At 43.7% G+C, this 144,179-nt stretch overlaps 4 protein-coding genes across 7 annotated transcripts; all 4 read right to left on the bottom strand.

The window, feature by feature from the left end:
- Positions 1-31,409: 31,409 nt before the first annotated feature.
- LOC308677731 (uncharacterized protein) lies at positions 31,410-43,267 on the bottom strand. Of its 4 annotated transcripts, none has more exons than XM_081344381.1 (3): positions 43,253-43,267; positions 42,510-42,659; positions 31,410-36,206 (listed from the first exon to the last, which is right to left on the bottom strand). In XM_081344381.1, exon 3 carries the CDS (start codon positions 36,143-36,145, stop codon positions 34,685-34,687), a length of 1,461 nt encoding a protein of 486 aa, XP_081200507.1. In that variant the 5' UTR covers positions 36,146-36,206; positions 42,510-42,659; positions 43,253-43,267; the 3' UTR covers positions 31,410-34,684. The 4 variants fall into 4 exon arrangements, 3 of the variants coding, with proteins under 3 accessions (XP_081200507.1, XP_081200508.1, XP_081200509.1); XM_081344382.1 differs by lacking the exon at positions 43,253-43,267 and adding an exon at positions 42,748-42,818; XM_081344383.1 differs by lacking the exons at positions 42,510-42,659; positions 43,253-43,267 and adding an exon at positions 37,715-38,861.
- Positions 43,268-62,945: 19,678 nt separating this feature from the next.
- LOC308678316 (serine/threonine-protein kinase NLK2-like) lies at positions 62,946-78,308 on the bottom strand. Its single transcript, XM_081345426.1, has 11 exons — positions 77,663-78,308; positions 76,817-76,946; positions 74,981-75,036; positions 71,667-71,773; positions 69,919-70,004; positions 68,284-68,493; positions 67,992-68,093; positions 67,825-67,911; positions 65,377-65,575; positions 64,330-64,423; positions 62,946-63,827 (listed from the first exon to the last, which is right to left on the bottom strand). The coding sequence occupies exons 1-11, from the start codon at positions 77,902-77,904 to the stop codon at positions 63,779-63,781; spliced, it is 1,362 nt and encodes a 453-aa protein (XP_081201552.1). The 5' UTR covers positions 77,905-78,308; the 3' UTR covers positions 62,946-63,778.
- A 30,850-nt stretch (positions 78,309-109,158) lies between these two features.
- LOC308678663 (zymogen granule membrane protein 16-like) lies at positions 109,159-114,918 on the bottom strand (the record flags this gene model as incomplete). The annotated part of the gene is made up of 4 exons (XM_081345893.1): positions 109,159-109,543; positions 111,823-111,955; positions 112,058-112,113; positions 114,905-114,918. 4 exons carry the CDS (start codon positions 114,916-114,918, stop codon positions 109,159-109,161), a joined length of 588 nt encoding a protein of 195 aa, XP_081202019.1.
- Positions 114,919-115,041: 123 nt separating this feature from the next.
- On the bottom strand, positions 115,042-131,931 carry LOC308678664 (zymogen granule membrane protein 16-like; the record flags this gene model as incomplete). The annotated part of the gene is made up of 5 exons (XM_081345894.1): positions 115,042-115,056; positions 121,563-121,887; positions 128,837-128,969; positions 129,072-129,127; positions 131,918-131,931. 5 exons carry the CDS (start codon positions 131,929-131,931, stop codon positions 115,042-115,044), a joined length of 543 nt encoding a protein of 180 aa, XP_081202020.1.
- Positions 131,932-144,179: the final 12,248 nt, after the last annotated feature.

The following is a 144,179-nucleotide window of genomic DNA, read 5'->3' on the forward strand; positions in this document are numbered from 1 at the left end:
GTCTAGTTTAATGAAGAGAAGGGCGAGGGGTGACATGATAGCAGTCTTCCAATATCTCAGGGGCTGCCACAAAGCAACCTAGAACTAAGGAGAAACTTCCTGACTGTTAGAACAATTAATCAGTGGAACAACCTGCCTCCAGAAGCTGTGAATGCTCCAAACACTGGACAGCCATTTGTCTGAAATGGTGTAGGGTTTCCTGCCTGAGCAGAGGGTTGGACTAGATGACCTCCAAGGTCCCTTCCAATTTTATTATTGTTATTGTTATTATCATTCACCTTCTGTCTGTTTGTCTGTCTGTCTGTCTGTCTGTCTGTCTGTCTGTCTGTCTGTCTGTTTGCCTATCTATCTATCTATCTGCTCCCCATGGAACATAGCTCCATCAGTTCAGCCCCTTCAAACACAAAATAAATAAATACGGTATATAAAAATAAGGATTCTCATCCCTGACTGAATAAAAGCAAAACTTTTTTCCCAGCAGTATTGTTGAAGACAATATCTGTTTATATTACAATTCCATTATTTCTCAGAATCACTGTGCCTCTTTCCATTTTTAATATGTGTTAAAAAAAACACCCGTGAAGAGTGTTAGCTGTCTGCCAAAGAGAAGGGCTGTTCAGGAGCCAGGAACAGCATGAAGGCTGAAATGTCTGTGTGAAATAGAGAGGTGTTGGTTCAGACACTTGCAAGGTTCATATCTTCTTTGATGTCACAGGACGGAATGAAATTGCTTGGAATTTGATCACAGCAGCAATGCAGGAGGAGGAGGAAGAGATCCAGCAGAACCCCCGTGGCTGTTTTAAGCGGAAAAACCCTTAAAATATTTCGAAGACTAATTGCTCTCTAAACGAAGGTACCTGTGGGTTGCAACCTTCTTGCAGCTCCTGCTGTCCCAGTGAGTTATGAGGGGTAGCAAGGACTTCCATAAAAGGATAAACAAATTGGATTGTTTATAAAGTTTCGTGGTTTCAATTTTTTTTTAAAAAAGAGGTCACTCTGGACATTCTCTTCAGCCCCCTCAGCTAATTTCTTAAGTATGGTGTGTTTACGTTGATGGAAATACTGCACGAAAGGCGAGGTCCTCCAGAAAAATATGGTTCAAGAGAATGATCATTTCCAAACCAAAGATCCTGTTTTATGGGCTATGATTATCTTTTGAAATTCTTCTCTGAATCTTTACAGGTGTCCACAGGGTGTATTCAAATGAAGTCAAATGGGGTTGCAATGCTGTGGTTGAAGCTTTGACTCTGGACACATATGAGATCTCTGAGAGTTGGACAGATTTCGACCAAGGCAAGAATTCTTTTTGGTTGGAATTGTCCCATTTACAGGATTTCCATCGTGGAGTTGCATTGAAGGCCAGTTTCTCACCTTTTGGTATGGCATTCTTACACCATCCTGTTTATCAGGATCACCAAGGGCGAACAATGCAAACTGACCACAGTTGTTTCATTAGCATTTCAGTTTATATAACTTATAAAATGATCTAATCTGTTTTTTTAAAAGCATGTCCTCTTTCACATTTGTTGTCATTGTGGCTGATATAATGTGAGAATTAGTGACCACAAAGATTTCAGGGATCAAAGGTGAGAAAAAAATGGTTTTTTAAAAAAATAAAGTTACATGTATATTTGGGCTTTGCCAACGCTATCACTTATTTATTTATTTATTTTATTTTGTTACATTTATATATCACTTCCTTTTGGAAGAAATGGAATCTAAACGTCAGGTTTAGCAATTATGGGAAAGGGGAAGGAAGGAATTTCATTTAATTTTAAATTTTCACATCTCCCATCCCTCAGGGGATGCAGCAGCTGTTCCTTCATTAAAAAGGTGAGCTTCTCCCAGGCACATGGGAATTGTGGGCAACACTTGAAAAACCAGTGCCTGCTAATCCTTTCTTGACACGTGGAACTTTGCCAAGTGCTATTTGTAAGAAAGGATCCCATGAAGATCCAAGGGTGTATAAATCACTCATCCTCACATCTCTATTGCTCAAAAACATTACTGAAGGTAGCATTATCAAGTGTGGTGAAGAATGTCGGTGAAAACACGACATGACCTCAGAGGTAAGTCTGTTTCTTATGAAGTAAATATTGCATCCAGTTTTGGTTGCCATGATATTAAAAAAAAAGAAGTTGAGAATCTAGAAAGTTGCAGAGAAGAGCAACAAAGATGATTAAGGGAGTGGAGGCGAAAACGTATGAATTGGGTACGTCTAGTAGTCTAATGAAAGGAAGGACTGGGGTGACAGGATAGCACTGTTCCAATATATGAGGCGCTGCCACAAAGAAGAAGGGGTCAACCTATTCTCCAAAGCACCTGAAAGCAGAACAAGAAGCAATGGATGGAAACTAATCAAGGAGAAATCTAATCTAGAAATAAGGAGCAACTTCCTCACAATTAGAACAATTAATGGGTGGAACGGCTTGCCTTCAGACGTTATGGGTGCCTCAACACTGGAGGTTTTTAAGAAGAGATTGGTCGGGATTGGGCCAAGTTCCTTTCCAATTCTGTTATTCTGTTAGTGTGTGACGAAGCCCATGGATTCATCCAAGTTTTAATAAGCATGCCAATAAGCAGATTAAGTTTCTTCCAGCTACTCCTTTTATCCCACACATAGCTTTAGTTTTTCCCATTGCATTACATACCATTTGGAGTTGTTGTTTTTTTTTCCAAATTAATGTGAAATGTATGCCTTTCTATATATTATTTTCAGGAGCATATGCATTTCTGCGAGGGCATATCTCTAAGATAGCTGGGTTGTTGTTTTTTTTCAAACTAGCAAACTTGCATTGTACAATTCAGAGAACGTGATTGTTATTTTTTTTTGAAGGCAAACCAAGTTCAAGCATTGGTAAGAACACGCAGGATTAGGTACCTTCATTTGCAAAATATGAAGCAAGTTTAAAAACCTCCCTCGTTTATACTGTGGTTAGATGTGATAATATAAATCCTGCCTCGGAATATCTGAAGGCTTGGCAGGAAGGAACCAAGGAACAAATCTCACAATGCAAAGAGTTAAGAAGGAACATCTTGTGAAGGCTTCAGTAGATCCCGGTGCTTTTTAACTTGCTTATGAAGGATCAGGACTTTGTGGGGAGCAACAAAGCAACCCAATTTGCATACGACCCAAATTTCCCATAACATTCAATGATTTAAAGGAGCAAAAGAAAAAAGGGATTGAGAAGTGATACCCCCCCCCAAAAAAAAGACTTTTAAAACCATGACTGTCATTCAGTCCAAGTCCAAAGTCTTGCACGTTGCGGATGGAAATTCTAACACATAAAATGAGAGTGTATGTGTTGGTATTTGACATCACAGACGTGAAAAAGAAAGAAAGAAAAAGGATTGAAAATAAAGCTGACACTAGAAAAGGGCTTTTATACCTTGAATGGGGGGGGGCAAAATGTCATTTGATGATGTGAGCAACATGCCTTTTTCACTGTATAGGAGCGGAGTTGGTAGGTTTAAAACCCAACATACTTGCATTAAGCCTATGAGAGACTTGCATGTCTTTGTTTAATTTTGTTGAAGTTAAAACAATATTATCACAAATCGGATGGCCACAGCTTGCCCATATGCTGCCAAAGACTGTTGTAGTGGTCTTAGGGATCTCTCTAGATTTGCAAAATAATAATAATAATAATAATAATAATAATAATAATAATAATAATAATAATAATAATAATAATAATAATAATAATAATAATAATAATAATAATAATAATAATAATAATAATAATAATAATAATAATAATAATAATATGGAAGCATAAGCCTCTGGTGCAGCCTTATCTGGAATACTGTGCATAGAGCTGGTATTACAGCTCCAAAATAATAGGATTAAAAATGGTGGACAAAAATACAAAAAGGGCAAATAAAATAATCAGTAGAACAATGTCCCTGCCGGGAAACGTTACAAAGCTTGTCCCAAAGGTGCTTTTTCAAAAGGCAACTGGACTGCCATTATTTTTTCTTGAAGACATTTTGCTTCTCATCCAAGAAGCTTTTTCAGTTCTGTTCTTAGACTTTCAGTTCTTGGATGAGAAGCAAAACGTCTTCAAGCAAAAACAAAGTAAGTCTAGTTGCCTTTTGAAAAAGCCCCTTTGTGACAGCCACGATCTGGGTGACTGAGAATCTCCATAGACAGTTGCAAATTTTGCAAATGTGGAAGATTGGACATGACAGAAATATATAAAATTACAAATGGTGTAGAGAAAAGATAGAAGAAAATTTTATTTCCCCCCCCCACACACACACACACTCTCCCCTCACAATTAGGGATTGTTCAGTTCAGATTGCTGGGAGATCCAGGATGGGCAGAAGTGAAATCTAGCATTCTTGGGTAACACCAGCTCCCAATAGAGGAGAATATTTGTTGCTCAAGGTTGAATTGTGGGGTCCTTGGTGATCTTTGACCCTAACCAGTGGTGGATTCAAATAGGTGAACAACCGGTTCTCTCTGTGGATGCTGCTTCCGGAAGTCCATTCTGGGCCTGGGCAACAAAAAATTAGTTACTCGTCCCAGCTTCTGCCAACCTAGTAGTTCGAAAGCACGTAAAAATGCAAGTAGAAAAATAGGGACCACTACGGTGGGAAGGTAACAGCGTTCCGTGCGCCTTTGGCGTCTAGTCATGCCGGCCACATGACCATGGAGACGTCCTCGGACAAGCGCTGGCTCTTCGGCTTTGAAACGGAGATGAGCACCGGCCCCTAGAGTCGGAAACGACTAGCACGCATGTGTGGGGGAACCTTTACCTTTACCTTTACCTCTGCCGAATTGGTGTGAACTGGCTGAATCCCACCACTGACCCTAACCATTCCTGAGCTTGGTGGTTTTCTTGAAGACGCTTCATTACCAAACTAGGTAACATTATCAGTGCAAATCCTTGGAAGTGGTGTATGTATTTGAATTCAGAATTTTCTAGTTTTTTTAAAAAAAAAAAACAACGTCCACCAAACACAATAAAATGCCCCTTCTTGTTGTTCCCATTTCCAGTGAAGAATCTGAAAGTGCCTTCATACATTCTAAACAATTTCTCTGGTGACATGTATCAACAGTACATCATTTCATAAAAATTCTCTTTAACATAATTTCAATACTTTCTACCACATATTTCCCTTTGTTCCACTTACATATTACAATCCAAATGTTTAGCCCACTTTACCATACACTCTTTCGCTTCTTCTTCTGTTTCAAACTTCAATAGAAGTTTATACATTTTAGTAACTACATAGAATTTGTACACAATTCTCTTTCAAACTCAGTTTTAGAAACTTCAGACCCATAAACTTGTTTTGTCTACTTTAAATCTTTCTGATAATAACAAAATAAATAAATAAGAGAACCATTGACAGCTATATCCCTCTGCCCTCAGTTCTTCCCATGATTTCATTTTAGATTCCCCTTGACCAAATTCTGATATCTCACAAGTTACCTATTTATGTTTGCTATTATGTCTCTTCTATAAAATGCCTCTTGTGCTGACAGCCACACAGTTGTTTTTGGATACTGAGTTGTATCTATTTCATATTCTCCTTAAGGCACGCCTAATGTAATGATTTTTAAAATCCACATTAACCTTATCGTACCACAGGAAATAAACACGATTTTTCATCGAGGACCATTTGGAGCATTTGTTATTGTCTGTTGCTTCTTTTGAAGAAGCAGCCAGCTTTGCCATCAGAGAAGGGACTCTAACCCTAGAAAAAGAAGGCCACTGTAGTGGTCCCTAGATATATAAGTTTACAGTGTTGGGATAAAACCATGAAAGGGAATGTTGGGATGAGCAATGCAACTATAAACTGAAGTCTTGTGATGCAGAGGTACTTTCTAAAGCTTTGTCCTTAGGATGAACCATAGAAAAAGCATCTGGTTCTTTACTTCCACCTACAAATAGCTTATACTAGTGACATGAAGCTGCAGGTAACTTGGGCTTGGGGAAGACTTAAAAGAGAGGCGATATAAGCACCTGATATGGTGGGAGAGGCTGACTTTTCCCCCCTTATCTTTCTGATGATAAGCAGCTGCTGCTTTTTTTTTCCTTCGCACTCATAAATCTAAAAGGCGTGGGGCAAAGCTGTTGTGGTTTGGTTTGTGTAGGCAAGACCCGCTTTTGCAAAAAATCTCCTTGATTTGGGGGTGCCCTCCATGCAGGAGAGCAAATCAAGCTGTCATTCAGGACTAGTTTTTGCTCTAACAACCCCCGGGATGCCCTGTGGGTGGCTGAGAAATTCATTGGTAGGTGGAACAGGGCGTGTCTCAGGATATTGCCAGCTAGTACCAAGCATCAGCCTTGCCAGCCTCTGTTCTTCTCCAGCTGGCAGGCTGTTTGGCAGCTCTCACCTGGGACATACCTTCCTTAATTAGCACCTATTGGCCTTTGGCAAGGGAGACCGGGCTTCAAAAGAGGACGAATGAAAGAAGAGGGGAAAAGTCAAATAGCCACAGGTATGGAGGAGTCATCTTGGTTGCTGCACATTGGACAGAATTAAGGGATTAATTTGGGTGGACCAGTACATGTCTTTTCTGAGAAGCAAAGCAATTTGGCTGATCTAGCAGCATGGCAAGCAGACCTGCCTCCATTAGATTCACCACCCATTCTAAGCTTTCTGAGATGCAGTATACAAATGTAATCAGGAGCCTTGGTGTAGCAGTGGGCTAATGCCTCCTTAAGTAACACCAGCTGCCTGCAATTAGTGCAGGTTCGAGTCCCACCAGGCTCAAGGTTGACTCAGCCTTCCATCCTTCCAAGGTAGGTAAAATGAGGACCCAGATTGTTGGGGGCAATAAGATGACTTTGTAATAATGCGGCTTGGGGGGGCCCTAATAAGCCCCAATAAGCAGGCATATACATAGAATGAAGGCTATTGCTAAGCACATTGGTTTGTGCTTAAATTGTAAGCCGCCCTGAGTCTTCGGAGAAGGGCGGGATATAAATGGGATTAAAATAAATAAAAAATGAAATAAAAAACAGCCATGCAGTAATGTACAGGTGTCTTTGTGTAGCGAACACAGTTGGGACTGGCAAGTCAGTCGTTAAGTGAAGTGGTTGCTAAGTGAAACGGCAACAGAGATTATGGTCTTACTTCAGCTTTCCTTTGCTTTACGGACCTGTGAAGGTCATAAATGTGAGGGTTGATCTCAAAGTTACTTTTTCATCACTGTGAACGGTTGCTAAGTGAGGCAGTGGCTAAATGAGGACTACCTGTATAACCGCATCAGTGCAATATGGCTGCTCGCTTTATTTTCATCCCTTTGCCGAATAAATTAGATCATCAGGCTTTTTCTAAAAGGGCTTTTCTTTGAAATTAGGTTTTTGTGGGCATCACTCCATGGACCTCAAGATTTTTTAAAGTTTTTGCTTAGTTGGATCAAGTTTAGTGAATTCCTCCCCTTACCTCCAGTCAATATGTGTCCCGTTTCTGATTATTGATTTATACGATAGTCAGATTTGTTGTTTTTATTTCCCAAAGTCTGTATCGTTGTCTTAGTTACTTTTACTGAAATGATCTGAGTTTCCTTGTCTAACTTGTCTCTCCACTCTATCCAGTGACCTTTTCAGCATCCTCTGAACTTTGATGTCGCAGGCCAACCTCTGAACTGCCTATCGCAACGCAGTTTAGGCAACAAGGCTGAGTCAGGCTGGCTTTGATTCTCCTGCTAAAAGGGATGTGCGGGTTTTAGACTTAACAAAGCAGTTAATTCATCTGCTTTATTCTCACATTCTTTATAAGGTTCTGAATACAGGTAGTCCTCCTCAATTTGCAACCATAACCGAGCCCCCAAATTTATGTTGTTAAGTGAGAAATTTGTTAAGTGAGTTTTGCTCCATTTAACGACTTTTTTTTTTTGCCACGCTTGTTAAGTGAATCACTGCAGTTGTTAAATGAGTAGCCTGGTTTCCCCCATTTGCTTGTCAGAAGGCCTCAAAAAAGGATCACGTGCAACCGGAACACTGCAACCGTCATAAAGGACAGTCAGTTGTCAGGCATCTCAATGTAAATCACATGACCATGGGGATGCTACAACGGTCATAAGTGTGAAAAAATGGTCATAAGTCACTTTTTTAGTGCCGTTGTAACTTCGAAGGGTCACTAAATGAACTGTTGTAAGTCGAGGACTTCTTGTAATAGGAGCCTTAAGGACAGGGGCAGATGCAAATCAAAATCAGTGGAACGGTCTCCTAGGAGCAGATTAGTTTTTTGCTGGACCTGGGCTAAAGAATAAATTATGACAAATCAGAAGAAAAAGAAACAGTGGTGAGAACGGAATGAACATTCCACTGAAGATGGAGAGAGCTTTGGAGATCTAACGTTCTTTTTGATCTGGATAATAAAGACTCATCTTTAAGGCAGCAGATCCATTCTCCCTATCGTTTTTTTAAAGAGAGGTCCAAAACTTTTATGCCTTCCACTCCTCCCTACCACCATCCATGGTCCTCAAGATCTGCTGTTGGGGCAGGAGGAAGATTTTGCTTGAGTAAATTATGCCCTTCTTTTGAAGAAGAGAAGGATCTATCCTCCTGTTTCATATTGTCGTCCCCCCCTTGTTTGAGGACACCCAGTGTTAGACTTTTCTCCTTCAGTTGATCACAACCAACAGCTGTTTGAAGATCTGTACCAGGGGTAGGCAACCTCGGCTTTTTTATGACTCATGGACTTCAACTCCCAGAATTCCTGAGTCAGCTATGCTGACTCAGGAATTCTGGGAGTTGAAGTCCATGAGTCATAAAAGAGCCGAGGTTGCCTACCCCTGATCTGTAGAATTGGACATGCTTTGCATGCTACTCATGCTGGGGGGCGGGGGATACAATCAAGGGAAGCCATCCGAGGTGAAGGAGGGTGAGCAGCCTGATGCTTATTGGGCACTTTAGGCTCATACAAATATTTTCTATTTCTGTTTTTCCTTCCTGCTAGAAGGACAATGCTGTAGGGCAGTGATGGCGAGTGCCCAAACTGCAACCCAAAACTCACGTATTTATTGCCGGGTGGGCATGGCTGGGGTGGGAGTGGCCACCTCGATGATGCCTGAGGGGAGGCACACCTGTGGGGGCTGGGCAGGGTTGGGGGAGATCCAGGGGGGGTCTCTGGCAATTGGGGTGGTGGGCCGGAGGCTCATCCTGCGGGGTGAAGCGAGGCAGAGCGGGGGTGCCAATTGCTGCGGGGCAAGGCAAGGCAAGGGTCGGGACAGCTGCTGCCTGACACCATTGGCTCCTGCACACAGAGGCCAGCGAGCACATGGGGCCAGACAGTGTCCATCAGCAGCCACAGCCTGTCGGCTGTCCTGCATCATTTAATTTAATTTAATTTATTAATATTTCTATACCGCCCTTCTCCCGAAGGACTCAGGGTGGTGTACAGGGCAAGAATAAAACACAGAGTTACAAAAATTAAAAGATAATTAAATACATGCCCATAAAAACAGTTGGTACATTAATAAAACCCCCAATAAAATGATAGTAAAAAACCCCACCAATCCCCCCTCAGGCCAGGCCGGCTTGTTTGAACAGGTATGTTTTCAGATCGCGGTGAAAGGGGCGAAGATCGGGCGCCGTCCGGAGCTCAACCGGTAACTGGTTCCATAGCTCCGGGGTGCCCACAGAGAAAGATCTCCCCCTGGGGGCCACCAATCTACATTCTCTGACCGGTGGCACCCTGAGGAGTCCCTCTCTGTGGGAACGCACAGGGCGGAGGGAAGTTGACGCCGGCAACCGACATGGCAAACCGACCCTCCCCCCCCCGAGCAGCCCAGCCCAAGACGAAGGGAAGACAAGGCAGAGAACAGATTGTTAAATGATTTGAAACCCACCACTGGTTGGTTCCAAAGGCCGTTCAGTCACTGTCCCACCAAAATCTGCTCCTTTTATAGGTTTCCCTCACCCCGCCCAGCTCTTGCAGCTGTTCCTGGACTCGACTACGCATGCATGGAGAGGGGGAGGGGAACAGCCCAGCCCTGCATACCTCTGTCTGTGGCAATGGTGCACGTGCCGACAGAGATAGCTCTGCGTGCTGCCTGTGGCACGCGTGCCATAGGTTCGCTACCACGGCTGTAGGGCTTCTGTTAGCAGATATATGGACCTGTGAGAGACCCTTAAAGCCATGTTCTCTGAAAACTGACATAAACCAAAAGGCAGGGCTAGTGGGGGTCGTGCTTTCTCCAGATCACACTTATGGGTTTGTTGAACACAATGGAAGCCCCACATCAGCCAGTAAACATACCACCATCACCAGGGCTTTTTTTGTCATAGAACGCTCAGAACGGAGTTCCGGCACCTTTTTTGGGTGGAACCTTGTAGGGTAGGCAAGGCGGGTTGTATGACTTGTGTGAGTTCCGGCACCTTTTTCTTTTACAAAAAAAGCACTGACCACCACAAATGGAGGATATTTTGCAGCCAGGTGGCAATATTTTCAGAGGGAAGGATGGTGAACTGTATGGAGAACTTGAGAAATCCACGAGGACTTCTGCTTAACATGCAATAAGGACTCCTCCAATTGGAGGCAAAGTAGAACAAAAGCAACAGAGGTTGGAGAAGATCAAGGAGAAGTGGGTTGCAGAGGCATCCATTGGGATGTGCCCCAAAAGTCAAGATACCCACCACAACCACATGATTAAAAGCCTAAAGGAAGCAGGGCTTTGATGTCACAGTTGCAACCACCATCTTGCCTATTTGGACTTTTTAAAGTTCCACTAAAGGTACCCATGATGTATATAGCAATTTAATTCTGAAGATAAAGAAAAACAAACGGAAGAAACAGAATGAGAAATAAAATAATATGTGAAAAAGAAGGAATAGCCTATAGCTCAAGAACCAAGGAAGGGGCTGGGAGGGGGAAAGGAAGGAAAAAGCCAATGCAGATCAAAGCAAAGCTTGCCTTGAGTCTGTATAGGAATGCAAGTCTCCTGATGTTATTTAGAATTATTTTCGAAAGATTGATTGGATATCTTGTCTAAGCCATACAATCGACACTTGCTTCTCTTGATGTCAAGGCAAGATCTGGGATTGCTCAAGAGAAGACTGTATATGAGTTCATAACAGCAGATCAGATCAATTCCTTTGCCCAGACCAGCACCCTTCAGATGAGTTGCGACTACAATGCCTAGAATGTTCAGCCATCATCCTAGTCTTAGAATTACGGTCCCAATCCACGTGGAGAGTGCTGACTTGGGGATGACTTTATCTTCTGCTTTCTTCAGCTTTATGTGGCTGACCTCTTTTCGGTAAGGAGTTGGCTTTGGGTGAGATGGCTCCTTAGACAGCAAAAGCCTTTGCTAAGCCCGGCCCTTTTGCCAGTCTAAGTAACTTGCTAGGTTACTTAATTCCTAAATTAAGAATAACTTCTCTGTTTGTATTTTTCCTGTCCCCAACAGATGTCCATTATCCTCACCGGTCTTATCCAGTTCTTTCGGCCACTGCTATCGTCCCTCTCTGGCGTACTCGAGTGCAAGGGTGTCGCTCCATGGTACTTCCTCACAGGTCTCCGCATTGTGGCCATCTTCTTCTCCAGCGGGCCCTGGGATTCCTTGAAGGAGGACGTGAGCTGCAGTTGGGTGACCCCAGCCCAAGACAAATCAAAGGAATTCTGTACGGTCCTGTGCCAAAATCAGTATTTCCCACTTACAGTTTCATCCACAGGGGCGCTGTCATTCATGGTCGTGCTCCTCCTGGTGGGGCTTATGAGGCTCACCACCCCCAGGAAAAAAAAAAAGAAAGATGACGAGAACGACAAAATCACTGGTAGCACCAGCGGGAGTAGTAACAGAGGTGTGGCTGTGGTTACTGCTGGGGCAGGAGGGTCATCCGGTGTCTACCTAGCTGGACCTCATGGTCTTCCAATGCGCTATGATCCCTCCAATTCCCGATCCCATAATTCCCGATATTTTCACCACAATGTTTGGCACAATCGGGGTGGCATGCCTATGGCCTACGTGCCTGAAGGACATGGCCCCAATGTTGGCTTGCGGCTGTACAGAGGCTATGGCATGCCTTCTAATCCTGGATACGCCGACAGCTCTGAAATGCCCGGCCACTGGTATGATATGTCTCCACACACAATGACTGCATATCCAACAGATATGCAACAGGCCAAGATGGCTCCCCATGGCTTTGAAACAGATCGATATGAAATGCCTTCCCTTCAATGTTCGAAAGAATCGCTCAATGTTGCATCCTATTTTAATGAAACACCGCCCAGCAATGTTCCTACCAACTATGCGTCCGTTCCCATGGTACATCAAAGTAAAATGCCTCCTCATTATTGGTCCGAGGACAAAGATCATGAGGGTCTTCAACAGAGGTACAGAGGCCCTAAAGAATACGGTGAAGGTACTGACTATGCATACACCATGGGTAGAAAGTTTGTGGGGAGAGGCAAGATGAACCCCAGATATTCCGAGGAAATCAAATATAGCATGGCAACCAAATGTCAAACAATCTCTGAAAGCAATGTGGACCAAACTGCAGCCCAGTCTAGGCCAGATGCCATGAAGATGGCCATCAAACGTAGACCAGTTCCTGGAGGTAAAATGAAAAACAAGCAGCAATTAGCTTTTGATGCTCCTGGGTGGAGTGATACGGGCTATGGCAATCAGATGGGGCCCCAACCTTGGATGGCAGAGGATTCCCACTGCAGATCCGCTGATGAAAATAAAGCTGTGAGTGGGGCTGGCACGGCCCCTGGACCAGCTCCACCTTGCCCTGGTGGTGCAGCATGTACATGTGCTGGGAATAATCCATGCCACCCGGGCCCTTCATCTCAACCCCAAAGAGACCCGGGTTCCAATGCTGCACCCACCCGTAATGCACCATCTATAGCTGGTCCACAGGATCACGCCAAGTTAGTCCTCGCAAACATCTGTGGCATCCCTCTCTTTGACATCTGGGTGGCGCTTCTCCTAATGAGTGAGACCTGCTTCCTGTGTATTATACTTCTCCTCCAGATGCCCAGACTGGTTGGACGCTCCTGGATCTGCTCTCCAAACGCCATCAGTTGCCCCAAAGCAGTTGAATGCGCGGTGAAAGGAAGAGCTGAGAAACGCATGGCGTTATGGGGGATGGCGTTCACCGCCATCCTTTTCATAATAGCTTGCTGTGGCTACTTTCACATACGGTTCTGCTGGAACAAAAGGTGTCGTCGTATGTGCAGCGAGCCTCAGGGGAGTTGCCCCAGAGCTTGTGCTGAGGACACAACACCGGAAGGCCATGTGATTAGGGGAGATGTAGAAAACGACATCGAGGAGAAGGAAGTAGGGCTATAGGAAGATGGCAGGAGAGTGAAAGGAATTGCTGATGAGTCCAGCCAACCCATTTCATACTGCTGATCAGAGTTACCCAAGGTTTAGGTTACCTAAACGAGGCAACCACCACTTCCGGTGATAATTCATTGTGTTAGTTTTTCGAAGCAATTAAGGATTGCATCTGCTAAAAATGTCCAAAGCCGCATTAAAACAGGGGTTTTCCAATGTTGCAAACATTCTAAAATTCCAGACAGGGTTGACTTTTCCCATCACCCTGATACCACAAATCCAGAAGACAGCTCTAAATAGCGATTTTAATGAAAGAGCAGCACTTGACAAAGGCAGGGATTTTGTCAGATGGGAAAAAGAATCCATATAAAGAATTCCTTTTGAGCTGTATTGATATTTCATGATAAAAAGGAGAGGAAAAAGTTCTATTTTACTCAGAAAGCTGGGAATAGAAGAGAAAATAACTTTCTTTTTTTTTAGAGATTGGGTGGTGAAGGTATAAGGGATTTGGGTAGGGTTCCCCCCCCGCTTTATTTAATTTCCCCGCTCCTTTTTAATATTGCTAACGTGGCGCATAGATTATTTTAAGGGTCTAACTTGTTAAGGAGTATTGCAAACCAAAACTAACTGACCTTACTTTTGTTTAGAACTGGGCTGATGTAATACAATTTTGTGCCCAACGTCCTATTGAACTAAACAGGAATTTGTATACACAAAATATTGGGAGAAACGTTCACCTGCAAGCCTCAGTTATGAACATCAAGGTATGTTAAAAAGAAATCAAATAATTCATTAAGTCCTGGTATTTTCAATAAAACTCGAGCCAAGTCAAGACCTTACGTATTTTTCCCCCCCAGTTTTGAGTGTTGTTTTGCCCAAATCCCTAGCGTGACATCTCGATCTGGCTGCGTAGAAAAAGTCTGATTTTAATTAATCAGTAAGGCTGTCAGTTTAACCAGGCAAAAATAGGAAAAATGTAATTTTTTTTGACTTAGCTGTAATGTGTATAACAATTTACCCGTTGGTTCACACAAACCAGACTGAATGAGATTTTTCTAAATGAATCCTCAGACTTTTTTTTGGGGAGAAAGTATCTCATATCACCAGTAATCATAGCCAATAGCTAGCCATGAAAAGAGATGTATTCTAACAATATCATAAACCCATGATTGAGAAAGCTTGCAGAATTTCCTCTTCGCTAAGACTAGGTTTTCAAGGGGGGGGGGAATTCAAGCAGTCATCACCCCTCCTCCCCTTTGGAATTTTAATTTTCTCGCCTGTAGAATATTTGTTTTTATTATTAGTTTCTTAAAGGGGAGGAGCATTTGAGTCCTTACGTGCCATCTGAATAGACGCAATTCAGAATCTTTCACTTCACCTGGGAATAGAGACGGCTCAGAAATTTCCAGTCTTATTTCTTATTATGGGATCAGACTCAAGAACAGCAAATATCTTAATATCCTTCCTCCCTTTTAATATTTCCTTTCATATTGAGAGTTAGATGTCAAAGCTTGCATGTCCCTTGGTTGCTGACGTCCCTGTTGTTTGTTTGCAAGGGCCTTTGTGAAAAGCACCGAGTATGAGCCTACTTAAAGGGGATGGGTTGTCAACCCTAAGCATCTCTGGGACCCCTTCTATCTTCCCCATCACTTGCGATCAAGTGGCTCAGCCAAATTAGAGTTTCATTTCCCCACAATGCTCCTTTGCTCTCCAGTCTCGCAGCAAATGTTAAAAGATGGCTAGATCTAATTGGCTAACACCGTTTGGGACACCACCACAGTCAGGTAAGACACCCCCCCCCCGCTTCCTCCAGGTCCATTGGAGGATCCTTAGCTTCCATAGAGTCCAATTGCTAGCTAGGAAAGCAGCATTAGAGAGCTGTTGAAATGAATAAAGAAGGCCCAATGCTTCTGACTGGCCAAAATGATAGAGAAGTGCTCATTCTGTGCCGTTTACTTGACTGTTGTTGGCTTTCAAGATTGAGGGAGCTTAGCTCTGCCACGAGCTGAGACAGTGGACAGGACGAGCTGGTCAGCAGAAGAGAGAAAGGAAGGAGTTAAAAGCTTAGTGACTATGGAAAGTAGCAAGCCAGACAGTGAAAGAAGTGGGATTCTCTGGGGTTCTCTGAGCTTGGTGGTTTTCTTGTACATGTTTCATTAACCGAACTAGGTAACAAATATCAGTGTGCATGTATCGGTGTGCAACAGAGTCTTTTCGAGGTCTATGTTCCAGTCATCTTTTTTTTTAATCTTCCAAAAAAAAGGTCCAAATCATAATTTTATTTTTATTTATTTTAATCCCATTTATATCCCGCCCTTCTCCAAAGACTCAGGGCGGCTTACAATTTAAGCACAAACCAATGTGCTTAGGAATAGCCTTCATTCTATGTATAGGCCTGCTTATTAGGGCTTTCGCCGCCCCCCCAAGCGGCATTATTACAAAGTCAGCTTATTGCCCCCAACAATCTGGGTCCTCATAAGCCCCAGATAAAACTTTTAGTAAAAAAAAAAAAGTAGGAAATTTCAGGCCAAGAACCTTTGTATTAGATCTTAGATCACATTCTACTCTTGAATATGGAAGTCCAGAAAGAACTTGCTTGCATGTCTTAGCTGTTCTTGGTAAAATATATATTTGCTATTTTATTCTTTTCATATTTTTTTTTAAAAAGCTATCATTTGGTGCGATATATTTAAATAGCTCCAGGTTCTTCAACCTGTCGGGAGTGCTTAATTAGTTGAAAGAGATTCTTAAGGTATATCCCAGATATTCTCCAGGATAGTTGTTAAAAAGAAGCTCCATAAATGTTTGTTCAAAGGTCATTGTTTATAAAGCAAGAAGCCCCCTTATTTTTTTCCCCAGGAAATTATCACAGCTCTCTTATTTTTCGCCTGATGCCCTGAAACCAAATGTGTGGGTGGATCCAATATAACGTGGATCAACTTGAGAAGACAGAGTGATTTATGTACCAGCATTTAATTAGCCAAGAATATCTGCTATCAGATCCATTTTGGAGGAAGAGAATGCTTAGCAACCTTTCTCTATGGGGTTACACTCCAAATTCCATCACTGTTTTCTTAGCAGCAGTGGGAAGGGCTTTGTCATCCTTTTCTTCTGAGATATATATATTTTTTGACTTCTCAGTCTTCTAGAATCCAAGCAAGGTCAGCCAATAGCATTTAGACTGATGGACCACTTCACAGTGCTTTCCAGCCCTCTCTAAGCAGTTTACAGAGTCAGACTATTGGCCCCAACAATCTGGGTCCTCATTTTACCCACCTCAGAACGATGGAAGATTGAGTCAACCTTGAGCCAGTCAGGATCGAACTGCTGGCAGTCGGCACCATTAGTCTGCAATTCTGCATTCTAATCATTGCGCCACCAAGATTCTACATAGGCGGTCCTCGACTCATGACCATTTGTTTAACAACCGTTCAGAGCTACAACACTGCTGAAAAAAGTGGCCGATGACCTGTCCTTGCACTGACGCCTGTAAGTGTTTCCACAGTCATGGGGTCAAAATACAAGAGCTCGACAGTTGCAGCACCATGGAACCATGTGACTGTCATTTGCAACCTTCTCGGGGGTTCTCCAACAAGCAAAGTCAATGGAGGAAGCCGGATTCACTTAAAACCATGCAATTCATCCTGCAGCTATGGTACTCACTTAATGACTATTGAAAAAGAGGTCATAAAATCTGGTGCGACTCACTTAATGAGAGCAGTCCAGTCCCACTTGTGGTCATAAGTGGAGGACTAACTCGAACCGGTATGGATAATTAGGAGATAAATGGATAATCTTTTTCTTTTTAACCTTACAAAGAGACCACATTTACAGTTCTTATGGGTGGAGCTGAGTGACTTTGTCATATTCAACAATAGGTTTAACAGAGTTCCTAAAATGGAAAAGCCATTTGAAATATATCCTCAAACACAAGGAAAAAATAGTTTTACCCAGTATGCACCATTATCCTACCAATTGTGATCAGCAGATTTCCAAAAATATTAAGATAAATTCTCAGTCACAATAATAATAATAATAATAATAATAATAATAATAATAATAATAATAATAATAATAATAATAATAATAATAATAATAATAATGGTAGTAGTAATAGTAGTAGTAGTAGTAGTAGTAGTAAAGTTGGAAGGGATCTTGGAGGTCATTGAGTCCAACCACCTGCTAAGGCAGGAAACCCTATACCATTTCAGACAAATGGCTGTCCAGTTTCTTCTTAAAAACTTCCAGTGTTGGAGCATTCACAGCTTCTGGAGGCAGGTTGTTCCACTGGTTAATTGCTCTAACTGCCAGGAAGTTTCTTCTTAGTTCTAGATTGCTTTTCTCCTTGGTTAGTTTCCATCCGTTGCTTCTTGTCCTGTTACCTGTTTCTGCCCTGTGATGATGAGGATCCTGTTTCAGGTTTCAAACACACACACATACTAAGAGTTGCTAGGTGACAGCAGAAATTTACTCAAGGCTAAATAGATAAACAGCAGATGGGGAAAGGAATGTAAATCTAAACAAAGTTTTTTTTTGGGGGGGGGAAAGAAAGCTTACCTGAGTAATTTCACTCTCAACAGAAACTTCCAGAAAAAAATGTCAAAGCCCAGAGTTCAAAGTTCAAAGAGTCAAGCCAGGATTGTCAGCCAACCCAAAGATCAGAGTTTCAGATTTTTTTTACACAGGTAGAGTACAGGTAGTCCAGGATGTATGTTATTGTAAGTTGTTCCATTTGTAAACTGAGAGATCTCAGACTCCTAGTGGACAATCACTTAAATATGAGCCAGCAGTGTACTTCAGCTGCCAAAAAAGCCAACACAGTGCTAAGCTGCATTAACAGAGGGATAGAATCAAGATCACGTGAAGTACTAATAACACTTTACAATGCCTTGTTAAGGCCACACCTGGAATACTGCATCCAGTTTTGGTCATCACGATGTAAAAAAGATGTTGAGACTCTAGAAAGAGTATAGAGAAGAGCAACAAAGATGATTGGGGGACTGGAGGCTAAAACATATAGGGAACGGTTGCTGGAATTGGGTATGTGTAGTTTAACAAAGAGAAGGGTGAGGGGTGACATGATAGCAGTGTTCCAATATCTCAGGGGCTGCCACAAAGAAGAGGGAGTCAAGCTATTCTCCAAAGCACCTGAAAACAGGACAAGAAGCAACAGGTGGAAACGAGTCAAGGAGAGAAGCAACCTAGAACTAAGGAGAAACTTCCTGACGTTCTAACTGTTAATTGTTCTAATTAACCAGTGCAGGGGTCGGCAACCTGAAAAAGCAAAAGAGCCACTGGGCACCGGTTCCATCACACATAAATAAAGTGGGAGCCACGCGCGTGCATCCACGCACGCGCCTGGGCATAAAACAAAATGTTTTGCGCATGCGCAAAACATTTTGTTTTTTGTGCATGCGCGTGCGTGGATACACACGCGTGGTTCCACTTTTTTTTAATGTGGACGCACCTGCATGCCAGCGGTGACGGGTCTCCGTGGTGACGGGGGCTGGGTTGCGGCACCGCCTTCAGCCCAGGCGCCGCCGGAGCCACCCCCGGGACCTCCAAACTGCCGCCCGAACACCCGTTTGGAGACCTGCTGGTGCCGGTCTCCAAACCGCACCTCCGCCCGAACACCAGCAGGTCTCCAAACGGGTGTTCGGGTGACAGTTTGGAGGTCCCGGGGGTGGCTCCGGCAGCTTTCTAAACCGGCACCAGCAGGTCTCCAAACGGGTGTTCGGGCGGCAGTTTGGAGGTCCCGGGGGTGGCTCCGGCGGTGCCTGGGCAACCCAGCACCCGTCACCACGGAGACCCGTCACCGCTGGCGTGCAGGTGCGTCCACATTAAAAAAAAGTAGAACCACGCGTGTGTATCCACGCACGCGCATGCACAAAAAACAAAATGTTTTGCGCATGCGCAAAACATTTTGTTTTATGCCCATGCGCGTGCGTGGATGCACGCGCGTGGCTCCCACTTTATTTATGTGTGATGGAACCGGTGCCCAGTGGCTCTTTTGCTTTTTCAGGTTGCCGACCCCTGCACTGGTTAATTAGAACAATTAACAGTTAGAACGTCAGGAAGTTTCTCCTTAGTTCTAGGTTGCTTCTCTCCTTGACTCGTTTCCACCTGTTGCTTCTTGTCCTGTTTTCAGGTGCTTTGGAGAATAGCTTGACTCCCTCTTCTTTGTGGCAGCCCCTGAGATATTGGAACACTGCTATCATGTCACCCCTCACCCTTCTCTTTGTTAAACTACACATACCCAATTCCAGCAACCGTTCCCTATATGTTTTAGCCTCCAGTCCCCCAATCATCTTTGTTGCTCTTCTCTATACTCTTTCTAGAGTCTCAACATCTTTTTTACATCGTGATGACCAAAACTGGATGCAGTATTCCAGGTGTGGCCTTAACAAGGCATTGTAAAGTGTTATTAGTACTTCACGTGATCTTGATTCTATCCCTCTGTTAATGCAGCTTAGCACTGTGTTGGCTTTTTTGGCAGCTGAAGTACACTGCTGGCTCATATTTAAGTGCGCGTGCACCTCCGCCCGAACACCTGTTTGGAGACCTGCTGGTGCCGGTTTAGAAAGGTGCTGCGGGCCGCGGCAGCTTTCCAAACCGGCACCAGCAGGTCTCCAAACGGGTACCGCCGCTGCCCGTTCCGAGAGGTGCGCACGCAGCTCTCCAAACCTTTGGAGTGGTGCGCGCGCACCTCCTCCCATTCGGAGTGGTTTGCGCGCACCTCTGCCTGTTCTGAGAGGTGCGCACGCAGCTCTCCAAACCTTTGGAGTGGTGCGCGCACACCTCCTCCTATTCAGAGTGGTGCGCGCACACCGGGCAACTGGGAGCTGCAGGAGACGGCTCAAAGAGCCGCATGCAGCTCTGGAGCCGCGGGTTGCCGACCCGTGAACCAGTGGAACAAGCTGCTTCCAGAAGTGGTGAATGCTCCAACACTGGAGGTTTTTAAGAAGAAACTGGCCAGCCATTTCTCTGAAATGGTATAGGGTTTCCTGCCTGAGCAGGGGGTTGGACTAGATGACCTCATACCGGCCCCTCACCCCCAGGTCCTGCCTCTGCCTGCCTCCCCATGGGGCCTACCACCAGGCGGCTGTGTCCATCTCCCTGCTCTACGGACACTGCCGGCCTTCCTGGGCATCCCGCTTCTTCGGCAGACAGCCAGCTGCTTCCTGCCTCTTTGGCCAACTGCCGGCTGCTTCTGGGACTGCCAGGAGGCACGGCTGTGCACACGGGCCTCCCTGCTGGGTCTGCCACAGATCAGCTGGCTCAGGAGGTGTTGGATGGTGCTGCCACTGAACAACTGGTCCAGGAGGCATTGGAGAGGGCTGCATGGTGTCAGGAGAGTCCCGGTGGCTCTGCTGCCGACCGGTTAGGCATGGGGACCTCGGGGGAAGCAGCGGAGCAGTTGGAGCTCCTTGCCGGGATGGCTGCCAGCCAGAAGAGGCGTCCCCGGATTTGCAGAGGGTAGTGTGGGCTGTGGCATGCCTTGTGTAGCTGGGCACGGTGGGGCTGGGCATTTAGGGATATGGGTGGGGGTTACCTGGTCTCCTTACCTGGTTGGGGATGGGCTACCAGACAGGGGGGAGACGGGCTGACGAACGCGCACGAGTCTGGCGTCTGGAGGCAGCAGCAAACGGAGCTACAGGGGGGAGGAGGGATTATATGGATGCAGGGGCGGATGTTGGTCTGTGGCTTGAGGGCGGAGCCCTGTACCTGGCGGCTATGTAAGCGTTGGGAGCAATGTGCTACCAATGCTGACTTTGTTTTCACTTTGTGTGCATTGGAGCTGAATAAAGCAACCTCTGTTTTGTCACACGTTCCTGCTGGAGATTCGTGTTTGCTTACATTCAAGGACGTGTATTGACAGTAAGTCAGCATTCCTTTATTTTTCCTGTTCACCTCTACCTGTCTTTTTTCTCAGGCATAGGCATGGCAGAGGGAACACAGGGGGCTGCCCCAGCAGCTGTTGAGGGAGAGCTAGCTGGAGCTGCAGCACCTATTGACGTGGCAGAGTTAGGAGAAGCTCAGCCGGCGGTTAGACCCCAGGTACGGGACCCACCGCCAGTAGCCACAGTTGATGATCCCCAGGAGGCAGAAGACCAGACCCATAGAGGGGAATGGTGGTTCAGCCCTGCTCTTGTCCACATGGAACCTGGTCAGGGACAAACAGCAAGGCCAAGAGGTCCGTTAACGGAGTGGAGAGAGCGACGTCTCACCGATGACGAAGAGGAGGAGTGGAGTTACTCCACAGTGCCGGGCAGGCAAACAATGGAGATAATCCGGGATAGGTTCGGTGAGATAGGGTACCAGGAACCCATGCCATGGCCTGTCCTAGAGGCTGAACATGACACAACGTGGTGGTCGCACACTGAGACTCAGCCTGTTCGCTCAGGGTCATCTCATTTTCAGCTGGCCAGTCCATGGTTCCGGATTCTGCCCGGTCATGGTATGTCCCAGGGGAGGGGTCCTACTACTCACATTCTGGCAGTACCAACACGGATTGGTCCCGACACCAGGCCAACAGCAGATGGAGTGCCCACCCAGCCGGCAGCAACACCATCCAGTGCCTTGGACTGGCAGGCAGTGGGTTCCCAATGCTATGATATCACCCCACGAGGGTCAGGGCTACAGATGGGTCCATGGGGGTCAGGTATGGTTTGGGGTCCACCACCGCTGCCGATGTCCTATGACAGGTATCCCGACTGCCTGGCTATGTTTTTAAGCCACGCCATCAGTCATCTGGACAGGTATGCCCCGGCTTACTCATCCCAGTGGGCGATGGTGGTGGCAGTGACAGCTAGCCTGCAAGGCGAGGCCACAGCCTGGGCAGCAGATTTATACAGCGACCACGCCAGAGAACTGGGTGATGCTGGTCTCTTCCTGAAGGTGCTACGGGCACGGTTCGAGGACGTCTCCCGGGTCCAAAGAGCCGAGGCTGAAGTGGTGGGTCTGAGACAGCGCTGCAGACCTGTTATCGACTATGTTCGTGAGTTCCGATGGGTGGCTGGTAAATTACGATCATGGCCAGAACGCCTTCTGGTCCACCATTTCAGGGCGGGTCTGGATGGGGCTCTTCGCAGGGCATGCATCGTCCGCAGCATCCCAAACAGACTACAGGATTGGTTTCGGGTGACAGTAGAGCTGGACGTGAGGTTGCAGGAGTTCCAGGGGAGAACAGAGACTGTGCCTGGAGTCTGAAGATCAACTGAGAAGGCAAAGGAGGAAGGACAGAAAACCCCGACCGTAACACCAAGGCCTTCCAGTCCAGCGACTTGGTCACCAATTCGGTGTTTCTGTTGTGATCAACTGGGACATAGGGTGGCCAAGTGTCCAGCCCCGGTGCCCCGAGCAGTCCGAACAGCCCCTGGAACACACAGCACAACACCCAGGAAGCCCGTGGAACAAACACGAGCAGCACATCAGCTGGTGGGTGAGAAACCTAGGGGGTTGTCCCAGACAGGGGTGGAGACACTGATGGCTGCTGGATATCAACCGATGGTCTATGACAGCGCTGATGAGTCGAATGAGGATCCTATGGTGAGTGCACCAGTGTGTCCCTTTGCAATCCCTATTGTGTTGGTGAGCCCACAGACGGGACAGAAGGGTGCATACCGGGCTTTAATTGACTCTGGTAGTACCCACTGCCTCATTAGTAAAATGGTGGTGTCCGAGGTGGGTATTAAGATGGAACAATTAGCCACCCCACTCAGATTTGAGCAGGTGGACGGGTCCCTCTTGGGGGGGACACCTGTTACTCATGTGATGGAGCCTATTCATATGGAGATGGGGGAGCACTGGGAGATCCTTCATTTCATAGGAGTGCCCTATATGACTGAGGCAGTGATTCTAGGGCTTACCTGGCTCGATAAATGGGGTCCAACGATTTGGTGGGAGGGAGGTTGCTGTCACCTACGTAGCGGGACAGGACCCCAGCCCCCAGTTCATGACCTCATGTGACCAGAAGAGAAAGCTGAGGGGGTGGGAGCCTGCCAGGCAGAGGCCAGACAGGAGGTCCAGGTCCCGCAGGTGTACTCCGATCTGGTCAATGTGTTCAATGAGCAAGAATGTGATATCCTGCCACCCCATTGACCAATGGATTGTGCCATTGAATTGGAGCCAGGGGTCAAATTACCCAAACCCCGTATGTACGCTATGATGCCATGGTAGATGGAGGAACTGCGACGGTATATTGATCGGAATCTGGAAAGGGGTTTCATCCAACTGGACCGTTCCCGGATAGCGGCACCTGTCCTGTTTAAGGAGAAGAAGGATGGCTCCCTACAGTTATGTGTCGACTTCCGAGGCATCAATGGGGTATGTGTGGAACACCTGTACCCCCTTCCCCTGATGAAAGACCTTCTAGCCCACGGGTCAGCAACCCGCGGCTCCGGAGCCGCAAGCGGCTCTTTGAGCCGTCTCCTGCGGCTCCCAGTCACCCGGTGCGTGCGCACCTCTCCAAACGGGCGGAGGTGCGCGCGCACCACTCTGAATGGGAGGAGGTGCGCGTGCACCACTCCAAAGGTTTGGAGAGCTGCACGCGCACCTCTCAGAACAGGCGGAGGTGCACGCGCACCACTCCGAATGGGAGGAGGTGCGTGCGCACCTCTCGGAACGGGCAGCGGCAGTACCCATTTGGAGACCTGCTGGTGCCAGTTTGGAAAGCTGCCGCGGCCCACAGCAGCTTTCTAAACCGGCACCAGCAGGTCTCCAAACGGGTGTTAGGGCGGCAGTTTGGAGGTCCCGGGGGAAGGTGGCGCCGCAACCCAGTGCCCGTCACCACAGAGACCCGCCGCCGCTGGCGTGCAGGTGCACCCACATAAACAAAAGTGGAACCGTGTGCGTGTATCCATGCACGCACATGTGCAAAAACAAAACGTTTTGTGCATGTGCAAAACATTTTGTTTTATGCGCATGCGCGTGCGTGGATGCACGCGCGTGGCTCCCACTTTTTTTTATGTGTGATGGAACCGGTTCCCAGTGGCTCTTTTGCTTTTTCAGGTTGCCGACCGCTGTTCTAGCCCATCTAGTGAAAGGAAGGATATTCACAAAGCTGGACCTGAGGGAGGCGTACTACAGGGTGCGGATTAAGCACAGCGATGAATAGAAGACGGCCTTTAACTGTCCACTTGGCAGCTATCAATTCAGGGTTATGCCATTTGGATTGCAAGGTGCTCCTGCGGTATTCATGCAGCTAATTAATCAGGTGTTGCATGAACATCTGTACCGAGGAGTACTGGTCTATTTGGACGACATCCTCATATACACCACCACTATGGAGGAACACGTCGTCCTGGTAAGACAGGTGCTACAAAAGTTGTTGCAGGCTCGACTGTACATGAAGCTACCTAAGTGCGAGTTCCACAGGGCCCAGTTGGACTATTTGGGGTACAGAATATCTGAGGGAGGGGTGGAGATGGACCCCAAGAAGGTTGAAGCCGTTCTGCAATGGCAGGTGCCAAGGACTCGTCGCCAGCTACAAAGCTTTCTGGGGTTTGCCAATTTCTATCGGCAATTCATCCTGTCCTTTGCCTCGATTGCCTTGCCACTTACAGATCTTTTGCGCACAAGGCAAACAGCGATAAAGCCTCATCCTAGGCAGAAACTAGTGTGGTCTAAGGCATGCCAACAGGCTTTTGAGGCTTTAAAGGCCCTGTTTGCCAGAGAACCCGTTTTGCTCCACCCGGACCCCGAACTACCATTCATTGTGCAGGCGGATGCTAGCGATGTTGTGGTGGGAGCCGTCCTCCTACAACGAAATAGGCAGAGGTCCCTGCAACTGTGTGCTTACACTTCCAGAAAGCTGACAAACACTGAACGGGCTTGGGCAATCTGGGAGAAAGAGGCCTTTGCCGTACTTTGGGCTCTTGAGACATGGCAACACCTCCTGGAGGGGGCCAAAGCCCCGTTTGAGGTTTGGACCGATCATAAAAATCTGGAGGTGTTACAAACGCCAAGACACTTGTCTGCAAAACACGTCAGATGGGCCCAATATTTTCTGCATTTCCGTTTTACCCTAAAATACGTGCTGGGAGGGAAGAACTTCCTGGCTGACGCGCTCTCATGACAACCACAGTATGAAAGCAAGAGGGAGGAAGTGGTACAAGCAATCATGCCCCCTTGCCAACAAGAGGTGGCAGGAGCTGTAGCCCACATAGCAACAGATGACCTGATCCATGACCTACAGAAAGCGCTCCAGGGAGATATCTGGTTGCAAAGCCATACGAACATTTTGACAAGATGGGATGGGCTGGCCTGGCACGGGGATAAGATCTATGTACCCCAAACGATGAGACGGAGAGTGCTTTATCAGTGTCACGACACCAAGCAGGCGGGACATTTTGGGTTTTTAAAGACCTTACATTTGGCTCGCTGGCAGTTCTGGTGGCCGCGTATGAAACAAGAGATCGAAGACCACGTACAGGGTTGTCACACCTGTGCAACTGCGAAACCTCATGCGGGGAAGCCATTGAGGTTACTCCAAACTGTGGCGGACCCTACTAGACCCTGGCAGGACATTGCGATGGACTTCGTAGTCGAATTACCGGAGAGTCGTGGCTATAATGTCATCTGGACGATTATCGACTTATTCTCCAAACAAGCGTATTTTGTGCCATGCAAAGGATTACCGTCTGCTAGGCGGCTGGCATGGATGTTCAACACCCACATATACCGCCTACATGGAGTGCCCCAACGGATCATCTCGGATTGAGGGATGCAGTTTACAGCTCAATTCTGGAGGGAGTTTTTTCACTTTATAGGATCCTCCCAAGGCCTAAGTTCGGCATACCATCCAAGTACCAATGGGGCAGCAGAGTGAGAAAACGCCATGGTGGAGCGGTATCTACGATGCTATGTGTCATATCAGCAATCTAATTGGGTGGATCTGTTGGCGTTTGCTGAGGTGGCACATAATAACGCAGTGCATAGCAGCACTGGGTTCTCCCCAATCAGGGTGGTGTCTGGCCATGACTTCGTCCCCATTCTTGAGTATGTCCAGGGGGAGCCTCTCCCATGCCAACCCAGAGAATGGATGAGACAGGTGGAGGCGGTGTGGGAGACAGTAAAGAAGGCCCTAGTTAAGGCCGCAGAGACGAGTAAAGAACAGGTGGACAAGAAAAGGAGACCCTTTGAGTCCTTCCAGGTAGCGGACTTAGTGTACCTATCCACTAAATATCTGCGGCTTCAATTACCCTGTAAAAAACTTGGTCCCAAGTTCCTAGGGCCTTTCCGGGTGACACAAGTTATCAACCCTGTGATGGTGTGGCTCCAACTGCCAAAGTATCTGGGTAAGATGCACCCACTCTTTCACAGCAGCCTGCTAAAGCTGGCCAGGGTATCACCCCATGGACCAGAGGAGGGGGGTCCAAGACCTGTACATGACGGACATTTCAAGGTACAGGAGATCCTCGACTCTAGGGTGCAGAGGGGGAGGTTGCAATATTTCATATTGTGGAAAGGTTATCCCATGACAGAAGCCTTGTGGGTGAAGGAGGTGGATGTCCATGCACCCCACTTAGTTCGGGCATTTCATCGCCAGCATCCGGGGAAGCCGGGTGGGGGAAGGGCAGAGCCCTCCGGTCGGGTGGACAATCATTCACGTGTGACCTCTTGTCTTCCAGGTGAAACCCTGGTTAGGGGAGCCGCCTGTCGAGCCTCGTGGGCCCGACATTCAGTGGGGGAGGCAGCCTCTCACGCTGGCCCCTCACCCCCAGGTCCTGCCTCTGCCTGCCTCCCTGTGGGGCCTACCACCGGGCGGCCATGTCCATCTCCCTGCTCTACGGATGCCGCTGGCCTTCCTGGGCATCCCACTTCTTCGGCCGACTGCCAGCTGCTCCCTGCCTCTTTGGCCGACTGTTGGCTGCTTCCGGGACTGCCAGGAGGCGCGGCTGCGCACACGGGCCTCCCTGCCGGGTCTGCCGCCGATCAGCTGGCTCAGGAGAGGCATTGGACAGTGCTGCCACTGAACAACTGGTCCAGGAGGCATTGGAGAGGGCTGCACGGTGTCAGGAGAGTCCCGGTGGCTCCGCTGCCAACTGGTTAGGTGTGGGGACCTCGGGGGAAGCAGCGGAGCAGTTGGAGCTCCTTGCCGGGATGGCTTCCAGCCAGAACAGCCCAGGAACAGGCGTCCCCGGATTTGCAGAGGGTAGTGTGGGCTGTGGCATGCTTTGTGTAGCTGGGCACGGTGGGGCTGGGCGTTTAGGGATATGGGTGGGGGTTACCTGGTCTCCTTACCTGGTTGGGGATGGGCTACCAGACAGGGGGGAGACGGGCTGACGAATGTGCGCGAGGCTGGCATCTGGAGGCAGCAGCAAACGGAGCTACAGGGGGGAGGAGGGATTATATGGATGCAGGGGCGGATGTTGGTCTGTGGCTTGAGGGCGGAGCCCTGTACCTGGCGGCTATGTAAGCATTGGGAGCGATGTGCTACCAATGCTGACTTTGTTTTCACTTTGTGTGCATTGGAGCTGAATAAAGCAACCTCTGTTTTGTCACACATTCCTGCTGGAGATTCGTGTTTGCTTACATTCGAGGACGTGTATTGACAATTATTATTATTATTATTATTATTATTATTATTATTATTATTATTATTATTATTATTATTATTATTATTATCATTATTATTATTGTTGTTGTTGTTGTTGTTGTTGTTGTTGTTACATGACTGAACTTGCTTTTGCAACTGTTTTTACAATGGCCCTTTAAACAATCACCTGGTTGTAATCCAAATGTACCTTTTCCAATGAGGAACTTTCGCCAGAAAACAGAAAAAAGTGTAGGGAAACACAATCATGTGGCTATGGGCCACTGCAATTGGCCATCAATGCTAGCCAGTTGCCAAACACCCAAAATGTGACCCCTTGGCGGTGCAGGTGGTGAGGCAGACATAACTTTGAGGCTGAGTCGTAACTCACTTTTTTTGAGCCATAACTTCGAATGATTGTTAAGTAACCTATCATAAGTTGACTGCCACCTGTACACAGGAATGACACATCAGAACAGGAAATCATACAGTTTTTCCCCCAACAAAGACACATGGGTCAGGGCTATCTCTTAAGTCAGGCTGTAGCCAGCTAGGTAGAGTTTGCCCTTACTTGGCAAGGGGCCTCACTGGGCATCTTTGCTCTGCTCTCTGCTTTGCTAACTGACTCCAGGGACTTGGAGGCTAGTCATGCACCACCATCTGACTAGCCAGCTGTTCTCATGGTACCTGCCTTTGATTAGCTTCAGATGATTCCTGGCTTGGTGTCTCCTGAAGCTGACTTTCCACTAGACCAGCTTCTTCAGAGCCAGACTGAGACCTGAGCCACGAGAAGCAGATCTGAGATATGCATGCAAAGAGGTTACAATTGCCTTTTATTCCTATGAGTTTGGGCCAGAGTTGGAGAGGTCCTCAAAATGTCAGGAAACTGTGCCTCTGAAGTCTGGGAAAAATGGCTTCGGCTCTATGAAGTCCAAAGGTCTTGGGTGACTTACACCTGGTTTCAAATCCATAATCCTGATCTAAGCCTTCCCCGCCCCCAGCCCCCAAAGCAGGAGTGAAGAACTATGACTCCTTAATGACCTGTGGACTTCAAGTCCCAGAATTCCTGAGCCAGCCATGGTCATAAAGGCACCATAGTTCCCCACCCCTGCCTTAAAGCCATATACTTGGACAATGTTCTCAAATGTGTTTGTTTTCAACATGCATCCTACATGTTGGCTGAAACCTATAGGACCTGATATCCAGCACATACAGAAAATTTCAACTCCAAAAAAGCTTCCCAGGATTCAAATAGCCTGCAAGATGTGACACAAGACTCCAGGAAGTTTATTCTCTGAAAAATAATCAGCATGTAGAGAGATTAGATCAAATAATTCTGGTGTCCTAAATATCTTCTTAATTTTCTTGGAGAGGGAAGCTGGTTATTAAAAATGTTTGCTGCTTCATCAATGCCTAATGACAACAAAGAACATTGCCCATGTAGTGTGAAGGCAGGCATTACAGACTTGTTTCCAAAATATTGGCAAGAAAAACAAAAGAAGAGGTTTGACAAGTAATTATAGTCAGGCAGGTGTGTGCTTTAATGTAATGCCAGGACAATGCCCTCCAGTGGTCTTCTGGCTTCACTGGGACATGTCATCAAAGCTGATCACTTCTAAGGAAATTTCAAAGGACTTGACTGATTATACAAAATACTGACATCCCCTCAGCAAAGCCCCCGAGTCTTAGCATTAATATCCTAAATATATCCCAATTGCCTGCTTCTCAAATGGCTTTGAAACATGAGGAGAGACAAGATTTAAATTTGAGATCTCCTGTAGAGTGTGTTTCCCAACTCTGACAATTTCCAGAAGGGTGAACTTCTACTCCCAGAATTCTCAGCGCTGACCACAGGGTCTGGAGAGTTCTGGAAAGAGAAGTTCCTATATCTGGACAGCACTTAAATTGGGAAACTTTGATTAAAGGCTTGAGGATTAGCTAGCAAGAGTTCCATCTGTTGGAGAACTTTATGACAGCTCCTGGGGATTTCAGACAGTATTACTTTTGACAGCTAGATAGCTGGACAGATAGACATACAGAAGATATAGATGATAGATAATAGATGGCAGATAGATGACATAGATGAGAGAGAGACAGAGATTAAGTCTCCTTTCAAGCTTACATTATACTTTGTGAGCATTTTCCATCTCCAAATCACAAGAAACATGGAGGCACAGCTGACTGGAATAATTTCTACCCTGGGTGAAGAGCATGGAGAAGCAGAAGCTGTTTACAGCCATACTAGTAGTTAGAATCTTTGAGAGAGAGAAAAGGGAAATTGGTGACAAGATAACCACCTTGGAGATTTAGTGGCAGATTCCTTCCTTTCAAAGCCTTTTCTACTTCCTTGGATGAATTCAAATGACCAGCTAGATAGATAGATGTTAGACAGACAGACAGATAGACAGATAGATATGGATGGATAATTGATAGATGATAGACTGATATGGATGGATGCATGCATCGAGGGATGATAAATAGACAGATACATACTGTAGATATGGATGGAGAGAGGGAATTTAGAAATAGTGGTGTCCCCTTATCCTCCTTCAAATTGCTGTATGCAAGCATATTTTTTGTCTCAGAATTTTTTTATATATGCACAACTATAAGCATATTCATTCTTAAATCCAGGAAATGTGGTAGATCTGCCCTGCAGAGTGTCAAAATAAATAACTCAGAATGCCCATTGTTATGTTTCGGGTTCGGACGAGCAGGAAAGACGCCAGGCAGATGAGTACAGAAGAATAGTTGCTTTATTCATAACTATAACTGTACTGAGGATTAAGGGTAACCATGCAATCTTTATATAGTCTCCCATAGTCTAAACAACCAATCAGATTGAACCCATCATTCCCGCCAAGTTGACTGCAGTCAGGACTGGAAAGTCCTATCTGTGCTGCTGGAGAACTGTTAGCTTTCCAGCTTACACGTGGTAAGGTATTCCCCAAAAGCTCAATACATAACACCCATCTGATGGCAAACAATGTTCAAAACTAGGATTTTCCAACATCGCTGCTCTCCAGATGTGTCACCCTCAACTCCCATAACACCCCAGTCAATGGGGCCATTAGTAAGAATTCTGGGAACTGAAGTCCATAGAACTGGAAGGTAACTGTTATGTATCTAGTTGCAGGCATCTGCATAGCAACAGCCACTAGGGGGCGTTGGCCTGGACGGTTTTGGCGGGAAACCTAGTTTCGGCGGGAAACCTAGGGCCAACCCCATTGGCTGGCCGCCCCCCTGGCCGAGTATATAAGGAGGCCAGGTAGCCCTTGTTCCTGAGTACGCACCCCCCACAATAAAGAGCTGAACACGTACTCCGGCTGGCGTCTCTTCCTTGCGTCGGACCCACTACATTACAGTAACAAAGTCTAAATTAGTGTTTCTCAATTTGGCAACTTGAAGATGGGTGAACTTCAACTCTCAGAATTCCCCAGCTGGCTTCCCCAAGTCACATCTTCAAGCTGCCCAAGTTGAGAGACACTGGATCTATCATTCTTGGTAGGCCCCAGGTGTCTCTTACAGGCCTCTCTGTGCTGAGGGGAGAGAATTAAAATGAAGCCAAGCTGATCATAATAGCTGGTTTCAACTTCATCAAGAACCATGCTGCAAACATTTAAATTGAACTTAAGACTTTTTATTGGGTAGATTTGAATGAAGCTCCACACATTCTTATAAAAATACACTTCTGAAATAAATGAATAAAAAAATATTGAACTAACAATTACAGAAAATACAGGGGAATCCTAAAGAATTTAGAATTCTAAAGAAGCTGAATGGAAGAGAAAAGTTAAGTCGGAAACGGGCACATAAGTTCTTATTTAGCTCCTCTTCATTTCAGTGAGTTTTACACAAGAGAAATTCAGATTGACTAAGGCCTAGACCTAATATATAAAACTGAATGGAAATCAATGAAACAAACAAACAAACAAAAACAACTGTCAGGCATTGTATTAGTGGGGCAATATAAAAAAACTAAAAGTTCCATAAAACCTGGCTTGTTTATTAGTCTGCAAGGTTCTTCAGTCTTGATCCTCTCACTCCAGTCCAGCCCATGACAAACTATCTCTGTGCAAAGTTCCCCTTGTTTTTGAAAACAAATAGGAATGCCTTTCTACTATTTTCAGAAAACACATATTTGGCCTTCTAATTTTGTGTCTCACGGGGGCAAAGATAAATGAAGTCTGGAAAAGGAGCAGTCTTGCCAAACATCTTCATTAAGTCTATGAGCACTTGAGGTAGTGTTTCTCAATCTCAGTGAGTTTAAGAGGTGCAGACTTCAACTCCCAGAATTCCCCAGCCAACATGGCTGGCTGGGGAATTCTGGGAGTTGAAGTCTACACCTCTTAAACTTCCTAAGCTTAAGAAACACTGCTGTATAGTATATTAGCTCATGACTTGGCTAATGAGAAAAGAGATTCCCTTTGGATAGCAATTTCAGACACACTTAGGCAGAGTAAGCCTCATTCAGTTTGATGGGACTTATTCCCAAGAGATCAGCCATAGAACTGCGTTGCAATTTCTGCCATTGTTTATCTACAGTTATGACCATAACTGGACCTGGAATCTCCATCGTTAAGATGTTGCGGTTGTAAGTCGAGGCAGACCCAACTTTGCAATAACTTTTATGATGGTTGTTAAGTGACACAAGCAAACTTTAAGCAAATCTAACTTTCCCAATGGGTGCTTTTTGCTGGAAACAATCATGTGACCACAGGATGCTGCAACAGGTTATAAATGCAAGTCAGTTGCCAAGTGAATTGTGATCACGTGACTGTGGGGATGGTAAGATGGTCATAAGTGCAAGTAAGATCTAAATCACTTTTTCCAAGGCTGTCATAACTTTGAACCATTGCTGTCATAAATCAAGGACTAACTACCTGTATTTATTAATTGGCTCTTTGTTAAGTAGTTCCTCTGAAATTATTCAGCATCAAGAGTAAAATTATTCAGGATCAAATGTTATTACCCTAGGAAAAAATAAGTAAAAGTTATGTAATGAGATGAACTATTTTAACCTGCCAAGTTCTCGGAAATCCACTGGAACCAACAGAAGCAAATCTTTAATATGTAAGCAAGGACAGGGAAAGCATAATGCTATTTCCTACTTAATATATGTTCATATAATTCAAAATTTAAACTCTCGTATTTATACATTTTGTACATTGTGCCGATTAGATATTTCCATTTTGCCTTTATCTCAATCCAAAGATTTTTTTTAAAAAAAGGAAGAAATACCCTCTCCTATGGCTGTTTTAAACTTGGTACTTCTGAAGTGATGCAAAGGACAAAGCGCTGCAGAATAATTGGAAAGGTCTCTGAATGGAATAAAAGCATTTAAACCTACATACATATCTAACTGCCAACTATATCAGCTCTTTGGGGGTGCCCATATAAAGCGTTTCCTTTGTAGACATTCCCAGAGAGCTGATACAATGAAAAATCTGAGTTAATAAAATCTGAGTTAATAATAATTAAAAAAAAATCTAGTTAGGATATTCCTACATGTGTGCATCAAAGCCATTCACCCAGCACTTCTGAGCATGAATCAGCCAAGCAATTTGCAGCATCATAAAAAAAAAATTAGCAAGTAGAACTTTTGTTACTATACTTTCTTTCTGGCGATGCGGATTAAGACTTTCTTCTACACAAAATAGACTCAAAGCCTGATCAATGCTCATTATTCTTCAGGCACAACCCCTCACCACCATCACCTGGAAATTTGTCAACCATCCAGCCTCCCATGGGCCTTTTTATCCTCTAAAACAGGGGTGTCAAACTCAATTTCACTGAGGGCCGCATCAGCATTGCAGTTGCCCTCAGGGGGCCGGGTGGGTATGGCCTGGGTGGGCGTGGCCTACTGGGTGGGCGTGGGTAGAGTGCATATGGCCTACTGGGTGGGCGTGGCCAGCTCTACATCGTTCGCATCAAGGGTGCCTATGGGGGCCTGGGCAGGAGTGGGACAGATCTGAGGGTCTCTGGCAGAAGGAGGGTCTCTGGGCCAGGGCCAAGGCAGTGGGGGCCATTCTGTCACTGTTTCCAGGATGGCTTCGCAGGCCACATGAAAGCACTTCGTGGGCCGGATCCGGCCCCCGGGCCTTGTGTTTGACATGTCTGCTCTAAACGAAGAGGGAAAATGAAATTAAAAAGTTCTTGGTGAAACTGGGCTGGGCCAGTGTTTAGTTTCTCTCTGCTTTTGGGTCTGCCATACCTGTGGTTTATAAGAAAGCAGGGGAAATGAGATGCTGAGGACTTTCATAAGAGAAGTTGAGGGAGAGAACTTTCTCTTTCACTCCTCCATCTTCCACTCATCCCTCATATATGAACAAGGGACATCTTAACATAATGATCAGGGTATAGACTAGAGCAAGGGTAGGCAACCTCAGCTCTTTTATGACTCATGGACTTCAACTCCCAGAATTCCTGAGCCAGCGTGGCTCAGCTTGGAAAACTCTCCCTTTTCCCTCAGCACGGCTGGCTCAGGAATTCTGGGAGTTGAAGTCCACGAGTCATAAAAGAGCCAAGGGTGTCTATCCCTGGACTAGAAGATATAGGATACATCTATCCTGTAGGATAATGAGATATACCCAACAACGCCTATGTAAACCATAAAGATTTTCTGCTCCAGAAGTGGCCTAAGAGGTGAATCTACCTTTTAACTCACTATTTAGGAGTTATGTCTATGGAGATTCTCAATAATCTGAGTCCTGGTGGTCCAAAGGTGCTTTTTCAAATGTCAACTGGGCTTTCCTGGTTTTTCCTTGAAGACATTTTGCTTCTCATCTAAACTGAACTGAAAAAGTTTCTTGGATGGGAAGCGGAAGGTCTCCAAGGAAAGGCAAAGGAAGCCCTATTTAGGAGGAACTTTCTCCTAACTTACTGGAGGCTGGGGACACCTAAGAAGACTTCTTAAGGGGCTCTGGTACTTTGCCATTGGCATCCCCAGTCGCCTGTGAAGTGGATCCTGTCTCAGACTCTCCACTTAGCAGCTGCTCTGTTTCCCCCTTTCCTCCCTTCCCATTCATGTCTTCCATAGCTATCGAAGGCACCCTAGACTGGCGCTTCCCAAAGAAAGTCACAAGAGTCCCACGCCGGGCTTCCCCTTCCCCTACAGCCCCTGCCTGTTGCTCCATGTCCTTATCCAAGCCCGTATCATCCGGCAATCTTGCTTGTCCAGGCCATTCTGGGGCATTGAAGCTGGTTGAGCCAGAGTGACGACGACGCCTAAAATACAGGAAAGCTAGGAGGCCCACAATCAGCAGGATGGAGACAATAACGACCAAAATGATGACAGAATGTTTCCTCTCTGAAGAAATTTGATCAAAAGGGACAGATTCTGATGCATTGGTGATAGAGGTCACCAATGTGGTGAAAGGACCAGATGGATGCTGGCTGCTGGTCTCAGGAGTCTGAGTCAATTCTGTAACAGCTTGTCTTGGTGGTATTGGTCCTTTTCTGCCCTGTTTTGGTTCTGTACTCTTTGTAGCTTCTGTGTAGGCGATTGCACTGGATGATTGCTCAGAGAAGCTCCCTTGGGATCTGGTTCCAAAATCCTTTGCTGGAGAAGACGCCTTCTCACTATCGAAGTGTGGTGCGACAGTCATTTTGGAGGAAACTTCCTTCTGACCAAGAGATGTTGTGGATTCTCGTACCTCCGCTGCTTCACTGTGAGGTTTTTTTCCTTCAGTAGAGACCGTGACATCACTTGGCATAGGGGAGGAAGTGTCTTCTGGGGCAACAGCCTTCACGACAGTGGAAGAATGTAGTTCCTGTTTTGAGACTGGAGGTGCTTCACTATGAGGTTTTTTTCCTTCAGTAGAGACCGTGACGTCACTTGGCATAGGGGAGGAAGTGTCTTCTGGGGCAACAGCCTTCACGACAGTGGAAGAATGTAGTTCCTGTTTTGAGACTGGAGGTGCTTCACTATGAGGTTTTTTTCCTTCAGTAGAGACCGTGACGTCACTTGGCATAGGGGAGGAAGTGTCTTCTGGGGCAACAGCCTTCACGACAGTGGAAGAATGTAGTTCCTGTTTTGAGACTGGAGGTGTTGCTCTGAGGGATGATGCTGGTTGCACTGAAGTGTTCACACTTCCGCTAAGAATGCCATGCATGGTGGCATCAGGAGGTGATGCAACAGATGTCATGGAAATATTTGCAGTCACCTTAGGAGATACTGGAGGAAGTGAGGTGCTGATATTGCTGGCTGTTGTATTTACAATGGTGCTCATATTTTTGGGGTTAGTGACCTCGCTTATATTTTGTCCCTCTATAAGAATATCTGTGGGGAAAAGTAGAAAGACAACGAAAAGCATCTTGTGGGCAATTACTTGCTGGAACAAGGATCTTGATTTTTCCATGGCAGCAGAATTCCCAAGCCCAGGCCCTCTTGGTGTGGAATAAGTAATGGCTATAAAGAATCTGGGAACAAAAAAACGTGACAAGTTGTAAGAGAACATTGTATGCTTAAGACAGAGGGGCAAAACTATAGAATGACTTGAAAACTTCAATCTGAGAAGGAGAATGGCCTAAACTGGCAAAGGACTGTACCCAAGGATTTTTTATATGCCCAGAGAATGTGGAGATCCACATCCAAAGATATGGATTTCCACATACATTGTAGCCTGCACCACAATGCCTATGTTGATGCAGAGTACCATATGCCTCTTTCCTATTAATTTTTGGATAGAGATGAGGAATTGCAAGCACTACCTTACTCTTGCTCAGATTTTTGATGCCCCTCCACCCACCCATACTTCTGGTGGTCCAAAGGTATATTTCCCTAGTACCATGTCATGTGTGAATACTGAAGAAGAGACACCTTATCAATGATACACAACTTACAATCCACTCTCAGAAAATGCATTCCAAAATCTAGAGCTAAAAATAGGCTTGTGAGCAGGCGGTGAAAGAGTGGAACTGTAATCTTAAAGCAAAGGACAGGAGATCCTCTTTAGGTGCCTTTAAGACATGTTTCATCGCTGGAGATTGGCTGTGGATTATTAACAGGTCTGTGTGAATTGTGAGTTCTGCAGAAAAACTTCTGAATGTGGCAAGGGGTGCAGAACTCAGCTTTATGAAGCCAATATAATTAGTCTGTCAAGGAATAATTCTTCCTATCAGAGGGCGATGGACCGTGCTTCAGATGATGCATAATGTGTGTGGGTGAAGTAAAATAGAGCCCGATGCATATTCTATTAAAAACCTTTAATCACAAAAGAAAAATATATATAAACAAAAAAAGCTAACCGACTACATCCTCTCTCATCAGACAGTAAAAGAAAAGTGTAAAAAGACAAAGACTAGAAAACTTTCTTACACTTGCGCACACAGCAGAGCTAACTCATAACATAGCTAGACCACATGACATTCACTATGGTTACCAGATAGGTTATCAACACAGGTGCAGAACAGAAGGAAATGTACAATTAGAATTGAGCTTTTCGGACGAACTAAAAAAAACGTGCAGTGACATAGTCACCAGTGGTTACATCTGTAAAATGGAACAATACTTGGTGTTCAGTCACTTTTTACGTCACTCTCCATCTGGTAGCCAACATGCAACCACGTAGCTAAAAGTCCAGAGATGCCACATGCCCTTTTCCTAAAAGAACATTTTGACTTCCAACCACTAGGTGGCAATAGCAGATAGAGTTTACATTTGCCCGATGTAAAATGTGAAGAAATAGTGAAGTTAGGCAAGAAAGAATTCTCCGCCCAGGGATGACATCAGCTGGAAGCCAGGGCTAATACACATAGTAAACAGGAAAAAAATAAATTATTTCTGAAAGAATTAGGGTTTGTTTGTTTGTTTTTTTAAAAAAATCTTTGGTTCCTTTGCCTCAAGAGTGGGCCGAAGATGAGTATGGCCCAAGAAACCAAGAACGAGATGTGGAGTTACTTCCAAGTCATTTCTTTATTGTGCTCACCTATTAACAGAAAGGGACGCGGTGGCTCAGTGGGTTAGGACGCTGAGCTTGTCGATCAGAAGGTCGGCAGTTTGGCAGGTCGAATCCCAAGTGCCGCGTAACAGAGTGAGTGCCTGTTACTCGTCCCAGCTTCTGCCAACCTAGCAGTTAGAAAGCACGTAGAAATGCAAGTAGAAAAATAGGGACCACTACGGTGGGAAGGTAACAGCGTTCCGTGTGCCTTTGGCGTCTAGTCATGCCGGCCACGTGACCACGGAGACGTCCTCGGACAAGCGCTGGCTCTTCGGCTTTGAAACGGAGATGAGCACCGGCCCCTAGAGTAGGAAACGACTAGCACGCATGTGCGGGGGAACCTTTACCTTTACCTTATTAACAGAAATGTCCCAAATGTGCTTTTTTTTCTTTTCAAAAGGCAACTGGACTATGTTACTTCTTGAGGTAGAAATGTTATTTCCTTGAAAAAAACGATGTAAGAAGAGGTTTCTTTCTTCAAGGGAAAAACATTTCTTCCTCAAGGAGAAAGCATATTCCAGGTTTTTTCTTTCTTTTTTTTTTATTTAAAGCACCTTTGAGATAATCCATGACCTGGATGACTGAGAACCTCTGTAGATAATGACAAAAACCTTGCCAGACTACTACATATTGCTAGGGACGTCTACCTTCACCCTCTTTCTGCATACCAAAGACTCTGTCTTTGACAGGTTTTTTGACAGGTTTTTTTGGGACAGTTTCACTGTCTCTTTGCTCTCTCCCTCCTGCAACTCAAGACTATGTTCCACCCCAGTTCCTCCGTAATTTTCCAGTTGTTTTCCTTGAAGAAGAAAGTTTTTTTTAAAAAAACAAAGCAAAGTCATTTTATTATCTCCAACTCATTTACAGAAGATGAACGTGGTGACTACTTAAGTTCATTAATGAATGAACAAAGGGAACAGAATGACCCTCAAAACGTTGACTCTTCCATCCTTCACCGGTCAGTTAGAACTGAAGAAGCCTCTTGAATGAGAAGTGAAATGTTTTCAAAGAGAAAAAAACCCAAGAAAATCCAGTTGCCTTTTGGGGAGGCGGGGGGGGGGGAAGCACCTTTGGGACATCCATGACCTGGATGATTGAGAATCTCCATAAACAAAACTGTGTTTTGAAGTCTTTTTTTCCTGCAACTATAGGCAACTATTACACATCCCATGGACTGCAAAAATAACGAAGAAGTCCTAGCCCGAATCTCACCAAAAATATTACTTGAAGCCAGGATTGTCAAACAGAGGCTGTCATACTTTGGTCATGTCATGAGAGAGGATTCACTCAAAAAGTCAGTCATGCTGGGGGTGATCAGCAGAAAAAAGAGAAGGGGCCTCCTTAGTACTGGCTGGCCAGACACTATAAAGGATGACACCAGGATGATCATGGCTGATCTGAAGGAGACAGAGGGTGTGAGACAGAGGGGCATGGAGAGCGCTGATCCATAGAGTGGCCGAGGGTTGGACATGACTGAATGGCTGACAATGACACCAAAGTCTGAAAAAAACTAAGACCTATTTATTCAAGCCTTGACAAACAACACTTGGAAGCAATTTGTTGCTGCAAAATGGGTGTAGAGTTCTCCGTCTATTGTGTAATCATCCTCTCAGCCACATGGAGGGGCCTGGCTTTGTGACAAAGCCATGGAAGGGAAGTCTAGTAGAGAAGATGAAGTTGGCTGAATAGAAATGGCAAAGAATCTCTCATAAGCAGCGAAGCGACCGCCACCAACGTTCAGAAAGACTGGAAGTCCTATAGTGCTTCTTGGTGGTATGTAGCCTCCGTGAGACCAAACCCACCATAAAACATGTGAGTTTTGCAACATGCAAGGTCGTGCGCGTTGCTCACCCACTTGAACCATCATCTCCTTCAGCTTCCCAGTAGACTCTCATGTTGGAGACAAAGTTGAAGGAGAGATGTTAGCACCATGTGCTTGTCAGCCTGAAGGCGGACCTCTTTGCAACTCTCCTTGCTGTTTCCCAGGGCAGCAAATTTCCTACCAACGCCACACTCAACACAACTGAATGAGAATTGTTTGGAGACCTTTCTTCATGCATAAGGAGAGGAGAGGGCAGGGGTGAGGAGAGGAGAGGAGAGGAGAGGAGAGGAGAGGAGAGGAGAGGAGAGGAGAGGAGAGGAGAGGAGAGGGAGAGGTAGAAAAAGAGGGAGAGATTTATTTTTAAAAAGTACCATAGAAAGCTGGACAGAAAAATAAGTCCCAGACTATCCACAGGAAACCTTCAACTATAGTTAAAAACTAGGAGAGTGGAAACTTTCAAGTGCTCATACATTTAATGAAGATGTTTGGCAAGACTGCAAGGAAATAGAAACTAAAAAACAGCTTTCTAGTGTTGCAACTGCTTATCTTTCTCAAGACTCTCTTGGTTTACTCCTAGTATGTTGAAAAGACTTCTGTCTATTTCTCTTTGCTTAGGAAGTGATGGTTTTTAAAATCTTTTAAAGAAATATTAAATATTATATTTAAAATTTGATCGCCATCAAATGGGAGTTCCCCCCTTCTCCCTCCCCAGATTTCTGCCTGGATGGCTACTGATGCATTTTTTATTTTTTTGTCCTTAGGGCAGTCTCCCTCCCCCCTCCCCGCCCCGTGACCTTTATCAAGGTCATTAAAGCTCCATTATCGCACCTCTGCAGTACACACCATGCTAGGGTATTGAAACTGTTTTGCTAACAGTAGGTCATTAAAGTTAAAAGACCACGTGTATTTGCATAATGCAAGGCAAATCTGGAACAGAACAACATAACTGGAGCATTTAGAGAGTTTTGAAAATAAAATATTGTGTTCTAAAGATGAAAGGCCTTTGATAACTATTCTATACCCCTCTAAACCCTATATGACTTGCACCTGCCTCAGAGCCGGTGCTTCTTCTTATAAACCCGCTACCTTTTCTTCTTCATTTGGTAATTCCATCCCCAGAGACCAGGAGGGAAACAAGACCCTATAGCGGGGGTCTGCAAGCTTGGCAATTTTAAGACTTGTGGACGTCAGCTCCCAGAATTCCATGCTATGCGGGCTGAGGAATTCTGGGAGTTGAAGTCCACAAGTCTTAAAGTTGCCTGGTTTGGAGACCCCTGCCCTATAGGAATCCCCACATGCAGTTATGTTCTAAGCCAAATGAAGCAGCTGGCATCTTCCACCAGCAAGAGAAAACTGCCCCATTTTGGCCTGAAGTATTCATGGCTTGTCTTCATCTACACAACACCAGTGGTTTTAAATGTCAGGTTTGAGAATTAGCCTGACTTGCTCAGCAGAAAGGGCATCCTACAAACACCAGAAGCCAGGAAGGACGTTGTCACTTCTGCAACTTGGACTTGGTGACACGGTGACAGGCTAGGCCATCACATCATGGCAGGGTTCTTAATCAACAGGTAAGATGCTAGGTGGACCAACTGGAGCTGTCCCATCAATAAAAGCTGGCATCCAGAGTAATCTGGATTTGAAGGTTGAAAAGTAAAGAGGCTTGTGAGGAAATGCAGATAATCAGGGCAATGTTTCTCAGCCTCAGCAACTTGAAGATGTGTGAACTTCAAGTCCCAGAATCCCCCCAGCCAGCATGCTGGGAGTTGAAGTCCACACATCTTAAACTAGTGAAGGTTGGGAAACATTGCACTGAGAAACTAAAAATCAGAGAAGCGAGAGAATCGGTCTCAGTAAAGTAACTGAGCTCAGCTGCCAGAATTTTTAAGGAAAGCCGTTGAAAATTTCTATTTCAGTCCTATTGTTCACATTCAACAAGCAGAGCTATGTCCTTAGCTCTCTATTTGGGCAGAGAGAATCTAGTGGTGCTACTGAGGCATGGCTGGCCAGAAATGATTCAAGCAAAAATCTATCTGGAAGACTCAAGGTGAGGAAATCAGTACAAACACAATTGTGGGTTGACGCCTTCCTCGTGGCAGCTCTGCTCTTCGCTGCATGCAAACACAAACCCCATCACTTGCGGCATCTTATTTGCTGCACATCAGTGAGTTTTCATGTGAGGATTTGGGAACAGGATATATCCGCCAAAGATTCGAGAGGGGTACCGAATGAAGAACAGTGAGATCTGTAAGGTGGTCTGGATGACAATGCTTACCAGTCCAAAATATTTGTTTTGTGAAGTCAAATCTCATCTCCATTTCCACCTCCCCACTATACACCATCTGTTCTGGCCATGAAATTCACTTCTGCCTTGACTAAACTTCCCTTCTAATGCAAACTGAAGCTTGCTTCTGGAAGGCTAGGAGAGAAGATCAGAAGGGTGGACCCTACATGCCGGCTTCCCTTTCAAATTTTTCTCAGCCCACTAACATGTCCTCTTTCCAATATGATGTAGGGAAACTTTGTCCCCAAACCAGTGTTCTCCAGACTATGTCAATCTGGTCTAGATGATGGGACTCAGGGCCCGGTTAACTGGAGAAGGCCTTGATTGGAGAAGACCTGCACAGTAGCTTGATTGAGCCTTACATTCCACATCATCCACTCCGCTAGATCATAACCCTAATCCACCTTGCAGGCTTGTTGTGAATCCAAAATTGAGGCATAGATATCCAACTACATTTGCTGGTCAAGCATTTGGCTGAAAAACAACAATAAAACCTACACCTCTCTCTCTCTAGTAATACACTCACCTCCTTTGCCTTGACTCCCTGCAACAATTTCCTACTGATATTTCCCCCCACCCCCACCCCCACCGCCATAATTTTGTAGGGAGTGAATAAGTAAGATGCATCCCAACCCCCCCCCCCCCGGCTCCCTGCCCACCAACCCACCCTGCTATACCTTCTTCTAGGTTTCTTCGGACAAAGCCAGGATGGGTCTCAGGGTTTTCAAGGAAAGGATCGTGTCTGCTAACCATGAACTGGCTCCGTTTCCCCTGTTCTCGCTTGATTGGGCAGGAAGGAGCGAATGAAACCAGAGCAGGTGGTGCTGCTGGAAAATGTAGAAAAAGAAGAAGCTAACCGTTACATTCATAGAGGAAGTGGCTTTGAGTGGTGGCAATCATGTTAATTCCACCCACTTCTATAGCATCTGAGGCTGAAGACTTGGATAAGGTATTCAGGGTTGAAAAGTGGGTTCCGTCTCTCCCCCCCCCACACACACCCTTGTTTTGCCCTCTCTTGATATATCCCCAGAGTGGACAAAAGACGAAAGAGTACTTCTGAGCAGATACAAAGCACCTTTCCCCTAGGCAAAGGCTCCAGAAGCGGCTGTGCCTCACCTTTTCTGCCAAAAGCAAAAAAAAAAATTGGGCAACTGCATAAAAGTGACACCAAACCCAAGTCATTTGTTCATTTCGGCCAACTTCCTGTGTTTTTCAGAGTTGCAAAGGTGAGTCATACGCAAGTACACAGCAATGGGCACCCTCGTGTAAATAGGGGAGAGATTGAGCAGAGGGGCCAGAAATGGACAAATGAAATTGCAGGTGGAGCTGAACATTTGAGCAACAGCACCCAGGGACCAATCCCAGATTTTTCAGGTGAGATTTGCAAGGAGTTAGCAGAGGGAAGAGATTTTTGTCTTACCAAACCACAGTCTTGATTGGTCTCCACACAGCGGCTCTTTCTACGTCTGAAGCACATGAAAGAAGAAGAAGTAGTAGTAGTAATACATCTCAAAAGCTGTTATCATGGCTTGCATGTCTTCCTCTTATCAGGTCTGAAGGGTGGGTCCTCCTCCTCCTCCTGAGTTCCTCGGAATAAGGCTAGCAGCTTAAAGACTCTCCAGATGTTCTGGTAACCACAACAGAGAGAACTTTTTAGTGGTGCCCCTCCCCCAACACTCTGTGCCTACTGAGGCTGGCCAAAGAGATGGAACTATTCAAAACTATTCATCATTGCTCCATAGAGGCAATCAAAGGTCTTTTTCAATAATAATAAAAAAGCATATAATCTTTGCAGTTGTTATCATAAAAAGAGCCTTGGTGGAGCAGTGGGCTAATGCCTCCTTAAGTAACACCAGCTGCCTGCAATTAGTGCAGGTTCGCATCCCACCAGGCTCAAGGTTGACTCAGCCTTTCATCCTTCCGAGGTAGGTAAAATGAGGACCCAGATTGTTAGGGGCAATTAAGCTGACTGTGTAATAATGCCGCTTGGGGGTGTGTGTGAACGCCCTAATAAGCAGGCATATACATAGAATGAAGGCTACTGCTAAGCTTGTAAGCCGCCCTGAGTCTTCGGAGAAGGGCGGGATATAAATGGAATTAAAAAAAAATAAAAATAAAAAATATGAAATGTCGCTTCAGTGGTCTTGAAACTTGCTGAGGTTCCCCTCTTTGGCCAGGCCTCAATATTTGGGGTGGGAGTGGGGGTCACTACTAACAAGTTCTTTCTGTTGTGGTCATTAGGACATTATTTCCCCACTAATATGTAGTCTTCCCTTACTGACGTCTGGAGTGGACGTCCCAAAGATGCTTTTTCAGGAGGCAACTGGACTTTCTTGTTTTTCTTTGAAGACGTTTCGCTTCTCATCCAAGAAGCTGCTTCACCTCTGACTGGATGGTAGGGAATGGAAGAATTTATATTCCTTGCTGACAGCTGGTCATTTGCATTCTTTTAGAGAGACGTTGAGGCCACCTGGAGGTTTATCTGTGTCCTCAATGTCACCTGAGTGGTGCAAATGGGCGTGGAGCCTTCTTGGAACTGTTGAAAGGACTGTGTTGTAGACTGGAGGTAGATGAGGTCGTATCCCTCCCCCTCTGTTGAGAGAGGGCTGTTCAGTTTTGACGTAGATGGCCTCTTTGACCCCTTTTTCAAACCAGCGGTCCTCTCTGTCCAAAATGTGGACTTTGCTGTCTTTGAAAGAGTGGCCTTTGTCTTTTAAAGGCAGATGGACTGCTGCATCTTGTCCTGATGGGTTTGTCCTCCTATGTTGTGCCATGCATTTATGAAGTGGTTTTTTTTAATTTCTCCAATGTAGAGATCTGCCCATAGATCTGGAGTGGATGGATTGAGAGAGGTTAAAGGGCCACGGCCATATTTGAGCCCAAAATTTCTAGTGTTAAGCAAGATAATTCCTAAGTGAGTCTTGCCTTATTTTATGACCTTTTACCACAGTTGTTAAATGTACCACCAGACTTGTTATAGGAATCGTGCAATCATTAAGCAAATCTGGCCTCCTCCACTGACTTTGCTTGTCGGAAGCTGGCTGAGAAGGTGATAAATGGTGATTATATGATGATCCCAGGATACATGTGACACCAGGACAGCGCAACTTGCCCAATTAGAGGTAGTCCTTGACTTGCAACCACAACTGAGGCCAAAATTTCCATTGCTAAGGAAGACGGTTATTAAGTAAGTTTTGCTCCATTTCGTGACATTTCTTGCCAGTGTTGTTAAGCAGTTGTTAAGTTAGTAACACAGTGGTTAATTGAACCTGGCTTCCCCATTGACTTTGTTTGTCAGAGGTTCGCAACCATCAGTCACATGATCCATGACTCTGCAACTGTCCCAAATACATGTCAGTTACCCAGTGTCCAAATGTTGATCATGTGACCCTGAGGACGCTACAACAGTCTTAAGTGTGAGAAATGGTCAGAAGTCATTTTTTTCAGGGCCATTGTAACTTCAAATGGTCACTAAATGAACTGCTGTAAGTTGATAACCACCTGTAGCTGGGTTTTGTTCAGTTTTTTTAATCTTATTATAATTCCAAACAACAGAGGAAAGGAAACAATGCTAACACAAACACCACTTAAAAAGACAATAAGAAATATAGGCAAAAAAGGGGGGATAAGCCAATACAAACATAAGAGGCGGACTGCTCTCTACATAGGGCTTCCCTTGAAGACCACTCGGAGGCTCCAACTGGTACAGAATGCAGCCGTGAGAGTTGTCTTGGGAGTTTCCCGGTACTCCCATGTTACACCTTTGCTCCGCGAGCTGCATTGGTTACCAGTTGTCTTCCGGTGAGGTTCAAGGTTTTGGTTATGATCTTCAAGTCCTTACATGGCATGGGTCCGGGATACCTCGAGGACCACCTGCTGCCGGCGTCAACTCCCCTCCGCCCTGTGCGTGCCCACAGAGAGGGTCTCCTCAGGGTGCCTCCGGTCAGGGAATGTCGACTAGTGGCCCCCAGGGGGAGGGCCTTCTCTGTGGGTGCTCCGGCACTATGGAACCAACTGCCGGTTGAGCTCCGGACGGCATCGGACCTCCACTCCTTCCGCCGCGGGCTGAAGACCCACTTCTTTGAACTAGCTGGTCTGGCCTGATGGGGAGGGTTCTTTTTTAACGGGTTTTTTATTATTTTATTGTCATTGTATTTTAATTGGGCATTGGTTTAATTTCTTTTTAATTTTTGTACTGTTATTTATTTATATATGCCCTGTTAACCGCCCTGAGTCCTTCGGGAGAAGGGCGGTATAGAAATTGAATAAACCTAACCTAAACCTAACCTTGAATAACAAGCAGATCTAAAATCTGATATGCTTAATGTAGTTTAATGTGCCATTAATGCTTTAGCATACTATAAAATAATTCATATTCATTTTTCAGTCAAGCCATGTCTTCATTGATCTGGAAAAAAATTTTTGTTTAGCGCAGTTAAAATCAATAAAGGAAGAAGAAAAATTATGAACAATAAACAATATTGAAAGAATTCTTTAAATAATATATAAACTATATATTAGATTAAAATATAAACTCTAGAAGCCAAATCTGGGCTGTGGTACAATATATAGCAACAATATATAGAAACTGGAATCCTGAAATGGTTACCAAATAAAACTAACTTCTACATCAGATTTACTTTTCCGATAAGAGGTTATTCTAGATATCAAAGCATACACCCATAATTTAATTAAAAATAAGTCTAGCTGAAATGTAGTTATGACTTTCTTCCTTTCTATGATGAATTCACTTCCAATATTGTTGCAACATTGCCACCACAAATGGAAGAAAGGGAGTTTACATATTTTTGCAATCTTAACAGCAGTAATATACCAGCAATGTAAAATATCTTATACTAGTTTTCCTTAAATATAATATTTATAGTAAATTTAATATGCTTTTTCCATTGAAATTCTCATAGGTCCATTTTAGCAGAATAACAGAATAACAGAGATGGATGGGACCTTGGAGGCCTTCTAGTCCAACCTCCTGCTTAGGCAGAAAACCCTATACCATTTCAGACAAATGGTTGTCCAATCTCTTCTTAAAAACTTCCAGTGTTGGAGCATTCACAGCTTCTGGAGGCAGTTTGTTCCACTGTTCCACTGATTAATTGTTCTAACAGTCAGGAAATTTCTCCTTAGTTCTAGGTTGCTTCTCTCCTTGGTAAGTTTCCATCCGTTGCTTCTTGTCTTGCCCTCAGGTGCTTTGGAGAATAGGTTGACCCCCCCTCTACTCTGTGGCAGCCCCTTAAATATTGAAACACTGCTTTCATGTCAACCCCTCCAGTCCTTCTTTTCAGTAAAGTAGATACACTCAATTCCAGCAACCATTCTTTATATGTTTTAAGATTTATGGTGGTGCAGTGGTTAGAATGCAGTATTGCAGGCTAACTCTGCTCACTGCCAGGAGTTTATCCTCACTCTCTCAAGGTTTACTCAGCCTTGCATACTTCCAAGGTCAATGAAATGAGGACCCAGATTGTTGGGGGCAATATGCTAACTTTATAAACTGCTTAGAGCGGGCTGTAAAACACTATGAAGTAGTATATAAGTCTAAGTCAGTGGCTCCCGACCTTTTCTATACCCTGCACCCCAGGAAAGCTTCTGATATATTCTCGCACCCTTACAAAAGTTCGAAATAACGGCAACGAATTATGCATATACACTATAATTTTGAAAACCCAAGTTTTTGCATCCCCTGGAATATTGTCTCGCACCCCCAGTTGGGAACCCCTAATCTAAGTGCTATTGCCGTATGTTTTAGCCTCCAATCCTGTCTTTGCTGCTCTTCTCTGCACTCTTTCTAGAGTCCAAACATCTTTTTTACATTGTAATGACCAAAACTAGGTGCAGTATTCCAAGTGTGGTCTTACCAAGGCATTATAAAGATACTGCATTCTAATTTTGCCTCCATGTAATCATGCAATGTCATGGAAAATTCTGAAATGCAGAGCACATGCCAAAAAAAAAAAGGGAACCGTATTTATTGCAAAGGGAGGGGGTCCCTGCTTTGCAAGAATGAGGGATCTGGAGCAATGACAAAGCAAAGACTTTTTTAAAAAAAAAACATAGAAGTTGGGAGCCACGTAGAATCTGTTTGACTGGCAACTTTGGGAGAAATTAGGTAGGTCATTGTTCAGGGATCCGGGGTTATTTCTGTAGTTAGCCCCAGTATAAGATACAATGTGGAGGTAATAAATTTAATAAGTATATAAAAATAATCAAGGGCAAGTCCCTGATAGAGGATGAAAGGTTGGGTTGTGCTGTGTGCTGGTGAGGAGGTTTCTATTCCTGGTCTAGTTGATGTGGCTGGATGAGGCTTTATCTGGGGCAGGGATGGTCAGCTTGAGCCTGATAGAGAAATATAGAAACAGGGATTGGCCCCAGGCACACCCAAAACACAGGCAGGGAAAAAAAAGCACCCTCCATTTTATTCACGACATTAATTTTCTCCCCCACAACAATATTTGACTCATTGAGGTTCTGAGTTATGTTTCACTAATAGATTTTAAATCATGCCAAATAAAAGTTCACTATGATGAGTTATGCGATTTTCAAATTCAGCAAAATTTCCCCCTTATTCTCCATAATTCTCTTGTGGCTCTATGTCTTTTTTTTGACAGTACCGAACAGCAAAAGACTGGAAAGGTCTTAATTTTTGTCCTGTTAATGATAAAAATTTTTACAGGTTACTGACTCTTCACTGAGCAAAACATTTAGGGCTTTCATCGTCATAAAAATAGATATTCAGTAAGGAAGTAAGCTCTCCAGAGTCCATATTTAATCTAATTAACAACGACAACAATAATACAGGCAGCCCTCGGCTTGCAACTATTTGTTTGGTGACCATTCAAACTTACAACAGCACTGAAGAAAAGTGACTTGAAGTTGCAGCATCCCCATGGATGGTCAAGTGATCAAAATGTGGACATTTGGCACTTGGCTTGTATTTATGACCGTTGCTGTGTCCAGGTATCACGTGATCAGCTTTTGTGTCCTGACAAAGTCAATGGGGAAATCAGATTCATTTAACAATTATTTTACTAATGTAACTGCAGTGATTCCTTTAACAACTGTGGCCAGAAAGGTTGTAAAATAGGGCAAAATTCACTTAGCTTAGTAATGGAAAATTGGGGCTCAATTGTGGCTGCAAGTGGAGGACTAGATATAATGCACTGTCTATTGAAAATGGCTTATTTCTATGAATATAACCAAGGTTTATTTAAGTAGTCCCTGGAAAGCTTCTGCCTCTTGCATTGAGGAGGTAGAATGATAAATAAATATGATCCATTCTGGAATTCAGGTTGGGCAACTGGCATGAAAATAGAATCTGAAGTTTGGGGACACTTCCATCTTTTGAATTTTGCAATTTCTGGAATCTAATCCTTGGCCTTTTGTTAGCTCATATATAATCCATTCTTTCTCTGTGCCAGTTATTTAATACTTTATTGTTAATAGAAATAGAAATAGTTGGGTTTTTATGGATCTTCCTTCCCATTTCCTTCCCACCTATTACTGCATTACATTTTTATCTTATCTTGTTTCAGTCTGTGGAGAGATTACTTTCTTGAAACCAGAAGCAATCAAACCCAGTTTTTCAACACATAATTGCAATCTGGGTCAACTCTGTTGGGCAATCATGTCAACCAATTTCTTGCAGGCAGTAAGGCAGTAACCTGAAAATGGATTGGGAGGTGAGGAACTAAATTTGGACCTTGATGTAAGATTTATTGAATATTGATCCTAGGTGGGAGATGTTAGATAAGTGCAGAAACATTCTCAGCATTTGAGGCTTCTCCAGAGAACCAGGTCTTGGCATAATGTGTCTGAAGTAGGATAATTTGAAGCTGGTCATTTGTGCCTTGAGTGAAAACATTGGGTTGATTTGTTCAATGATCTGTTTGTTTTCTTGGCTGTCCACTGTATGCACATGACAAGAGGCTTCTCCAACTTTTGACCAAAGCTTGAAAGCATCAGCATTCTTTCCATTGTATCTATGCTATTCAATTTTTACTTCCATAGAATTTGACAGGAAAAGCTATGAGCTGCATGATTCTGTTTTAGATATAGTTGCCCAAAGAATTAAGGATATAGAAGCACAAACTGATATAGCTATCCTTAGTAAGGTGGGTAACTTGAAATGGCTGAGTAAATACAAATGTACTTTTCAAGTGGACAGTTATTTGAAGTCACAACTCCCAAAACATCTTAGGGAGATATTTACGAGAGCAAGATTCGAACAGCTTGACACAATGGTCAGATATGGGAGATTTCATGCTATACCGTACAATGAGCGTCTCTGCATTTGCAGAGCGGCAGAGGTAGAGGACCTGGCTCACATCCTATTTGACTGTTGTCTGTATAAGAGGGTGAGAGACAGGTATCTTGGTCTATATACCAAACGAATGACCCATTGGGATCCCCATATCAAAATAACTTATCTTATGTCCGGTCAGAACTTGAAAATAACATTTAACGTAGCACAGTATTTAAACAAAATGATCCGGTTAAGATCTGCATATGTGGGACTGATTGGGGTAGATTGTAAGGGCGACTCCGAAATATAATGTTATATTTTATCTATATCTTAAATTTGTATTTTATTACTATTTCATCTTAAATTGTATCTTATTTAATTCCATTTTAAATTGTATTTTATCAAATTCCATTTTGGATTGCTTTTATCAAGTTTTGGTGATGGTTTGTTGCTGGAACTTTGCACTTTGATATGGCCCAAGGGCTAATCAATAAAGTTGTTGTTGTTTTAGATATAGACTCAGTATGCAGTGTTTCTCAGCCGTAGCAACTTGAAGGTATGTGGACTTCAAATCATGAAACAAGCATGGCTGGCTGGGGAATTCTGGGAGTTGAAGTTTGCACATCTTCAAGTTGCTAAGGTTGAGAAATATTACATTAGAGCATCTGAATTTATTTTCTAAAGTCTTTAATCCAATTCTACCAAATACTAGTTTCTGGTGTATTTCATAGGCTACTGGTTCCTTTACTGTTGATAACTAATTCTAAAAGGCAGAGACTTTCCACTCCTTCACCATTTGTTCTAAGACAGGTCCCATTTTTTTCCCACTGTGTTCTTTGACTTTCCTTACCAGAGCTTGCTAATTATTTACATGTTTAGTTATCTGAATAGTATCGTCAGCAGAGCTCAGATTATTGATGCTTCTTCCTCCAGTTTTAAAATCATGCTCAATATTCTAAAACCAATGCTTCTTAACCTTAGCCATTTTAAGATGTGTGAACTTCAGCTCCCAGAATACCCCAGGCAGGACTGGTTATGCTAGCATGGGAAATTAAGGATGTTGTGCAATAGTTTGCACACCCTGTTAAGTTTCCTTTCTTTGATGGTGGGAAGCTTGACTCTTCAATTCCTTTCCATATTTCAGTAGGTACTGCATCAGTTTTGTATCCTTCTGACTTAGTACTGCCCAGAGGTCTTCATAGTCTAGTACTAGAGGTTCTTTTAAGTACAGGTAGTCCTCAACTTACGACTGTACTGTCGATGAAGAGTTGTCTGGAAGTTGAGTCATGTCAACTAGACGTCTTTTCTTCTTGTCTGTGAAGGAGCTATCCAAGTAGCTTTTTCACTGGAGCACAGGAGAAGAAACATCAGAGGACCAGAATCAGCAGTATGCCTTCACTTAAAAGAAAAAGGGCACTCTTTTGAGGACCATAACGTTCACATTTTGGACAGGGAAGATAGACGGTTTGAGAGAGAAGTGAGGGAATCCATTTATACTAAAGTGGAAAATCCTTCCCTCAATAGCCGGGGAGGCCTCAGACACAACCTGTCCTCCATTTTTTTTAATGACTTCCCAAGAAGATAGGGACCACTTCAGAGGTTCACCAAGGAGGTGACCCAACTAAGAGAAGGTTTTAGGCACAAGGGCCCTTAATGCCTTTCTGCCTACTCACCTAGCCAGCCTATTTAGATTAGGTGAACAAATGAAAAATGGAGGGATTCCCCCTGACCAACATGCTCAGACTGAGGAAGCTACTTGGATAAACGTCTAAGGGAGTTTCTCAGTCACCCAAGTCATGGCTGTTCCAAAGGTGCTTTGTCAAGGGGAAACTGGACTTTCTTGAAGATATTTCACTTCTCATCCAAGAAGCTTCTTCACTCCTCAAATGAAATGAATTGAAATAGTTTCTTGGGTGAGAAGCAAAACATCTTTGAGGGGAAAAAAAAGAAGGTCCAGTTGCTTCTTGAAAGAAGACCTTTGGGACACTTGGATAAGCAGCGAAATGTTTCGAAGCATAAGAAAAGTAGCCCAGTTGCCATGACTCAACTTCCTTACGAATGTAACGGAGCCTGCTTTTAGAAGCTTTCCCCCACCCTCCCAGCCCCTGCCTATTTTGAAACTGGAGCTGGACCTAGCACCTTCTCCAAGTAAAATTGCTGCCTTTCCTAACCATGGAGTTGTTGGAGACAAAGATACTCCCTAAGCAATGTTGAGAATTAGTAGCCATATCGTCAGGTCTGAAGGCAACACGCTGGAGAAGTGCTTCAATTCGTCACTCATTTGGGTGCCACCACAGGTTGAAGACCACGAAGAAAAAGGAAAGAAGCAAAAGAAACGAAACCAGTGAAGGAATTTGTAAGAAACAGGAAACAATCTGGGAGGGCTTGATAACAGCCCTTATGTAACGGCTATTGGAAGATTCTCAACAGCGAAAGACAAAATAAGATCAGGATACAGGAAAGAAACTGCAAAAGTTAATCTTCTTTTTCCTTCTGTGTTCTTAGTGGCTAGCCAGATAAATATATTTTAGTCAAGGTAGGAACAAGCAACTGGGGCAGCGGTAGGCAACCTTGGCTCTTTTATGACTTGTGGACTTCAACTCCCAGAATTCTTGAGCCAGCATGGCTCAGGAATTCTAGGAATTGAAGTCCACGAGTCATAAAAGAGCCAAGGTTGCCTACCCCTGAACCGGGGTAACAAGTTGCTGTCAAGTTATTGTCTCATCACTATAATCACTTTTGGAAACTTTCATTCTATCCTGTTGTTTCACAGAAGGTTCTTGCAACAATTTCCAGGCACATTACGAGGGGTTTCTGTTGTCTGGAGGAGTGGAGGAATCTTTCTATCTGTATTTTCATATAAAAGGTAAATGTATCATGTTTATCAGTTGGAGAAAGCTTATGAGTTCTGGGTCAGGTCTGAACTATTCAGTCATAAAACATCTCCACTTCATTGTGGCTCCAAGTGCAATTCAAAGTGCCCTTGTCACTTCTGGAACCTACACGACCTGGATATTGTAAATTCAGAACAGCCTTTTTCCGACTGTTATTCAGGTAGATAAAGAATATTAGGTTTCCTTAGGTTCTTTAATCAAGGAATGCCATCAGCAAGAACCTTGAAGATGGGATGCTTCAATTGCAGACTCTCTCCCTTGTAAAAACATCCAATTCTGAAACCTTCATAGGTCCAGTCCTGCTGGGTGTTAGAAGGTTCTTAAAAACTGCTCTCGGAGAAAACTCCTGCGAATACCACAGACAGCAAGGAAATTAAAAAAAATATGGATCACTGAATAAATCAATCCACATTTCTCATTTAAGGCATTTAAAAGAGCCTTGGTGGAGCAGTGGGCTAATGCCTCCTTAAGTAACACCAGCTGCCTGCAATTAGTGCAGGTTCGCATCCCACCAGGCTCAAGGTTGACTCAGCCTTCCATCCTTCCGAGGTAGGTAAAATGAGGACCCAGATTGTTGGGGGCAATTAAGCTGACTTTGTAATAATGCCGCTTGGGGGGGGGGCGAAAGCCCTAATAAGCAGGCATATACATAGAATGAAGGCTAAGGCTAAGTTTGTAAGCCGCCCTGAGTCTTCGGAGAAGGGCGGGATATAAATCGAATAAAAATAAAAATAAAATAAATAAATGATCCGGCTCAAATTATCTACTAAGGACACATTAAGTGCTTGGCGGGAGGTTAGACTAGATGACCTACAAGGTCCCTTCCAATTCTGTTATTCTATTCTATTCTATTCATTATGCAAAGACCTACCTCTCTCTGGAGTTGGCTCGGGAAAGGGAGGAGGAAAGAGGATGACTAGTAGCAAGGTGAATGGACTGAGCGATGGTGGTGAAGGGTTAGAAGACAAATAGAGGAGAATATTTGTAGCTCAGGGTTGAAATGAGGGGTCCTTGCTGCTCTCTGAGCTTGGTTGCTTTTTTTTGGCAAACGTTTTATTACCAAACTAGGTAATATCACCAGTCCCACTACTAGTACTGATGAGGTTACCTAGTTTGGGTAGTGAAATGTTTGTAGGAAAACAACCAAGCTCAGAGAACACCAAGGTTAGAAGGCCTTAAAGAACAGATTGGGGATAGATCGTGGTTGCTAAGAATGGACATCAATCTTAAACCTTCCATATCCCATCAGGATTTGGGATATTGTGAGTTTGCTCTCTCTTGCAAAGTGGGGTCTTGGTTTGCTTTCCTGGTCGGAAACAAAATAGGATTGTTGATTTGTTAAATGTTTTTTTTTCTTGATGTTATCCATCTGGAGGTGGGCACTAGCTCCCCACTTTTATCCTAATTTTCACTTGTCAGATGTAGGTAGCCGTGTATTATTTGATGGGGTTCAAACCCTCAGTGGGGAACTGAAATGGACTTTAGCACTTTAAGTAACTATATGCAGAGTCTCAGGAGCTATCTAAGTCGGGGTCTTCAACCTTGTTTCCTGTTTCTTACAAATTCCTTCACTGGTTTCGTTTCTTTTGCTTCTTTCTTTTTCTTCGTGGTCTTCAACCTGTGGTGGCACCCAAATGAGTGACGAATTGAAGCATTTCTCCAGCGTGTTGTCTTCAGACCTGACGATATGGCTACTAATTCTCAACATTGCTTAGGGAGTATCTTTGTCTCCAACAACTCCATGATTAGGAAAGGCAGCAATTTTACTTGGGGAAGGTGCTAGGTCCAGCTCCAGTTTCAAAATAGGCAGGGGCTGGGAGGGTGGGGGAAAGCTTCTAAAAGCAGGCTCCGTTACATTCGTAAGGAAGTTGAGTCATGGCAACTGGGCAGTGGCGTAGCGTGGGTTGTCAGCACCTGGGGCAAGGCAAGTAATTTGCGCCCCCTAACCCGTGGATTTTAGCTGGCTCTCTCTCCGCACCTCACCGCACGCCTGGCACCCCCCCTCCACAGTGGGCGGTGACCCGGCCGCTCGGATGTGATTCGCAGGAGCCAGGCAGGGGCAGAGAGCTGCGAGTGCGAGCGCGCCCCCCCAGATGTTGCACCCGGTGCGGCCGGCCCCCCTGCACCCCCCACGCTACACCACTGCAACTGGGCTACTTTTCTTATGCTTCGAAACATTTCGCTGCTTATCCAAGTGTCCCAAAGGTCTTCTTTCAAGAAGCAACTGGACCTTCTTTTTTCCCCCCTCAAAGATGTTTTGCTTCTCACCCAAGAAGCTATTTCAATTCATTTCATTTGAGGAGTGAAGAAGCTTCTTGGATGAGAAGTGAAATATCTTCAAGAAAGTCCAGTTTCCCCTTAACAAAGCACCTTTGGAACAGCCATGACTTGGGTGACTGAGAAACTCCCTTAGACGTTTATCCAAGTAGCTTCCTCAGTCTGAGCATGTTGGTCAGGGGGAATCCCTCCATTTTTGTTTTATGGTGGTTCTCCTCCTACCTCTCTGGCCATTTGCAGTTTGTAGTGGCAGGGGGGCAGAGATCTACCCTGAGGCCCCTTTCTTGTGGGGTACCTCAGGGGTCGGTTCTCTCCCCCCTCCTGTTCAACACCTATATGAAGCCGCTGGGTGAGATCATCCATGGCTTTGGGGTGAGGTATCACCAATATGCCGATGATACCCAGTTGTTTATCTCCACCCTGAGCCAACCCAGTGATGCCCTTGATGTGATGACCCGGTGCCTGGAGGCGGTGCGGGTCTGGATGGGAAGGAACAGGCTCAGGCTGAACCCCTCCAAGACCTAGTGGCTGTGGATATCGGCATCTCGTACTGTCCAACAGGTTCCATCTCTTCTTATGGGGGGGAGCTATTGCCCCCCTCAGAAAGGGCCCGCAACTTCGGTGTCCTCCTGGATTCATGGCTTAATTTGGAAGATCATCTAACTGCCGTGACCAGGGGGGCCTTTGCACAGGTTCGCCTGGTACGCCAGTTGCGCCCCTTTTTGGACCAAGATGCCCTATGCACGGTCACCCATGCCCTTGTCACTTCTCGCCTGGATTACTGCAATGCTCTCTACATGGGGCTGCCCTTGAAGTGCATCCGGAGGCTTCAGTGTCGCGGAACAATTAACAGTCTGACCAGAGGTGGATGGACCGTGGTTCATTTGCATGGTCAATATCAAAGAAAAGAAAACCAAGGCATATTCTATAGTAAAACTTTTAATGAGAAAACAAAAGACCTAGACTGACCACATTCTCTCGTCAGGAAGAAGGAGAAAGTAAAACTGAAACTGAACCTTTTTTTTAAGCCTGCGCACAAAACAGTTTAAAACCAAAACATTGGCTGGACATAGCTAGAGTCACTATGGTTACAAGATAAGATAATACACAGTTGCAGAGCAGAAAGAGATGTACACTTAGGAATGAGCGAAGCTGGCAAAACTAAAAAAACACACAGTGACATTCAGCTGGTGCAGAATGCGGCCGCGTGGGTGCTTATGGGAGTTTCTCGATACTTCCATGTTACACCACTCCTGCGCGAGCTGCATTGGCTTCCGGTTGCCCTCCGGGTGCGATTCAAGGTGCTGCTAATTACCTTTAAAGCCCTACATGGCTTAGGCCCGGGGTACTTGCGAGAACACCTGCTGCCAATGTCAACCTCCCATCGCCCAGTTCACTCCCACAGAGTCGGCCTCCTCAGGGTGCCATCGGCCAGGCAATGCCAGCTGGCGACCCCCAGGGGGAGAGCCTTCTCTGTGGGTGTGCTGACCCTCTGGAATGAGTTGCCTCCGGAGCTGCGGATGGCCCCTGACCTTCAGTCCTTCCGCCGTGACCTGAAGACATGGCTGTTCCAACAATCAAGCCTGGACTGACTATAGTTTTAAATTAGATTTTATTGGGTTAATTGGTATGTATTTATTACATTTATGATTTAATTTTTTTAAATTTTGTATTTTATGTTTTTTAACTTTTTATTGTTGTGAGCCGCCGAGTCCTTAGGGAGAAGGGCGGCATATAAATTTAATAAATTCTAATTCTAATTCTAATTTTCTTGAAAACACAGTATTCATCTGCATTTGGGCAGCACTTTTGGTCACAGAAGGCCAGTTCATGCAGAAAAGCAAGGAGTATGACGCAAAGAGCTTTTTTAATGGTTACTGACTCAGATCTCCATGTTAGTTTCACATTGGTGGTGATGGTGCAGTCCTTCCTCTATGGTTTCCCTCCCCTCTATAGAGCCAGCCAAGACCCAAGAACACAAAAGAACACAAGCGACGTTTCATGGAGGTAGTTTATCAATGTCTTTGTTACAGGCAACTGTCACCGCAGGATGTTCAGAGCAACTAGTCACACTAACATTATTCTAACAATAAAACCCGAACCCATTAAAATAAACATGATTAGAGCCTTGGCAGCACAACCAATGAAATGATGCACTTGGCATTAAAGTCTGTGGTTCTGTCATCCTTCAAAGGACATCCGAGGGATGTTGCCATCTTTCATAAGCAGAGATCCTCACACACGTCCCTTCCTGTGTGTGGTGGTGGAAGAATCACGGAAATCTGCCATGAGTGCCTAAAGCAGAAAGATAGAGATGGCTGGAGGAATCAAGGGCCTACGTCGGTTTTCCTCCAAATGGTGCCAACTGTGTTGGGCGAATAGTTTTTGCATACAACTTTTCCCAGTGTTATGCATTGGGTTCACTTTTTTATTTTTTATTTTTTTAAATCCTTTTTGCCTTTTTAGGTAGACATTTTTGTAATATTCATGCTTTGAAGAATTGCAGTTCACTCCTTTGAACTATAAAAGTTAAAGGATTGGAACTTTAGAACATAGGTCTGGTGCCTTGCTGCAGAAATGCAAAATTAGATCAATTAAAATTCATACCCTCTGTCCTTAGGAACAGGCCGTTCCAAAATATTCCCATCCCACCTTAGACCAGGAAGATATAAGGTCTTAATTAGGTACCACAAAGGCCCTGGGGTTGGTCCAGATCAGTCACTGTGGAGAACAACCTGCAACCAAGGCACTACCAGATGCAAATTTCGTGGTCATTACCAGCCTTATTCTGAACCGCAAGAAAATTCAACACTGCCTTCAGAATGCACCTTAATGTTGGGACAGGTTGGTTAGGAGAACTTAGGCGTTCATGGCTATGCTGCCTAAAAGGACACAAAAGTCCCTTCCTTTTATGCCAGCCAACATTTCGGTGGCAGATGATAAAAATTATGTAATCGGGGAGGCGGGGATATAATTTAGGGATTATTGAAAAATCATGGAGGAGAGATGAATGGTACACAAAAATTTAGAAAGCATTTAAAAAAACAAAAAAGTAAGAGCGATACAGGTAGCCCTTGACTTATAACCGTAATGGACTCAAATTTTACAATGCTTTTTGTAAAGCAACTGCCGTGGTTGATAAGAGGCTGCTGTGGTTAAGAAGACCCACTGTTTGCTATATTTAGGTTTTCAGAAAAAACGTTGTAAAATGCTTCCATGTGGCCGTGGGATGTTGCAAATGGCCATAGGTGGGGGTCAGTTGCTGAGCACCCAAAATGCAGTGATGCAACCATGGAGGGGAGGGAGACCGGGCTGTCAGAACTTGGAACCAAGTCAGACTTTTGCAGTCAACTAGGTGACTGTTCATAAATTTAATATCAACAGTTGCAGGTATTCCTCGACCTACAACCAGTGACCGTTCGAAGTTACAATTTTACTGTAAAAAGTGACTTAGGACCGTTTTTCACACTTATGACCATTGCAGCCTCCCTGTAGTCACGTGATCAAATTCCAGATGCTTGGCAACCATGTCCCAGGGTCATTTTGTCACCCTCTGACAAGCAAAGTCAAGGGGGTGGGGGGAAGGCAGATTCACTTAACAACCCTGTTCCTAACTTAACGACTGAAGTAATTCAGTTAACAAGTGGCAAGATAGGTCATAAAATGGGGCAAAACTCACTTGACAACTGTCTCACTTAGCAACGGAAATTTGGGGCTCAGTTGTGGTCGTAAGTTGAGAACTATTGTATCAGTTTCATTGCTGTCTTTAACTGTTGTTATGACTGCCACGTTTTTCCAAGGAACACACCTCTAGTTCCAAAACTCCAGTTTTGGTATCCTTTCATCCCAGTCTTTAAATACTTGCCCCAGTCACCAGGTTGACAATGATCTTTTCCAAGACCTGTTTTCCCTTCTCCTCCCTTGCTCCTACATAGGAGAATCTCATGGAACAATGTTGGTGTTTTCTCACTCATACATGTACACGTATCAAAGCATTTTGTTGTAGGTTTTGAAGTAGAAAATATATTGATCAGCCGTCAGGTAAGCTAGTCTAAGGTCTTTGAACCTTAGAGAGAAGAACATTGGCACCTTTTGCCCTGGACACCCTCCATTAAATCAAGTGCTGAGAACTATAGGTAACATGGCTACTCCTCCTGAAGAAATTATCTATGTCTGGCAGAGTTACGTGCGGCTGGATCCCCCATGATGGCTCGCTGTGGTTCCAGAGAGGGCTAGTGCTGCTGGGACTGGGGGTCTCTCTCTGGAGGTCCTCAGTGGAAACGTAGCTCTCCAGTCCTGCAGGAGAAATGTCCAGAAACCAGTCATTTGAACGCTGAATCCAAAGTGGGACTGTAGCTGAGGGCCTTGAGAAGACATCTGGTTGTCTATTACGGTTTGTGGGCTCAATCCACAGCGTCCCTCCTTGCCTCCACACAGTCGGCACAGCTTCTGTTTCTTGGGGCAGGGACCCTCGGAAAACCCATTCGCAGAGGACGGCTGAGACCACAATGAACACAGCTGCAATGATCGCCAGGCTTACCATGATCAGCAAGCAGTTACCACAATCACTTAGTGGGGAGGCAGTGGAAGGAGGCGGCATCTCAACGCTTGTTGAGGGACCCAACATGACAGCGAATGGACAAGAACCAAGCCAGATCAAGTTGGCTGCATCTGGAACCAATATTACTTTTGTTAGAAAAAAGCTGGATGGAGAAGAAAATGGGAGGAGACGGGTCAGAGAACTGTATGTAAAAGAATTAGCAATCTTTGACGCAACTGAGGGATGTGAGAGTTGTGCAAACTTAGCCTAACAACTCAAAAACAGCTCATATTCGTCAGTCCAACAAAACCCTCTAAGTGCAATGGTTTATACCAGTACTAACTGGGTGCTTTCCCGATGTATAGGATGAGATCTCCAAATACTCAGCCATTATAATTATTATTGGCTAGAAATTCTGTGAATTGTAGCCTAAAGACTTTTGAAAGACACATGACTGAGAAAGGCTAGAATAGAACAAGAACTCTGCCTTGCAAATCCCAACCATTTTTAAAGTCCTTCTAAGCCAATTGTATCTTGTATCTCGGGACAGTTTCCTCCAGTTTGAACTATTTCAATACTAGGGTTATGTATTGCTTTGGATATATATACCAAATATAGCGTATGTCTGCAACTCTTTAAAGCAGTCATATCTTTTCCTAGAATGTCATGACAGCTGCACAGGGCAGTTGTAAGATCCCAGAAGACATGGCTGCTTTAAAGAGTTGCAGGCAAGCATTACATTCGTGTCCACACATGTTCCAAAGCACTTTTTGGAATCAATTCCAAATTGCTGTACAGCTGTACTCTACACCAGGCATATATAGACCAAAATATCTGGACAACACAAGGTTAAAGGAGGCTGTCGTATCTTTTTCCATATAATTTTAGGTACAAACTTGCTGTGGTAGCATTAAAAAAATCTGAAGATAGCTTTGGACAAAGTAGGTTATCCTTAATTTATCAGACAAGGCTAAATGGAAAGTTTTTTTTTAAGGAAAGGTGGGATGTAAACCTAGATAATCACCATAAAAATAAAAATCCAAAACAACATGTAAGGCAGGGTCTAAGCTAGCCATGAGTTTCTCTGTTTTCTTCTCTGTAAGGTTATACTACTTTCCCTTCAGACGATAGCTGAGAAGTCTGAAGCCATAATCCCAGCCCAATTATAGGATACCGGGTAAGAAATGTGAAGTATGCTTTCAGCTCAGAGGCACGGGAGAAGGGGCTATACCAGGAGTAGGCAACCTCGGCTCTTTTATGACTCATGGACTTCAACTCCCAGAATTCCTGAGCCAGCATGGCTCAGCATGGAAACCTCTCCATTTCTCCTCAGCTTGGCTGGCTCAGGAATTCTGGGAGTTGAAGTCCACGAGTCATAAAAGAGCCAATATAGCTATTCATGCCCAACATGTTAATTTCTGAAAAATCCTCCACAGATTTAGATAAAACAAGATAAAAGGAAGGAAAGTGTTGTTCTGCTCCCAAGAGACCTTCTGCAGGGCAGATGGCCAACTCATTTACAGGCTAGATCAGGGGTAGGCAACCTTGGCTCTTTTATGACTCCTGGACTTCAACTCCCAGAATTCCTGAGCCAGCCAAGCTGAGGAGAAAAGGAGAGGTTTCCATGCTGAGCCATGCTGGCTCAGGAATTCTGGGAGTTGAAGTCCACGAGTCATAAAAGAGCCGAGGTTGCCTACCCCTGGGCTATACTTAAAGGAAGTGGGGGGGGGGTGGAGGAAGAGGAGGCAAAGGGAGAAGTTGGAAGGGGAGGGGGGAAAAAATTCTAACCTCAGGTATCGGAAATTGTGCTGGATTTCTGTCTTCAGTGTTCAAGCGTTCTGGCCTCCAAAGAGCGTCATACCCTTGACTTGCCTTTGACAACAGTGGAGAAGAGGATGTGGGATACATGGCGAGTCACATCACTTCCTGGGCACACCCGCTCAAAGCTGTGGGCTGAGAGCAAAGCACTTCCTCCTATCAGACTTATCTTTCAACTCAGGTGACAGCTTGTCCACTGCTGAGCAGTGAGAACCACCGGTCTCATTCAAAGGAAAAAACGACTAGAAGACAAACCAAACCCACTACAGGAGAAAAATATACAGCATAAATTTAATTCAGCTACCATGGAGCACAATTAAATTAAGGAAGGGGATTATTACAGCCAAAGACAGTTCAAGTTTCCAGGTTATTGGTTCTGTGTTATTGTTCCCCCCTCCCCTCTCATGCAGGTTTCTTTTTTTTTCCAGATACAAGGAAGAAAAAATACACGCACACATTTGGGATTTAAACTAGCATATAAACTGCTCTGATCATAAATTAAGAATGGGCCATTGACAAAAAAAGAGATGACCAAGTAAAGAAATCAACCACCAACAAAATAAAAATACAAAATTAATAACACAAGTGTCCCAAACACATGCACACATGAAATCCACTAGGAGAAAAGAGGTAGATTTTTGAAGGGGTGTGTGTGAAATTAATGAATACATTGAATAAAGGAAGGAGGTTGAGTTGACCGCAGGCAGGAAAAGTGGAGGGGCAGAAGGGGAGGGGGGGACTTTTACAGGCATTCCACATCCAGCATCAAGGTCAAAAACTCAAAAATCTTTCAGAAAATGCCACGTATTTTTTAAAGAAAAGAAGCATTTTCTGAAATACAGAAGAAATATGTCAGGGCCTCCAACCGCTTGGAGGACAGGAGGTGGACAGGAGGTGTCCATGCTGGGATAAGAGAAATGTGGAAAGAAGGTAGTCAGGAGAAGACCAAAGTACACACCAAAGAATTTAGCATCTTATCCCAAAATTTAATTTTATGTGTGTGTGTGTGAGAGAGAAAGAGGGGGAGGACCACTGCTCTTTCTTTGAAGCAATGTTTACTCCAACTCAACGTGTCCTTTTGGCCTGTTTAGGGTAACAGAAGATTGTTTGGGAAGGAGAAAGGTGATAGGGGAGGGGAGAAATAAAAAGATATCATTATTGGTGTGCTCTTTTCTACTGGAACCTTCCTCAAAGTTGTGTTGTTGTTGTTTTTTCCAGCTATACAGGACAGGTTTAAGGAAGCCACATGGATGTTGCACACGTTTCCCAGAAGCTGCTGGAGACCAAAGACAAGTCCTCGAAACAAAATCCTCGGTTGCAGGAAATGTACGAACCCCGTTGTAGATTCGGAAAATTGAGCCTTGCCTATTTCTCCCACCTATCCCAGTTTGGGAAATCTTTTAAGGGAAGAGCGATTTGAGGGGGAACACATCTATCCTTAGCCTAAGGCAGCGTTTAACCTTGCCCGCTTTAAAATGATTAGACTTCCAACTGCCAGAATTCCCCAGCCAGAAAGAACAGACACCCCTCATTTCAAGAACACAACTTCTCTTCATTCCAACCTGGCCGAAAGCCAGATAAGACCCCATATGTGTATGTATAGGGCAGGGGTAGGCAACCTCGGCTCTTTTATGACTCGTGGACTTCAACTCCCAGAATTCCTGAGCCAGCCAAGCTGAGGAGAAATGGAGAGGTTTCCATGCTGAGCCATGCTGGCTCAGGAATTCTGGGAGTTGAAGTCCATGAGTCATAAAAGAGCCGAGGTTGCCTACCCCTGGTATAGGGAAAGGAAAATATTGGTGCAGAGCTAGGGAGAAGGGAAAGAACTCACAAGGACAGTGCCCACCAACCCAGAGTTTTCCAGTGCAGTACAGGAACAGGGGAAAGGAAAAGACACCCATCAGTGGGGGGGGGGGGAAATCCCTTCCCCCAACTTTTCCACTTCCAAATAATAATAATATAATAACGACCCAGACACCCCAATTCCCAAATGTCTGGCCATAAGTCAAAATATTCAAGAGTGCAGGATGAAGGGGCAGCGTTTCCCTCTTCTTTTCATCTCTCCGCTGCCAGCAGCAACGCCATCCCTTCGTGTCTTCTGTCCCTCTTCTTCTGTCTTTCTTTTCTTTTTCCGTCATGACCGTCCAAGGGTCAGCTTCATCTCTCTTCCTTCCTGGACACCTTGGAAGAATGCCATGCTGTGGAGCTGCCGGGGGGTGGGGGTGGGGGGGGGTTGGAAAAAAAAAGTATTACAGGTAGTCCTCGACTTACGACCAAAATTGAGCCCAAACTTTCTGCCGCTAAGTGAGACATTTGTTAAATGGGTTTCGCCCCTTTTTATCACCTGTCTTGCCACGGTTGTTAAGGGAATCAGTGCAGTTGATAACTCAGTAACCCCGCTGCTTAAGTGAATCTGGCTTCCCCATTGACTTTGCTTGTGAGAAGGTCGCAAAAGGGGATCACGTGACTCCCGGGACACAGCAACGGTCATAAATACGGACCAGTTGCCAAGCGTCTGAATTTTGATCACGTGATCATGGGAAAGTTGCAAAGGTCAAAACTGTGAAAAACGGCCGTTAAGTCCCGTTTTTCAGCACCGTGGTAACTTTGAATGGTCACTAAACGAACTGTTGTTAAGTCGAGGAGTACCTGACCTACCTCCTCTTTCTCCTTCTGTAAAGACAGAGCCACCAATTTCAGAGACTCACCGGATGAAGGTTTTGAAGGCAGCTGACTGGGGGTTGATACAGAGTGGGACCCGTTTCCCATGCTGCTGTTCCAAGATAAACCTGTGCACCAGTTCTGAAAAACAAAAAGTACATTTTTGGTTTGGTCACCATCAGGGCCACAAAAATCCCCCCTCCCCGATTCTTGCAGACCAAATCTGTAGACCTATATTTACATAATACATGCCCCTCTTTTCTTCTCTATTTTTCCATGCATTTTCATTCTGCCTCTCCTCACTCAAGCAAGCCAAGGCCATAACAAATGTTTGGGATAATAGAAGCAGCGAATCGCAACTGAATGCGTGCACATTTGGACACTTGCCATCCAGGTGACTTGTCCTGTGTACACTTAGAACTTCACCAGCAGATTCAGATAAATCCCTACTTCTGCAAAATCTCCATCCCCTCTTTGGAAATCTCCTCTTCCTCCTCCTCCTCCAATATGAATAGATGCCATTAGTGCTACATTGGTTGCACAGGGGAATTGGGAGATGCAGCAACCCAAAGGGGATGTGCTTCTTAGCATGAAGTGACACAAAAGGATGCATTAACGTTTTGACTTCTCCGTAATTCTATAAGATGATACAAAAAACCCACAGAGGGTGAAGAAAAACTGAAATCACAAAGTCTGGTGGAATTCATGGAAGAATTACGTACATTAACTGCTCTCACGTACTTCGTGTAAGACAGTTGAGATCAATATTTAGCTCCTAAATTAGCAACTAGCAATAGCAATGTCCCCGAGGTGCTTTTTCAAGAGGCAACTGGACTTTCTTGTTTTTCTTTGAAGACGTTTCGCTTCTCTTTCAAGCTTCTTCAGCTCTTGTCTCTTGAAAAAGCACCTTTGGGACAACCATGACCTGGATGACAGAGAATCTCCACAGACAGTTAGCAATAGCACTTAAGACTTACATACCGTTTCATACTTTCATAATCCAGCATTCTAACCTCTGCGCCACCGCTACGTTAAGAATGCGGCCCTCTGAACACCCCAGGATTTGTCAGGTGGTTTGGACTCAATCAACTTACCTTTGACCTGCCAGACAGAAGCGAGGTTCTTTTCGTAAGAGCCGTCAAATTTGGGGTTGGCCCGGGGTTCAAAGTCACTGGTGTAAATGCGGCCGGAGGAGACCGAAAAGCAGCAAGTGCACATACAGGTGTGGTATCTCAGTCGCCCTTCATCTAAGTAAGGATGTGAAAGGGCATCCTTCGCTGAGATCCGCTTGGCCTGCAGAAAAAGGAAGGAAGCTTATAAACTTAAAAAAAAAACAGAAGAATCTGATAAATAATTTGGTAGATGAAAAAGGTTGCCTACAATTTAAAAATGAAGAAATAAAAAAAGATAATTAAAGAATATTATAAGAAACTGTATGACACAGAAGAAATTCCAAGAGAGAGAATGATCCAATATCGGGAAGAAAATAACCTTCCAAAAATTCCAGAAACCTGTAAGACCACTGGGAGATCTCTATTGTATAGAGGCAGTTCTCGACTTACGACTGTAATGAAGCCTTCCCATTAGTCATAGATCATAATGGTTGAACAAAATGCACCGGTCATGTGACCAGCCTGCTTCTATGACTTTTTGTGGCAGTTATTAAGCGAACACCATGATCGTTGAGTGATCCATTGTTCGCTGTGGCCTGGTTTTGCCGAAAACTGAAAACAAATGCCATTTTTTCACAAAACCATCGTAATGTACAGTCATGTGATCATAGCATAATGCAAATGGCGGTAAATATGTTGATGAGTGCCCCAAATGCAGCCACCTGAACTGTGGTGGCGGTGAGGAACCATCGGAACTTCAGGTCCAGGTCACAAGTCCCCTTTATCTGGTAGGTCATAACTTTGAACGGTTGCTAAGAGCAACTGTCCTAAGTTGAGGACCACCTGTACAACAGCGTTTCTCAACATGCTGGCTGGAGAAACATGGGAGTTGAAGTCCACACATCTTATTGTTGCTAAGGTTGAGAAACACTGGTGTACAGTATCGACCAATCAAGAAATCTCAATTCAATGCCTGGTTTTGCAAAGAAAAAGGTTTTTTTTTCATTTTGCCAAAAACATCCAAATGGTTCCATCCATGACTTGCTAGCAATATGTATACAGAAGAGCTCTTGAGTTATTCTCTTAAGCCAGGGGGGCCTCCAAACTTGGCCCTTTTATGACTTGTGGACTTCAACTCCCAGAATTCCTCAGCCAGCGTACCTGGCTGAGGAATTCTGGGAGTTGAAGTCCACAAGTCATAAAAGGGCCAAGTCTGAAGACCCCTGGCTTAAGCCATGGTCTTTTTGGCTTCTGCCTTACAGTAGACCAAGATGAGACAAACCAGTCCTCCAACAAGACACTAATTTTAACTCTATGCACTCCCCTATAGAAATCCTATTTTAATCAATTTTATTTAATTTATATGTTGTCCAGAGTTGCTTCGGATAGTGAGATGGCTGGCATGTAAATTTATATAAACAACAACAAAAATTTTCTGATTACTAAAGGGACCAGACAAATGGTACATATGGCTGAGTTACATCATGTAACAATCACCTCTGATTATAACTTTATAATAAATCTAAGTTTGATTAAATGTTTTCAACCTTAATCACACACTGGAGGGTAGTATGTTGCTCAGAGCTGGCAGATAGGAATAGCCTGTAAGGAGAGTGACTGTATATTCTTGGGGGGGAAAAAAACAAATCTGAAAAAGGGGCAAATCTGAAGGAACACCAGAAAGGAACTGAAAAGATTAAAACAAATCCTCAATTTACAACCTTCAACTCATTTAGTGACCATTCGAAGTTACAACAGGATTGAAAAAAGTGACTTATGACTGTTTTTCACACTTATGACCATTGCAGCAGCCCTGCGGTCATGTGATCAAAATTCGGGTGCTTGGCAACTGGTTCACCTTTATGACAGTTGCAGTGCCCCGGGGTCATGTGATCACCTTCTGACAAGCAAAGTCAGTGGGGAACACAGATCCACTTAACAACTATGTTACTAACTTAACAACTGCAGTGATTCACTAAACAAATGTGGCAAGAAAAGTTGTAAAATGGGACAAAACTCACTTAACAAATTTCTCACTTAGCAACGTAAATTTGGGGCTCAATTGTGGTCACAAGCCAAGGACTACCTGTTAATTCTTTAGGTTTATAAAGAGAGAGGCAGCCAGCATTGCTCTCATTACGGTGTATATTGTCTTAAGGCTCCCAAAATTTGATAAAAAATGCGTACAATGCGCAGAAAATGAACTTCTTAATACTGTTGTATTCACAAACGGTTGCTAACTGAGATTGCCACTAAATTGAGGAGTGGATGTATACTGTCTCTATCATTTGGCATATCCGATGGTATATCTCTACACTTTCAATTTTATGCCCCTAACAACTGGAACAACAATGGCGAGCTGAATGTGAGAGAGGAAGAGAGACAACCTGACTAGTCTAAAGTTTTCCTTTGACTACATTGCCAACTCACTGGATCAAAGACCAACATCCGACAGAGCAAATGCACAGCTTCGTGGGTGGCTTCTCCAGAGAGCATGTAAAGGACAGACAACGATGGCTAGGATAAAAAAAAGCCAAGTGTTAAAAAGCTTCCTTCATTTCCATGGCTCTTACCTTCCCAGCCGTGATGGTACTCACCGGCTTGTGACTGCCACGCAGGATGTGGGCCCGGGCCCCCTCGCAGGCTGAACGGAGGGCAGCAACGGGAGGAGTCCCCAGGAGATCTGTAATCAGGTCCAACTGCCACCCGTAGATCAAAGGAAGAAGAGAAGAAGAAGAAATGGAGAGAGGGAGAGAGAAGGGAAAGAGGAAAGTTACTCCTTTGGTGTCGAGTAGTGGACGTTTTGTGGAAGCACAAGCTGAAATGTTCTTTCACGCCTTCTGAAACCACACACTTTCGCAACTCTTTCTTCAAAGCCGGTTGAGATACCTGCTGAATTGGGCTCTGGGCCTGAAAGAGGATACGCCTGCCAAGGAGTTCGGCGAAAATGCAGCCCACGGACCAAATATCAATTGGACGTCCATAATGCCTGCTGCCCATCAGGATTTCAGGTGCCCGGTAATATTGAGTAACCACCTCTTGAGTCATGTGCTGGGACTCATCTGGCTCCTCTACCCGGGCCAAACCAAAATCACAGATCTGAAGGAAAGATGAAAAGGTGTGGTCAACCTGAGGAAGCTTCTAGAGCCGTGGTGGCGAACCTACGGCACGCGTGCCACAAGTGGCATGCAGAGCCCTCTCTGTGGGCACCCGCGCTGCAGCTCCAGTCCTAGGCCTTCAGCTGGGTTTTATAAAACCTTTTCGCTTTAGGCCTCGGCCGCCATGTGCAAAAAAGAAAAGGCTCAATTGATCAATCAATTTCAACTTCTCGCGGGGAAAAAAAAAGATCACGCAAAGTTGGGATTGATTGATTGAACTTTTTAGTCCCACCCAGTCTGCTGTTACCACGGCAGCCACGCCCACCCAATGGGCCACGCCCACCCGGCACCTGACGATACATAAGTGGGCTTTGGGTTGCAGTTTGGGCACTTGGTCTCTGAAAGGTTCGCCATCACTGTTCTAGAGAAATAAAACTTCCAGACCTACTTTTCTCTACTATTTGCTGCTCCTTCTGGGAATCAACATTCTTTCAATGCCACCGAATGCTATTAATTCAGGTGCATTCTAAAATGGGAGCTGCATGGATGTTTCTCAACCCTGGCAACTTTAAGAGGTGTGGACTTCAACTCCCAGAATTCTCTGGCCAGCATTAGGGAACCTGACAAGGCTTGTAAGGACCCTGCCGGGGGGAGAGGGGAAAAGGCCTACGGGCCCCAGTAGTGGTGAGGGAAGCAGGCCCAAGGCCTACGGGGACATCAAGGGGCAGGAAGCAGATCACAGAGGATGGGGGAGGCCCTACAAGTCTGGGGCAGGAGGGCCTGGGCCTGCGCTACATTTCCCAAGTTCTCCCCCACCCGAGGCACCCAGTGCTCCACTTAACGACTACATGAAGGACGACAGAGGTGGGATCGTTAAGCAAGATCACGTGGTTGCCTCACTTAAACGACCATCACAACTTACGACCGTAATGGGCAGATGCCATTACAGTTATAGTTCGAGAACTACCTGTACACAAATAAAGGATTCTATGTCTCAACTTCAAGTACACTGCATTAAATTAAATACAATTCGTTTGATCACTTCTTGCATGGTTTTTTTTTTTCTTTTGTCACATCAAAAATAGCAATTTTCTGGCTGTGACTTTATCAGCTGCAAGACTATGTGACAGAGAATTATTGAAGATACATATGTGTTAAAATCTACAGCATGGTGGGCACCGTGTCACCACTGATAGCTTTGGGTGCAATGGCATACATGACATTTTATGGATTTGTCACAACCATACACATATTTATACACCCAACATCTCTATTCTAACCGTAGTATGATTCACAGTGATTGGAGTGGGAGGGTGGGTGAGAACATTTAATGTTTGGCCATAATAGCTAAAAATGCTGGACGTCACAGTCCCCCCGGAGGTGGCTATCTTGAAAACTGCCTGGGTTGGCTACAAGGAGGAATTACCTTGAGGACACAGTTGCTGTTGACCAGCAAATTCCCAGGCTTGATGTCCCGATGAAGGACACCAGCAGAGTGCAAATATTTTAGCCCTGGAGAAGTAAGGCGAAAGAAAAAATACATTGGGTATTTTATTTGGAGTCAACAGATGCAATAAAAATTAAAACTGAAATTAAACCCATTATCAACATAGTTTTCAAAATTTAAAACTTTTGTGTAAGTTCTGAACTACTGCCGAAGTGCTGAGCCTGGTGCTGAGTTTGACTCCAAACACATTTTACTTAAACATTAAGTAACTAAGAAAATTTAAAAAGGGACACTCGTTATCTCTTCTAAGAAAAAAGCCCCTTAAGTCGCACACGTGCAGGATTCTTAAATCCTGAAAAGAAACTCCTTGTATTTTATGGAATTGCAACTGTGCAAGGATCATCAGAAAAGGAGTGAAGGGGAGGAAATATTAAAACAAATGACTTGCAACAGGACATAATTAGGAAGGACGGGAGCAAAGGAAAGGAGCAGGAGAAAAGGGCAAAAGATATCTGATAAACATGAGAGGAGAAAATATTAGAGGACATATCGAAGAGACCACTCAAGAGGGATAATACTGTAGAAATACAACTTGTTTGGTCATCAAACCCCTGCTGGATCTCCACCCCCATGGCTCTCCATCCCAATTCAAAAACATGCACAAGGAAGATCTCAACGCTTCTCCAACCCTTCTAATGTCAAAGCATTAGACAGATAGCAACCCGTCAATGAATTGTACCTTCTTCTTTCATGGGACCTGAAGCCCCTGAGATCCAGTCTCCCCTTTGAGACAATGTAGAATACCCTTTACTCTCTTTTGATTCTTCATCCTTCTCTTTCCTACTTCTGATTATTCTCATCCTCGCTTCTTAATCCCTAGTCTTGACTAAGTTCTGGCATCCATAACTTTGATCACCGTTATGGAATCTTTTAACTTGGAGTTGAGGATGGTGCCCGATCTTCGCTCCTTTCGTCGCGATCTAAAGACATTCTTATTCGAACAAGCCGGCCTGGCCTGATGGGGGATTGGTGGGGTTTTTTATTGTTATTTTAATATTTGTATTTACTGTTTTTAGTGGGCATATATTTAATTCTTTTTTAACTTTTGTAACTTTGTATTTTTTATTCTTGCCCTGTTCACCGCCCTGAGTCCTTTGGGAGAAGGGCGGTATATAAATATTATTAAATAAATAAATAAATAAATAAATTCTACAACTGCAGGCTATGCGTATGATTTAGAAGCTAGGCAGCTTGTATAATGTGAGATGAATGAAGAAATGTTAGGAATGACTCAGCAGGAGTCTGTATCCCTTTAAGAGCTTGAATATAAAAGGGAAGGCCTTGCTGGAGTCTTTCTCTCTTGTCCCTTTCCTGCTGTAATTGCTGTGTATTGGAGTTTGCTGAATTATCACCACGTGTTTGTATTTTATTTCTAGTGTATATTTGTAGATAGTGTAATATAAATCACCATTTAATACAAACCACTACTGTATTTACTCCTGGGTTACCTCAGCGCAATAAGGCTGTGCATGCTCTGACAGCATAGCATCAGCCAACTCTGTATAGACATTGTCCTATTAGTTCACATTCTTCTACTGAATGATTACAATCCTTGTCATGTTATACGGCTGCCAAGCCAGACAGCTCTACATTCGCACTGAATCTAAATAAAGAACTTTGCCCAAATGGATAGTTCCCAATTTATGGCATTTCCAAGTCAGACTTACCCCTGAGGATCTGATACAAAAAGACCTTGATATGATCAGAGCTGAGTGGTTGCGGAGAAACTATGACTTTGTGAAGGTCACTTTGCATCAATTCAGTGATAACATAACTGATGGTCATTGTCAAGGAGGTTGATGGGGAATGGAACAGAGAATGGAGGTTATCTGAATACCCAGCTCTTCCCATTGGAAGCAAAAAGAAAAATTACTTTCCCACCATTTTGTAAAACCAACAAGCTCGAACAGAATAAGGAGGCACAAATACCAAACAGCGGGACAAAGTGAGGTAAAATAAAATAAGAAAATATAGAAAGAAAAACTGTTATACAGATCAGCCATCACCAACCTGATACTCTGTATATAGGCTAGAATGCAAACTCATATCAATTTTGGAGGACACAAAACTAAGGAAAGACTGAGTCTTCAGAGAAGGGCGGGATATAAATGGAATTAAAATAAATAAATAAAATAAATAAATCAAAAAGAACTAAAGAACCTCAAAAGCATCTCCAGTGCAGAACTGAGACACAAAATGCGTATGAGAATGGACTAACCTAACTATTAAGAAATTTTAAAAATCAGTATGGAAACTCTTATCTTAGTTGCAAGGAAAATAAAAGAAGACGAAAGTGCAGACAAAATAAGCAAAATAATCTTTTCTAGTATTGTACACTACTGCACAATCTCAAAACGAGGTACTTCCTGCCCACAAATGCCACTCAAATTTCATGGAGCTGTGACAATCTCAGCACAGACTCTAATGGGGCATTATGAAAAGATTTAGAGTATTTTTAACAAACAAAAAACCCCAACTGAGCATGAATATATGAGGCCATGGCTTCTGTGAATATTGATGTTTGTAAGCCGCCCAGAGTTACTTGTTAATGAGATGGGCAGCATATAAATTAAATAAACCAATTTAATAAATAAATACACATTAATTATACAATTACTAGCTAAAATTGTGCTGTTGACCTCTGAGGTTAAAAGAATAGTATCATAACTTTTAGTAATAAAGGGCTTGCTAGCTATAGCTAGGTGTTTATTACTAAAAGTTATGATTCTATTCTTTTAAGGCAGGGATCCCCAACCCCTGAGTCACAGCCCACTATTGGGCCGCGGCCTCTTTCAAACCAGGCCGTGTGAGTGATGGGCAAGCATGTGTGCATGCGAAGCTCCACTCGCATGAGCAGCGCAAATGGAACTTTACACGCAAGTGGAGCTTCGCGTGTGAGCACAAGCACCCTCTGCTCGCATGAGTAGAGCTTAACATGCAAAGCTCCATTCCTGTGAATGAAGGGCATGTGCACCAACCGCCCACACCAATGGAGCTCTGCGCGCGCAGGTGCCTGGCACTCACACGCTCCCCCACCCAGACCAGGCCAGGCTGCCAAAGTGGAAAGATTGAGGAGCACTATTTTAAGGAGATGAAGCTGGAAGGAAACATAACATGTAAGATATGATAGCCCTATCTAGGTGCTGCTGCAACATTTGTGCATGAAGAGATGAAGTAGGAACAATCAGACCTGATGCTCTTTTCAACTTGCAAACAGAGCTCGGTGGCCTCTGAGCAAACAAATAACCAAACTCAGACAGCACCAAGGACTCCACAGCCAGACCATCCCTGACCATCCATTCTCATTACTCTTCATTTATAGAAAGCCATGGTCTCCAGCAAGGGATCTCAGACCTCAGACTGAGACATCTCAATCTCTAGCATGGTATCCAGATCCCACAAACCTCAATGGCCACCAGGTTCCATGCCCTCCTCATATTCCATTAGATTCATGTACTTACTGTCCAAAGAAGTTAAATGGGAAGCTAGCAGGCTCCAGAACAATGTCCTACCACCATTTCTAAGAAAGCCTCTGGGTCAGATCATAAAAGTGGAGGGAGCTGTCAATCAAATGCTGCCCAGAAACAACTGAGGAACTTAAGACTGGTATGAAACGTCTTAGGAGTTTTCAAGGAATGATGGAGAGCAGCTTCCCAGCTTGCCATTAGGTAAATGAGGACCATTTATGCCAACTACAAGAGATTTAAAATAGCAACTGTACCTACTGGTGTCCAAAGGTTGTAGACATCTGGCTTAGGAGACTGAGCACTCAAGATTTCCTAGCATGCTCAAGCTCAGAGAGAACCTATCGGGAATGCCATGCTGCAGTTGACTTCAAAACCCCAAGACTGCAGCAAAGCTAGTGAATCATTCAATCATCTTCAGGTGAGTAAACATACAAATGGGGCAAGAGGGAGGAGATTTCACATAAACTTGGATCTTTTGAAAATAGCCGACACAGGCTGAAAAACCTGGCAAGGAACAGTGGCAAGGACAACCTCAACGAACTAGAAAACAATTGCATGAGAATATAAGGGGGGGGATCCAAAGCAGTACTGTAAATGAAGGAAATAAAAAAATATGTGAGAAGTAAAAGAGAAAAATCAAAGCAAATGGAACATAAGGATACTGCAAAAAAAAGAAGAATCAAATCAGACTTAAGAAAAGCAAGAACAATCAATAAATATTTCACTTCCTCTTCTCACGTGTAGCATGTGTAGAGGGGAAAAAAGCAAAGGTAACGATAGCACTCTCAATTCCTGGCAAATAGATGGGGAAGAAATGGAGGTAGTGACAGATTTTATTTTCCTGGGCTCCAAGATCACCGCAGATGGGGACTGTAGGCAAGAAATTAAAAGACGCTTACTCCTTGGGAGGAAAGCCATGGCAAATCTAGACAGCACACTAAAAAGCAGAGACATCACCCTGCCAACCAAAGTGCGTATATTCAAGGCTATGGTCTTCCCAGTTGCAATGTATGGCAGTGAAAGCTGGACCATAAGAAAGGCTGAGCACCAAAGAATTGAAGCCTTTGAACTTTGGTGCTGGAGAAGACTCCTGCGAGTCCCTTGGACTGCAAGGCGATCAAACCGGTCAGTCCTAGAGGAGATCAACCCTGACTGCTCTTTAGAAGGCCAGATTCTTAAGCTGAAACTCAAATACTTTGGCCACCTAATGAGAAGGAAGGACTCACTGGAGAAGAGCCTAATGCTGGGAAAGGTTGAGGGCAAGAGAAGAAAGGGACGACAGAGAATGAGGTGGCTGGATGGAGTCACTGAAGCAGTAGGCGTGAGCTTAAATGGACTCCAGAAGATGGTAGAGGACAGGAAAGCCTGGAGGAACATTGTCCATGGGGTTGCGATGGGTCGGACACGACTTCGCAACTAACAACAACAACAACGATAGCACAAAATGGAGCATGGGAACAGTAGGGAAAATAATAATGAGGAAAGAAGTTAGCTACAGGTGGAATGAAGGATACATTTCCTCAAAACAGTCAATCTGTGGAGGTTGGAGGATATCCAGTGCTGAGAGGACCTGAGAAGAAGAAAAAAAAAGACATTTTTTTTGTCTGAAATGGTATATTTTCTCCTGCTTGAGCAGGGGGTTGGACTAGAAAACCTCCAAGGTCCCTTCCAACTTTGTTATTCTGTTAAAAGTCTGAAAATATCCCCTCACAGACAGAAAGGATGAAACCAGTGGTGGAACCCAACATCTGTACTATAATCTGGTGTTTTGGCATGACAGGCCTATCAAGCTTAACGTACCACCCGCCCCCTCCTAGTAATAAAAATAGGACAACAGCAACTAATAATGTACCTACTCAAAAACAGGACTGAAACTTAGCTGGTAAGAGAAGCCTGCACAGTTTGTCTAATAATAGGGTCAGCCCTGCCACCCACAGCTGCAATGACTTGGTCAGTGCAAGGGACCCTTCATAACTTCACGAACACGGCACACCATCCAAGCGTCCTTCTGTCCTATACACCAGGGGTCTGCAACCTTGACAACTTTAAGACTTGTGGACTCAGCTATGCTGGCTGAGGAATTCTGGGAGCTGAAGTCCACAAGTCTTAAAGTTGTCAAGGTTCCAGACCCCTGCTATACACCATCAATTTGTGCCCATCTCTTCCAGTCTTCCAGCTTTGTCCCTGAGGTGAAACGGCCCTTCGCCAGCTTCCTTGTGCCAGGGAGCAAGGCCTACCACTGTCCTATACACCAGGGGTCTGCAACCTTGACAACTTTAAGACTTGTGGACTCAGCTATGCTGGCTGAGGAATTCTGGGAGCTGAAGTCCACAAGTCTTAAAGTTGTCAAGGTTCCAGACCCCTGCTATACACCATCAATTTGTGCCCATCTCTTCCAGTCTTCCAGCTTTGTCCCTGAGGTGAAACGGCCCTTCGCCAGCTTCCTTGTGCCAGGGAACAAGGCCTACCACTGACCCTGGCCTACCATCAGAGGCCATCTCCTCCTTCCACTGCTCCTCAATGAATTATATTACTCTAATTCTTTTCTTTTTATCCTTTGTTGTCCATTCCTGTCAACTGTCCATTAAGGAAGCCTATGGAAATCCAACATTCTGGAGTCACTCTTGGGATATAAATTTAACCACATGGTTTCACTGACTTGAATTTTAAAAAAACTATCAATCCATCCAATCATTCTAGCAGGGAACCCTATTCTGGATCAGTGTCACTGCATGTGTGATCAACTGCCCTTGTTGCTGCCTCTCCAACATAATCTGCCTGGAGCCATATTTTTATATTCATTTATTTAATCAAATTTTGAAAACCCATAGAAAATATTTGTAGCTCACAGTTGAATTGTGGAGTCCTAGGTGTTCTCTGAGCTTGGTTGATTTCCTGCAGATGTCTCATTACCTAACGAGATAACATCATCATATGTCATCAGATCATTTTGATGATGTTATTTAGGGGAATAATGTCATGGACTTAGAATTGTAAGGCTGGAAAGGATCTTGGAGGTCATCTAGTGCAACCCCCTTCTTAAGGCAGGAGACCTTATCACATCTCAGAATGAAATGTCTGCAAGAAAACAACCAAGCTCAGAAAGCACCAAGGACCCCACAATTTTGAAACCGCCCATTTCCCTCACAGAGACTCTGGGCAGTGTACAAATTATTAGAACATAAAAACAATACATAAAAGAAAATTTAAAAAGAGGTCAGAATGATTGAAAATCAATATATGCCTACACCTTTCCACAATGCACATTCCTAAATCTGGGGAAACCTAACCCAAACCCAGGGTGCCATAGAAGGGACCACCTTTGGCTCTGCAAACTGTTCCACACTCACATTGTCATGTTTGAAGTAACAGAGCATTCTCAATTCTCTGAAGACCCGTTTGCAAGAGACCAAGTTCTGGAAAACATTGGGCATCTTTTTGAGTGCAACTCGCGACCCATCCCGAGGGTCTGTCACAGACCTGCAGGAAGAAGAAAAATGTCCTTCCATTTACAATTTACTTTTTGGTAATAAGAAACGGTAGACCACAGCAAGGAGGCAATTACAATGTAATTTTAGAGAGAGAGGGCAAAAGATGAAAATACATTTTAAGATCTGCTCTTAAGAAGATTGGAAAACATTTCTTTATATATTTTTTTCCCCGTTTTCTTTTTCCTATTTCCTTTCTTACAATTCACCATTTTTCTCTATTTCTTTTCTAAATTCCATACTGTTTTTTCTCCTAAAAATCTCTTTAATAAAAATTATTTTTAGACAGGTAGTCCTCGACTTAGAACCACTTGTTTAGGGAACGTTTGATGTTATAAGTATACAAAGCTGCTTATGACCGATCCTCACATTAGAAGTGTTGCAGCATCCCCACGATCATGTGATCAAACTTCCGCCCCTTGGCAACCAATTTGTATTTACAATGGTTGCTGTGTCCCAGGGTCATGTGATCATCCTATGCAACTTTCCCGGTTGACTTCCGATAACCAAGAGTCAATGCGGGAAACCAATTTGCTTAACAGCTACACGATTCACTTAACAACTGCAGTGATTCACTTAACAACCAGGACAAAAAAGCTTCTGAAATGGAAATTCTAGTCTGAATTGTGATCGTAACTATCAATCCTTTCCTGTCTCTATTACCTTCATCCTTCTCTTCTATCATGCAGCAGATAACTCCTCACTCACCATACCACACCAAAAGCACCATAACCGATGGGTCGATCTGGTTCTGGGTCCACCATCATCGCATTGCCAAGCGTTGTCTGCTGTTGCTGGGGGGGAGCTATCTGTACCCCATTATTGCAATAATATTTCTGCCCCCCACCTAGCCCAGCAGCTAAAGGTGGCTGGATTAACCCCGTCAATGCCCCAAAAACATTGCTACAAAGCTGAGCTTGAAGCGGATGGTTGGGGTCTTGGAAAGCCATCAGACAAATTAGGACAGAGGTGTGAGAAACACTGATTTTGGACAAGAAGATTGGGAGAGGACGCAAAACAGCCCTCTGGAATTGAAACAAATTGTGGTTTGCAAAAAGGAGGTTTGGGGAATATTGAGTGGAAAATACCTGGATTAGGGCAAATCTCACAAGCAAAATAAATGCATGCAAAATTGTGCGCTCCAGCAAAGGAGTGTTTTTATACAAGTAGTATTTTTTTTCTCCTTAAGGTTTTTAAAAAAATCTTTAAAAGAGGTATCTTGGCTTATTTTAAATTTAAAATTATTATTACAATAAAGTGTAAATTATATTTTGGGACAGTTTGATATGTTTTAGGGACCGTATTAACCCTGGCTGAAAGCGGTGTGTGTGTGTGTGACAGAGCAACTGATGAAAATCAGTTCTGCAACTAAATCTCTGATGTGGAAGACATCAGGGAAGATTTCTAAGAAGCTGCGTTTTCTCCAGAATGCACAGAAAAATTTGGAATATTGTACTTACTATAAACATAAAAGGGGAGACTGATTAAGACTAGATGTAGAGCCTTGACAATCTATAGGAAAAGAGCAGAAATGTTGTATAACATTTTTCTCTTAATAGGTGAGCTTTGTGGAACCACAAGACATTTAAACAGGATTTCTGGGATTATGTTATTTTTTTTAAAAAAAATATTGAACAGAGAACAGAGCACTGAGGTTTTATCTCACCATATAACCAAGATGATGGAAATCCTGGGCTGTACTGAAATATCAAGAGGCCTAAAAAAAAAAATTGGGGAATCTTATACACACGTTAGGAAATACAAGCTACTATTAGAGGCCGGGATGCAAGGGAGGCACTCTCTAGATTAGAGCAAGAGAAATGGAAGTAAATTTGGGAAGAGCACTTCACGAATTGGAGAATGAGGTCTATTGCCTTTCTAGTGAGGTGTGAAAATGCTGGGGTATTCCCAGCAAAATATTAGAAGGGGGGGGGTTCGGTGACCCGAAACGCCCAAAGTTGCGAAAATATCCCCTTCCAACAGAAATGGAAAACCTCAAATGAGGATGTGGTATAACAGAAAAGCTGCCATCCGAACCACACAACCTTAACTCACGGGTGCACTTTGGGGAAAGTTTCTCAACAGTCAAAAGTGGGGGGGAGGGACAGACCCAATAAAAAGGGGGTGCAGAGAAAGCAGCTCTCTTGGCAACCAGCCCTGTTAGGCTGATTCAGGAAGCTGTGATTAAATCTGGAGGTGTCAAAGAACCACACAACCAACCCCTTACTTCCAGGCAACAAGAGGGGCAACAGATTGGAAGAAAGATGCCCGGATAAGTGCGGAAGTAAACTTTAGAGGTTCAGGATCTGCAAGGTGTGAGCGGGGAGTGGGGGGGGGGTCAGAGGAGGAATAAACAGGGTGCAAAGGGAGGCCTAAGGGAGGCTTGCCTTGAAAACGGCAAGCGAGGCAAGGTAGATATTGGGGTGCTCTCAACTTTTCTTCCCCGGCAGGGAAAGGGATTCAATCCTCAGCCCAAGACGGGTCCTAGCGACGGGCCAGCGGGGGGGAAGGTGGGGGCGCCCATGGTGCGGAAGGGGGTCCTTCCCCCACCCGCCCCCCCGGGTGGGCTTCGCAGCGTCTCAGCAAAGCATGGGGGCGGAGGGGGGGGCGCTGCGGTCGGAGACAAAAGGGGCTCCCCGGGACGCAGACGCGCCAAGCACCCCACTTCCCCGGCAGACCCAGCAAACCCCCGGGCGAGCAGGAGCTGGAAGAGGAGCAGGAGCGGCGGCCGAGGCGGCGGCAGCGGCGAAAGCTGGGCGGCCGGGCGGGCGGGGTGCCTGGCGGGGTCTTTGTTAGAGGCGCCGGGGGTCCATCTTTACGGGGCCGGAGGAAGGAAGGCAGGCAGGCAGGAAGGCAGGAACCAGGCAGGAAGGAAAAGGCAAGCTGCGTGCGAGGAGGCCAGCGACGCCGGCGGACCCCATCTACTGGCCGCGGGGAGAGAGGCAGGCGGGCGGGCGGGCGATGGGCTGCGGGGAGCGGGCGGGAGGAAGCCGGCCTGGGGCGCCGAGGGATTAAAACGGCTCGGAAAGGAAAAGGCCGGCTGCTTTGCAGAACCCACGTGGCCGAACAATACGTAGGTTTTCTAGCTGGAAAGCCTTTTGCCTCGTCTGGATTTTGGGATGAAAATGTGGGAGAGAGAGAGAGAGAGGCGGGGAGGGGGAAAAAAATCACAATTTCTAGATTTGAGGATGGAAAAAGAAAGGATGGAATGAGGGAGGGGCTGGATCAGGGGTCTTCAAACTTGGCCCTTTTATGACTTGTGGACTTCAACTCCCAGAATTCCTCAGCCAGGCATGCTGGCTGAGGAATTCTGGGAGTTGAAGTCCACAAGTCATAAAAGGGCCAAGTTTGAAGACCCGTGGGCTGGATTTTTGCAAGGCTTAAGGGAGGGAGGAAGGGCAAGGGTGTTCGGTGATCACTGTTGAGGGGTATTTAATAAACTTTATTTATTTAAGATTAAGATTTAAGATTTATTGAGATTTTTATACCGCCCTTCTCCCAAAGGGACTCAGGGCGGTTCACAGGGCATAAATATAAACAACAGTACAAACATTAAAAGATAATTAAATTAATGCCCAAGTTAAAACCAGAATAATAAAACAAACCTATAAAAAACCCAAGTACCCCCATCAGGCCAGACCCGCTAGTTCGAATAAATGGGTCTTCAACCCGCGACGGAAGGATCGGAGGTCTGATGCCATCCGGAGCTCAACCGGCAGTTGGTTCCATAACGCCGGAGCACCCACAGAGAAGGCCCTCCCCCTGGGGGCCACCAGTCGACATTCCCTGACAGGAGGCACCCTGAGGAGGCCCTCTCTGTGGGCGCGCACAGGGCGGAGGGGAGTCGACGCCGGCAGCAGGTGGTCCTCGAGGTATCGCGGACCCATGCCATGTAGGGACTTAAAGATCATAACCAAAACCTTGAACCTTACCCGGAAGACAACTGGTAACCAATGCAGCTCACGGAGCAAAGGTGTAACATGGGAGTACCGGGAAACTCCCAAGACAACTCTCGCGGCCGCATTCTGTACCAGTTGGAGCCTCCGAGTAGTCTTCAAGGGAAGTCCCATGTAGAGAGCGTTACAGTAGTCTAGGCGAGAGGTCACGAGCGCATGAGTGACCGTACACAAGGCCTCCCGGTCCAGATAGGGCCGCAACTGGCGCACCAGGCGAACCTGGGCAAAAGCCCCCCTAGTCACGGCCACTATGTGATCCTCCAAAGTGAGTCGTGAATCTAGGAGGACTCCCAAGTTGCGAGCCCTATCCACAGGGGGTAAAAGCTCACCCCCCATAGAAAGAGGTGGAACATCCCAGGTGTCTCGGGAAGCCGGAATGTACAGCCACTCAGTCTTGTCAGGGTTGAGTTGAAGTCTGTTCCTCCCCATCCAGACCCGAACCGCCTCCAGGCAACGGGACATCACAGCAAGGGCATCACTGGGGTGGTTTGGGGTCGAAATAAAAAGTTTAGGAGTTAATGATCTTTAATAATCGTTAGTCTTTCTCTCCCCCCCCCCAACTTTGTTTGCCTGTTTTGCTTCCTGCGCTTGCCCTTATTCTTTTCCTTTTGCGAGAAATAAAAATTCAACTCCAAGGGTGTTGGAAAACAAAACAAGTTTCACTGAAGCATTTGCAAAGGCTGGTGGATCCCTTGGTAATTGGAAATCGCAGAAACCACACTTGAATCAGTTTTCAGCACGAACCTTTCTAACCTGTCCCATAGAATGTGCTACATCCTTCTTTTCCAGACCCAGTTGATAGGTCCCAGTCTGGTCACATGTGTTGGGAGGAATCCTCCTTTTCAGGCTTCTCCAGCAGAAGAGAATAAATAGAAGGTGAAGCCAGGTGCTGGAAAGAGAGGTTTAATCACAGATTAAAGTTGAGTGACAATTCAGCATGAATCCCTGGCTAGCTAGACAGAATGGTCCTCCAACGTGAGTTGAGTTCTTATACCCTTTCACGGTTTCCAAAATTGTCATTTCTGATTGGTGAGTTTAAAATTTGTCTTTTCTGATTTGTTGGTCAGTGTCTATTGTTGGGTTAATTCCTTTATAAATTCTGTCTAAAAAGTGTTAAATTTTTGCTCCAGGAGGGATCTGGTGTAATTATTTTCTTGTTGTGCACTTTTTAGTGTTTCTACACTAATCCTAGATGGTAAAGGACAGGAAGGCCTGGAGGAACGTTGTCCATCGGGGCACAATGGGTAGGACACGACTTCGCAACTAACAACAACATTCTAATCCTGTCGATAGTAATTATTGTTAGGTGGTTGTGCATTCCTGTGGTTATAAATTGAGTAATATATCATTCATAAACTATATGGGTCCAGACTATCTTCGGGAGCACCTGCTGCCAGCATCAACTTCCCATCGTCCTGTGCACTCCCACAAGGGAGGGCCTCCTCAGGGTGCCACCGGTCAGGGAGTGCCGGCTGGCGGCTCCCAGAGGGAGGGCATTCTCAGTGGGCGCGCCTGCCCTGTGGAATCAGCTGCCTGTGGAACTCCGGATGGCCCCCGACCTTCACTCGTTTCGCCGGGACCTAAAAACTTGGCTATTCGAGCTTGCCGGCCGGGACTGAGGGTTTTGGGTTAAGGTTTTAATTTTTAATTATTTTGGGGCTACTTAATTTAATCCTATTTTAACCTATATATATTGTACTGCTTTAATTTGCCCTGTAAACCACCCTGAGTCCCTTGGGAAAAGGGCGGTATCTAAATCTAAATCTAAATCAATCAATCAATAAATATGCTATTCTACAGTAGTGTGCACTATTCTAAAAGTAAGGATCTGGACAGATTTGAACACGGCGCTATCGAACAAAATGAAATTCAATGGTGAAAAAAGTAAGGTTCTACATTTAGGCAAGAAAAACCAAATGTACAGGTATAGTATAGGTGGTACCTTGCTCAATAGTAGTAACTGTGAGAGGGATCACGGAGTCCTAGTGGACAATCACTTAAGTATGAGCCAGCAGTGTGCTGCAGTTGCCAAAAAAGCCAACACGGTGCTTGGCTGCATTAATAGAGGAATAGAATCAAGATCACGTGAAGCATTAATACCACTTTGCAATGCCTTGGTAAGGCCACACTTGGAATACTGCATCTAGTTTTGGTAACAACGATGTAAAAAAGATGTTGAGACTCTAGAAAGAGTACAGAGAAGAGCAACAAAGATGATTAGGGGACTGGAGACTAAAACATATAAGGAACTGCTGCTGGAATTGGGTATGTCTAGTTTAATGAACGCGGTGGAAGGGACGCGGTGGCTCAGTGGGTTAGGATGCTGAGCTTGTCGATCAGAAGGTCGGCAGTTTGGCGGGTCGAATCCCGAGTGCCGCGTAGCAGAGTGAGCGCCTGTTACTGGTCCCAGCTTCTGCCAACCTAGCAGTTCGAAAGCACGTAAAAAATGCGAGTAGAAAAATAGGGACCACTACGGTAGGAAGGTAACAGCGTTCCGTGTGCCTTTGGCGTCTAGTCATGCCGGCCACATGACCACGGAGACGTCCTCGGACAAACGCTGGCTCTTCGGCTTTGAAACGGAGATGAGCACCGGCCCCTAGAGTCGGAAACGACTAGCACGCCTGTGCGGGGGAACCTTTACCTTTACCTTTACAGTTTAATGAAGAGAAGGACGAGGGGGGACATGATAGCAGTGTTCCAATATCTCAGGGGCTGCAACAAAAAGGAGGGACTCAAGCTATTCTCCAAAGTGCCTGAAGACAGGACAAGAAGCAATGGATGGAAACTAATCAAGGAGAGAAGCAACCTAGAACTAAGGAGAAACTTCCTGACAGTTAGAACAATTAACCAGTGGAAAAACCTTCCTCCAGAAACTGTGAATGCTCCAACACTGGAAGTTTTTAAGAAGAGACTGGACAGCCATTTGTCTGAAATGGTGGTATAGAGTTTCCTGCCTGATAAGGGGGTTGGACTAGATGACCTCCAAGGTCACTTCCAACTTTATCATGATGATGAGTCAGTGTATATAATCCCTCTCTGTTGCTCCAGCTTACTACATCTCCTTTCCTAAAAGTACCTTAGCTAAGGGTCTCTACATGCCTATTCCTTAAGCAGAAATGGAAGATTACAACATGTACATTTATTGTGTATCTCACACTTTCTTGGTGTGCTTTATGTCAATCTTTGGTCTAGGTAAGGAGTGTCAAACTGCCGGCCCACGGGCCGGATGCATCGTGCTGAAACCGCGCCCGCCCCATTGCCAGCAATGGAAAAAAAGTTGCGATACATCGCGACATGTCACGTGACGTCGTGACTTTGACACCCCTGGTCTAGGTGAAAACCTTTAATAAAAATTCTGTAAAACAAAACCAAAAAAAAACAACCCAAGTGGCCTGCTAGGCAAGGGAGGAGGGAGAAAGAGAAGGAAGGAAAAATGGATACAGAGAGAAAAAGGAGAAGGAGAGGAATGAAGAGTAGGAATTGTGTTTTTGTTTTATTGTTTATTTAGCTTTGTTTTGCACCGGTTTTGGTGCTGGCAAGGATCTTGCTTTGTGGGGGGGGAGGGAAGAGGTAGTTTAAAATCTACACACCTTCAAGTTGACAAGTTTGACACACCTGATTTATTTAATATTTTTTCTTTGGTTTGTTTTAATAATCGAAGCACAGGAAAAAAACCAACAGAATAAAGTTATCAGATGTAAATGCTAGGCTTGGATTTAAATCACCGCTTGCTGGACAAGTCACAGCGCCTCACTACAGTTAGTCTTCTAATTTATAACCACTTGTTTAGTGACCGTTAAAACAGCACTAAAAAAGGTGACTTACTACCAGTTGTCATATTTACAACGGTTGCAGTAATCCCACTATTGTTACGTGATCAAAATTCAGGCACTTGGCAAACAGCATGTATTTATATGGATGCAGTGTCCCAGTGTCATATAATCACCATTTGAAATCTTGCCAGGCAGATTCTGACAAGCAGAGTCAATGGGGAAAGCTGGATTCCCTTAATGACTGCAGGAATCACTTAAGAACTGCTTAAGATTGCTTAACAATCTTGTCAAAAGAAATTGGATGTGATTCACCTAACAACTGACTTGTTTAGCATTAGAAGTTCTTGCCCAATGTGATTATAGGTCAAGGATAGAAATAGCAAATGTTATGATTGGATAGTTTTCTGCCAATTCAAGGACAGGAAAATAATCAGAAGTCAGGAAAGGCACCAGATTTCTATAGGCTGAGTGTGTTATTCTGACCCCATCAGTGTTACACAGAGTGATGTGTATAAATCACAACTTCCCCATTATCTCCACTGAGAAATGGTATAGTCCAGTGGTTCTCAACCTGTGGTCTGTGGATCCTGGGGGTGTGTGATGTCACAGGGCGTCCACAAAGGCTTGAAGAAATGTTATGATTTAAATTTTGAGTTAAGTCTTGGTGGTCCATGGCCTTGGTCTATGGCAGGGGTCTTCAAACCTGGCCCTTTTATGACTTGTGGACTTCAACTCCCAGAATTCCTCAGCCTGGCACGCTGGCTGAGGACTTCTGGGAGTTGAAGTCCACAAGTTATAAAAGGGCCAAGTTTGAAGACCCCTGATCTTTGGCCACAAAAGCTATTTAAAGGGGGTCCGTGATGAAGAAAAGATTGAGAACTACTGGTAGTGTCTGTTCTGTCATAGCGGGTGTTAACAGCCACTTTTGCTAAAATGAAAAATCCACCTTCTGTTTTTATTGAACTCACCAGGGTTTACTTCCTGGTGAATATTTACATGAAATTCATCTCTTAACTTTATCCTCCATCTTCATCAGTTCTGTTTATACATCTCCATAAAAGAGGAAACCCATCATTAAAGAAAGACTATAGAGGACGCTGATTTGCATTAACTTTGCATATATTCATCTATATGCATCATAATGTAGAAGTATAAATCACACTGAAATGCGGTACAAGCTCACCATAGTTTATATTAAAAGCAGCATTTTGATGTGATACACACGGAGGACTCCAGTGTGCCATTTGGTCTCATTTGTTTCGGGTAGTTTTCAAATCTTTGAATCCTGAAGACATAAACGGGATGCATAATAGCTGTAAAGTCTACCATGTGCTTTCTTTAACGTCTGCAAATCATCTTGTATTTGAGCTAAGCATTAGAAATTGACTTAGTCATTGAGGAGAGAAATCAAAAAGGTTTTTGCAGAGTGGAAGGACACGGCTGGCTTTAAAAAAGACAATACAGGTAGACCTTGACTTGCAACCATTCATTTAGTGACCAAAGTTGCAAAAGCATTGAAAAAGTGACTTCAACAAGCAATCTTCACCTGACCATTGCAGCATCCCCACGGTCACTTGATCAAAATTGGCGCACCCGGCAACTGGCGTGTATGACTGTTGTGCATCCCAGATCATGTGATCATCGATTGCAACCTTCCCCAACTGGCTTCTGACAAGCAAAGTCAATGGGTGAAGCCAAATTCACTCAACAGCCGTATGAGTCACAGCTGCAGTGATTGGCAACAAAGATGATCAGGGGACTGGAAGCTAAAACATGTAAGGAACAGTTGCTGGAATTGGGTATGTCTAGTTTAAGGAAGAGAAGGGCGAGGGGGGACATGATAGCAATGTTCCAATATCTCGGGCTGCCACAAAGAAGAGGGAGTCAAGCTATTCTCCAAAGCGTCTGAAGGCAGGACAAGAAGCAACGGATGGAAACTAATCAAGGAGAGAAGCAACCTAGAACTAAGGAGAAACTTCCTGACAATTAGAACAATTAACCAATGGAACAACTTGCCTCCAGAAGCTCTGAATGCTCCAACACTGGAAGTTTTTAAGAGACTGTACAGCCATTTGCCTGAAATGGTATTGGGTTTTCTGCCTGAGCAGGGGGTTGGACTAGATGACCTCCAAGGTCCCTTCCAACATCATCATCATCATCATCATTATTATTTCTAATTTTATTGGGGGGGTTGCCACAATCAAGTGAATCATTGAAGTTGCTAAGGAAATCACATGGTCATTAAGCAAATCTGGCTTCTCCCCACTGAGTTTGACTTGTCAGAAGCCGGCTGGGAAGGTTGCAAATGGCTGTCACGTGGCCCTCAGGATGTTGTGACGGTCATAAATATATGCCCGTTGCCAAGTGCCCAAATTTTGATCACATGACCATGGGGAATGCAGTAATGGTTGTAATCGTGAGGAATGGCTGAAAGTCACTTCAGTAACTGAATGGTCACTAAACAAATGATCGTAAGTCGAGGACTACCTGTAATAGGAAAGATAATGTAGCTTATTGACTTTATATGCAATTGTCTTTCCAGGAAGGGTTGTTTCATCATCATCTTCGTCCTCTCGTGTGGCCTCACCCTCGATGCAGGTAAATTCAAGGAAAGGCTGTTCCACATGGAGTGGGGCTATTACCCACAGGCCCCCTACCACAGCTCAACCCTTTCTCTCTCCCCCCCCCAATCTTATTTCAGAGTCTCCTCGGAGTTCCTCTTTTTCTGGGGAGTATGGGGGGCAAGCTGGAAGGCGCTTTTCTCATTCTGGGAACCAACATGAGGGGCCCATAACGGCCATAAGGATCTGGGTTAACTCTTGGTACATTACGGGGTAAGTACGTGAATGGGCGAGAGGGCTGTGGCTCAGGATTATGTATGATGAGGAAGGAAAATACTGCTTGGGTTGGTGGAAATGGAAAGATCCTGCGTCAACACAACTTTGTGGGGTATGGGTGGCTGGGGAATTCTGGGAGTCAAAGTCCATGCATCGTCAAGTTGCCAAGCTTGAGAAACTCTCATCTTCACTAGAGTATCTTTGGGATAAGACACTGGATGAATTCTAACCTAGGAAATAGTAATAATAATGGCTTGGGACCACGTTATTTGACGGGCTGTCTTTTCCCGGTCACATCTACCCAACTCACCAAAGCATGGAAGTAGGGAATGCTATGGGTCCCCTCTCCTCAGGCGGTCCCTCTAGCAAGATCGCAAAGAAGGGCCTTCCCTATATACTGTAGTTCCTGTGTCAACACAATTTTGTGGGGAAGCAGATCAGATTTGTTTATTTAATTTCTATAGCTGCCCATCTCAGTGACTCTGGGTGACTTACATTTCCAATATTAATAAAACAATAAAAGGCATTTTGCAATCAAAACATCCAAGATAAATAGAAACAGAAGCCTATTTATTTACTTACCGGTATTCCATTTCCACAGCACCCATCCCAATCAATGACTCTGGGCAGCTTAAACTTCCAAAACTATAAAAAAATTAAATTAATTAAAGCAATCAGTCTGTAAAATCCAAAATGTACTTGTATATGTAGGGATATCTGAAGGAAGGGCTTGGAAGAGGTTAAGATGGCAGTAATGACCACGTATGCAGGACATATAAAAAGAGGAAGGATTTCAGCTACACTATTGCATGTAGGATGCGTACACAAACAACTTTCATCATAAGCAGGACTTTTTTTTGTCATAGAACGCCCAGAACGTAGTTCCAGCACCTTTTTTGGATGGAACCTTGTAGGGTAGGCAAGGCGGGTTGTATGACGTGTGTGAGTTCTGGCACCTTTTTTTTTTTTACAAAAAAAGCACTGATCATAAGGATCTTTGTTCTCTAGGAGAAGGGATCCATAGCATTCCTATGCTGGCTGGGGAATTCTGGGACTGGAAGTCCACACATCTTCAAGTTGCCAAGCTTGAGAAACCCTCATCTACGCTATAGTATCTTTGGGATAAGACACTGGATCAAATCTAACATAGGGAGCACATCATTTGAATGACTGCGTTTTCCCAATCACATCATTTTGAATTGCCCAGTGGCTCTTCTTCCAACCCATGTTTTTTTGACATGGCAGAGTAACTCTAGGATTACTCAGCCGAACATTGATGTATACTGTAGTGCCAGATGAAATGAATAACCTGTGCGGTTTAATATGCGAGCAAACACATTCTCAGAGAAAGGCTTCTAACAGCCCAGGGATAATTTCTACACTTGTTGGAAATAAAGACTGTTCCCGATGTTGGTTTAGTCATCATTAAGCCAGTTTTCCCTTTAATCAGTGTAGGTGTAATTAAGACCAAACAAAAGCTTCATTGTACAGTTGTCTTCACAGAATTTTAAGAAGAGTTATTGTAAAAGTAGCCTCAGCTTCTAACCTCCCTCCCCCCCCCCCAAATTGCTCATTTCTTCATTGTTCTTCTCAGAGGAAATCTATTAAGGAAACTAAGATGCCTTTTTATCGGTAATAATATGATTCTAATCTGGAAACTCATACTTCACAGATTGAAACTGATCCGAGAGAACCAAGACCCTGTTTATGTATTCTAGCTTGCAGGTCCGTTACGGAAAAGAGTGGAGTAACTACGTTGGTGGCAATTCGGGAGATTTGGAGGAAATTTTCCTGTTCCCAGAGGAGTCCATCATTCAAGTATCTGGAAAATACAGAAGTTATATCCAGCAAATGGTCTTCGTCACTAACCAGGGGCGCTATTTTCCTTTCGGCAAGGATGTCGGCACCAGTTTCAATGCGGCACCGCTCTTCCCAAACACTGTCCTGCGTTACTTCAGCGGTCGTTCCAGTTCCGCCATTAATGCCATTGGTTTTCACTGGGATGAGTATCCTGAGCAGTAGCAGCATTTGTAGAAATGAGACGCAGCAACAAGAGAGAGCAGAGTAGCGGACAGCCTACTCTGCTACCAGTGAGATTAGTGTAATAAGTTCTTTCAACATCCAAGGATACTAGCCTCTCCTGCCCTGTTGCCAATTATCTGTCGCTCTACAGGTGCCTACTAAACCAATAAATGATACTAAACCAAAATGACGTTTTCTTCTGACATATTTCCCACCCCTCCTTTACCCTTGACGTTGGCGCCATCACTCTGCTGAAATAACGTATGAATTTCTTACAACCTAATTTTTCAACATTTAGGTGTGCGTAGCATACTGAATTCACATAATGGGTGAAATGGAGCAATGCTTAAATGCATCAGCCATGAGCTCCTACTCTTCTCTCAATCACAGCCTTCCTGTTTGATCCTAAGTAAACTGCTACCTGGCTTCCTTAGCCTTCCTGATATAAATGAAAGGACACAATAATGCTGTTTTTCTAAAGCTGTTAAGATGATGAGTCTTTATTGTCATTTTTTACTGTGGGCACAACGGCACACATCAAAAATGAAATTTAGTTGCCCGCTCACATAGTGAAACACATACAGGACTCACACCTAAAACATACTATATACTTACTTTAACCATAATTTTTGAAAATGAATGAACTTATGCACTTCAGCCAAGCCATACCTTACTTTAACTATAATTATTGAGTAGGTAATAACGGCTGGACTGACATACAGGTAGTGCTTAACTTAGGACCACACCAGAATTTTTATTTCAAAGCAGGGCGTTTCTTAAGTCACACTCAATCTTACGACCTTTTTTGCCATGGTTGTTAAGTGAATCACATGGTTGTTAAGCAAATTCAGCTTCCCCTGTTGACCTTGTCTGTCTGTAACCAGGTGGGAAGGTCACATTACAGGTAGTCCTCAACTTACACCAGTTCATTTAGCGACCGTTCAAAGTTACAACGTCACTGAACAAAGTGACATAGGACTGCTTTTCACACTTATGACCGTTGCAGCATCTCCTTGGTCATGTGACCAAAATTCGGATGCTTGGCAAATGGTTCATATTTATGGTGGCAGGGGTATCCCCAGGGTCATGTGATCCCCTTCCAACAAGACAAGCCATTGGAGAAGCAGGTTTCACAACAGCCATGTTGCTAACTTAACAACTGCAATGATTTGCTTAACAACTGTGACAAGAAGGGTTATAAAATGGGACAAAACTAACAACAAATGTCTCACTTAACGACATAAATTGTGGCTCAATCGTAAGTCGAGGACTACCTGTACTTGGGTACATGAGAATAATCCATGGAATGCTAACTTGAAGATTCTAACTTGAAACCATGTACTTTTAGAAATTAAATTAAATTATAATATAGTAAATTATAATGTGTGTGTGTGCTTTTGTATATAATATGTATGTATGTATGTATGTATGCATGCATGCATATATATATAATTTAGTTACTACTAATCTTTGTAGACCAAATTAATTAAAAAAATTATATATATGTGTGTGTGTGTGTGTGTGTGTGTTGATTTTTAATTAATTCAGTCTACAAAGCTTAATAATAATAATCTTTGTAGACTGCATGAATTTTCCTTTCTTTCCACACAGTCCAGGCTTCCATCCTGTAGCCATCAAGATGTTAACCAAATTCCCGCCAGTGGGATTAACCAATCCAAGCTGAGTAACAATGTCCATAACACTTTCCCCCTCCTATTTCTCCCACAGTAAGCCTGTAATGACTGAGCCAAAGTCAGCCGTCAGCTTTCATGCCTAAAGCAAGACTAGAACTCACAGTCTCCTGGTGATTGGCCCAAAGTCACCCATCTAGCTTTCATGCCTAAGGAGGGACTAGAACTCACAGTCTCCTGGTGATTGGCCCAAAGCCACCCATCTGGCTTTCAAGCCTAAGGAGGGACTAGAACTCACAGTCTCCTGGTGATTGGCCCAAAGCCACCCATCTAGCTTTCATGCCTAAGGAGGGACTAGAACTCACAGTCTCCTGGTGATTGGCCCAAAGTCACCCATCTAGCTTTCATGCCTAAGGAGGGACTAGAACTCACAGTCTCCTGGTGATTGGCCCAAAGCCACCCATCTGGCTTTCAAGCCTAAGAAAGGACTAGAAGTCACTGTCTTCTAGTTTCTAGCCTGGTTCCTTAACCACTACACCAAACTGCCTCTACAGCATATAGACCCATTGCAGCATCTGAATGTCATTCCCAAGACTTGCATAACTTCCCCGCCAGGTGCTGGTTCTTTCACCACTGGTGGTTGATCCCCCAAAGGCAGAAAGCAAACTCTGCTACTGCTATTCGCTATCCATTCCAGTTTGGTTATTCACCCCATCCAAAAAAATTTTAAAAAGCAACCAAAAAAACCCACCAAGAAAAGCAAACAACTTTGGCTCCTTCCAAAAGTATTCTTTTGGCCATAAAAGCTGCACTTCCATGCCCTGCAGAATGGAAAGCAGATATTTGACTACTTTCCAATCTGTTTTTTATTGCTTAATGTCACCAACTTTTGATAGGAGAAATTCCTGCCAGGACAGGGTTAATTAGATGTTAAGGGAGGCATTGGAGAAGCCAGTTTCACTTAACAACCATGTTACTAACTTAACAACTGCAACGATTTGCTGAACAACTGTGACAAGAAAGATCGTAAAATGGTACAAAACTAACAAATGTCTCACTTAACAACATAAATGTTTGGCTCAGTTGTGGTCATAGGTCGAGGACCACCTGTACTTGGGTACAGGAAAACATTCCATGGAATTCTGACTTGAAGATTCTAACTTGAAATCATGTACTTTTAGAAATTAAATTAAATTAGAATATAGTAAATTAGAATATATGTTATATGTATATGATATTTATGTATATATGCATCAGAACACAGCCAAGCCTCCACTCACAGAACACACCCCCTCTGGCAGTTTAAAAAAGAAGAAAAAACAGCCACTATCACACACTTCTCCCAGAAGAACGAAGCTGAAGTCACCAGCCTGAGGATGACGGATGAGATTTCGTCGAAACGTTGCTCTTATACCTTCAACTCTACGTGGGGAAAAACCCGAATGACCAAAGATCTACATACAAACACCCGCGAAAACCTCAGAAAACAAATATGCATTTATGTATATATAAATCTATCTATCTATCTATCTATCTATCTATCTATCTATCTATCTATCTATCTATCTATTGATTTTTAATTAATTCAGTCTACAAAGCATAATAATAATAATAATAATAATAATAATAATAATAATAATAATAATAATAATAATAATAATAATAATCTTTGTAGACTGCATGAGTTTTTCTTTCTTTCCACACAGTCCAGGCTTCCATCTTGTAGCCCTCAAGATGTTAACCTCCTAACAGCTGAAGTCCCAGTGAAAAAGTAATGAAGAACTCTACACTTTCTCTGTATGCAGGAGAATTGAAGTGGGGAAGATTTTACAAGAATGGTTTAACTTGCTGGCAACTAAATAGAGTGATTTGTGATAAAGAAGGCTCACATAGCCTGGGAAAATCAAATCTTTTTTTTTGTAGGGCTGACTGGAAGGATTATGAAGGGTTTGTCAATAAAACTGAAAGCAGAGACTCCAGGCCAGAGCTTCTGCTAATAGGAATATTTTCCTATTCTTTATTTACTACCCACTGAGTTCTGGGCTGAAAAAGAAAAGCCGCAGTAAGCTTGTCTTTCACATATAACAATATAATGTGACTGACCTAGAAACACGTGGTAAATATGTACATCCGTCTTCTCCAATCTGACAGTTTCTAGATGCTTAAAATCAGTGTACAGGTAGTCCTTGACTTACAGTTAGGACCAGAATTTCCGTGGCAAAGCAAGACAGCTGGAAAATGAGTTGCACCCAATTTTATGACCTTATTTTTAAACCAGGGCTGTTAAGTGAATCACTGCAGTTATTAAGTGAATCATGCAATTGGTAAGCCAATCTGACTTCCCTCCATTGACTTTGCTTGGTGGAAGCCGACTGGGAAGGTCACAAAATGGTGATCACGTGACCCGAGGGGGGCTGCAACTGTTGTAAAAGCCTCTCAGTTGCTAAGAACCCTAATTTGGATCACCTGACCTTGGGGACATTACAGCGGTTTTAATTACAAAGATCAGATGTAAGTCATTTTTCTTCAGTGCCAGTGTAATTTTGAACGGTTGCTAAAGGAACGGGTTATAAGTTGAGGACTACCCATAGTCCAATCCAGGGCTTTTTTTCTCATAGAACGCTCAGAATGGAGTTCCGGCACCTTTTTTGGATGGAACCTTGTAGGGTAGGCAAGGCGGGTTATATGACATGTGTGAGTTCCGGCACCTTTTTCTTTTACAAAAAAAGCACTGGTCCAATCCATCTTGAGGAGTCCAGGTTGGAAAAGGCTGCAATAAACCTTCCCACGATAGGGAAGACACAAATCGGCCACAACTTGTGGAGATTTCTGTTCTGCAGGGCTAGAAGTGAAATGAGCCCTTGATTCAGCTCTGCTTTTTAAAATTAATCAGTAGTAATGGCCCTCAAAAGACTTGGCATTCATTGTGCAGGTAGTCCTCGACTTACAACTGTTCATTTAGTGACTGTTCAAAGTTACAATGGTACCACAAAAAGTGACCTATGATTGATTTTCCCACTTAATAACCATTGTATCATCTTCAGGTCATGTGAACAAAATTCAGGCCTTTAGCAACTGGCGTGTACTTCTTCTCTAATTTGAGACTGTAATTCCATAATTTCCAGCCATTGACCCTATGCTGGCCATGAATTTAGAAATGTTTTCCAAGGTCCCAAAAGTAATTTATTTGTTTAAGTTTATTTAAACTTGCAACACAGTTTATTTATTCTTTAAAGTTTATTTATTCTTTGTTTTCCCTTTTGTAGATTTTGCAAAAACTGACACGTTTAAAAATTATTTGCAAAACTACAGAGGGCAAAATAAAATGAAGACTGATTGTGATTATCTTTAAAGAACCAACCAACAAAAAAATATCTACAAATCCACCTATGAAAACAAACAAAAAAAAAATCCCTGAGAATATAAAACTGGTTTTACATTTATATATTTAATTTTCATTTATTTATTTGTTGGAAGGGAGGACAAAAAAAATCTGAATTTTTGTTTTTCTTGCCATCTATTGGTTTTCTGAATTTTTGCAGTCCAAAACATGAATGCAATATAGCTATTCATGCCCAACATGTTAATTTCTGAAAAATCCTCCACAGATTTAGATAAAACAAGATAAAAGGAAGGAAAGTGTTGTTCTGCTCCCAAGAGACCTTCTGCAGGGCAGATGGCCAACTCATTTACAGGCTAGATCAGGGGTAGGCAACCTTGGCTCTTTTATGACTCCTGGACTTCAACTCCCAGAATTCCTGAGCCAGCCAAGCTGAGGAGAAATGGAGAGGTTTCCATGCTGAGCCATGCTGGCTCAGGAATTCTGGGAGTTGAAGTCCAGGAGTCATAAAAGAGCCAAGGTTGCCTACCCCTGGGCTAGATCAAGGAAAACAAGCTGAAATTAAATCCAAACATAATTTGATTGGTAAGGAAGAAGCTGGATTCTGGAATTGAGGTGAGGCCTACTTTGAGTGGGGTTACACATCCACCAGTAGTTTCACACCTGATCCTCAGCTCATATTGACTTTGCAGGCCACAATCAGAATAACAGAATAACAGAGAACAGTGACAGACTATTGTAACAGAACACAGTGACAGAATAACAGAATACAGGTACTCCTCGACTTACAACAGTTCATATAGTGTCAAAGTTACAACATTCAAAGTTACAATGGCACTGAAAAAAGCGACTTATGACCGTTTTTCACACTTACAACCTTTACAGCATCCCCGTGATGTGATCAAAATTCAGATGCGTGGCAACTTGTTCATATTTATGACCTTCTGACAAGCAAACTCAATGGGGAAGCCAGATTTACTTAACTACTAAGTTAACAACTGCATTGATTCACTTAACAACTGTGGCAAGAAAAGTCGTAAAATGGGGCAAAACTCAACAAATGTCTCACATAGCCACAGAAATTTTGGGCTCCATTGTGATCATAAGTTGAGGTTTACCAAGACCTTGGAGGTCTTCTAGCCCAACCCCCTACTCAGGAAGGAAGCAAATGGTTCTCCAGTCTCTTCTTAAAGACCTCCAGTGTTGGAGCACCCACAACTTCTGGAGGCAAGTTGTTCCACTGATTGATTGTTCTAACTGTCAGGAAATTTCTCCTTAGTCCTAGCTTGGTTCTCTCCTTGATTAGTTTTCATCCATTCTTTCTTGTCCTGCCTTCAGGTGCTTTCAAATATTGGAACATTGCTATCATGTCACCTCTAGTCCTTTTTTTCATTAAACTAGACACACTCAATTCCTGCAACCGTTCTTCATATGCTTTAGCCTCCAGCCCTCTAATCATCTTTGTTGCTCTTCTCTGCAATTCCTGGCCAGGAATTCTGGGAGCTGAAGTCCACAGATCATAAAAGGGCCATAGTTGCCCACACAGACTTAGGCTCTGGCCTGCTTAACACTTTGAGGGACTACTTCTCCTGCTATGGACCACCCAGTTGCTGTTCTTACATGTGTTTTTCAAATGTGGTAACTTTAAATTGGGTGGGAATTCTGGGAGCTGAAGTCCACCTATCTTAGAGTTGCCAAGATTGAGAAAGACTGACTTATTGGTGGGAATAAATCAAATCTGATTTAACATATTTTATGTGTTGGACTATCCACAAATCCCAGTCAGTATGACCAGTGTCTAGGAATGATACAAGGATCCACAGCCAAGTCGCCACGGGACAATTCACCCTGGCCAACTTGCCATGGAGCAACTTACCACGGGACAAGAGTTATACTAATATCGAAGAAATAGTAGAATAGAATCATTAAAGAAAGGAAGCCAAAGGAGGGACAAAATGAAATGTGAATGGCAAAATTAAAATAATTCCAAACTTCAGATCATTTGTATTGTGTAGTGGGTTCTGGACCGCATGGAGACAGCAGGCAGATGAGTACAGCAACAGCTCTTTATTGTAGGTAGTACTGAACTGAACAAAGGGGGTTACCTGTACCTCTTATATAACTTGCCAGGTACGCTCTTGGCCAATCCATTCATCTGAATCTCCCGCCGAAAGCTAACCAGCCAATACGGTAATGGTACAGCACCCCCTGGAGGTATTTGCCAAGCTGTTGCTTAAACCCCATACATAACACCCCTTCCCCCTTAAAGAACAAACAATATATATTTAATACAAAACATCATGCATAATATTTTCCTGTAGTTATAGTGGTTAATGGCAAACCATGACTTGACTCTAGGCCTGTCCCTCATCAAGATTGAACATAGTCTGCGAGATAAGCAGGTGGTCTGTGAGCTCTGAAAGACCACCTCAGATTTTGCCCTTCAACCGGGACAGCAGAGTCAGTGGTAGAGTCCTGGCTCAGAGTTCCTGGTTGACCCATTCCAGGGTCAGTCCTTGCAGCCATGCTGTCATGATGGTCCAGGGTCTGTTGTTGTACGGACCGGCTCTCCTCCCATCCTGTTGTTGTCGGTTGTTGGGGTTGAACGATCTGTGACCTTTCAGGAACCCGCTTCCTGATTTGATCTATGTGTCGTCTGATCTGATGATCCCCCTCCACCCCTACAATGTAGGACAAGGGCCCAGTCCTGTCAACCCCCCCCCCCCGGAATCCATGCATGTCCCAGCCCATAGTTCCGTGCCCAAACAAGGTCATTGGTGAGAAGTTCTCTAGAGGGCTTGGGTTGCTCAGTCTCCGCCGCCACTCTGTCGGGGTGTAACCTGTCCAATTTGGTGATGAGACACTGGCCCCAACGAAGTTCTGCTGGGCTCTTTCCTGTGGCCGTGCAAGGTGTGGTGTGGTGTGGTAACAGGAATTGTGCCAACCTTTGATGCCAGTTGCCACTGATGCGCCTCAATGCGTCCTTGGTCGTTCAAACCATGCGTTCTGCTAATCCATTGGTTGACAGGTGGAAGGGCGCAGCTGTGACATGCCTAATCAAGTTGGCTCTGGTGAATGCCTGGAATTCAGCAGAGGTGAATTGAGGCCCATTGTCTGAAACCAATACGTCAGGGAGGCCATGTGTGGCAAAGAGCCCCCTGAGCACTTGGATAGTTTTGGCCATAGTCATGCTATTGACTGGTATCACCTCTAGCCATTTGAAATGGCTGTCTACCACCACTAAGAACAGCTGGCCTTGGAAAGGAACAGCGTAATCAATGTGGACTTCCCACTCCATAGGGAGATGCGTCACAAGCAATGCAGATAGGCTTTGACTCTATCAAGTGGGTGACAGAGGAATTACTAGATAGTAGTTCCTTTAGGTTTTTAAAACTCGTGTCGTGGACCTTGGTCCAGTTCCATGCAGCCTGCTTGTCTAGGAGCCTGTGCAGAGGCTCTGCTATGGCTGCTTTGTGTGGGAGGAATGAATGGTAAAAATTAAGGAGCCCCAGGAATGCTTGAAGTTCCCCCTTGTTTTGGGGGGTAGGGGCCATTTTGATTGCCCTTACCTTGGATTCTGCAGGGTGGATTCCCTTGGCATTAATCCTGAACCCTAGGAACTCTGTGGATGCCACCCCAATGCTGCACTTGTCTTTTTTGAGTTTGAGCCCTGCAGAGCGGAATCTGCTTAAAACAGCCTGCAGTCTCTCAGCCAATACCTCCTCAGAGCTTCCAGCGATGAGGACATCATCAAAGTAAGGGCACACTCCCGGAATGCCCTTCAGAGTCTTCTCCATCACCTCCTGAAAGATTCCTGGAGCTACAAAGACACCGAACTGCAAACGGTTAACTCTGAAAGCTCCTCTGTGCATTACTATGGTTTGGGCGTCTGCCGTCTCCCTGGTAACCGGGAGCTGCTGGTACGCCTGCGCGAGATCCAGCTTCACAAAGATGGTGCCGCCCTGGAGAGAGGCGAGGACATGGCTGACCGTCGGAACTGGGTAAGCGTGCGGATTTAAGGCCCGGTTCACCGAGCACTTATAGTCAGCGCAGATCCTCACCTCCCCATTAGCCTTCAGTGGTGTAACTATAGGGGTCTCCCACTCTCCCCTTTCTACTGGCTCTAACACCCCTTGCTCCACTAGCCTATCTAATTCATTCTCAATTTTTTGTTTGAGAGCGAAGGGAACTCTCCAGGGTTTAATTCTAACAGGCATGATGTTTGGGTTCAGTTTGAATTTAATGGGTGGCCCGGTGTACCTTCCTAACTTGCCATCGAATACGTCTGCAAACGCTTTGCAGACAGATTCGAGGCTCTTGACCTGGGTGCTATGGATCCCAGAGATCCCTATGCCCAGAGCCCAAACCAGTCCAGCCCCACTAGGTTAGTCCTCCGGCCCTCGACTACTAGGACATCCAAGTGCCCACGGAACTCCCTGAACCCCACCGACAGGGTGGCCTCCCCCTTAATTTTAACGGGTACATTTTGAAAATCAGTTAGTTTAAAATGGTCAGTCTTAATTGTGCCCACTGCTTGCTCCGGCCGCACACTAGTTTAAACATCTCGTAAGAAATTATAGAGACGGCGGACCCAGAGTCGAGCTCCATCTTGCAAGGCACGCCTTGCAGATGGACTTCTAATTTAATTTTGGGGGTGAGCAACCAATGGACCCCAGTGTGGGATACGGCTCTCAGACACATGAAGGAATTTGAGGCGGTGACTAGGGGTTTCCCGGTACCTTTCGGTGACGCATCCTCATCCCGGGAACGACTCCAACAGACCACTGCGATGTGGCCTGTTTTTCCGCAAACCCGGCACTTAGCCGAGCGAAATCTGCAGGCTGCCCTCGCATGGTTTTCTCCGCAGCCAGCACACTTGGGACTGGTCGCTCCTCCTCCGGAGGCAGTTTCAGCGCCGAGCCCTCTGGTGTATTTTTGCGATGGCGTTGGCCGCCGCTGGGCCCCTTGGTCTCCGCACTATTGGGTTTGTCAATTGTCCGGCCTCCGGTGTACCGCGTCAATTTCAGCTGCTTTGTCTTCATCAGCTCCGCCATACGCAGCGCTCTCATGATGGACTGATCCCCTAGAGCTGCTGCTGGGTCGGTGAGTGGTCTGGCCTGAGTCGCTGGCCGCCTTGTGTGCCAGGACCTCGTCCAGCACCTCTTGAAGGCTCACTGTCGGCTTCACGAGCAATTTCTGTCGCAGCTGCTTCTCGCTTAGACCAAAGATGATCCAGTCACAAAGCCGCTCTTCTAAATCGGGAAACTTACAAAAACGGGCGGCCTGTCACATGGCCGCTATAAAGTCGGCCGTCGGTTCGCCCGGTAACTGGATTCGCCGGATGAACCTGAAACGCCAGAACATTTCAGACCTCCGCGGCATGAAGTGTTTGTTTAGTTTAGCCGTGAGATCGCTGTAGGAAACAGTTCCGATAGCTGCCGGGGAGCACAACCCAACAGCTATATCATAAATGGCTGGCCTGCTGACGCACAGCAGGGCCACCGCTTTAAAATGGTCTTCAGTGATCCGGTTGACCAACAGGTATCCCTCGACCTGGCCCAGATGCGATTCCCAGCGTTCGGGATGGCTGATGTCGAATTCACGGATCTGACCACGTTTTGCCATGCTGTGTTCGGTCCTGTGGATGCTGCTTCGATAGAAGGGAATTCTTCTCCTCCTTTCCCTAGTGACTTCAGCTAGTGATTTCAGCTAGTGATTTCAGCTCTGAGTGAAGCAGCATCCCATCCTCGTCGCCACTATTGTGTAGTGGGTTCTGGACCGCATGGAGACAGCAGGCAGATGAGTACAGCAACAGCTCTTTATTGTAGGTAGTACTGAACTGAACAAAGGGGGTTACCTGTACCCCTTATATACCTTGTCAGGTACGCTCTCGGCCAATCCGTTCATCTGAATCTCCTGCTGAAAGCTAACCAGTCAATACGGTAATGGTACAGCGCCCCCTGGTGGTATTTGCCAAGCTGTTGCTTAAACCCCATACATAACAATTTGGACAAAACTATTGGATTACATTCAGTGTAATAACTATAGGCGGAAAGTTACAGCAAGTTGCACCAACCCTTTTCTGTCTGAGAAGCCTAAACAGTCCTTGACTTATAACCAGTTGCTTAGTGACCATTTGAAGTTACGACAAAGCTACCTTTGGGCTACTTATGACCCAGATTCAAAGTTCTGATGTTTGGGGCCTCTCCAGAGTCACGTGATCAAACTTCAGGCACTTGACAACACAGCTGCATTGATGATGTAGTGTCCTGTCAGGTGACCATGTTTTAAGATGGTTTTGCAGAAAACCATCACTTCCGCTTTTTGATAAAATGGTGCCATAGTAATCGAGGAGTTCACTTAACAATCACTGTGTTTGTTTTATGACTGCTGCATTTGTTTAATGACCACCACAAAAAAGGTCATTAAATCAGTTCAGTCAGGTGACCAACCTGTTTTACAACTGTCGTGACTTACAACTATAATGGGTAAGTTTCATTAGTTGTATGTCGAGGACTACCCTTGGCTGACTGGGGAATTCTGGGAATTAATTTCACTTGTTTTAAAGTTGACAAGGTTGAGAAACACAGCTCTAAATCTTTCAGAGCTAAAACTTCAGTGAACATGATGTGTTTTCCAGCAAGGGATTTGGCTCAAAAAGTGAAATTAATGTTTAATTTAACCATGCCAGCAGCAACACTAGATGCTCGGTTCTGAAAGAACGCCAAGCTCTTCATCACTAGGAGAAGAAATTTGCCTTCTAAGTAATCTATTTTTCTTTCTCCTCTAAAATGAGAAAAGATGGCATGATCTGTAAACATTTGGGTCCATCTTATAATAAAGGCAAAGAGTGGAAATCTTTCACTATTAGAAAGCAAAAGGAACTGCTGAAATAATTTAAATATATTATATGACATTTTCCCCTCCCTCTTCACGCTGAAGAAAAGGGATTGGGCAGAACCGGCTCAAAAAAAATCTTCTGGTTCAAATTTAAATACAATTAAAATTAAATTAAATCTGTACAATTTCCCTAGAGATCTAATTATTTGCTCTTTTGTCATGCTAAGAGTTGCAGTTGGATAGTAACTTTCTCCAATGGTTGAGGTAATAAACATCAGGATTTTTCAGACAGCCTGAGCAATCCAAGCCAAATTTGCTGTTTTCAGAAATTCATCTCCAGAGTCCTAGACAGAGTGAGTTGTTGAATGGCAGTTTGTCAGAGATTGACCTAATTTGTGGTAATTTGTCCTTTGCCCAGCTGCCTTGCACTATATTTAGAGTCGGTGATTGCCTAGTCTAACTTTTATTTCCTTATTAATTTTTCTTTAAGGGTAATGAGGAGAATTCAGGCTTGATCTGTCCGGCGGGTTTATAGATGAGGGAAGGAAAGAACTGTCTGTAGCAAATATGCATTTATTTCAATATTCTAAGTTACTTTTCTGCTGCCTGAAGCAAACATATTGGTGGCCCTTTTTCCACCCACCCCACCGCCCCACTTCCCCAGGAAACACAGCAGTCTCTGAAGAAAAAGAATGCGTTAAATGATGTCACACCATTTAAGTAGCATTAAATCTACTGGAGGCGGCAGCTTAACAAAACGACAGCAGCTTTTTCACATACAGCACATTTAGCAACCGTTCAAAATTACACTGGCACTGAAGAAAAATGACTTACAACCGATCTTCGTACTTACAACCGCTGTAATGTCCCCAAGGTCAGGTGATCCAAATTAGAGTGCTTCACAACCAACAGGCTTTTACAACAGTTGCAGCCCCCCGCCAGGGTCATGTGATCACCATTTTGTGACCTTCCCAGTCGGCTTCCGCCAAGCAAAGTCAATGGAGGGAAGTCAGATTGGCTTACCATTTGCACGACTCACTTAATAACTGCAGTGATTCACTTAACAGCCCTGGTTTAAAAATAAGGTCATGAAATTGGGTGCAACTCATTTTCCAGCTGTCTTGCTTTGCCACGGAAATTCTGGTCCTAATTGTAAGTCAAGGACTACCTGTACACCGATTTTAAGCATCTAGAAAGTGTCAGATTGGAGAAGACGGATGTACTTATTTACCACATGTTTCTAGGTCAGTCACATTATATTGTTATATGTGAAAGACAAGCTTACTGTGGCTTTTCTTTTTCAGCCCAGAACTCAGTGGGTAGTAAATAAAGAATAGGAAAATATTCCTATTAGCAGAAGCTCTGGCCTGGAGTCTCTGCTTTCAGTTTTATTGACAAACCCTTCATAATCCTTCCATTCAGCCCTACAAAAAAAAGATTTGATTTTCCCAGGCTATGTGAGCCTTCTTTATCACAAATCACTCTATTTAGTTGCCAGCAAGTTAAACCATTCTTGTAAAATCTTCCCCACTTCAATTCTCCTGCATACAGAGAAAGTGTAGAGTTCTTCATTACTTTTTCACTGGGACTTCAGCTGTTAGGAGGTTAACATCTTGAGGGCTACAAGATGGAAGCCTGGACTGTGTGGAAAGAAAGAAAAACTCATGCAGTCTACAAAGATTATTATTATTATTATTATTATTATTATTATTATTATTATTATTATTATTATTATTATTATTATTATTATTATTATTATTATTATTATTATTATTATTATGCTTTGTAGACTGAATTAATTAAAAATCAATAGATAGATAGATAGATAGATAGATAGATAGATAGATAGATAGATTTATATATACATAAATGCATATTTGTTTTCTGAGGTTTTCGCGGGTGTTTGTATGTAGATCTTTGGTCATTCGGGTTTTTCCCCACGTAGAGTTGAAGGTATCAGGGCAACGTTTTGACGAAATCTCATCCGTCATCCTCAGGCTGGTGACTTCAGCTTCGTTCTTCTGGGAGAAGTGTGTGATAGTGGCTGTTTTTTCTTCTTTTTTAAACTGCCAGAGGGGGTGTGTTCTGTGAGTGGAGGCTTGGCTGTGTTCTGATGCATATATACATAAATATCATATACATATAACATATATTCTAATTTACTATATTCTAATTTAATTTAATTTCTAAAAGTACATGATTTCAAGTTAGAATCTTCAAGTCAGAATTCCATGGAATGTTTTCCTGTACCCAAGTACAGGTGGTCCTCGACCTATGACCACAACTGAGCCAAACATTTATGTTGTTAAGTGAGACATTTGTTAGTTTTGTACCATTTTACGATCTTTCTTGTCACAGTTGTTCAGCAAATCGTTGCAGTTGTTAAGTTAGTAACATGGTTGTTAAGTGAAACTGGCTTCTCCAATGCCTCCCTTAACATCTAATTAACCCTGTCCTGGCAGGAATTTCTCCTATCAAAAGTTGGTGACATTAAGCAATAAAAAACAGATTGGAAAGTAGTCAAATATCTGCTTTCCATTCTGCAGGGCATGGAGGTGCAGCTTTTATGGCCAAAAGAATACTTTTGGAAGGAGCCAAAGTTGTTTGCTTTTCTTGGTGGGTTTTTTTGGTTGCTTTTTAATTTTTTTTTGGATGGGGTGAATAACCAAACTGGAATGGATAGCGAATAGCAGTAGCAGAGTTTGCTTTCTGCCTTTGGGGGATCAACCACCAGTGGTGAAAGAACCAGCACCTGGCGGGGAAGTTATGCAAGTCTTGGGAATGACATTCAGATGCTGCAATGGGTCTATATGCTGTAGAGGCAGTTTGGTGTAGTGGTTAAGGAACCAGGCTAGAAACTAGAAGACAGTGACTTCTAGTCCTTTCTTAGGCTTGAAAGCCAGATGGGTGGCTTTGGGCCAATCACCAGGAGACTGTGAGTTCTAGTCCCTCCTTAGGCATGAAAGCTAGATGGGTGACTTTGGGCCAATCACCAGGAGACTGTGAGTTCTAGTCTTGCTTTAGGCATGAAAGCTGACGGCTGACTTTGGCTCAGTCATTACAGGCTTACTGTGGGAGAAATAGGAGGGGAAAAGTGTTATGGACATTGTTACTCAGCTTGGATTGGTTAATCCCACTGGCGGGAATCCCTGGACACCAGGTTGGGTGCCAGCTGCAAGGCGGGAGATTCCAGCCAGGGGGTTGGCCAGAGTCCAGCGGCTGCCGGACATATAAGCTACCCAAGTCTTGTTATCGCCATTATTACCATGTGCAGCTCAATAAAGCAATGTAACCTCTAATCCGTCTCCTTGTTATTGCCGCCGATCCGGACACAACAGAAAGAGTATTGGATGTTCACTGTTTTGAGTTGTTTATAAAAATAACAAAGGTGGGGTACAAGAAATAAATAAAAAATATTATAAATAAAAACAAACAAATGAATAAATAAAGACCAGAATCATTCAGGCAATGCTTTTCCCCCTGACTCTCTACAGAAACAAAAGCTGGGCTTTTAAGAAGTGAGATAGAAATAGGATCAAGATAGAATGAATTTTGATGCTTTTGAAATTTGGTACTGGAGAAGATTCTTGAAGGATTAAGAAAATGAACCAATCAACCCAGAATTCTCACTCCAAGCATAAATGACCCGTCTCAAATTACCATACTGTATTTTGGACATATTATGCAAAGAACGTTCTCTCAGGAGAAGTCCATCGTGCTGGGAACATTGAACGGAAAGAGAAAGTTTCAGTGGCCAGCAGTAAATCGTATGGGCTCTGTTATAGCGGTGATTGAAGATCTACATCCTGGAGAAAATCTATGTGGATACTAACAGTCAACACTGAATTGATGGTTTATAATAAAATCAAAGCTTTCGGTGTCTCTTCTTGCTGAGCTGAGATGTACATAAGGGAAGAAGGATTTTCTGCTTCTCCTGCTGTTTTAAAATGTCTCATGCAGGGCTGTGGTTTCAAGCAGAGAACTTGGATCAAGTCCTCCTGGATCGTGGAAGTCAGCTGATGAGCGTCGGGCTAGCTAATGTCATTTCACACAGCTTAGCTCACGGGATTGCTCTGAGAATAAAAGAGCTAAGAGTGATATGGAGTACTCTCTGGAGATAAGGTGGCATAGAAATAAATGCTTAGCTGCTCAGATACAGGGGAAAAAATCAGGGCTGGTAACAGAAAAAGAAGTGATGGTCCAGGCCAGAGGTGTCTAACCTGGACAATATTAAGACTTGTGAACTTCAACTCCCAGAATTCCCTAGCCCGCCATGCGGGTTGAGGTCTGGGAGTTGAAGTCCACCGGTCTTAAGGTTGCCTATGTTGGACACCCTGATCTAGACACAAACTAGCTTAAATGAAGGTACAACAAACACAAGGGGAAGAAGGGAAGAACGTACACATTCTGCTTTGGCTTCGTGCAACCAAACATCCCCATCTAAGAGATATAGATCTGCATTGTACTCTAGCATTCATCGCAGTTAGGGGTCCACAACAAGGCCCAATGCAGGTGCCACAACACCACAAAACTATCACCAGGTGTTCCTCCTGGCCCTGCCCTTTAGGGATAACTAGTAAAAACTGAAAATATTTACTTTGAAAATGGCCAGCATCTCATGAGATGGCCCTAACTGTGTGACATTTCAACATTCTCACGTGGGGTTTCAGACAAGAACACCAAAATATTGGGAGGCCTACAGGATTGCAGAAAACGACACAAGGGTGCCTAGCAACTGATGTTACCGATTCTAAATAGCTCACTTGGTCTTCCTTTGTACAGAGACAATGCTTGGAATTGATAATGTCTCCAAGCAAGAGATTCTTAGCAGCCCTACAGGAGCTTCCGTATGGATCTTCAACTTCCTTCTTCCTTCTGGTCGTGACACAAAAATGCTTCCCTAACCCATTTTTAAAGGCCATATTTTCACACAACTGCCTTTATCTCATCCTTGACTAACTACCGAGGGGACCTGAATTTATCTTTTATCATTCCTGTGTTACGGAAGTGTTTTCCACAGTCTTGCTGACCACACGCAACTCTTCATTGATGATATTAGTGAGGACAAGTTCAGGGGAGTGGATTTGCCAATTTTTTATTTATTTAAATACTGCCTTTATTATTGTTATAAATAACTCAAGGCAGTGAATCTATCCAATGCTGCAGCAATCCCCAAGCTTTCTAATTCGGTGGATCGGTGGAGGCGGTGGCAGCAGTAGCGGTGGCGGGGGAGAGAGATGGTTTGTTGCCCGTGTCTATGCCACTTTTACAAGTGCAGCTTCATGCACACATGCTGGAACACACACGCTTGCCCATCACTTCCGCAGCCTGGTTCTGAACAGGCTGCAACCCAGCACCAGACTGCAGACCTGGGGTTGGGGACCCCTGCAATACGAGGTCCAATCTGGATATTGCATATCCTGATATGAATGAACCTTTGATAATAAAGTAAAAGTACAACCATGTATACATTGAGACTGGCTGAGCCTCCCTTCATGCCCCCCCAACCCATAGTGACAACAAACCCACCATCTTGTTACACCATGTGAGCTAATTGCACAACACACCGGCCTTGTAAGTCAATCATACATAAAATTATAAAATTATTTCCCGTTCAAGAGCCTGACAGCCCATGGATAGAAGCTGTTCTTCAGCCTGTTGGTACAGCTGGCTATACTCCTGTATCTGCTACCCGATGGTAGGAGAGTAAAGAAGTACTGACCAGGGTGTGAGTCATCCCTGAGAATCTTCCTCACTCTTCCAAGGCAACGAGCCCTGGCGATGTCATCCAGTGGTGTCAGGGAACAGCCCACAATGTCTTGTGCTGTGCTCACCACCCTCTGTAATACTTTCCTATATGCGGCTGTCAGGCCAGCATACCAAACCACAATACAGTGCGAGAGTATGCTCTCTATAGTAGACTGATAAAAGAAGGTCATTAGCCGTGGTTCTACCCTGTTCTTCCTCAAGACCCTGAGGAAGTGGAGTCTCTGTTGGGCCTTTCTGGCCACCTGGGTTGTATTAACTTTCCAGGTAAGATCTTCACAGAGGTAGATATCCAGTATATCCAGTGTCTACCTCCTATTTTCCCCACAACAACCACCCTGTGGGTTGTTGAGCTCAGAAAGAGTGACTGGCGCCAAGTCATCCACCACGTTTTTCATGCCATAAGTGGGACTAGAACTCGCGGTCTCCTCGTGAATGTCTAATGGAAAGCAAACTCGGGCAGCACTGTTCAGAATCTCTTCCATTTTGGCTGTTCAGCCCATCCTAAAAACCAAACCCAAGAAAAAGCCAACAATTTTGGCTCCTCCCAAAGTTACTCTGAGGGCCATAAAACTTACACTTCCAAGCCCTGAAAAATGGAAATATCTGACTACTTTCCAATGGGACTAGAACTCACAGTCTCCTGGTGACTGGACCAGAGTCATCCAGCCGACTTTTATGCTTGAGGTGGGTCTAGAATTTACTGTCTCCCGGCTTCTAGGCTAACCTGACGCCCTAGGGTTGGTTTAGACTCTTGCGTTACTGCACATCAGGGAAAATGTGTGTCTGTTGTTTGGGGACAGTTGCATAGCTGTTGCATTTATACTCCTGCAAATGTTAACGTGCTCAAACAACAAAGCACACAAAACACAGAAGACATCAACCAATCAGCTTCTTTTTTTAACCTCCCTCCCCACAAAACAACCCTCCATCCATTCCAGCATCATTTATCTTTTTTTTTAAGTGTATGGCTGGGTTTGTACATCACACCTACGTATAACATGATTTCTTGGTTTTGGCTCATTTCCTCAAGTCCTCAACTTACAACCATTCATTTTGCAACTAGTTGAAGTTGCATCAACAATGAAAAGGTGACTTATAATTGGTCCTTGCACTTTCAATTGTCAGAGCATCTCCAAGGCCACGTGATCAAAATTTGGACAATTGGCAACTGGCACGTAGTTGCGATGGTTGCAGCATCCCAGGGCCATGTGGAAGCTACCTGTGACCTTCCTACCTGGTTACAGACAGGCAAAGTCAACAGGGGACGCTGAATTTGCTTAACAACCATGTGATTCACTTAACAACCATGGCAAAAAAGGCTGTAAGGAGTGTGACCTAACAAACGCCCTGCTTAGAAATGAAAATTCTGGTGTGGTCCTAAGTTAAGCACTACTCATATGTCAGCACAGGTGTTATTACCTCCTCAAAAACTATAGTTAAAGTAAGCTATGGCTTGGCTGAAGTGCATAAGTTCATTCATCTTCACAATAGCTTTAGAAAAACAGCATTATTTTGTCCTTTCATTTATATCAGGAAAGCTAAGGAAGCCAGGTAGCAGTTTACTTAGGATCAAACAGGAAGGCCGTGACTGAGAGAAGAGTAGGAGCTCATGGCAGATGCATTTAAGCATTGCTCCATTTCTCCCATTATGTGAATTCAGTATGCTACGCACACCTAAATGTTGAAAAAATAGGTTGTAAGAAATTCCTACATTATTTCAGCAGAGTGATGGTGCCAACGTCAAGGGTGGACAATGAGTAAATAAAAACAACGCTGCTTTGTTTCCAGTTTGCCTTTTATTAGCCCCAGTGTTCAAGGCTGGATCCTCTGTAGGAAGGACGGCTCCAAAGCAAAGTTGAGGCAGATCAACTTTTCTTTCCTTTCCTTTTCAGGATAAAGGAGGGGTGGGAAATATTTTGGAAGAAAACGTTGTTTTGGTTTAGTATAGTTTATTGGTTTAGTAGGCACCTGTAGAGCGACAGATAATTGGCAACAGGGCAGGGGAGGGTAGTATCCTTGGATGTTGAAGGAACTTATTACACTAATCTCTCTGGTAGCAGAGAAGGCTGTCCGCTACTCTGCTCTCTCTCTCCAACCTCTTGTTGCTGCGTCTGATTTCTACTGGAAAGATACTTATCCCAGTGGAAACCAATGGCATCAATGACGGAACCGGAACGACCGCTGAAGTAACGCAGGACGGTGTTTGGGAAGAGCGGTGCCCCACTGAAACTGGTGCCGTCATCCCGACCGAAAGGAAAGTAGCGGCCCCAGTTAGTGACAAAGACCAATTTCTGGACATAACTTCTGTATTTTCCAGATACTTGAACGATGGACTCCTCTGGGTACAGGAAGATTTCCTCCAAATCTCCCGAATTGCCACCAACGTAGTTACTCCAATCTTTTCCATAACGGACCTGCAAGCTAGAATATATAAACAGGGTCTTGGTTCTCTCGGACCAGTTTCAATCTGTGAAGTATGAGTTTCCAGATTAAAATCGTATTATTACCGATAAAAAGGCATCTTAGTTTCCTTAATAGATTTCTTCTGAGAAGAACAATGAAGAAATGAGCAATTGGGGGGGGGAGAAAGGGAGGTTAGAAGCTGAGGCTACCTTTGCAATAACTCTTCTTAAAATTCTGCGAAAAATGTCGAGACACCTGCTCAATGAAGCTTTTGTTTGGTCTTAGTTACACCTACACTGATCAAAGGGAGAACTGGCTTAATGATGACTAAACCAACATCGGGAACAGCCTTTATTTCCAACAAGTGTAGAAATTATCCCTGGGCTGTTAGAAACCTTTCTCTGAGAGTCCGATTGCTCGCATACTAAACCACACAGGTTATTCATTTCATCAACGTTCGGCTGAGTAATCCTATAGTTACTCTGCCATGTGAAAAAACATGGGTTGGAAGAAGAGCCACTGGGCAATTCAAAATGAAACAATGGAAGAATCTAGATGAAGATTTCTCAAGCTTGGCAACTTGAAGTTGCAGCCTAATGGCACATAATCATAATTAAGCCATTGACAAGCAATATTTTCGTAAGCAAGGTTTAATCACTACTCTGCTGTGTACAACAGGGGTTCCCAACTCCTGGTCTGCAGACCACTACCAGTCCATGGCCCATTGGAAATTGGGCTGTGTAAGTGATGGGCAAATGCACAAAGCTCCATATGCACATTCATGGGATTAGGTTGCATGTACAAAACCATCCCCCCCCCACTGTTACTATCCGCCACTGCCCCTGCTGATCCCCACAGCCAGAAAAGTTAGGGACAGCTGGTGTACAAGTCTGATTCCAGGAATATCCACAAATTGGAATTCTGGCAAACGTAAGTTTTCACAATTGTCCGTGAAACTGATTCAGGCAATTTCTAAAACCTGAAACGGAGCCAAAATCAAACGGAAGGAAAACAAAAGTTATCCCCAAGCCCTTCCCTCTTCCACGTGAACAGAAAAGATCTCTAGAGCAGGGGTCCTCAACCGTGGCCACATGAAGACTTGTGGACTTCAACTCCCAGAATTCTCCAACCAGTCATGACCCAGATTAACCTTCCCCAGCCAACCTGGCTTCAGATGAACTGACTAAAAATCCCATCAGGCTTGGCAAGCATAGCCATCTCTGAATTGGTTGAATTCTGGGAGTTGAAATCCACAAGTCTTAAAATGACCAAGGCTGGAGACCCCTGCTCTAGAGAACAAAGATCCTTATGATGAGTGCTTTTTTTGCTTTTTTTAAAAAAAGGTGCCGGAACTCACACACGTCATTCAACCCGCCTTGCCTACCCTACAAGGTTCCATCCAAAAAAGGTGCCGGAACTCCGTTCTGAGCGTTCTATGAGGGAAAAAAGCCCTGCTTATGATGAAAGTTGTTTGTGTACGCATCCTACATGCAATAGTGTAGCTGAAATACTTCCTCTTTTTATATGTCCTGCGTACGTGGTCATTACTGCCATCTTAAGCTCTTTCAAGTCCTTCCTTGAGATATCCCTACATATACAAGTACATTTTAGATTTTACGGACTGATTGCTTTAATTAATTTAATTTCTTTTATAGTTTTGGAAGTGTAAGCTGCCCAGAGTCATTGATTGGGATGGGTGCTGTGGAAATGGAATAAGTAAATAAATAGGCTTCTATTTATATTTATGTTGGATGTTTTGATTGCAAAATGCCTTTTATTGTTTTATTAATATTGGAAATGTAAGTCACCCAGAGTCACTGAGATGGGCAGCTATAGAAATTAAATAAACAAATCTGATCTGCTTCCCCACAAAATTGTGTTGACACAGGAACTACAGTATATAGGGAAGGCCCTTCTTTGTGGTCTTACTAGAGGGACTGCCTGAGGAGAGGGGACCCATAGCATTCCCTATTTCCGTGCTTTGGTGAGTTGGGTAGATGTGACCGGGAAAAGACAGCCCGTCAAATAACGTGGTCCCAAGCCATTATTATTACTATTCCCTAGGTTAGAATTCATCCAGTGTCTTATCCCAAAGATACTCTAGTAAAGATGAGAGTTTCTCAAGCTTGGCAACTTGACGATGCACGGGCTTAGACTCCCAGAATTCCCCAGCCACCCATACCCCACAAAGTTGTGTTGACGCAGGATCTTTCCATTTCCACCAACCCAAGCAGTATTTTCCTTCCTCATCATACATAATCTTGAGCCACAGCCCTCTTGCCCATTCACGTACTTACCCCGTAATGTACCAAGAGTTAACCCGGATCCTTATGGCCGTTATGGGCCCCTCAAGTTGGTTCCCAGAATGAGAAAAGCGCTTTCCACCTTGCCCCCCATACTCCCCAGAAAAAGAGGAACTCCGAGGAGACTCTGAAATAAGATTGGGGGGGGAGAGAGAAAGGGTTGAGCTGTGGTAGGGGGCCTGTGGGTAATAGCCCCACTCCATGTGGAACAGCCTTTCCTTGAATTTACCTGCATCGAGGGTGAGGCCACACGAGAGGACGAAGATGATGATGAAACAACCCTTCCTGGAAAGACAATTGCATATAAAGTCAATAAGCTACATTATCTTTACTATTACAGGTAGTCCTCGACTTACGATCATTTGTTTAGTGACCATTCAGTTACTGAAGTGACTTTCAGCCCTTCCTCACAATTACAACCATTACTGCATTCCCCATGGTCATGTGATCAAAATTTGGGCACTTGGCAACGGGCATATATTTATGACCGTCGCAGCAATCTGAGGGCCACGTGACGGCCATTTGCAACCTTCCCAGCTGGCTTCTGACAAGGCAAAGTCAGTGGGGGGAAGTTGGATTTGCTTAACGACCATGTGATTCCCTTAGCAACTTCAATGAGTCACTTGACCATGTGGGGGGAAAAACCCCAAACCCATAATATTAAATAATAATAATAATAATAATAATAATAATAATAATAATAATAATAATAATAATAAGAAGAAGAAGAAGAAGAAGAAGAAGAAGAAGAAGAAGAAGAAGAAGAAGAAGAAGAAGAAGAAGAAGAAGAAGAAGAAGAAGAAGAAGAAGAAGGAGGAGAGAGTGAAGATCTTGTGAGACTTCCGAATACAGACACATCGCCATTTGGAACACAATACGCCAGATATCGCAGTCGTAGATAACCGAAGCATACAGTTGATTGATATCGCTGTACCAGGAGATGCCAGAGTTGAAGAAAAAGAACTGGAAAAAAATATGAAATACCGCGACCTGGTCATCAAAACTATAATGTAGTGTGATTATGGATGAAACATGTAACAGTGATACCCATTGTCATCAGGGCACTGGGAAGTATGTCCAAACATTTTGCAGAATACATCAAGAAATTGCAGCTTCCTGTAATAACTCCAGCAAAGCTACGAAAAACTGCGCTACTTGGAACATCTTACATTTTAAGGAGATACCTGGTTGATACCTAGGATGCTGGCAGCAACCCGTGCCAGTCAATTTGAGTGTTCAGTTGACTGAGTTTCATGTTTAATGAATAAAAGTTAGATGATGATGATGATGATGATGATGATGATGATGATGATGATGATGATGATGGAAGGGACCTTGGAGGTCATCTAGTCCAACCCCCTGCTCAGGCAGGAAACATTATACCATTTCAGACAAATGGCTGTCTAGTCTCTTCTTAAAAACTTCCAGTGTTGGAGCATTCACAGCTTCTGGAGGCAGGTTGTTCCACTGATAAATGGTTCTAATTGTCAGGAAGTTTCTCCTTAGTTCTAGGTTGTTCTCTCCTTGATTAGTTTCCATCCTTTGCTTCTTGTCCTGGCTTCAGGTGCTTTGGAGAATAGCTTGACTCCCTCTTGTTTGTGGCAGCCCCTGAGTTATTGGAACACTGCTATCATGTCACCCCTCATCCTTCTCTTCATTAGATTAACATACTCAATTCCAGCAACCGTTCCTTATATGATTTATCCTCCAGTCCCCTGATCATTTTTGTTGCTCTTCTCTCAACATCTTTTTTACATCGTGGTGACCGAAACTAGATGCAGTATTCCAAGTGTGGCCTTTTACTTGTGCCCACAGTAAAAAATGACAATAAAGATTATCTAAATCTAAATGTAGAACCTTACTTTTTTCACCATTGAATTTCATTTTGTTAGATAGCGCCCAGTGTTCAAGTCTGTCCAGATCCTCCTGTATCTTAAGCCTATCTTCTGGAGTGTTGGCTATTCCTGCCAGCTTGGTGTCGTCTGCAAATTTGATGAGTTCCCCATCTATCCCCTCATCCAAGTCATTGATGAAGATGTTGAAAAGCACTGGGCCCAGAACAGAGCCCTGGGGCACCCCACTGCACATGACTCACTTACAGTAACTGCCTTGCTTAGCAATGGAAATTCTGGTCCCAATTGTGGTCGTTAAGTCGAGGACTGGCTGTATATTGCGACACTGCCCTTTTCCGCATCGCAGCAGGCATACTTCCAATCTGCTCGCTGTATTTCTTGCAATATCTCCAAGGGTGACTCAAGGTTAAACATTAGTCACCGAAGCCTTAAGATTCCTCACGCCCCAATTTTTACAGAGGAACACAGGGCTTAATGGCGGAGCTTTAAAATCCAATTCTACCGTGCTCTCTACAAATCCCAGACTGACCTTCTCTTTCCAGAAGGCTGCTGCTGGAGAGAACTCCAGAGCCACCAGGATGTAAAAAAAGCATGACCATTTATGGGTCACCTCTATCAGCGCAAGTTTCGAGATTTAGGAAGCTTCTCCCCTATTAATTATTTTTTATTAAATTTAGAAACCATCCGGGCTCCCTCTCGACCACTGAAGCAATTCTTAAGAACTTAGATTAAGGACAGTATACAATTTTTTCACCTAGATTGGTAAGAATGGATGGTTGGTTTCCTTTGATTGTGTTAAATAGAAAAAAAAACTTGTCCCATTTCTTACTTACATCGTGACCAACGCAGTCCCAGGTTTGGAGATCTGGGGCTATCTCCTGAAAAGTCCCCCACGGGATCCTTCAACCTGTTTTATACTGGTTTCAAGGCCCCGTATGAACCACCGTATCTTGGGAACAGGCCTGCTGGATCAACATCATCATTTCTTATAGATTTCTTGGGCTGGCACTTTCCTGGAAGTCACCCAAGGAACCTCCCCCCCCCTTTCCTGGCTGCCTGGTGGCCCCAGCTTGCCTTCAAATGAATTCTAGGATAGGCCTGTCCTTCTGACCAACTTTGCTAAGGAATGGCCCTTGTCTGAAGGTGTTTTACAAACTGGTTTGAAGGAAGCAAAGCTTTTCAAGCTGCTCATCGTTAGTAAACTGAGAAGACCCAAAGGTTACCTGTGGAGATCCATAGTTCACCTGAACAGCTGACATAGCTGGTCCTCTTTGATCTAATGTTTCGTGTAGGTATGTATCGAAAACTCTCATGTATTTTTAAAAATGAGGAAGAGCAAGAAAAACAAGTAATTCAGGATTCATACAGGGACCACCTGGAAGAAAGATGAAATGACAGATATCTTAAAAATTAGAGGCAAGAGAATACTCTAGGGCAGGGGTGTCCTACTGGCGCCCCGCAGGCCGGATGCATCATGGTGAAACCGTGTCCACCCCATTGCTGGCCATGGGGAAAAAGTCACCATACGTTGTGATACGTGTTTCTCAACCTTAGCAACTTTAAGATAGGTGGGCTTGTTGGCTGGGGAATTCTGCAACTTGAAGTCCACCCACCTTGGTTGCCAAGGTTAAGAAACACTGAGGACAAGCACCACTCCACAGAGAGTCTCCATTCAAAGATTGCACTCTACCAATCTACACACATGAAGCCAGATTCCCCCTAATGTTGCAATTCTCCACTGGCTCTTGATCCTTTTGTATGTCAGATGCTGTCAAGGGAAAGAGCAACACAGGGACTGGCCATTTTGTAGGAAATCTGTCCTGTTGTATCTTTTTTGGATATCCTACTAATACCACTACTTTGTCACAGGTTCTGTTAAGAATTCCCAAGTCAGCAGACTCCAGAAGATCAGGTCAATACATACACAAAGACTCAAAGGCTAGTAATCCCTGGTCTCTCTTCTACTCTTTCCTACTATACCTTTATTCCTCCCACCCACCCCCACCCCCTTTCTCTCTCTCTCTCTCTCTCTCACACACACACACACAGAGACTGTGTGCGAAAGAACAGGTGTTGGCCATTTTATAGGCAAACTGTCCTCTCAAATATGCAAACTTTTTTTATTTAAAAAGATTTACAATACATTTTATTTTTAACAAACAAAACACAACCCCACCCCACCCCCTTCCCACTCCCCAACCCTCCCCAGCCCCTCAAATATGCAAACTTTTGAATCAGATTTGGAAGTTAAGTGGCAGTCCGTGCATATACATATTCCAAATGACCTGGGCACAGCATTCTGCACCTGTCAAATAAATACATCAAAGTACTCTGAATATGAGGTCACCAAGGCCTGAGCAGATTATGTCCAGGAAAAGTCACAGCTGACATACCAGCTGAAGCTGATAACAGGTACTCCTGCCCTCCAACAGCAGTTCAAGAGTTTGTGGTTCCTGAAAAGAGGACACCCCCCATTTGAACAGTTAGAATTCCTGCTCCCAGTTTTTGTACCTGGGGAACTATCCATCTGAATGGCCTTTGTTTTACCAGGATGGAATTTGTTTATCTCCCCTCAACAATATGGCTTCCCCTTTCCTTCGCTTGTCAAAAGCCTTCAGGGAAGGTTGCAAATGGCAATCACACAATCTGGGGATGCTAAAACCGTTGTAAATACACGCTAGTTGCTAAGCACCCCGGTTTTGATCACCTGACTGTGATTGTTTTTCCAGCACTGTTGCAACTTAGGTCACTAAACAAATAAAACTAGTTGTAGAACTTTTCCTAATTTAGGTGTTGCTGGGAAGTAAAACCGAGTGTCATCAGTGCATTGATACCAAATAGATGCAAAACATCTGACGACTGCCCCAGCAGCCTCATAAAGGTGCTAAATAGCTTTTGGATCAAAACTAATAACTGGTGGCTCCAGGCAGCATGGCTGTCAGTCACAGTGAAGAGGAATGATTACTCAGTGCTACTCCTTGAACATAACCTTAAGTGCTCAGCCTCTAAATCATGGAGTTAATTCAGGAGAATAGGGTTACTGATCTCATCAAAGGCTGCTGAGGGATCCAATAGGATCAGTGGAGTCGTGCTCTCTTTTAGTCCTGCAGGAGATTACCAAGCAGGGCCACCCAGATTAATTCTGTTCCAAAGCCAGTTCTAGCTGGCTTTTAAATGTCCTCAAGGAACATCTGTACAAAAAAACATCAGCTCAAGCACTTTGCTCAAATGATGGGGGATGGACACTGAGCAGTAGTCAACCTCTGAGCCAGGAAAGGCTCTTTAGAAATGGGTGGTCTACAGGGAGTCCGTGACTTATGGCAATTGGGATAATAATAATAATAATAACAATAACATATTGGACATATTATGCAAAGAACGTTCTCTCAGGAGAAGTCCATCGTGCTGGGAACGTTGAACGGAAAGAGAAAGTTTCAGTGGCCAGCCGTAAATCGTATGGGCTCTGTTTATAGCGGTGATTGAAGATCTACATCCTGGAGAAAATCTATGTGGATACTAACAGTCAACACTGAATTGATGGTTTATAATAAAATCAAAGCTTTCGGTGTCTCTTCTTGCTGAGCTGAGATGTACATAAGGGAAGAAGAATTTTCTGCTTCTCCTGCTGTTTTAAAATGTCTCATGCAGGGCTGTCGTTTCAAGCAGAGAACTTGGATCAAGTCCTCCTGGATCGTGGAAGTCAGCTGATGAGCGTCGGGCTAGCTAATGTCATTTCACACAGCTTAGCTCACGGGATTGCTCTGAGAATAAAAGAGCTAAGAGTGATATGGAGTACTCTCTGGAGATAAGGTGGCATAGAAATAAATGCTTAGCTGCTCAGATACAGGGGGAAAAAATCAGGGCTGGTAACAGAAAAAGAAGTGATGGTCCAGGCCAGAGGTGTCTAACCTGGACAATATTAAGACTTGTGAACTTCAACTCCCAGAATTCCCTAGCCCGCCATGCGGGTTGAAGTCTGGAAGTCCACCAGTCTTAAGGTTGCCTATGTTGGACACCCTGATCTAGACACAAACTAGCTTAAATGAAGGTACAACAACCACAAGGGGAAGAAGGGAAGAACATTCTGCTTTGGTTTTGTGAAACCAAACATCCCTATCTAAGAGATATAGATCTGCATTGTACTCTAGCATTCATCGTAGTTAGGGGTCCACAACAAGGCCCGATGCAGGTGCCACAACACCACAAAACTATCACCAAGTGTTCCTACTGGCCCTGCCCTTTAGGGATAACTAGTAAAAACTGAAAATATTTACTTTGAAAATGGCCAGCATCTCATGAGATGGCCCTAACTGTGTGACATTTCAACATTCTCACGTGGGGTTTCAGACAAGAACACCAAAATATTGGGAGGCCTACAGGATTGCAGAAAACGACACAAGGGTGCCTAGCAACTGATGTTACTGATTCTAAATAGCTCACTTGGTCTTCCTTTGTACAGAGACAACGCTTGGAATTGATAATGTCTCCAAGCAAGAGATTCTTAGCAGCCCTACAGGAGCTTCTGTATGGATCTTCAGCTTCCTTCTTCCTTCTGGTCGTGACACAAAAATGCTTCCCTAACCCATTTTTAAAGGCCATATTTTCACACAACTGCCTTTATCTCATCCTTGGCTAACTACCGAGTGGACCTGGATTTATCTTTTATCATTCCTGTGTTACAGGAAGAGTTTTCCACTGTCTTGCTGACCATGCGCAACTCTTCATTGATGATATTAGTGAGGACAAGTTCAGGGCAGTAGATTTGCCAATTTTTTATTTATTTAAATACTGCCTTTATTATTGTTATAAATAACTCAAGGCAGTGAATGTATCCAATGCAGCAGCAATCCCCAAGCTTTCTAATTCGGTGGATCGGTGGAGGCAGTGGCAGCAATAGCAGTGGCGAGGGAGAGAGATGGTTTGTTGCCCGTGTCTATGCCACTTTTACAAGTGCAGCTTCATGCACACGTGCTGGAACACACACGCTTGCCCATCACTTCCGCAGCCCGGTTCTGAACAGGCTGCAACCTAGTACCAGACTGCGGACCTGGGGTTGGGGACCCCTGCAATACGGAGTCCAATCTGGATATTGCATATCCTGATATGAATGAACCTTTATTATCAAAGTACAACCATGTATACATTGAGACTGGCTGAGCCTCCCTTCATGCCCCCCAACCCATAGTGACAACAAACCCACCATCTTGTTACACCATGTGAGCTTATTGCACAACACACCGGCCTTGTAAGTCAATCATACATAAAATTATAAAATTATTTCCCGTTCAAGAGCCTGACAGCCCATGGATAGAAGCTGTTCTTCAGCCTGTTGGTACAGCTGGCTATACTCCTGTATCTGCTACCCGATGGTAGGAGAGTAAAGAAGTACCGACCAGGGTGTGAGTCATCCCTGAGAATTTATCTCACTCTTCCAAGGCAGCGAGCCCTGGCAATGTCATCCAGTGGTGTCAGGGGACAGCCCACAATGTTTTGTGCTGTCCTCACCACCCTCTGTAATACTTTCCTATATGCGGCTGTCAGGCCAGCATACCAAACCACAATACAGTGCGAGAGGATGCTCTCTATAGTAGACTGGTAAAAGAAGGTCATTAGCCGTTATTCTACCCTGTTCTTCCGCAAGACCCTGAGGAAGTGGAGTCTCTGTTGGGCCTTTCTGGCCACCTGGGTTGTATTAACTTTCCAGGTAAGATCTTCACAGAGGTAGATATCCAGTATATCCAGTGTCTACCTCCTATTTTCCCCACAACAACCACCCTGTGGGTTGTTGAGCTCAGAAAGAGTGACTGGCCCCAAGTCATCCACCACATTTCTCATGCCCAAAGTTGGACTAGAACTCGCGGTCTCCTCGTGAATGTCTAATGGAAAGCAAACCCGGGCAGCACTGTTCAGAATCTCTTCCATTTTGGCTGTTCAGCCCATCCTAAAAACCAAACCCAAGAAAAAGCCAACAATTTTGGCTCCTCCCAAAGTTACTCTGAGGGCCATAAAACTTACACTTCCAAGCCCTGAAAAATGGAAATATCTGACTACTTTCCAATGGGACTAGAACTCACAGTCTCCTGGTGATTGGACCAGAGTCATCCAGCCGACTTTTATGCTTGAGGTGGGTCTAGAATTTACTGTCTCCTGGCTTCTAGGCTAACCTGACGCCCTAGGCTTGGTTTACACTCTTGCATTACTGCACATCAGGGGAAATGTGTGTCTTTTGTTTGGGGACAGTTGCATAGCTGTTGCATTTATACTCCTGCAAATGTTAATGTGCTCAAACAACAAAGCACACAAAACACAGAAGACATCAACCAATCAGCTTCTTTTTTTAACCTCCCTCTCCACAAAACAACCCTCCATCCATTCCAGCATCATTTATCTTTTTTTTTAAGTGTATGGCTGGGTTTGTACATCACACCTATGCATAACATGATTTCTTGGTTTTGGCTCATGTACTGGTAGTCCTCAACTTACAGCCATTCATTTTGCAACTAGTTGAAGTTGCATCAACAATGAAAAGGTGACTTATAATTGGTCCTTGCACTTTCAATTGTAAGAGCATCCCCAAGGCCACGTGATCAAAATTTGGACAATTGGCAACTGGCACGTAGTTGCGATGGTTGCAGCATCCCAGGGCCATGTGGAAGCTACCTGTGACCTTCCTACCTGGTTACAGACAGGCAAAGTCAACAGGGGAAGCTGAATTTGCTTAACAACCATGTGATTCACTTAACAACCATGGCAAAAAAGGCTGTAAGGAGTGTGACCTAACAAACGCCCTGCTTAGAAATGAAAATTCTGGTGTGGTCCTAAGTTAAGCACTACTCATATGTCAGCACAGCTGTTATTACCTCCTCAAAAACTATAGTTAAAGTAAGCTATGGCTTGGCTGAAGTGCATAAGTTCATTCATCTTCACAATAGCTTTAGAAAAACAGCATTATTGTGTCCTTTCATTTATATCAGGAAAGCTAAGGAAGCCAGGTAGCAGTTTACTTAGGATCAAACAGGAAGGCCGTGACTGAGAGAAGAGTAGGAGCTCATGGCTGATGCATTTAAGCATTGCTCCATTTCTCCCATTATGTGAATTCAGTATGCTAAAAAGGTAATGGTAAAGTTTCCCCCGCACATGCGTGCTAGTCGTTTCTGACTCTAGGGGCCGGTGCTCATCTCCGTTTCAAAGCCGAAGAGCCAGCGCTTGTCCGAGGACATCTCCGTGGTCACGTGGCCGGCATGACTAGACGCCAAAGGCGCACGGAACGCTGTTAGCTTCCCACCGTAGTGGTCCCTATTTTTCTACTTGCATTTTTACGTGCTTTCGAACTGCTAGGTTGGCAGAAGCTGGGACGAGTAACAGGCGCTCACTCTGTTACGCGGCACTTGGGATTCGACCCGCCAAACTGCCGACCTTCCAATCGACAAGCTCAGCGTCCTAACCCACTGAGCCACACCTAAATGTTGAAAAATTAGGTTGTAAGAAATTTCTACATTATTTCAGCAGAGTCATGGTGCCAACGTCAAGGGTGGACAATGAGTAAATAAAAACAACGCTGCTTTGTTTCCAGTTTGCCTTTTATTAGCCCCAGTGTTCAAGGCTGGATCCTCTGTAGGAAGGACTGCTCCAAAGCAAAGTTGAGGCAGATCAACTTTTCTTTCCTTTCCTTTTCAGGATAAAGGAGGGGTGGGAAATATTTTGGAAGAAAACGTTGTTTTGGTTTAGTATGGTTTATTGGTTTAGTAGGCACCTGTAGAGCGACAGATAATTGGCAACAGGGCAGGGGAGGGTAGTATCCTTGGATGTTGAAGGAACTTATTACACTAATCTCTCTGGTAGCAGAGAAGGCTGTCTGCTACTCTGCTCTCTCTCTCCAACCTCTTGTTGCTGCGTCTGATTTCTACCGCAAGGATACTTATCCCAGTGGAAACCAATGGCATCAATGACAGAACCGGAACGACCGCTGAAGTAACGCAGGACGGTGTTTGGGAAGAGCGGTGCCCCACTGAAACTGGTGCCGTCATCCCGACCGAAAGGAAAGTAGCGGCCCCGGTTAGTGACAAAGACCAATTTCTGGACATAACTTCTGTATTTTCCAGATACTTGAATGACGGACTCCCCTGGGTGCAGGAAGATTTCCTCCAAATCTCCCGACTTGCCACCAACGTAGTTACTCCAATCTTTTCCGTAACGGACCTGCAAGCTAGAATATATAAACAGGGTCTTGGTTCTCTCGGATCAGTTTCAATCTGTGAAGTATGAGTTTCCAGATTAAAATCATATTATTACCGATAAAAAGGCATCTTAGTTTCCTTAATAGATTTCCTCTGAGAAGAACAACATACGACATACGATCGACAATCTTTGCTGGCCTGGCGAGTTTCTAGTTGTTTTGGAACTGTTGGAGAGACCGTTAAAAGTCGTTGACGCTGTTTGAATTTGTTCTACCAGCAGCAAGATCTGACTGCTGGCCTAGTGATGGATTGTATTGCAAATCAGGGCTGTTTCCAGAGGAGGAGAGGACCTGGAGCTTATGGAGCGAAGGAACTGGATGAGGCTGTTGGCAGGCCCAGAGGAAGAGAGAGAGGCTTTTGGAGGAGTTGGTGGCGGCAGCAGCAGCATGCTCCAGGGGCGAAAAGGAGCAAGGCCTCTTTAAAGAAAAGGTGGAAGAGTCAGGATCAGAAAAAGGAAAGAAGGCGAGGTTGTCAGAATACAAGCGAATTTGAGGGCTAGTCCACATGGAGCCCCATTTCCATCTGTCCTGTTTGCCATCGTTCACTCCCTAGAGACTAAAATGGACAATGTGAAATTTGAGCGGGCCACGAACAAGTAGTATATATTGGAGGTGGTGACCCTTTGAGAGCTGTATGCAACGAAATTTCATTTTGATGTATGCCGATTGGTGTACATTCAAAGTGACAATAAAGTTATCATTATCACAATGAAGAAATGAGCAATTGGGGGGGAAGAAAGAGAAGTTAGAAGCTGAGGCTACCTTTGCAATAACTCTTCTTAAAATTCTGCAAAAAATGTCGAGACACCTGCTCAATGAAGCTTTTGTTTGGTCTTAATTACACCTACACTGATCAACCCCTTCATGGATTACTGCCTTGTCGTGGCGAAGGGGCTTGCGTAATTCAATGAAGCTATGAGCTATGCCGTGCAGGGCCACCCAAGACGGACAGGTCATAGCAGAGAGTTCTGACAAAACGTGATCCACTGGAGAAGGAAATGGCAAACCACTCCAGTATCTTTGCCATGAAAACCCTATGGACAGTACCAAAAGGCAAAACGATATGACGCTGGAAGATGAGCCCCTCAGGTCGGAAGGCGTCCAATATGCTACTGGGGAAGAGCAGAGGGCTAGTACTAGTAGCGCCAGAAAGAATGAAGCGACTGGGCCAAAGCCGAAAGGACGCTCAGCTGTGGATATGTCTGGTGGTGAAAGGAAAGTCCGATGCTGTAAAGATTTTTTCTCCATAGGAACCTGGAATGTAAGATCCATGAATCAAGGAAAACTGGACGTGGTCAAACAAGAGATGACAAGACTGAACATTGACATCTTAGGTATCAGCGAACTAAAATGGACAGGAATGGGTGAATTTAATTCAGATGACCATCAGGTATACTACTGTGGGCAAGAATCCTTCAGAAGAAATGGAGTAGCCTTCATAGTCAATAAAAGAGTAGGAAAAGCAATACTGGGATACAATCCTCAAAATGACAGAATGATCTCAGTTCGAATCCAAGGCAAACCATTCAATATCACAGTAGTCCAGGTCTATGCCCCAACCACCAGTGCTGAAGAGGATGAAATTGACCAGTTCTATGAAGCACTACAGCACCTTATAGAACTAACACCAAAAAATGATGTTCTTATCATCATGGGGGATTGGAATGCTAAAGTAGGAAGCCAAAAGATAACTGGAATAACAGGCAAGTTTGGCCTTGGAGTGCAAAATGAAGCAGGGCACAGGCTGATAGAATTCTGTCAAGAGAATACGATGGTCATAGCAAACACTCTTTTCCAACAACCCAAGAGACGGCTTTACACATGGACATCACCAGACGGTCAACACAGAAATCAGATTGACTATATGCTCTGCAGCCAAAGATGGAGAAGCTCTATACAGTCAGTAAAAACAAGACCAGGAGCTGACTGTGGCTCAGACCATGAGCTTCTCCTTGCAAAGTTTAGGCTTAAACTGAAGAAAGTAGGGAAAAGCACTAGGCCACTCAGGTATGAATTAAATCATATCCCTGTTGAATATACAGTAGAGGTGACAAATAGATTTAAGGAATTAGATCTGATAGACAGAGTGCCTGAAGAACTATGGACAGAGGTTCGCGACATTGTACAACAGGTAGCAACCAAAACCATCCCAAAGAAAAAGAAATGCAAGAAAGCAAAATGGCTGTCTGAGGAAGCTTTGCAAATAGCTGAGGAAAGGAGGGAAGCGAAAGGCAAGGGAGAAAAAGAAAGATACACCCAATTGAATGCAGAATTCCAGAGAATAGCTAGAAGAGATAAGAATGCCTTCTTAAATGAACAGTGCAAAGAAATAGAAGAAAATAATAGAATAGGGAGGACCAGAGATCTTTTCAAGAAAATTGGAGAAATGAAGGGAACGTTTAATGCAAAAATGGGCATGATAAAGGACCAAAATGGCAGGGACCTAACAGAGGCAGAAGAGATTAAGAAGAGGTGGCAAAATTACACAGAAGAACTATACAAGAATGAGCTTAACGTCCCTGATAATCACAATGAGGTGGTCACTGACCTCGAGCCAGACATCCTAGAATGTGAAGTGAAGTGGGCCTTAGAAAAGCTGAGCAACAACAAAGCTAGTGGAAGTGACAGTATTCCAGCTGAGCTATTCAAAATCTTAAAAGACAATGCAGTAAAAGTGCTACACTCAATTTGCCAGCAAATTTGGAAAACTCAACAATGGCCACAGGATTGGAAAAGATCAGTTTACATTCCAATTCCAAAGAAAGGCAGTGCCAAAGAATGTTCAAACTATCGCACCATTGCACTCATTTCTCATGCTAGTAAAGTCATGCTTAAAATCCTACAAGCTAGACTTCAGCAGTATGTGGATCGAGAACTACCAGAAGTGCAGGCAGGATTTCGAAGAGGCAGAGGAACTAGAGATCAAATTGCAAACATACGCTGGATCATGGAGAAAGCTAGGGAGTTCCAGAAAAACATCTACTTCTGCTTCATTGACTATGCTAAAGCCTTTGATTGTGTGGATCATAACAAACTGTGGCAAGTTCTTAAAGAGATGGGAGTACCAGACCATCTTATTTGTCTCTTGAGAAACCTATATGCGGATCAAGAAGCAACAGTGAGAACTGGACACGGAACCACTGATTGGTTCAAAATTGGGAAAGGAGTCCGGCAAGGCTGTATACTGTCGCCCTGCCTATTTAACTTATATGCAGAGCACATCATGAGAAAGGCAGGGCTAGATGAATCAAAAGTTGGAATTAAGATTGCCGGAAGAAATATCAACAACCTAAGATACGCAGATGATACCACTCTAATGGCAGAAAGTGAAGAAGAACTAAAGAGCCTCTTGTTGCGGGTGAAGAAGGAGAGTGCAAAACTTGGGTTGAAACTTAACATTAAGAAAACCAAGATCATGGCATCTGGCCCTCTCAATTCCTGGCAAATAGATGGGGAAGAAATGGAGGTAGTGACAGATTTTATTTTCCTGGGCTCCAAGATCACTGCAGATGGGGACTGTAGCCAAGAAATTAAAAGACGCTTGCTCCTGGGGAGGAAAGCCATGGCAAATCTAGACAGCACACTAAAAAGCAGAGACATCACCCTGTCAACAAAAGTGCGTATAGTCAAGGCTATGGTCTTCCCAGTTGCAATGTATGGCAGTGAAAGTTGGATCATAAGAAAGGCTGAGCGCCAAAGAATTGAGGCCTTTGAACTGTGGTGCTGGAGAAGACTCCTGCGAGTCCCTTGGACTGCAAGGCGATCAAACCGGTCAGTCCTAGAGGAGATCAACCCTGACTGCTCTTTAGAAGGCCAGATCCTGAAGCTAAAACTCAAGTACTTTGGCCACCTAATGAGAAGGAAGGACTCACTGGAGAAGAGCCTAATGCTGGGAAAGATCGAGGGCAATAGAAGAAGGGGACGACAGAGAATGAGGTGGCTGGATGGAGTCACTGAAGCAGTAGGCGTGAGCTTAAATGGACTCCAGAAGATGGTAGAGGACAGGAAGGCCTGGAGGAATGTTGTCCATAGGGTCGCGATGGGTCGGACACGACTTCGCAGCTAACAACAACAACACTGATCAAAGGGAGAACCGGCTTAATGATGACTAAACCAACATCAGGAACAGTCTTTATTTCCAACAAGTGTAGAAATTATCCCTGGGCTGTTAGAAACCTTTCTCTGAGAGTCCAATTGCTCGCATACTAAACCGCACAGGTTATTCATTTCATCAACGTTCGGCTGAGTAATCCTATAGTTACTCTTCCATGTGAAAAAACATGGGTTGGAAGAAGAGCCACTGGGCAATTCAAAATGAAACAATGGAAGAATCTAGATGAAGATTTCTCAAGCTTGGCAACTTGAAGTTGCATGGACCTCAACTCCCAGAATTCCCCAACCAGCGTTCCGTACTTCCCTGATATTCTAGGTTGGGTAGATGTGATTGGGAAAACGCAGTCATTCAAATGATGTGGTCCCTATGTTAGATTTGATCCAGTGTCTTATCCCAAAGATACTATAGTGTAGATGAGTGTTTCTCAAGCTTGGCAACTTGAAGATGTGTGGATCTCCAGTCCCAGAATTCCCCAGCCAGCATAGGAATGCTATGGATCCCTTCTCCTAAAGAAATCCCTCCAGCAAGACAAAAAAGGGCCTTCTCCATGGTGGCTGCCTCCATGTGGAACATCATCCACGTGGGGATAATATTGACTTCCAAGTTCTTTCACAAGGCCCCTAAGTTAAGGATTTGACAAGAGGCTGGAGACCCCAAAATGGGATGGAGTCCGTCAAGTGACTTATTTGTTTATGGTCAACTGGGAGGGTAGGAGGTTATTGCTTTTTATTGTTTTACATTGGCCTTTTATCTTTGCAAGCTCCTTGGAATCACTGAGATTGAGATGGGCGGCCATATCAATTTTCTTAAATAACTAAGATTGAGTATCCCATTTCCAAGCTGAATCTGATAACAAGCAGAGTAATTCAGTTTCAGATCCAGCACCTAGTTCTCAGAACCATGGCTTTAATATGATATTGCCTATTATCTCTCTGGACTCAGCAATGATTAACAAGCAAAAAACATTGGATTTAAGTATAGTAACTGGGGAAGGAAAGAGAAGAAAAGGATGACCACCAGTCGAGACAGGGACGGATCAGGGACAGGTCATCACGAAGAAAACCTACTTATGGAGTCACAAGGAATTCACACCAGCCTAATGGCACATAATCATAATTAAGCCATTGACAAGCAATATTTTCGTAAGCAAGGTTTAATCACTACTCTGCTGTGTACAACAGGGGTTCCCAACTCCTGGTCTGCAGACCACTACCAGTCCATGGCCAGTTGGAAATTGGGCTGTGTAAGTGATGGGCAAATGCACAAAGCTCCATATGCACATTCATGGGTTTAGGTTGCATGTACAAAACCATCCCCCACCCCCACCCCTGCTACCATCCGCCACTGCCCCTGCTGATCCCCACAGCCAGAAAAGTTAGGGACAGCTGGTGTACAAGTCTGATTCCAGGAATATCCACAAATTGGAATTCTGGCAAACGTAAGTTTTCACAATTGTCCGTGAAACTGATTCAGGCAATTTCTAAAACCTGAAACGGAGCCAAAATCAAACGGAAGGAAAACAAAAGTTATCCCCAAGCCCTTCCCTCTTCCACGTGAACAGAAAAGATCTCTAGAGCAGGGGTCCTTAACCGTGGCCACATGAAGACTTGTGGACTTCAACTCCCAGAATTCTCCAACCAGTCATGACCCAGATTAACCTTCCCCAGCCAACCTGGCTTCAGATGAACTGACTAAAAATCCCATCAGGCTTGGCCAGCATAGCCATCTCTGAATTGGTTGAATTCTGGGAGTTGAAATCCACAAGTCTTAAAATGACCAAGGCTGGAGACTTCTGCTCTAGAGAACAAAGATCCTTATGATCAGTGCTTTTTTTTTTTTTGTTAAAAAAAGGTGCTGGAACTTACACACGTCATACAACCCGCCTTGCCTGCCCTACAAGGTTCCATCCAAAAAAGGTGCCGGAACTCCGTTCTGAGCGTTCTATGAGGGAAAAAAGCCCTCCTTATGATGAAAGTTGTTTGTGTACGCATCCTACATGCAATAGTGTAGCTGAAATCCTTCCTCTTTTTATATGTCCTGCGTACGTGGTCATTACTGCCATCTTAACCTCTTTCAAGTCCTTCCTTGAGATATCCCTACATATACAAGTACATTTTAGATTTTACGGACTGATTGCTTTAATTAATTTAATTTCTTTTATAGTTTTCTAAGTGTAAGCTGCCCAGAGTCATTGATTGGGATGGGTGCTGTGGAAATGGAATAAGTAAATAAATAGGCTTCTGTTTATATTTATGTTGGATGTTTTGATTGCAAAATGCCTTTTATTGTTTTATTAATATTGGAAATGTAAGTCACCCAGAGTCACTGAGATGGGCAGCTATAGAAATTAAATAAACAAATCTGATCTGCTTCCCCACAAAATTGTGTTGACACAGGAACTACAGTATATAGGGAAGGCCCTTCTTTGCGATCTTGCTAGAGGGACCGCCTGAGGAGAGGGGACCCATAGCATTCCCTACTTCCGTGCTTTGGTGAGTTGGGTAGATGTGACCGGGAAAAGACAGCCCGTCAAATAATGTGGACCCAAGACATTATTATTACTATTCCCTAGGTTAGAATTGGTCCAGTGTCTTATCCCAAAGATACTCTAGTGAAGATGAGAGTTTCTCAAGCTTAGCAACTTGACGATGCACGGGCTTAGACTCCCAGAATTCCCCAGCCACCCATACCCCACAAAGTTGTGTTGACGCAGCATCTTTCCATTTCCACCAACCCAAGCAGTATTTTACTTCCTCATCATACATAATCTTGAACCACAGCCCTCTTGCCCGTTCACGTACTTACCCCGTAATGTACCAAGAGTTAACCCGGATCCTTATGGCCGTTATGGGCCCCTCAAGTTGGTTCCCAGAATGAGAAAAGCGCTTTCCACCTTGCCCCCCATACTCCCCAGAAAAAGAGGAACTCCGAGGAGACTCTGAAATAAGATTGAGGGGGGAGAGAGAAAGGGTTGAGCTGTGGTAGGGGGCCTGTGGGTAATAGCCCCACTCCATGTGGAACAGCCTTTCCTTGAATTTACCTGCATCGAGGGTGAGGCCACATGAGAGGACGAAGATGATGATGAAACAACCCTTCCTGGAAAGACAATTGCATATAAAGTCAATAAGCTACATTATCTTTACTATTACAGGTAGTCCTCGACTTACGATCATTTGTTTAGTGACCATTCAGTTACTGAAGTGACTTTCAGCCATTCCTCACAATTACAACCATTACTGCATTCCCCATGGTCATGTGATCAAAATTTGGGCACTTGGCAACGGGCATATATTTATGACCGTCGCAGCAATCTGAGGGCCACGTGACGGCCATTTGCAACCTTCCCAACTGGCTTCTGACAAGTCAAAGTCAGTGGGGGGAAGTTGGATTTGCTTAACGACCATGTGATTCCCTTAGCAACTTCAATGAGTCACTTGACCATGTGGGGGGAAAAACCCCAAACCCATAATATTAAATAATAATAATAATAATAATAATAATAATAATAATAATAATAATAATAATAATAATAATAATAATAATAATAATAAGAAGAAGAAGAAGAAGAAGAAGAAGAAGAAGAAGAAGAAGAAGAAGAAGAAGGAGAGAGTGAAGATCTTGTGAGACTTCCGAATACAGACAGATCGCCATTTGGAACACAACACGCCAGATATCGCAGTCGTAGAGAACCGAAGCATACAGTTGATTGATATCGCTGTACCAGGAGATGCCAGAGTCGAAGAAAAAGAACTGGAAAAAATTACGAAATACCGCGACCTGGTCATCAAAACTGTAATGTAGTGTGATTATGGATGAAACATGTAACAGTGATACCCATTGTCATCGGGGCACTGGGAAGTATGTCCAAACATTTTGCAGAATACATCAGGAAATTGCAGCTTCCTGTAATAAACTCCAGCAAAGCTACGAAAAACTGCGCTACTTGGAACATCTTACCGGTACATTTTAAGGAGATACCTGGTTGATACCTAGGATGCTGGCAGCAACCCGTGCCAGTCAATTTGAGTGTTCAGTTGACTGAGTTTCATGTTTAATGAATAAAAGTTAGATGATGATGATGATGATGATGATGATGATGATGATGGAAGGGACCTTGGAGGTCATCTAGTCCAACCCCCTGCTCAGGCAGGAAACATTATACCATTTCAGACAAATGGCTGTCTAGTCTCTTCTTAAAAACTTCCAGTGTTGGAGCATTCACAGCTTCTGGAGGCAGGTTGTTCCACTGATAAATGGTTCTAATTGTCAGGAAGTTTCTCCTTAGTTCTAGGTTGCTTCTCTCCTTGGTTAGCTTCCATCCGTTGCTTCTTGTCCTGCTTTCAGGTGCTTTGGAGAATAGCTTGACTCCCTCTTGTTTGTGGTAGCCCCTGAGTTATTGGAACACTGCTATCATGTCACCCCTCATCCTTCTCTTCATTAGATTAACATACTCAATTCCAGCAACCGTTCCTTATATGATTTATCCTCCAGTCCCCTGATCATTTTTGTTGCTCTTCTCTCAACATCTTTTTTACATCGTGGTGACCGAAACTAGATGCAGTATTCCAAGTGTGGCCTTTTACTTGTTCCCACAGTAAAAAATGACAATAAAGATTATCTAAATCTAAATGTAGAACCTTACTTTTTCACCATTGAATTTTTTTTCCATTTTATTTATATAAAATTTATTTCATTTTGTTAGATAGCGCCCATGTCCAGATCCTCCTGTAACTAAAGCCTATCTTCTGGAGTGTTGGCTATTCCTGCCAGCTTGGTGTCGTCTGCAAATTTGATGAGTTCCCCATCTATCCCCTCATCCAAGTCATTGATGAAGATGTTGAAAAGCACTGGGCCCAGAACAGAGCCCTGGGGCACCCCACTATACACTACACACATGACTCACTTACAGTAACTGCCTTGCTTAGCAATGGAAATTCTGGTCCCAATTGTGGTCGTTAAGTCGAGGACTGGCTGTATATTGAGACACTGCCCTTTTCCCCCATCGTAGCAGGCATACTTCCAATCTGCTCGCTGTATTTCTTGCAATATCTCCAAGGGTGACTCAAGGTTAAACATTAGTCACCGAAGCCTTAAGATTCCTCACGCCCCAATTTTTACAGAGGAACACAGGGCTTAATGGCGGAGCTTTAAAATCCAATTCTACCGTGCTCTCTACAAATCCCAGACTGACCTTCTCTTTCCAGAAGGCTGCTGCTGGAGAGAACTCCAGAGCCACCAGGATGTAAAAAAAGCATGACCATTTATGGGTCACCTCTATCAGCGCAAGTTTCGAGATTTAGGAAGCTTCTCCCCTATTAATTATTTTTTATTAAATTTAGAAACCATCCGGGCTCCCTCTCGACCACTGAAGCAATTCTTAAGAACTTAGATTAAGGACAGTATACAATTTTTTCACCTAGATTGGTAAGAATGGATGGTTGGTTTCCTTTGATTGTGTTAAATAGAAAAAAAAAACCTTGTCCCATTTCTTACTTACATTGTGACCAACGCAGTCCCAGGTTTGGAGATCTGGGGCTATCTCCTGAAAAGTCCCCCACGGGATCCTTCAACCTGTTTTATACTGGTTTCAAGGCCCCGTATGAACCACCCTATCTTGGGAACAGGCCTGCTGGATCAACATCATCATTTCTTATAGATTTCTTGGGCTGGCACTTTCCTGGAAGTCACCCAAGGAACTTCCCCCGCCTTTCCTGGCTGCCTGGTGGCCCCAGCTGGCCTTCAAATGAATTCTAGGATAGGCCTGTCCTTCTGACCAACTTTGCTAAGGAATGGCCCTTGTCTGAAGGTGTTTTACAAACTGGTTTGAAGGAAGCAAAGCTTTTCAAGCTGCTCATCGTTAGTAAACTGAGAAGACCCAAAGGTTACCTGTGGAGATCCATAGTTCACCTGAACAGCTGACATAGCTGGTCCTCTTTGATCTAATGTTTCGTGTAGGTATGTATCGAAAACTCTCATGTATTTTTAAAAATGAGGAAGAGCAAGAAAAACAAGTAATTCAGGATTCATACAGGGACCACCTGGAAGAAAGATGAAATGACAGATATCTTAAAAATTAGAGGCAAGAGAATACTCTAGGGCAGGGGTGTCCTACTGGCACCCCGCAGGCCGGATGCATCATGGTGAAACCGTGTCCACCCCATTGCTGGCCATGGGAAAAAAGTCACCATACGTTGTGATACGTGTTTCTCAACCTTAGCAACTTTAAGATAGGTGGGCTTGTTGGCTGGGGAATTCTGCAACTTGAAGTCCACCCACCTTGGTTGCCAAGGTTAACAAACACTGAGGACAAGCACCACTCCACAGAGAGTCTCCATTCAAAGATTGCACTCTACCAATCTACACACATGAAGCCAGATTCCCCCTAATGTTGCAATTCTCCACTGGCTCTTGATCCTTTTGTATGTCAGATGCTGTCAAGGGAAAGAGCAACACAGGGACTGGCCATTTTGTAGGCAATCTGTCCTGTCGTATCTTTTTTGGATATCCTACTAATACCACTACTTTGTCACAGGTTCTGTTAAGAATTCCCAAGTCAGCAGACTCCAGAAGATCAGGTCAATACATACACAAAGACTCAAAGGCTAGTAATCCCTGGTCTCTCTTCTACTCTTTCCTACTATACCTTTATTCCTCCCACCACCACCCACCCCCTTTCTCTCTCTCTCTCTCTCTCACACACACACAGAGACTGTGTGCGAAAGAACAGGTGTTGGCCATTTTATAGGCAAACTGTCCTCTCAAATATGCAAACTTTTTTTTATTTAAAAAGATTTACAATACATTTTATTTTTAACAAACAAAACACAACCCCACCCCACCCCCTTCCCACTCCCCAACCCTCCCCAGCCCCTCAAATATGCAAACTTTTGAATCAGATTTGGAAGTTAAGTGGCAGTCCGTGCATATACATATTCCAAATGACCTGGGCACAGCATTCTGCACCTGTCAAATAAATACATCACAGTACTCTGAATATGAGGTCACCAAGGCCTGAGCAGATTATGTCCAGGAAAAGTCACAGCTGACATACCAGCTGAAGCTGATAACAGGTACTCCTGCCCTCCAACAGCAGTTCAAGAGTCTTTTGGCTAAGATCAAGTGTGTGAAGAGTTTGTGGTTCCTGAAAAGAGGACACCCCCCATTTGAACAGTTAGAATTCCTGCTCCCAGTTTTTGTACCTGGGGAACTATCCATCTGAATGGCCTTTGTTTTACCAGGATGGAATTTGTTTATCTCCCCTCAACAATATGGCTTCCCCTTTCCTTCACTTGTCAAAAGCCTTCAGGGAAGGTTGAAATGGCAATCACACAATCTGGGGATGCTAAAACCGTTGTAAATACACGCTAGTTGCTAAGCACCTCGGTTTTGATCATCTGACTGTGATTGTTTTTCCAGCACTGTTGCAATTTAGGTCACTAAACAAATAAAACTAGCTGTAGAACTTTTCCTAATTTAGGTGTTGCTGGAAAGTAAAATCGAGTGTCATCAGTGCATTGATACCAAATAGATGCAAAACATCTGACGACTGCCCCAGCAGCCTCATAAAGGTGCTAAATAGCTTTTGGATCAAAACTAATAACTGGTGGCTCCAGGCAGCATGGCTGTCAGTCACAGTGAAGAGGAATGATTACTCAGTGCTACTCCTTGAACATAACCTTAAGTGCTCAGCCTCTAAATCATGGAGTTAATTCAGGAGAATAGGGTTACTGATCTCATCAAAGGCTGCTGAGGGATCCAATAGGATCAGTGGAGTCGTGCTCTCTTTTAGTCCTGCAGGAGATTACCAAGCAGGGCCACCCAGATTAATTCTGTTCCAAAGCCAGTTCTAGCTAGCTTTTAAATGTCCTCAAAGAAAATCTGTACAAAAAAACATCAGCTCAAGCACTTTGCTCAAATGATGGGGGATGGACACTGAGCAGTAGTCAACCTCTGAGCCAGGAAAGGCTCTTTCGAAATGGGTGGTCTACAGGGAGTCCGTGACTTATGGCAATTGGAATAATAATAATAATAATAACAACAACAATAAGAAGAAGAAGAACAACAACAACAACAACAATGTTGGAAGGGACCTTGGAGGTCATCTAGTCCAACCCCCTGCTCAGGCAGGAAACCCTAAGCATTTCAGACAAATGGCTGTCCAATCTCTTCCTAAAGACTTCCAGTGTTGGAGCATTCACCGCTTCTGGAGGCAGGTTGTTCCACTGGATAATTGTTCTGTTAGGAAGTTTCTCCTTAGTTCTAGGTTGCTTCTCTCTTTGGTTAGTTTCCATCCATTGCTTCTTGTTCTGCCTTCAGGTGCTTTGGAGAAGAGCTTGACTCCCTCTTCTTTGTGGCAGCCCCTGAGATATTGGAACATTGCTATCATGTCACCCCTAGTCCTTCTCTTCATTAGATTAGACATACCCAATTCCAGCAACTGTTCCTTATATGTTTTAGCCTCCAGTCCCCTGATCATCTTTGTTGCTCTTCTCTGCACTCTTTCTAGAGTACAGAAAAGAATTTAAAACAGTGGAAATTCTAGAATTTCCACCTTTAAGCAAGGAGGTTGTTATAAGACCCACACCTGATTTTATGACCATTTCTACCATGATTGCTAAGCAAATCACTGCAACTGTGACTCACACGGCTGTTGAGTGAATTTGGCTTCCCCCATTGACTTTGCTTGTCAGAAGCCAGTTGGGGAAGGTTGCAAACGATGATCACATGATCTGGGATGCACAACAGTCCTACATGCCAGTTGCCAGGTGTGCCAATTTTGATCAAGTGACCGTGGGGATGCTGCAATGGTCAGGTGAAGATTGCTTGTTGAAGTCACTTTTTCAATGCTTTTGCAACTTTGGTCACTAAATGAATGGCTGCAAGTCAAGGTCTACCTGTCTTTTTTAAAGCCAGCCGTGTCCTTCCACTCTGCAAAAACCTGTTGATTTCTCTCCTCAATGACTAAGTCAATTTCTAATGCTTAGCTCAAATACAAGAGGATTTGCAGACGTTAAGGAAAGCAAATGGTAGACTTTACAGCTATTATGCATCCCGTTTATGTCTTCAGGATTCAAAGATTTGAAAACTACCCCAAACAAATGAGACCAAATGGCACACTGGAGTCCTCCGTGTGTATCACATCAAAATGCTGCTTTTAATATAAACTATGGTGAGCTTGTACCGCATTTCAGTGTGATTTATACTTCTACATTTGATGCATATAGATGAATCTATGCAAAGTTAATGCAAATCAGCGTCCTCTATTGTCTTTCTTTAATAATGAATTTCCTCTTTTATGGAGATGTGTAAACAGAACTGATGAAGATGGAGGATAAAGTTAAGAGATGAATTTCATGTGAATATTCACCAGGAAGTAAACCCTGGTGAGTTCAATAAAAACAGAAGGTGGATTTTTCATTTTAGCAAAAGTGGCTGTTAACACCCGCTATGACAGAACAGACACTACCAGTAGTTCTCAATCTTTTCTTCATCACGGACCCCCTTTAAATAGCTTTTGTGGCCAAAAACCAGGGGTCTTCAAACTTGGCCCTTTTATGACTTGTGGACTTCAACTCCCAGAATTCCTCAGCCAGCGTGCCAGGCTGAGGAATTCTGGGAGTTGAAGTCCACAAGTCATAAAAGCGCCAGGTTTGAAGACCCCTGCCATAGACCAAGGCCATGGACCACCAAGACCTAACTCAAAATTTAAATCATAACATTTCTTCAAGCCTTTGTGGACACCCTGTGACATCACACACACCCCAGGGTCCACAGACCACAGGTTGAGAACCACTGGACTATACCATTTCTCACCAGAGATAATGGGGAAGTTGTTATTTATACACATCACTCTGTGTAACACTGATGGGGTCAGAATAACACACTCAGCCTATAGAAATCTGGTGCCTTTCCTGACTTCTGATTATCTTCCTGTCCTTGAATTGGCAGAAAACTATCCAGTCATAACATTTGCTATTTCTATCTCCAATTCCTACTAGATCTATAAATGGGGCTGGAATGTCTGTTGCTAAGCAAAGTGGTCATTAAGTAATTTCTTGACTTCACTTTGAAATGTTGAAACTTTGGGGAAAAAAGTGCAAAGAAAAACAACTAAGATGATAAAAGGCCTGGAGACTAAAATATATGAAGAACGGTTGCAGGATTTGGGTATGGCCAGTCTAGAGAAAAGGACTACGGGTGACATGATAGCAGTATTCCATTATTGTAAGGGGCTGCCGCAAAGAAGAGGGAGTCAAGCTATTCTCCAAAACACCTGAAGGCAGGACAAGAAACAATGGATAGAAACTAATCAAGGAGAGAGGCAACCTGGAATTAAGGAGAAACTTCCTAATAGTGAGAACAATTAACCACTGGGACAGCTTGCCTTCAGAAATTGTGGGTGCTTCATCACTGGAGGTTTTTAAGAAGAGATTGGAGGGCCATTTGTCTGAAATGGTATAGGGTCTCCTACTTGAGCAGGCAGTTGGATTAGAAGACCTCCAAGGTCCCTGCCAACTCTATTCTGATTGGCTTTTTTGCTGTAGTCATTAAGCAAGTCACCAAGAGTGTTAAAAAAAGCATGCTATTGGTTAAATGACCCCAGCTTCCTCCATTGACTTTACCATTGGAAGCTGGCTGGGAAGGTTGCAAATGGCAATCACATCACCCTAGGATAATGCAACAATCATAAATAATGCCAGTTGCCAAGCGTCCAAATTTTGATCATGTGACTGTGGGGACAGTGCAACATATGAAGATTGGGTGTAAGTCAGGTTTTTTCAGTGCCACTGTTCATTTAGAACAGTCGCTAAGCGAATGCTTGCAAGTCGAGGACTACCTGTGCTGTATTGCCTGTTTTGGTTTGCTACTGAATGGCATTCCCTTCTTTTGCATGTGCAAAAATCATGGAAAAAAATCTACCCTTGTAGTTGCTAAGCATGGACAATGACTTGATGGCATATAATCGATCAATGCCACCAGCCATCTGCTAATAGAATAACAAAAGGGAGACAGGGCAGGAACAGAGCCTGGGCAAGTGATGAGTTCTGACAGATGATCACTGTGTTTGTCCAACTGAGCCATCCAAGAGTCACCATGAGACCAGATCTGTCAATCAGGGAGAACGGCAGGAAAAGAGAGATCGAAGCTCCCATAAAACCTGAATAGCTGATCATTGGATTGAGGTTGTTGCGCAATAAAGTTGGACAGCTGGCTCTTTCCAAACCTGACAGCACAACGTCTCTCACTTTACCAGCCAGCTCAAGCCAGGCTGAGTTCGGAGCTCTTTCAAATGTCTAGTTTCTCCTAGGTATTGAAGCAACCCACAGCTGTCCCCAACTCTTTCATGACAAGGGGGGGGGAATAGCTGTTCCCATTGTTGAAGGAAAAGTCTTCATCATGGTTCAGTCCAAGCCGGGAATAAACAACATGGTGACTGCTTTAGAAAGAAGGTTGCAGTTTATTGAAGAGGAGAGCCAGACAGAAAGATGGCTCTGGAAGAAAAGAGAGTGAGCACATGTAGGGAGTGGGTTTTTATACCCTCTGGAGCCTTTTATTTGGAGTTGTTCCTGTGGCATGAACTTTGACTTGAATCTGAGTGTGCCCTTTGCCATCTGTGGGTTGGTGGAGCAGTGGGCTAATGCCTCCTTAAGTAACACCAGCTGCCTGCAATTAGTGCAGGTTCGCATCCCACCAGGCTCAAGGTTGACTCAGCCTTCCAACCTTCCGAGGTAGGTAAAATGAGGACCCAGATTGTTGGGGGCAATTAAGCTGACTTTGTAATAATGCCGCTTAAGCAGGCATATACATAGAATGAAGGCTATTGCTAAGTACATTGATTTGTGCTTAGAGTGTAAGCCGCCCTGAGTCTTCGGAGAAGGGTGGGATATAAATGGGATTAAAATAAAAAAAATAAAAAAATAATCCTATTATGTCCTGTCTTAGAGTTTGGATGGGATATGTAGATTTTAGGTGTCTTTGTCTTCCTAAGCTTCTAGCTGAGGGCCTCCAACCTTCCTGGATTATTTACATCTGCATTTCTACAGAGCTGGTTTCTGCTTGGGGAGGGAGACTTGGGGATATTAAGAAAAATTGGGCATGCTTTTCTGCCTCTTTTTTTATTGAAAAGTTTGTTAGAGATTAAACTTGATTTGGGTGACAATATTATATAATGGAGTAAAAGCACCTTTAAGGAGTTAAACGGCCTAAGGGTGTGGCTGTAATTATTCCACATAAAAGAGAGTTAGATGTTACATGTAGTTGCTCTTGTATATGTGTTTGATGTTAGTGTTTGGATACCTCTTGTTCTCTTGTTTGCTAACTTGATATTTATTCTCTCAAGAATCAACTGCTTGCTACAGTGTATATTGTTTTTGATATTGGTAAGCAGCTTTTGTATTTTGATACTATGTTTTTTATGGACTGACTTTTATGTGCATGATACTGGATTGATACTTGGACTATTTCTTACTGTGTTTCTTTTTGTTGTCTGAGTAAAAATAAGTTATAAAACTCGTGTTAGTGCATTACTGTTTGCCTAAAAGTCCCAGTACAACTTCCACTGTGTATTAATAATACTCTGTTAAACAAACCATTTTTTCAACAACATATTCTAACAATGGTTATGGGCCCAGATCCAGTGTGGTGCTGAGGACAGGCACAGTATTGTATTTATATTTCCTAACTGAGTTTTCAAATTCAGACAATGGCACAAGGACTATTCAATCCATTCTGCATTACCCGGCTTAATGGGTCAAACTACGTATCCTGGTCTACACAATGTAGTTTGCTATTACAAAATCAAGGTCTTTGGAAAATAGTCCATAATCCTCCTGATGTAACTGCCTGGGATCCAACTAATGAAGAAGATAACAAGAAGATTGTAGACTTCAATAAAGACAATGATAAAGCTTTATCTATCATTGGGCTAACATTAGGAGACCAACAGCTAGTCCATGTGCGTGGAGAAGAATCTGCTGCTAAATGTTGGGCTAAGTTGAAAAAGATTTTTGTTCGGGACAGTGTTGGTGCTCATATAAATCTTACCAGAAAGCTATTTAGAGCTAGACTGGAAAAGAATGGCGATATGTTAGCTCACCTTAACTTTATAAAAGCAACTTTGTTGGAACTGCAAGAAAAAGAACTTATTTTCTCAGAGCTTCACCAGGTTTACATCATTTTATCATCATTGGATGAGAGCTACGATGCCTTTGTATCGTCCTTGGAGGTTTTGTCCAAAGAAGACCTAACTGTTTCTTCAATAACTGGAAGGTTGTTGGAAGAATCAAGATGTCGTATGGAGAGAAAACAGTTGAGAGAGCCATTGCAACAAGAAATAAAGAAGACTGAATCTGCTTATATTTTAAGGAAATGCTTTAATTGTGGGTTAAAGGGACATATTGCTAAGTTTTGTCAGAATAGTAATTGTCAGAGAAAGGAAAGCCATAGAAAGAATAAAAAGTTGATTAATGTAGCTGTAGCTAATAGAACTACTAATAACCACAATTGGTGGGTGGTAGATAGTGGAGCTACACACTGTATTTCAAAAATAAAAAGGGATTTTGAGAATATAAGGTCTAGTAAAAAATATATTTCTATGGCTAATGGCTGGAGAGTCAAGGTCTCTGGAGAGGGTAAGGTTTACTGTTCATTTTTAAAACAAAATTTGGAAATGCTATATGTTCCCAGATGTGATTATAATCTATTATCAGTTAAGGCATTATTGGAAGCAGGTTTTAAAGTTACTTTCCAAGGGGAGGAATGTCTTATTCAAAAGAATGAAGTGAACTTAATAGCTAATATGAAAGATGGTTTGTTTGTAATTAGCAATGATCCTATTATAATGGCTACTACTTGTACAAATCAAAAACCACATGATGAATGTATTCATTTATTACATAGAAGATTGGGTCATGTGAATTTTAATACACTAAAAAGAACTGTAGCTTTGTCTAATGGGTTTAAGTTAAAGGCTTGTAAGAAATATCTGCAGTGTAACGTATGTGGTAGAGAAAAGAGCAGGGCAGCACCAGCTAATAGGTTAGATGGATTTAAAACCACAACTCCATTAGAACTGGTATTTATGGATTTGATAGGTCCTATGAAACCCAGTTTAGGGGGTGCTTGCTACATATTAAATATTCTAGACCATTATAGCAGATATGGGTTCTGTTATCTCCTTACGTCAAAAACTGAAACTATACAAACAATATCTAATTGTCTCAAGTTTGTACAAAGGAAAACTCAGTTAAATGTAAAAACCATAATAACAGACAATGGAACTGAGTTTGTTAATAAACAGTTCAATGAGCTGTTAGTTTCAGAGGGAATAGAGCATAGACGTACAGCTCCTTATAGACCTCAGCATAATGCATTTGTTGAACGGAGGGGCCAAACATTGCAAGCTATGATTAGATCTATGATTGAAGATTCTGGTTTACCCGATAGCTTATGGGGAGAAGCAGCAAAATGTGCTAATCATATTTTAAATAATGTGGTTAGTTCAGCTACAGGTAAAATTCCTTATACCTTATGGTATAAGAGAAAACCAAATCTTAGTTATATTCACACATTTGGGACACCTGCTTGGGTACATATTCCAAGTTCAATAAGAAATAAAGGAGAACATAGAGCTAAACAATTATTTTTTGTTGGCTATGAGTTAAACCATAAGTCTTATCAGTTCTGGGAGAAAGGTACTAAAAACATTTATTGTAGTTCTAGCGCTGTTTTTCAAGAACAGACAGGCTGGGAAAGGGTAGAAGATATTGTATATATTCCTCAACAAGATTTAACTAACTCCTCAAATGAAAGTGATAAAGAAGAGGAGGAACCTGCTAGAGAGATCAAACAAGAACCACTGATAGTGGAGACAGGAGAGGAAGAAGATAATAATGTAAATGTACCTATAAGTCCAATAATTCTCAGAAGGTCTAACAGGGAAAGACGACAGCCTGATCGTTTCGAGGCAGGTTTAATTTGTCAAATAGACATTGAACCTTCTAATGTTGAAGAAATAAAAATGTATCCTGAGAATGAAAGAAAGAATTGGAAAGTAGCTATGGATAAAGAAATAAAGTCTTTGCAAGATCTTAATGTTTATCAAGAGGTTAAAATACCTAAAACAGAAAAGTTAATTGGATGTAAATGGGTTTTTAAAATGAAAGAAAGTGTTACAGGAGAGGTAATACATAAAGCAAGATTAGTTGCTCAAGGATTTGCACAGAATAATAGTGATTATGATGAAGTATTTTCCCCAACGTTAAGAGCTTCCACTCTTAGGGCTGCTTTAGTTTGGGCAGCAAATAAGAATTATAGTATAAAACATGTAGATATTGAAACTGCTTATTTGCATGCAACATTAAACCATGATATATATATGAAAGTTCCATCAGGAATAGAAAGTAAGGTAGGGTACTGTTGGAAACTGAATAAGAGTTTGTATGGTTTAAAACAGTCAGGTTATGAGTGGAATAGATGTTTAGTAAAAGAGTTAAATAGTTTGGGATTTAAAGCTAGTATTGCAGATCCTTGTTTATTTATAAAACAGCAAAATAGTGAATTATCATTGTTATTATTATTCACTGATGATATTGCTATTATAGCAAAAGATGAAACGGAAACTGAAAGAATAATTTCAGGGTTAAAAAGAAAATTTAGAGTAAAAGATCTAGGAGCTATTAGTCATTATCTAGGGCTGGATATTGTCAGGACTAGTAAAGGATTTAAACTGTCTCAAGCTAAGAAAATTAATGGTTTGCTGAAACATTATAATATGGAAAACTGTAAACCAGTAAAAACACCTATGGTTCAAGGTTTTGAGAGTTCAGCAGATAACAGCAATGTCTTTGATAAAAAGATATATCAATCATTAATAGGCAGCTTGATGTATTTATGTAACTGGTCAAGACCTGACATAGCATTTACAGTTAATCATTTAGCTAGATATTGTGAGAATCCTACAACCAGATGTTGGCAAGGTGCGAAAAGAGTTTTAAGATATTTGAAGCACACCATACATTATTCTCTATATCTAGAGCCAACAAAGGAATTGGAACTAAAAGCATTTGCAGATGCTAGTTTTGCATCTGATACTGTAACCAGAAAATCCACTTCAGGATTGGTTGTATTATTGGGAAACGCTTTAGTAGGATGGAGGTCTAACAGACAGAAGCATATAAGCTTATCAACAACTGAATCCGAATTTTCTTGTTTATCTTTATTATGTACTGAGCTATTGGTATGGAAACAATTATTGTTTGATATGGGTTTAAATTGTAATGAACCAATAAAAGTGTATGAAGACAATCAAGCAGCTATAAAATTAGCAACTAATGCTGCAGTGAAAACTAGATCAAAACATACGGATCTACGGTATCTAAATGTCAGACAATGTGTTAAAGATAATTTGATTAAACTGGAATATTGTGCAACTGAAGATAATATTGCTGACCAGTTTACTAAAGCTCAGGGTGCTATAAAGCATAAATCTGTTTGTGATATGTGTAATTTGAGATTGTGAAAATATATGTATAATATGCCACCCAAAAGGGGAGATTGTTAGAGATTAAACTTGATTTGGGTGACAATATTATATAATGGAGTAAAAGCACCTTTAAGGAGTTAAACGGCCTAAGGGTGTGGCTGTAATTATTCCACATAAAAGAGAGTTAGATGTTACATGTAGTTGCTCTTGTATATGTGTTTGATGTTAGTGTTTGGATACCTCTTGTTCTCTTGTTTGCTAACTTGATATTTATTCTCTCAAGAATCAACTGCTTGCTACAGTGTATATTGTTTTTGATATTGGTAAGCAGCTTTTGTATTTTGATACTATGTTTTTTATGGACTGACTTTTATGTGCATGATACTGGATTGATACTTGGACTATTTCTTACTGTGTTTCTTTTTGTTGTCTGAGTAAAAATAAGTTATAAAACTCGTGTTAGTGCATTACTGTTTGCCTAAAAGTCCCAGTACAACTTCCACTGTGTATTAATAATACTCTGTTAAACAAACCATTTTTTCAACAACATATTCTAACAAAGTTTTACAGTACATTTTATCTTTAACAATCCCCCCTCCCCCCACCCCTCCCTAACCCTCCCTATCCCTCCCCCCAATTCCCCCCTCCCCCCCAACTTCCCAGAGCTAAGTACAAGGTATAAAAACAAAAAACAATCATAAACATCCATATGCTAACAACAATAAACTATTAATTCTATCGCCCTCTAGCTCAAATAAAATGACTACAAGCAATACTAATGTTAGATATAAAAAGAAGAAAGAAAAAAAAGGAAAGAAAACTTATTCAAATGCTAAATGAAAATTTTTAGTCCCATATTTGTTCTGGATATAATTGATCCACTTTTTCCACTCCATAATATAACGTTCTTGCGAGTGATCTTTCAATAAGCCGAAATCTTTGCCATTTCCGCCAGGTCAGAAACCTTTAGAGTCCATTCTTCTATAGTCGGCAGTTCCTCCTTTTTCCAATATTGACCTATTAAGAGTCTTGCTGCTGTGATTAAGTTCAACATCAACTTAATGTCCACAACAGTAGCATCTGTAATTATGCCCAACAAAAACAATTGCGGACAAAACTTTATCCTTTGCTTAAAGATCTTCTGCATATTCCACCAAATTTTTATCCAAAAAGCCTTAACCTTTTTGCAGGTCCACCATATATGAAAATACGTTGCATCTTCACCACCACACCTCCAACATTTAGGTTGATAATTCGGATACATACTTGCAAGCTTTTTAGGATCTAAATGCCATCTATAAAACATTTTATAAAAGTTCTCTCTTAGGTTTTGGGCTTGCGTGAATTTTACGTTCCTCACCCAGATCTTTTCCCACGTGTCCATTGTAATAACTTCTTGGATATTCTGGGCCCATTTTATCATACAGTCTTTAACAAGTTCTGTTTCTGAGTCAATATCTATCAATATCTATCAGGTCGGCAGTTTGGCGGGTCGAATCCCGAGTGCCGCGTAACAGAGTGAGCGCCTGTTACTCGTCCCAGCTTCTGCCAACCTAGCAGTTCGAAAGCACGTAAAAATGCAAGTAGATAAATAGGGACCACTACGGTGGGAAGGTAACAGCGTTCCGTGCGCCTTTGGCGTCTAGTCATGCCGGCCACATGACC

The sequence above is a fragment of the Vipera berus genome (assembly GCF_964194415.1).
Source record: "Vipera berus genome assembly, chromosome: Z".
In the NCBI taxonomy this organism is placed as follows: Eukaryota; Metazoa; Chordata; class Lepidosauria; order Squamata; family Viperidae; genus Vipera; species Vipera berus.

What these genes read in the sequence shown, in the direction of transcription:
- LOC308678316 (XM_081345426.1), bottom strand. Translation starts at nt 77,904, where the DNA reads ATGGCTTTCCAAGACCCCAACCATCCGCTTCAAGCTCAGCTTTGTAGC. An exon ending in GTTACTTCAAACATGACAAT is followed by an intron (nt 75,037 to 76,816) that starts GTGAGTGTGGAA and finishes TCTTCTTCTCAG; the next exon opens with GTCCTCTCAGCACTGGATAT. An exon ending in ACAGCAACTGTGTCCTCAAG is followed by an intron (nt 68,494 to 69,918) that starts GTAATTCCTCCT and finishes TCTTTCCTTCAG; the next exon opens with ATCTGTGATTTTGGTTTGGC.
- LOC308677731 (XM_081344381.1), bottom strand. Translation starts at nt 36,145, where the DNA reads ATGGAAAAATCAAGATCCTTGTTCCAGCAAGTAATTGCCCACAAGATG.